Source organism: Lepidochelys kempii, chromosome 12 (assembly GCF_965140265.1).
Source record: "Lepidochelys kempii isolate rLepKem1 chromosome 12, rLepKem1.hap2, whole genome shotgun sequence".
In the NCBI taxonomy this organism is placed as follows: domain Eukaryota; kingdom Metazoa; phylum Chordata; order Testudines; family Cheloniidae; genus Lepidochelys; species Lepidochelys kempii.
Window position 1 is genome coordinate 16411640 of NC_133267.1, and position 144179 is coordinate 16555818.

The following is a 144179-nucleotide window of genomic DNA, read 5'->3' on the forward strand; positions in this document are numbered from 1 at the left end:
GTGAAGCATCAAAAACAAGGCTCAGGGTTACCGATTATAAAAATCTTAACTTGCAGTGGAAGGACAGGGCACGCTGTTCAGGTAGTCCGCAGGTGATGATGGGAACATATGAAGGATCTAAAAGTGACAGTAGTGGGGATGTATAGGACACACATTGAAAAGCATAGATAATCTTTACAAGGAAGATTTGGAAGAGGGCAGCAGGGTCTTCCACAGGGGAGCGAGAAGAAGGGCTACAGTTTGAAGATGAAAGATCAGCAGAAATCAAATGCAAAAGCTGCTGCCTCTGCAATCTGTCTTCCTCATTTGTGCCTTTAACATAGATTTGGGCCCTGGCCCACAGAGATATGGATGCAAATGTCATAGAGCAGTCTGAATGTACAAATAATTATTTTAATAGTACAGGGAAAATATGATCCTCTCTTTTGTATTGGTTGCCTCATGATTGTGACATACTAAAGATCTGCAGACTCAGGCCATTGTAGGGTTGCCAATGCAATTCACAAGGTAGCTCTTTTAGCTTGTATTGGGGCTCAAAGCTTACAAGTAGTAGTAATTTACAACTTGGATTAGAATGGCAGTCCAAGGGATCATGAAGGATCATTTTCACTCAGCAAAAGTGCTTTTTGGAAGGAAAAATTCAAGCAGCTCAAGTCTTGCAAGGACAAAGGGGAAATTTTACCAGATATTAGAGGGAAAGACTGAGGAAGGTAAAGGCTGGAGGGAGCAGACTACACTGCAGAACACACTATTCTGAAAGTAGTACATTTATTTTTTTTTTTTAGTGGTAACAGTAGTTGGTTTCATAGTAGCTCCTTGTCATGTTCTGGAACAGTGTTTCTTCTTCTGTGCTATCTAAATTAGGATACCTTTTCTTCTGTCTTCATACCTCAAAACCATGCTACTGTTCCACACACAAAACAGACAGATAAGGATGTTTCCACACAAATTACCAGTATGCAGGGGCAGCACTATTAAAACGGACTATTAAAAAACTCTCTTAAGTTTACTGTTACGGACCAATTCTGTGCTGAACTACACACCCACTCAAGTGATATTACTTCTGATTGAAACACCATTTATGATCAAACTTCTAAGACATAAGATAGAGTTCAGCATCTTTAACATCTGAATCGTGGGCACTTCTAGGAAATATTTGCATTGCTAAAGCAGGTCTCTCTAAACAACGGCTGAGGCCAAAGTGAGAACAGGGGTGCCACAACTTAAAATCCAAACTCCAGGCTCAGAAAACTCACACGCCTTGCTGCTCTTTAACCCCAAATGAACACAAGCTCACCTCAGAAAGGAGCACACTTTCATAGGGGTGATGGCGGCTCTTAAGAATTTAAAAACATGATTCAGCCATAGATTCACAGGAATGAATACATTTGATAAGTAAAATGAAAGCTTATGCGCTAATAAATTTGTTAGTCTCTAATGTGCCACACGTACTCCTGTTCTTCTTACTTCGGTTGATGTTCCTCCACCAACTAAGTGAAGAAGTATCTGAAAAGTAAATACCAAGCAGTGACAATTATGTGAATCAGAGAGAGAAAGAGAGAAGGGTGGGTGAATAAATGCAGAGATAAAAGAGATTAGAAGCAAGACATACATAAGACAATCTCAGGGACACAGACTCCAAACTCCTACCTCCGAAGTTAAAAAACATCTTTTTCAAGTGGTTAAAGCTTAACTTTGAGGCAAAGGAAGGGTTAAAGAGGCTGTAAATAATGCATTTAATACTAATTTCTTATAACAGTATATCTGAACAGAGCCTTATGGGATGAGGAACAGAAATTGCATGCACATTAATTAACCCCATATAGTAAAAGGCTTTAAACTTTTCAGTGCAATTCTGCCATGAGCTGTGACACAGACTAATCAAAACAAGGGAGTAACAATTCTAGATATTTTTCTTTCAGATATTATCCAAGCCAAACTGATTAAATATCATTCTGAAATTAACTGACGTATGGATGTAACTGCAAAACTGTTTTAACATTTAGTCCTGATAATGCAGTCATGTACAATATGGAAGACTGCTCACTGACTAAATGCCATGCTCAGAGAAGAAATAAACATAAACCCAAGTTAAACTGAGATGATAGGTACCCCAACTAACAATTTTCAATTATTAGAAGCAGCAAAGAGTCCTGTGGCACCTTATAGACTAACAGACGTATTGGAGCATAAGCTTTCGTGGGTGAATACCACTTCGTCGGAGGCATGAGAGTTTCATTAGCGTTTCCTTTTTCCACTCATATAAATTGGAAACATTATCTAATTTCCTTATTTTATCACAAGTCCAATCAATCAGTGGATTTTCAGTCTGGATATTTAATAGTAAGATTGCCTCTGAAAAGGCTGTCATTAAAGTTCACCAAGTGAACACTTGGCCTTCTTATATTTTATCATCTTTACAGTATTTCTAACATCAGTGACATTAGATATTCATCCAGCACCTCCCCTGCCTATTATTGTAAAATTAAATCAAACAGAACTAGATACATTTTACTTCTTTTTATTTGTGTCTAATGCTGTTAAATGACAGAAACCATCTTCAGCAGTCTGAAGAGGAAGTTACACACCAAATAACTGAAGTTCACCTATGAGATGGGCTTCTCTCTGGTCGTGAGCCCAGAACAATTGCTAACAGTTACTGCTGGTGCATGAAACCCCACCTGCATGGAAACCTCTGGGAGGCTAGGAAGGGGAATGGCTTCCAACTGCCTCAGCTCCTTTCCAACTAGTCTGTAAATTATATTCTAACAGAGAAAGGAGGAGGTGCAGATCAGTGGGAGCAACAGACACAGGAACATCACTTAGTAGTAATCTTTCAAAGAATTGCCTTCCCAGAGCCCCACCTTTGGGAGATTAGCAAAGAGTGCTAAATTTGAAGGTGGGTCAATGAGTAAACAATATAAAACTGCCCTTCCGACCTGAACACCAGACTTTGATGCCAAGACAAGGAGGGAGTGTTTTGTAAAATCTGAAAACAACAACATGGAGCTGATCTACATGTTATTGTACATGGAATGCGATTTTGATTAATTAATTAATTTTAACAGCTGGCCACGGAGACCTGCCATTAGCTGAATATGCCTGGAATCCTGATGCTGCAGCCACACCACCTAACCCATAACACTTCTGGATACTATCATGTTACAAACAATCTAGGAGTTTCTGAGTTCCTGAGGAATTCACTCCCGCCTAATAGCTTCTCTCTACTTACCAGGGGATCTAAGCGCAGCAATCAGTCCCGCAGGGGTCAATTTAGCAGGTCTAGTGAAGACCCGCTAAATCAACGACTGATCACTCTCCTGTTGACTTCAGTACTCCATCGGAACGAGAAGCAGAAGGTAAGTCGATGGGAGAGTCTCCCATTGACCCAGAGTGGTGCAGACACCGCAATTAGTCGACCTACGGTACATCGACTCCAGCTATGTTATTCACGTAACTTAGGTCGACTTAGGGCAGGTCTACACTACAGGGCTAAGAAAGAGCTAAGCACCTTGTTCACATCTGAGGTGTGTAACCTGACCTCCCTAGATGACCATGGGGTTTTGGGAATAATACTGGTAGGTTGTTTTGGCTCTGAAGGGAATGTTCATGGACCACAGGCAATTAACTTTTTGCTATCCTAGGGCCTGTAAGGGCCATGTTATTTTCCATGTCTAAGGGCTTTTACATAGTATGGACAGTTACCAAGGCTGATTTAGCATCCTACAGTTTAGGCCTATCAGATCTTACTTGTCAATGCCCTAAATATCCAGGGTACCAGCTCCTGAAGACAAAGCCTCTTAAGTTTGAAATGACCCTTTCTATCTTCACAGACTGTAGAAGACAGGACAGCGCAGGTCAGGCAAGAACTCAGTAACACTCTTCCCTCATGAATTTTTCAGGCTTAGCCATAATCAAGCCTTGAAAAGGCCACAACAGGCTGCTAGGCTTAAATGACAGAAAGATACTGAAAAAACAAAAACCTGAAAACCCAGTAACAGTTAAGCTAAGAACTGCAAAACCAAAACCTAGCACCAAGGGTATGGACAAAAATTAGGCAAGAATTTGCTGTCCATGCTATTGCAGCCAGCTGACCGTGGAAGAAACCAAGGCAGTTGGGGTTTCTGTATGCATGGAGCTCATCAACCAAAGTCCCTGGCAGAAAATGGGTCTGGGCTTGTGGCCAAAGTTGCATTATCTTAAAGGCTGGGGCCTATAAACAGATTCATAGATAAGGCTAGATGGGGCCACTGTGATGATCTCGAAGGTAAGATTTCTTACTCAATAATTTCCTTTCTGCTAGCAACATCTCCCATAATTCTGATACATATTGGCTATTTCCCTATCTGCGGATTCTGGAGGCAGTTCAAACCTATAGCACAGCCAATGCTAGCCAAGCCCCTCTTTTCTGGCCTGCTGCCACATGATTCATTACAAAACTGTGTAAAAAGTCATACAATGTGATTAGTAACAATAACTTCAATGCCAAGTAATAAATTATGTACAGTAGGCTATGGCCTACAAGTGTAACTACCAAATTAAATACTGTTCCTTGGCTATTAAGCCATCCAGAGAGGGTAGAATTGTGGAAGATACTGCCAGCAGGAAGGAAATTATCTGGTAAGAAATTTACCATTTTGCAAGCTCAGCATCTCCCACTATTATGATAGTTATGGGAAGCAGCAAGCACTGAACAGAAGTAGGGGTGGATAAGAAAAACAGAATGAGATAGGGAAGAGCCCTGTGATGTTTCTCAGGGCACCCAAAGCTGATGTTTCTCAGGGCACCTTGTTGCCACTGTCCTGTAGCCTGAGGGAATCTTGTCTGTGCCAGCTGAATGTTAACTCCCTAACACAACCAGCCTGTCAACCATTCAAGCACTCTCTTCTGAGCTATACCAGTCTTGACTGTTGACAAGAGATGCACCCTAGCTACAGAGTCCCTTCAAAGTGTCCCTTTGGTGTGTCCAGGCCCTGTTCAGAAGTCCCAGATCTTCTATTCTCAAAGGAACAATTCACTCCAGTTAGCCAGTTTTACCTTAGATCACCACTCCTGCATCACACACAACACCCGAGTTCAACCATAGTAAAACAAAAGGAAATGTATTTTAAGAATAGAGATTCAAACAGATTCTCACCCCAAACTTCACTAGTGTTTGCTGGCCCCAAGGAGCCAGGGCAGTCTTTCATGAAGCACCCCACTGTTTCAAGGTGCCTAATCAGCAAATGGCTCGAGTGTCTTTTTCCACCCCATGATATACTGACTCAGCCTTTTGTCCTTACTCACAGACAGGGCGATCCCCTCACTGTCATACTGTTCTTCTTCACTTCCAAGTGGTTTCCATGGGTTTAGTATATCTCTGATGTTTTTCCATTGACTCTACTGTGTTGTTGCAACAGTAGGCAATTAAACAATACATTATATAATCCCCTCCTGCTTGAACAGACCATCACCAAGACATACAACTCCCTGGTGACTCACTTGCACTCCAAGACCATGCAGGCATAATTGTCAAAATAGTTACATTATTCCTTAAATATTACCCATACACACATCTTGCAATGATTATGGGTATCAATAAGTTACAAGCTTTCAGCAGACCTCACATACTACCCTTCATGGATAAATACCATGAAAGTGGTGTAACAGGTGCAGTGAGTTTGTCAGGTCTGAGACAGGAGCTACTTGCAAAGAACAGTGAGCCTTCTGCCAGTTAGCACCAATGGGCCTGTGTCACAAGCCCCTAGAGTTAATTGCCCCAAATGAAAGTGCTATTACTAGATCACTGCCTGCAGCACCTTCTGCTAAAGGAGGTTTCTGCACAGGACAGAAAGGCCATTTTATAGTATCTAATAAAGGTGTTAACCGATCACCATGTTGCTGATCCACAGACTTCTGTGGTGGAACCGCAAGCTCTTTCTGCCCACAAGGTCGCCATAGATTTTGTGGTGTGTGCCTTGATGCCACCTAGTAGAGAAGCACCTAATGCTTTATATGCCTCGCAATGTATAGCTTGATCCATCTATCTAGTGAGAGCTTGGATACCCTGAGCCCTTGGCACTTTGAATGAAAGGAAACAAACAAGGAGCCTGGTCATTTTGTTGATTTGGTGTGCTTGACAGCTCTTCAGTGCTCTTCAAACATCTAAAATGTGTTACAGCTTTTCTGTTGGGGCTGTTGCTTTGGACAGAATGGAGGATGATCTCCTGTGAGGCATGGAAAAATTAATTCCCTGTGGGCAAGATCGATTCTGGGATTTTTAGCACCACCGTGTCATGGAACACACAGTGGGATTCCTGCATAGATAAGCTGCCAGTTCAGAGATTCGTGTAGCAGACGTGATGGCGACCAGAAAAATGGGTTTTTTAGGATAGGTAGACTGAAGATGTGTCAGTGACTCAAAAGGGTAAGTTGTTAGGGCTTTTAACACCAGTGGTAGGTCACACTAGGAAAGTTTGGTCTAATCACAGGTTTAGCCAGCCTGACTGCTCTAAGAAATCTGGATACCTGAGGGTTCTCTGTCAAGGAACCGGAGGTCTTATAAATAGGACGCTACTTACAGATGACATCTGATATGCTACGGAGCTGGGCTGAAATCCCTTGTCTATGGCTTCCTGAAGAAAAATCCAGGATAACTGGGATAGCAGGATCCATGGGATTTTGGGTGTTCTCAACACCATAAGCTAAACCTAGTCCAGATGGAGAAGTAGGCTGTTAGTGTAGAAGTTCGCCTGCAGGAGAGTAAAGTTCCAATCACTTTGGAAGACAGTCCGAGCTAACGCTTCCCTTTCAATAGCCAGGCTATTGGTTGTAGCCAGTCTTTGGATGGGTCTGGATGGAGGAACGGGCCTGGGTAAAAGATGTCTGGTCTCAACGGCAGCTGCAATGATAGTTCCAACGTCAGTTCAGAGAACCATGGTATCCTTAGCCAGTGCGGAATTCACACTATCGCCTTTGCTTCTTCTCACTTTATCCTCTGGATCACCCACCTTCCCCAGAAGGGGAACGGGCAGGCCTTGTGACCATCTGTGTGAAGAGGATCCCTTTCCAGGGATTTGGGGTCTGCTTCCACAGTGAAGTTCTTTACCCAGTTTTTCTTCTTATGATTGGCAACCTGGTCAGCTGCTGAAGACTGCACTCCTATGAAATCAGAGTGAAGACCCCCTGAATCAGACATCATTCGAGTTGTTGACTGCACCACCTGAGCCAGTCTGCCTTTTGTTTCAGCTCTCCTTTCATTTGTATTACTCTCATGGAAGGGAGAGTCCTCTCTGCCCATTCCATTATCTCCATCACTTGTGTGTGTAGTTACACTCCTTGTTCTCCCTTTGGTTGTTGATATACACCACAGTGATCCTGCTGCTGGATTGGACCAGAACACATTCACCCTTTAGGTAGCTCTGGAACATCTGTAGGGCTAGTTTGACAGCTCTGAGCTCCAACAGGATGCTGCTATGGTAACTTTCCCTGGGTTTCCAGGCACCTTGCACAGTTCCTGTGCCCCAGGTGCACTCCCCTTCCTGTCAGGCTGGCACTGATTGTACGTCCTGGTCTGGAAGGCCTATAGGAAGACCCTTGCAGATGTGCTGTGTGATTGTCCACCACTACAGAGAGATCAGCACCTAGTTCGCAACCATTACCATGCTTTCCAGTGACCAGTTCCATACTCTCAGGAAAAAGGCCTAAATGCACCTGATATGGGAACTTGCTCATGAGGTGATTCCTGAACACAAACACAAGAGGCCAAGTAGCTGCAGACAATGAGCTACAGTCAGCCTTGTACACTTTACCAACATGGATATCAGGTTCCGGATCTTGTGGAATCGACCAGTGATGGGTACACCTTTACCACAAAAGTGTCTATTTCCACTCCCATATGAGCTATTTTTGAGGAGTGAGTCAAGCAGCAATTCCTGGTGTTTATCACAAATCCATGTGCTTGAAGCAAATCTAGCATCTTGATTTTGGCACTGTGCAATATTAGTTGGGTTGGAGCTCTGATCAGGATGTCATCTAGGAAGGGATACAAGTGACTACCGTGAAATCTGAGCCTGCCTATCTTGGCAAAGACCCTGGAGGATGAAAATGCAAAATAGGATCATTTAGTATTGGTAGTGAACTGTGCCATATGCAAATCTGAGCTGTCTGTGGTGGCATGATTTTATGGGAATGTGGAGATATGCATCTGCTAAGTCCACAGAAATGAGGAAGTCCCTTGGGACAGGGATGCTAGTCTCTCCATCCCATTTTCTTCATCTAGTTGTTGAGCCATTTGAGATCCAGGATGGCTCTGATACCCATCACCCCCTATTTGCTTCTGGACAATGAAGAAAATGAAGCAGTCCTAAGAATCTTTCTTCTGAAGGAATCCTTACTATTGCTCCTATGTTCAGGAGATAAGAACAGAAGAACGGCCATGCTGGGTCAGACCAAAGGTCCATCTAGCCCAGTATCCTGTGTCCCGACAGTGGCCAATGCCAGGTGCCCCAGAGGGAATGAACAGAGCAGGTATCATGAAGTGATCCATCATCCATTCCCAGCTTCTGGCAAACAGAGGATAGGGACACCATCTCTGCCCATCCTAATAGCCATTGATGGACCTATCCTCCATGAACTTACCTAGTTCTTTTTGAACGCTGTTATAGTCTTGGCCTTTACAACATCCCCTGGCAAGGAGTTCCGCAGGTTGACTGTGTGTTGTGTGAAAAAATACTTCCTTTGTTTTAAACCTACTGCATATTAATTTCATTTGGTGACCTCTAGTTCTTGTGTTATGAAAAGGATGCGAGATTTTGTTTAACACCAACTCACATTGAATGGGGTCACTCAAGAAAGGGGATTGGATGAAAGAGAAATAGCACAGGGCCCTGAGTTCAAGGGAGTATTTACAACTCACTACCTCCCTCAGCCACCTGTCTGTGGTTGACTGAGACCATTCTCCTTACGGCAGGTCTATGCTACCACTTAAGTCAATCTAACTTATGTCGCTCAGGGATCTGAAAAAGACACCCACCTGAGCGATCCAAGTTAAAGCGACCGAAGTGCTGTCCACACTGGCACTATGCTGGCAGGAGACACTCTCCTGCTGACATAGCTTCTGCCTCTTGTGGAGGTGGAGTATTTATGCTGACGGGAAAGTGCTCTCCCGTCAGCATAGAGTGTCTTCACCAGATGTGCTTCAGCGGTGCAGCTGCACCAATGTAGCGCTGCTAGTGTAGACCTGCCCTGAGAAGTGGGAAATTCCACCTCCTAGATTCAGGCCTGGGAGGAGGCATGATCGTTTGTTGTCATAGTGGGCTCTTAAGAGACGGTGGATCCACTCTGGATTTTTCACTTGATCCCCAGTTCCAGGGATTTCACCAGTATACCTGCTCTCTTTCCTCTGGTACATTTGTGAGGCAGACGGAAGGAGCATCTTTGTCTGTTGCTGGGTTTGTCGTCCCTTCTCAAAGTAGTGAGTGGGAAGGGGAGGGGAACGACTGTTTCAGTTTAGCAGCTCTTTCTGCCACTATTTTGTCTAGTTTTTATCCAAAGAGGAGAAAGCCTGTGAATTTAGATGATCACAGAATTTGTTGGAGCAAACATCAACCTTCCAGGAGCAAAGCCAGATGTTGCATTTGGTTGATGAGTTGTATCCATGGCTCTGGATGAAAAATCACATTGCATGCATTGTGGCATCTGCCTCTAAAAGCTGTTGCTAGAGAAATTTTCTTAAGTGTAGACAGAAAATCAGGATAGTCTCTGTCCTTCATGGCTTTAGGGGTATCAAGCCAGGACACTGGCTTTTGCAAAGAACGTAGCCATCAGGGATGCTCTATGGATGGCCAAAGAAGCTGAAAAGACCATTCTGACAGTGGCTTCCACATTTCTATCAGTTGGATTTTTGGGAAAGAATCCCTTTCAAATGGGATTACCCTATATTTTGCTAGAGATACCACTACAGCATTGACCTTTGGCATGCTTATAATGGCATTTTTTCGCTCTTGCAACTTGTAATATCTAAGTGCATGCCTGCTTATGCATTTACTCTTATCCGGGTTTCCCATTCCTCTCTGATTACATCCACAAAGGATGGGTGCAGCAGGATTTCTGTCTCAAGCAAGGATTTACAAGGTAGGTATCTGCCTTTGGGCTTGTCCTCTAGTGCCTGCTCAGGCTGGATCTACACTGTGGATGCACGTGGTTTCAAACAGGAAGGTTAGACTAGATGACCTTTGCAGTCCCTTCTATCCCTAGGATTCTATGATCTCAGGGGGAAAAAAACTTTCGTTGCATCTTTTGAATGTCCTACTCAGAATCTGAACCCAAGAGCTCCCCTTCCTCAGTAGGGGATAAGGTGTCAGAGTCAGAGGAAAAATATCTTTTAGTTTTTATTATATCTTTTCTTTTCCTTTTTGTTCTGCTCAAAGTCTCCAGATTGGGCTTTTCTGTGCTGAAGTCATGGCTTCTTGAGTGGATGGGGGGAGGGAGAGGAGACAATACCCAACATGCCTACCCAATTCAGTGCAAGTGTCAACTGGCTGAGAACAGGCAGGGCATAATTAGTTTTCCAAAGAGCCTTTAAAAGCTGCCCTCACAAACAGAACACTGCTTGGATTTAGCTCCATATTTGCACAGCTCAATATCTGAATCAGAAGAGAGAGAAGAAAGAAAGGCTGCATGCTACTGCCAAACAAAATGGAAAGAAAGATCAAGAGCCAAGTGAACAGGCACTTGACTGCTTTTGCAGAAGCAGAAGATCTGGCAGAAGGCTGGAGAAGGGGCATGGATAGCATGGGTTGTGCTACTGCTTCTCACTGCCTGCAGAAACTGCAGACAGGAGGGGACTAGCACAGAGGTATCTGAGTTGTAGGATGCAGAATGATGACCTGCATAACACAGGTCTTTCCCGAATTAATTCCTGTTTGAACTAAAGCATTCTTGAAGAATACCACCAAGTTAATTTTTCAACACTAATTTCTCTAACTTTTACTGCAAAAAATATTTTATTAAGAAAAAGTCTGCTAGTTCACACTTTGTAAATATACAAATCATTCCTGTGGACAAACTCAACATTGTCCAAAAAAGAAAACCACACAGAAGCCATTAATAAAATCTCCTCTTCCAGAGAAATTAATATATTTTTTCTTCTCCTCACTGGGACTAGGACACTGAACAATAAAGCAAAATACATCCATTCCTGGAATCTGGTAAAAACTCCTCGGCTGACAGGGGTAAAAATCTGATCATTAGAGTTAAAATATTTAGTATTTAGAAGAATCCATTTTAGTGTTAGCTACTAAAATCTCTGTGGACTGGCACAATAGCATCAGAACACTAAAGTCTTCAAATATTCCGTTTCAATCATTCAACAAGGCTTAACAGGCAAGCTCTAAAAATACCCCCCCACCCTCCAAAAATTTTATACAATATTTGACATCTTTAAAGTGTTCAATTCTTCCCAATTTTATTGGTCTTTGAATCTCGCCCCACCTCACATAATGAATAAAACTGATTGGTTTTTAGATGTAATGTCTGCATTCCCAGTTCTCCAAAGCCACACACACATACATCCCCTAAACTTATTTTTCTACATCATGTATTTGAGATACTTTCGTTTTCATGAATTAAACAAATACATTTGAAGAAATTAATAAAAAATTTTCATATATAAAAGTCCATCTTTGTCTTTATGCATCCATAATCAGTGACACTTCTTCAAAAATAGGTAATGTATTTTACAGGCATTTCAGTTTAAAATCTCCAACAAACACATTTGAGTAGATATCAGTTCAACAATTTTTATAAAAATCTTTTTTATATCACATTTCAGTACAAAAATAGCTGTATTTTTATTAGGTGTATTACTTTCCCGAATCCAAACTTTACCTTAATGTAGGATCTACAGAAGGGAAGTAAAGCCTATTGAACTGATTTTCAGAAAGCTGAACATCCACAAAATGAAGTAAAAATCAGGCCAAATATCTTTTGCGGGTTTCTTCTAAACTAACTTCCACAATAATTACCTGTCATATAAGAATTTATTATGCTGGATGAAAGTGAATTTGACATAGCTGCTTCTTTGATAAGCCTCGGAGGACAAAAAAAAGTCCAAATGCTCATCACAATCTATGTACTTATCATACTTTGCTCAGGAAACTTGCCAAAGCTGCCCTTTCAATTTTGAACACAGCTGACAGTACACATTAACTTTCTTAGGCATTTAGCCGCTACTTAGATCATCTGAAAAAAAAATCTCGGCTTTTTATGGGTTTTCTCAACTTTGTAGGTAACTGTGATTTTATTTTTTTAACTAATTCCTTGTGGTATAATTTTGTGCCAGGGTATATGAAGGTTTCCACACAATGAGAGTAAACTGTATTTACATATCTCAAGATTGCAACACCATTTCTTACAAGCATTAACATGAAATTTCAAAGTAATGCAATACTTTAATATGCTGAATCCAGCTTTAATATTGCATCTTCCCAGAGAGTATAAAATATACATAATGTAAGAAATGCAATGTTAACATAAAAACAACTCCCTCTCCCCAAAATCCTAGAATTCAAAACTTACATATTTGACAATCAATAAAGAAAACCTTAATTTAAAGTCTGTTTCAAGTAGTCTTTTCCCCCCCTAATTTCTCTTGATAGGCAATGAATCTTCTCAAATTCATTTTCACATTGTCAAGAACACACAACTGATCTGTACTGTACTGTCCTTTTCCTTCTTTCCGCATCTGCAATAAAAAAAAAAAATTATACACACACACACCCCCATAATTGAGAAGGCAGCTTTTCAGATTAGGACAGCCAAGCACTCCTCTGATACCCTCTGGCAGGATATGATGCTCCTGCCTTTCAATTATTCAAAAACAGTAAATTCACAGCACATCATTGCCAGATATCTGACCAGTACTATTATTGGTATCCGACTTCAGAGTTAAATCTGTATTTATGTATAAACATGTATTTATCCTCTGTAGATATTTTAGGGAAAACACCTAGCACTGCACTCAGAAATAAAATGAAGTGCAGAACACCCACACATTTAATGAAGGGTCAATTGGTGGAGTATGACAGCCGCGAATTTGTTGTGCCCTAGAATGATGGGCTAAAAGATATTAGGCCATCCAGCAATAAACTATAGAAATAAAAAGGTATCTATTTTAAAAGTATATTGGAGCTTTTAGCCTACTGGGTGTCACCTGGCTAAAGTAACACAATGCTTTGAAAATTTACCCCCTTTTAAAGGAAAAAAATAATAATTTGAGAGATCGGAAGTTTCATTTGTATAATTTCACTTACAAGTAAAGGATTCTGGTTAAGACTATCTTAACTAAGCAGCAACAGGATAAATATATACACATCTGGACACCCATGCAAATTAAAACAAGAAGTCAAACTAGTTTCAGAAGAGGATTTCCTCTCTCCTCTCTAAAGGTTAACCATGTTTGGCCCTCTCTACCCATGGAGGAATTGGCAGAATCAACTTACCAGAATTTCAGAAAAAGATCGACAATAACTTAGACACCAAAGGTGCCTCGTAGTAAATATGGGATTATTTCTTTATACCCCTGGTTAAATTGATGGTCAAGAAAGGAACTCTTCTTTCCATCTAAAACATACTAACAGTAAGTGAGGTTTGTTTTTGTGCTCTCTTCTATGCACTGAATTGTTTAAAATCATGTGGGCATATTTCACATAAAATTCCTGGTAGTACAAGCAGCTAAACTAATCTCAAGTGTTAACTTGCACTGTGTTTTGAGGCCTTGGACTGGTTACTATTTGTGAGATGCCTACCCTCATTTTGAAGACTGGCTGGAATTCTTTCAGTGCAGGGAGCAATTTAATCTGAACTGCTGCTTTTTCAGCCTCTTTCCCATCTGCAAAAACATCAAAGAGAGCATCCAGAGCTTCTCCGGCTACCACAAGAGAAGAATCCTTCATAGCAACCTCAAGAAGAAATTTACCAATCATCTGAAAAGAGACACTTATTTTTAAAAACATGGCATTATAAAACAATGGCAAGTAATTTCCACTAAAGCAGTTTAGGGGTTGCTACCAAGGTATTTTTTACCTTTAGTGTTTCAGCTGTATCTTCTACTTTTGCCAGCACGCTGCCAGCAATTCCCAGGATGCTAACTACATTTACTCTAACACTGATATTACTGCTATGAATACCTGCTTCACATAAAGTCATCAGCTGCTCAGGAGTCATACACTATTTAAAAAAAAGGGAAGAAAAGTAAATGTCAGACAAATTTAAATTTCCAGAGAAACACTATTTCAAAGAAAAATCTTTAGGTCATTTGCGTCTATATAAGACAGACAAACCTATAGCAGATAAGTAGCATCAGTATATTATGAAAAAAGTTAAGACTGAAGATGGAATCAGCATGGAGATTATTAAACTATCCTTTTACTCCTTCAGGAGTTTCCTCCAGAAAGGCTTGAGACTCATTGTCATGTCTCTGTAGGTAAAAAGCCCTAAACCAAAAGCCACATATTTACCTGAAATATTTGAATAACTCCTTCTAAGCCATTAATAAACATTACAGAAACTCTTTATTCATAAATTCATAGCATTTAAAGCCAGAAAGGACCATTAAGTCATCTAGTCTGACAAGAATATCACATTTCCCCCAGTAACCGCTATAATGAACCAATAACTTGTACGGTTAAAGTACATCTTTTAGAAAGGCATACAGCCTTGAAGCTATCAAGCAAGAAAGAATCCACCACTAGCCTTGGTAGTTTAGCACACAAAAATTAAAAACTGTGGCTGCTGCACAGACAGATACAGCTTCGGTTTTACATTTGTTTTTGAAAAAGTTAGCCCAACTGTTTTTCTTTAAATATGTATATGAAATAACCACCAGGCTCAGAATTAGCGTGAAAGGTTTCTTCTAGGACAGGGGTGGGCAAACTACGGCCCAGGGTCCACATCCGGCCCATCAAGACCTTTTAATCCAGTCCTCGAGGTCCTGCTGGGAAGCTGGGTCAGGGGCTTGCCCTGCTCCGCACGTGCCGTGGCTCCGTGCGGCTCCTGGGAAGCGGCCGGCATGTCCCCCCTCCGGCTCCTACACACAGGGGTAGCCAGAGGGCTCCGCATACCGCCCCCACCCCCACAGCTCCCATAGGCTGGGAACCATGGCCAATGAGAACTGTGGGGGCAGCGCCTGCAGACAGGCCAACACGCAGACCCACCTGGCTGCGCCTCAGCATAGGAGCCAACGGGGGGACATGCCGCCGCTTCTGGGAGCTGCTTGAGGTATGGCCATCTGAAGCCTGCACCCCTGATCCCCAACCCTGATCCCCCTCCTGCTCTCCAAAACCCTCAATCCCAGCCCAGAGCCCCCTCCTGTACTCCAAAGCCCTCATCCATGGCCCCACATCAAAGCCTGCACCTCCAGCTGGAGCCCTCATCCGCCCGCCTCCCCCGCACTCCAACCTCCTGCCCAAGACCAGAGCCTCCTCCCGCACCCTAATCTCCTCATCCTCTCCCCACCTCCCAATTTTGTGAGCATTCATAGCCCGCCATACAATTTCCATACCCAGATGTGGCCCTCAGGCCTAAAAGTTTGCCCACCCCTGCTGCAGGAGCATATTATTTTCAGCAAACCTTATTTATCTATGAGAAAAATTAGGATGAATTTTGTTAAACCTACAATTCCAGCAGTGTTAATAAGCATTGTCACAATGCTTAAAGCATTAAACATCAAGTTACAAGAATCTAGCACTCTTTAAAGATTGGTTTGTTTTCAAAACCATTCAAGTACAATCTGATGTAAATTTACTGTACCTCAATCTACCAGAATGCCCAACGTTTGGTAGAAAAATCTCTCACCTGAGATATATTCTTTGATGCCATTGTTTGCAAGAGAGCCCTCATAGCACTAGTTATGGCTTCCAGGAATTCAGTGTGTGTAGGAAATTCTGTTCAAAAATAAACACAAAGCCAAAGAGTCAGAACAAACTTCAAATCATTTTAAAGACTTTCTGCACTGAGAGCAGAGAAAAATTTCCTTCTATTCCACATCTATTGGTGCTGCTCTATGTTAAAACCTAGATTTTCAGAAACTGGGCCTCTAGCTTTGTAGGTGGAAACTGCCAACAATTTCATGTTCATACACCTCTACCCCGGTATAATGCAACCCGATATAACGCGGGTTCGCATACAACGCGGTAAAGCTCCAACACGCTGCTCTGAGCAGTGTGTTAAGGGTTCCGGGCCGGGACGTTGGATAAGGGGCAGAGGTCTTGGGGGCGGTCAGGGGCTCTCCCCCCAGGGCCTGGGAGGCAGGAGCTGTGGGAGGGAGGGGGCACTTTTGAGTGGCCCGGAAGATTACCCGAGGGCTGGGAGTAGCCTGCTCTGCTTCCCTCGCCCCGGCCCCAGCCGTGTCGCTCAGGGGAGGGGGCTTGGGGGAAGGGATTCCCCCCACACTCACCGGTAGCAGCGGAAGCGGAGCAGCCTGGCCCAAGCCAGCTCCACTCCGCCAGTTCCCAGTGTGGCACTCCGCTTCCCACCACAGGTGAATGCGGGACCTTTCCCCAACTGCCCCCTCCCCCGCAGTGACATGGCTGGGGCAAGGAAAACGGAGCAGGCTGGGGCTGCGTCGCTCCGCTTCCCGCTGCCGGTGAGTGCGGAGGGCGTCCTTTCCCCAACCTCCCCGCGCTCACCAGTGGCAGGAAGCGGAGCGCCACGGCTGGGACGTGGCGGAGTGGAGTGGGCTGGGGCCGTGTTGCTCCGCTTCCCGGGGCTGCCGGTGAGTGCCTGTCACGGGGCAGGAGGTGTGGATAGGGGTTGGAGCAGTCAGGGGACGGGGGGGGGTACGATCGGGTCCTGGGGGTGATTAGGGATGGGGGTCTCTGGAGAGGGCAGTCAGGGAACAAAGAACAGGTGGGGCCAAAGCAAGTTCCATATAACGCAGTCTCACCTATAACGCGGTGAGATTTTTTGTCTCCCGAGGACAGTGTTATATCGGGGTAGAAGTGTATTTGTACCTACAACTTATGCCACAGATGTCTAAAGTCCTAGTTTTCCCAAACAATCCAGGACTAGAACTTCTAAGTGACATAAAATATAGGTGTACAATTATGCATGCAAAAAGAGAGGCCTATTTAAGGCCAAACTGAAAATTTAGCACAAGTGTCCCACAACAATATTTCAGATCATAAGCCCCACTGGAGCACTAAGAGGAGCACTGCAAAGGAGCTAAGGGCGTATTTTAAAACTCAATTCCTAGCTCTCTTAAGCAGATTTATAAGACATCCAGTCTTTTCCCTGGGACTCTGAGCTCCAACATGCACCCAGAATATTAATATCTCCCCAGTTAACGTACAGAACACGTTTGTTCACCTGTTAGTTTCCCCCTGGCATGCAGTAAACCCTGGAAACCTAAGACTCAAACTGTGCCCACAAAATTTTGAATATTCAACTGTTCCCCAATACCAACCATCTTCTTGCGTGCATATTGTTCTGTATTTTAACACTTTTCATTCTCCCCTAATGTGCTTTTGTTGCTATTTACAGGCTTTTGCAAGAGTAAAAACCTGCTGTGGCACCTTACAGATTCCTATCCCAGTTAGGAGACTAGAGCTTTGAACAGCTACTTATACCAGTAGTCCACATAATTCACTACAGTGTTTCTAGGCCTGTCAACAATAATTGTGTGTTAGCATGATTATCTGCTACAGCTAGGAGCATCTGTCATCAGAGACTCTTATCCACAGCAGAGAATCATGGGCTAATGTTGTTCTTGTAGTGTAGATGGGCCCTTAAACTATTAATTTCCAGCATGCTTGCTTATCGGCTGGTCACCTCTCAATCTGAAAGCAGCATTAGTAACTGGAAAATCTTCACAATATCTCTCAGTGGAATTAACACAGAAGCTTTTTAGAGACAGGGATAAGTTTGCTACTCCACAACAGTGCTGTTTTAAAAGAACATTGTCCAACAGGTTTATCATCTTCATTCAAATTAAATCATCATCATTCCAGGAAATTTGATAAGCAGCTTTGATGTTTAGTCCTAAACGTAAAATGTTTGGGGCAGATGATTAAATTTATTAGAGATATACATTTTCAAGAGTGGTACACAAAAAATACACACATAACTTATGCCCTGGAGAAAGAGAGGCCTGTTATATTTCCTATTTTGATAAGTATGCAAATACTAGAGTTTGTTTCAGCTTTGGAAATCACTTTGGGACTAGCTTCCTGTGGTGCCTAACCTGAATTATAATGCTGGTGACATGTCATTTCAGAGAAGTGAATTCTCGCAAATTCAGATTTGTTCAGACATACTCGGGAGAAGTCCTGTTCTCCCTGACAATAGCTTGCCTTATGTGATCAATGGAAAAAACTGTCACCATCACAGGTAGTGATGACCAAATACAGATGATGTGGTTTCACATTAGGATGGGGCTCCCTCACAGGTTAAGTCACTTTATAGTTTAGTGCTTGCATATACTACACACTCCAAAAACTTTATTTGATCAGAGCTTTCCTGGGTAAATAGATTACGTGGGGTTTAGATAGCTTTGGTGCATGGCAGCATATTCCCAACATCAGGTTTTCTTGCATTTGGAAAGAAGTGCGGAGGGGATTAGTAATAAACTAGTATTAAATTAAATGCTATGTATAAAATGTATTTATAATAGAAGCAATCAAACTCTTCTGAGTTAAGTTTCTTTATCACTATGGCCTTAAACTTACCTGGTTGAGAAAAAACTAGCTGGGAGAGGTGCTGTGCAAGTGACTGAAGTGTTGAAGCTCCTCCAAGACAATCCACATCTGATACGAACAAAATGCTATGGAGACACATTAGAGCTCTGCACTGTACTGTGTTCATTCTGGAACAAAGTAAATAAAAGAAATATGCCTATTGAGGCTCTATTAATTAAAAAACTACCAATATAAACAAAGAATTTTAATTTAATTATGCAATGTTGAGGTGGGGTATAATTTACCTGGGGATCACAAAGTATCTACATGTAAATATTTGTATCTTGTTATTAAAACAATGTAGCAGACTTGTAAGGTCCAGTTCTCTAGGGTGACCCAAGATGAACCACACAAAATATCAATGTTTGTGGTACAAAAGATCTTGAAACTGAATATCTAGTGTTACATTAATACACTGAAAATGTAAAAAAGTCAAAGAAATTCCTACTTTCTAATTAATGGCTTCCAAGATGGACTGTGCATACAGATGTCTACAGCAACGCTGTTCGGAAAAGCTGTTTTTTCAAGAATCTGGAAAAAAAAAAGTTCAGCAACAGGTTTTTTCGGGGTGAAGGACAGTTTAATGTTAGCTATTTCTTTCAGAGAAGCAGTCGTGTTAGTCTGTATCCGCAAAAAGAACAGGAGTACTTGTGGCACCTTAGAGACTAACAAATTTATTACAGCATAAGCTTTCGTTGACTACAGCCCACTTCATTGGATGCATAGATTGGAACATAGAGTAAGGAGATACATATGTACATACAGAGAAGGTGGAAGTTGCCATACAGAGTGTAAGAGGCTAATTAATTAAGATGAGCTATTATCAGCAGGAAGAAAAATACTTTTGCAGTGATAATCAAGATGGCCCATTTAGACAGTTGACAAGAAGGTGAGAGGATACTTAACTTAGGGAAATAGATTCAATATGTGTATTTCTTTGTTGATCACTCAGCAGAAACATTAACCTACATATTTATCCCACAATCCCAAACGACCTCCAGCGCTTCCCCAGATGTCAAAAACTCCAACCATGATTCACTCAACTCCCAGAATCTCCAGCTTCTCTCCTGACAACTTCTACAATGAAGTTATGCCCTGGGTTTCGCATAATATAAATATTTTTTATATTAAATTACATTATAAATTACTTGTTTCCATATTTAATCAAAAACCTCTTTAAACAATTTAAAATAAATATGCTGCATAATTTCCACAATGCTGCAGAATCCACGGATCTTGCCAGATATTTTAGGTTCAGTTTGACAGAGTACACAGTTTATCTTATGTAGACACCCGCTTTGTTCTCAATTCTAGCACACTGCCAAACTACTACTACTACTACAAGATGAGGCATGTTACCTTGGCAACTCACAATTAAGAATGAGCAAGGCACTTTACAAATAAACAACCCATAACTTTTGCCAATCCCTCATACCAAGTTTTTAAGGTTAAAAAGTTGAGGTAAGATTCCCGCAGCTGAAAAGGCAGAAAGATCAACAGGAAGATCTCTGGAGGGTTCTCTGGTTATTCACACAAAGAACTCTGTAGCAAGGAGGGAGCAAATCAGACTATCAAAGAATGACAGAAAAGGCTTAAAAAACCCAAAAAACAGATGTTACTCAGATCCTCCAGTGTCATTCTGGATCCTTGTCTGAAAGAAATCAAACTACTTCACCGACACAGTTAGATGAAGCATCTTTATGTTAACACCAATCCCTAATGGCAGAGTTCCCAATATGACTTCATAGTACATACTATCACTGAACAAAATGTTTGGAAGTTTGATCTTTTTATTACAAAGGAACACACCTTCAATGTGAAATCAGTCAATTTTTTTTTTAAATGTACTCAAACTTGTCTCAGATTTTACACCTAACTTGAAGTTCCCCTTTGAATTTTTGTTATTTTACAGTCCCATTTTCTTATTTTAAAAAATGTTTTCCTCTTCCCTGTCACTGCATGAAAAACCTATACACCCAGAGGAAACTCACCTGACTTTACACAGAAAAAGCAAGAGTGACTAAGCAAAAAAAACCCAAAACACTGTCAAATAAAGCAAACAAACTAAAACGAATATTTTTCTCATGCTGCCAGTTACAGTTATCTGAGTTGTTACTTGTAAAAGTAGCAGGTGAAATATTTTTCCAGGAACATGATATTTTAAGTTGGTGTCCTTTTAAGTACTGGAGGATTAAAGTTATTTTTCCTGGGATGCATCAGTTGTAAAGATGAATTTGAAACAAGTTTTAACAACCCAAATCTCTTAACCTGTTAACAAAATACGGTGTATTTTTGAGAAGGATCCACGTATATGTACGTATATTTTAAAATAAACAGTAAGAGTCATGGCTCTGCTTCTGTTAAAGTGGCCTAGAGAGCAAAAGCAAAAATTGTCCTAACCACAGAAACCGGTGCTGAGATTGGGGCAGGGAAGGGTAGGAATAAAAATAACTAGATTCATAGCTTCCAAGGGCAGAAAGGATCACCATGATCATCATCTGACTTCCTGTTAACAGGCCACTGAACTTCCCTAAAATAATTCCCAGAGCTTATCTTTCAGAAAAACATCCAATCATGATTTTTAAATTGCCAGGGATGGAGAATCCACCAAGACCCTTGGTAAATTGTTCCACTGGTTGATAAACTATACGTAAAAATTTATTCCTTATTTCCAGTCTGAATTTGTCTAGCTTCATCTTCCAGTCATGGGAACGGGTTATGTCTTTCTCTGCTAGGCTGAAGAGCCCATGATCAAATATTTGATTCCCACGTAGGTACTTATAAACTGTAATCTAGTCATCCCTTAACCTCGTCTTTTTTAAACTAAATAGATTGAGCTCTTTGAGTCTATCACTACACAAGGCATGTTTTCAAAACCTTTAATCATTCTTGTGCCCCTTCTCTTAACCCTTTCCAATTTATCAACATCCTTCTGGAATTGTGGACATAGTATGACAGTACAATCACACCAATGCCAAATACAGCGGTAAAATAACCTCTCTGCTTCTACTTGAGATTCCCATTTATGCATCCAAGGACTGCACTAGCCTTTTTGGCCACAAGGTCACATTGGGAGCTCATGTTCAACTGATTATCCACCACAACCTCCAAATCTTTTTTCAGTCATTGCTTCCCAATAGAGTCCCCCATCCTGTAAGTATGGCTTACATTCTTTGTTACTAGACGTATACATTTACATTTAGCCGTACTAAAATGTTAATTGCTTGCTTGCGCCCAGTTTACCAAGCAATCCAGATTGCTCTCTATCAGCGATTTGTCATCTTCATTATTTACCACTCCCCCAATTTTTGGGTCACCTGAAAACTTTCAGTGATTTTATGTTTTCTTCCAGGCTATTAATAAAAATGTAAAATAGTTTAGGACCAAGAATCGATCCCTGCACGACCCCACTAGAAACATACCCGCTCAATAACGATTCCCCATTTACCATTATATTTTGAGACCTATCAGTTAGCCAGCTTCCACTGCATTTAATATGTACCATGTTAATTTTATATTGTTTTAATTTTAAAACAAAATGTTATATAGTACCAAATCAAATGCCTTACAAAAGTCTATTACGGCAACACAGTTACCTTTATCAACCAAACTTGCAATCTCATCCATAAAAGATATCAAGTTAGTAGCACAGGATCTATTTGCCATAAACCCATGTTGATTAGCATGAATTATATCACCCTCCTTTAATTCTTTTTTAATTGACCCATATCATCCACTCCATTATCTTGCCCAGAATCAATGTCAGACTGAGTGGCCAATAATTACCTAGAATGTCCCTTTTACCCTTTTTAAATACTGGCACCGTATTTGGCACATCTTCAATACTGCGAGCAGATCTGGTCGCCCCATCTCAAAAATGATATATTGGAATTGGAAAAGGTACAGAAAAGGGCAACAAAAACAATTAGGGGTATGGAACAGCTTCCATATGAGGAGAGATTAATAAGACTGGGACTTTTCAGCTTGGAAAAGAGACGACTAAGGGGGGATATGATAGAGGGCTACAAAAGCATGACTGATGTGGAGAAAGTAAATAAGAAAGTGTTATTTACTCTCTTTCATCACACAAGAACTAGAGGTCACCAAAACAAAAATTAGGAAGCAGGTTTAAAATGAACAAAAGGAAGTATTTCTACACAGTCAACCTGTGGAACTCCTTGCCAGAGGATGTTGTGAAGGCCAAGATTATAACAAGGTTCAAAAAGAACTAGATAGGTTCATGGAGGATAGGTGCATTAATGGCTATTAGCCACGATGGGCAGGGATGCAAAACCATGCTCTGAAGTGTCCCTAGCCTCTGTTTGTCAGAAGTGGGGAATGCATCACTTGATGATTACCTGTTCTGTTCATTTCTTCTGAAGCACTTGGCATTGGCCACTGTCGGAAGACAGGATACTGGGCTAGATGGATCATTGGTCTGACCCAGTATGGCCGTACTTATGTTCTTAAATCACAAAGTTAGCTTTCTTCCAGTCTTCTGGAACTTCCCCAGCATTCCAAGACCTAAAATCAATGTTAATGGTTCTGCAAGCTCCTCAGCTACCTCCTTTAAAACTTTTGGGTGCTAGTTATCTGGAACTGCTGGATTAAAAATGTCTACCTTTAACAACCACTGTTTAACATCCTCTTGAGCGATTAGTAGACTAGAAAGAATGTTATATGATGTGACTAGGCTATGAAGTTTTCAGTGTTGTTGTAGCTACGTTTGACCCAGGAAGACACACACAAGATGGGTGAGGTAATATCTTTTATTGGACCAACTTCTGTTGGTGAAATAGACAAGCTTTCAAGTTCCACGGAACTCTTCTTCAGGCGACCTCCAGCTTCAGGTGAGGCTTAAAAGCTTTTCTCTTTCACCTACCGAAGATGGTTCAATAAAACATATTACCTCACCCACCTTGTCTCTATATAGGCTGTGAAGGGTAGTCAGCACAGACGGTTTATTTTGCCTCTCTTACAGCTCAGATAGAAATCTTCTCACTAGTTAAAGGCTAATTGTTGAGGTTCCAGAACAGTCATGCTGGAGAATCGATCTAAGCATTGATGCAGCAGAGAGCCTCCAAGTGCGTAGACACAGGGACTGTGTACAATGTTTAAGAAAATCTTTACTATAGTCACTTTAAAAATGAATGTTTCATATTTTCTGATGCCTGTGAAATCCGACTAAGATGAGTTCTGGGGACTCAACAGCAAAATCAGAATTGGCACGTAGACTATAGAAATTAACAATTTAAGAGGGGGAGGGGGAGAAGTTTGTATTTATTTCAATTTGCTCTCTGGCATTCTCCCCCAGCCTGGATAGGAGTGAAAACTGGCATTTATTCCCATGGCTTGTACAATTTCCATTTTCTCTATGCAGGTCACCCTTAATATATCCAACTTGGAAAATCCTGCACCGATTCAGAAAAGCCCAATATCTGACTTCATTCCTGACATACTGGAGGAATTTTTTAGTCTCATTTACACCACAGAATTATTTAAGTTAAGTCAGCTTGCATGAATGATGCTACATATCTAGGATTTTTAAAAAACGCTAAAGGTTAATCAAAGATAAATCTTCCTGTACTATAGTTGGATTAGAATAATTTGTTGGTCTAAACTAGGGTCTAAATCAAACAGTGAAAAGACTGAATTTGAGTTGTGATCAGATGATATACAGCAGTTCTACCTTCTTTGGAATGAGGTTGTTCATGAGTGCTGCATGAACCTCAGCAGAGAGGCAAAGGGGTGACATGGGCTGCCCACTGCCCTCATCATAGGAATTCTCCATAAACAGATCACTCTCATCACTGCTGGAGAGTTCTTCCCATTCGTCATCAGAGGGATCTGAGAATAGAACATAGATTTAAAAATGAAATCTGAAGTCACGCACAAACTAGACAACCCAACTCCTGAATTATCTAGTGTGCAAACTAGTGTCTGATGCCCAGCTTAACTCCAGAAAAATTTTACATGATAGTCTCTAGGAACTAGTGCTCTAGTACATTTCAAGCCTTCAGCCTTGTGCAAGACACTTTAAACCAATATCATATGAATTATTTTAATAAAAGGCTCATGTTTAGGTTAAGCTTATTCAATTTATCAAGTACTACAGGATGGAACAGAATGCTGAGTTTGGTATATTTTTATTCATTCCAAGACTGCATCTGTAGAGGGCAAGGAATATATTTACATATATACATATATAACAATATATTTATATATTTCCTCATTACAGATGATTCCCAGTCAAACCCACATTTGCAGCCCCACCTGATGACTCCTGCTCCCTGCCTTATGCCCCCTTGAAAGGAAGCCAGGACCTGGGGTGTGGAGTCTGTCTCATGCCTGGTAAGCAGGGTATGTCTGAATTCAGTACACTGGCTGAAGTTCGGAAATCAAAATATCTTAGTCCCTAAGCAACCTGAAAATTAAATGAACACCTGTCTCTGGAATCCTCTTAATTCCTACAGACCTTATTTCCGTCTAATCATGGACTGGATAGTACTGTAGTAATGCAAGGGGTTTGTATTTTATACTGAGTAAACAAACAGCAGCATATGCAGCTACCCACAAGAGATTTTCTAATTAAATGAGGAAATCTTATGAATTACTGTTCATTAGATGAGATATTCAGTTTAAAAAGACCTTCATTTATTAGGTGCAGATTTTCTCACATAGTAGAAATTACCAAAGGGAATATATGGTGTTAGTAGGGTTTTCATCAGAACCAGCAAGATTTACTTAAGAAGTTATCACCTAAATGTGGGTAGCTTGGGGATCAAATTTACGTTATGGTCAGGAGCAGTAGTATGAGAGATTAAAAGTTTCAGCTACTTATTTTAATATTCATGTTGAAGACTCCTCAGTTATTTGATTATTTTATTAACTGTCAAAAGAATGACTAATAAACTAGTATTGAAAAAAAGAGACAGACTAACTGCTGAAGTCAAAACAGAAAAAAAAAAATTCCTCCCTCCCCCTTTTAAAAGTAAAGCAGCCTGTTTTCAAAAGAAGCTTCATGTACATAGAGCCCTGTGAAATACTTGCACAAACCACATTGTGCGCATATAATTCCTATTATCAGCACAGTACAAAGCTGCCTCTCCTCCCACTTTTGAAGTTGCATTCCACAAGTCTAGGATGCAAAGACAGTAAAGGACAAATGGAACAAAACAAAAGAGAATAAGAAAGCCAACGCAAGATGAAGAAGATAGCTCCTTAACAAGAATGTGATTGCACAGCAGAAGATCGATCTACTGTAACAAACTGACAGGTTTCAGAGGAACAGCCGTGTTAGTCTGTATTCGCAAAAAGAAAAGGAGTACTTGTGGCACCTTAGAGACTAACCAATTTATTTGAGCATATGCTCAAATAAATTGGTTAGTCTCTAAGGTGCCACAAGTACTCCTTTTCTTTTTGTAACAAACTGAGGCTCCAATCCTGCAAGTGGATCCAGGTGCTCATGGAATCCTATTCACGGTCCAGGATTCTGCTCAAGAGCCACCTTCCTGCACACTCCGTACAGATCCAAATGTAGGATCAAAGCCTTAATAGCACTGAATGTCCTGGGACATAAAGAACTGGGTGGGGTGGGGTGGGGAGGAGAGGAGAGTAGCCGGGGGGGGGAAGAGGTTTTTGTAAGTTATTCTTAAAGAGCCATTATCAACCTGAAAACCACACTTCCAGCTGAAAATGTTGTACCTACTATTTCTGCAAATAACCATTAAGTTTACTAGAACAAAAAATTAATGAAAAAAAATCTATTTTTTTCCAATGTACTAGGTATATTTGCACAGAAGTTCATGCATAAATCAGTTTCTCTTTTGTTGGTGGTTAGTATCATCACTTTCATGCATTGCTCTAGGGGGAGTTTATCCACATATTCTTCCCCAAGAAGAGTGTTTATCAGTAACAGCAGCAAACCTAAAACTGAAGAGGTGGATCTATGCACATAAAGGAAGGGGATGGGAGGAGAGGTGGGCTTGAGTAAGTTTAGTGGTGTTGCTCTCAGGCTTGCCCAGGAAACTCTCATAAGCAAAACAAGGGATTAGAAAAGCCTTTGTTATTTATTTATCCCCATCCAAATTAAATAAAAATGAAAGTCAAGAAGTACTATTTAAAAAAGACTCTATCAGACAGTTAATTTTTGAAATTACTTTCATGAACTTCAAGCTGACATTTTAAAATAGTTGCAAGACAACTGGGAAAGTTCTTAATATCCGCAAAATAAAAGCGTCTGGTGCACAGATTAACAAAAACAGAGATAGAGTTATTGTAATTATTTAAAATCTAAAGAAAGCAACTGAGATGCTCAACTGCAGCTGCTATAGCAAGTCCTATAGCAATAATGGAGATAAAAAATAGAATATTATATATAAACCATGATTTAAAAACAAACTAATGATTCTCTCGCATTGCTGCAGTCATAAGAAAAACTAAGAGATTCTTCACACAGAAGGTCCAAAGAATAAACGATGCACATTTCAATGGTGTTGTCCCATTTCTTTTAAAACCAACCATTGATGATTTTATCATTTAGTGAGTAAACAAAAGAGTTGCTGCTCCAGAGCCATAAAAAGACATTTGCTACATTACTCTTTAAAACATTCTCCCCTCCCCCGTTTTTTTTTTAAATTTAGAAGTATCAGTGGTATCGGGTTCAAATTTCCCTCTTTGACGGTGGGCCTGGATAGCAACACCACAAAAAGCTGAAACCTGAGCTGCAGTGCACCCAGCCCCTAACTGAAGACGGAATATCTGTTGAGTCTTTGGCCCTGCCTGCACTTGAAAGCCTGGCAAAACTTTCTTATTGTAGATGCAGTTATCCCAGCAAAAGCTGATACAGTTTTCCTGTGTTCAGCCAGCAAAATAAGCTACAGCAGAAAAGCACTTTTTTGCCAATATAACTGCAGAAACTAGGGCATCTGACAGCACAGCTATGTCACGGCAAAAAACAAACAAAAACCACACCCCTAATCAACAGAGCTAAGTCTGGTGAAACTTAAGTGGAAACCTGGCTTCAGATTGCGTACAATTTTGCTGAAGGACTCCAACAAAGAGGGAAGTTTGAAACTGATACACCTCAAATCTGCAATGTCAAACACATAGAAAAAAGGATTAGAAATTAATATCTTGAGATTCTTTATGTACAGTAAGGGGCATTAAAGGATGCAAATCCATGGTTTGTTCACTTTTAAGAATGGGAGGATTAGCAGGTCAAGTTAGATAAGATCCCAGAATAGTCCAACTAAATTTGCCATGTTACTAAAAATGGAAGCCTTGGTAACAATGAAAAAGCGGCCTACATACCTTCACTGCAGCACATATTAACAATGATTTCCAGGGCTGTCTGCTGAGCCATCAGTAAGGCTGTCACTTGTTTCAGCTCCCACTTATCAGCCTATAGAAAACAAACAAACTTAATTTTGGAGGACAGCACTCTAATTTTAAAGCAGCTAGACTGTCAACCAAAACAGATAAAATATGATAATTGTGAATAGGTGTCACATAAAAAACTAACAGAACAGAGAATATCAAACGTTCTACTAATACTGCTGTGTGCCAAACTGCAGAAATTGTTTAGTATTTCGTTCTGCAGACTAATAGAACCTCTATCTAATAGACACAGATCACAAGTGAGATTAGTAGGGAATATTGTTCTAAGGACAATAGGTCTCGCTGGACAGGTATGAGATCTCTGCTTCAAAAACACTACCAGACTCGGAGGTGTGTGAGCTCTTAATTGCCTACCTCTGATAAATTGGCAGTAAAAACAAAAACAAAAACAACTCATTCAGCATTGCATTAGCCTGGATCAAGTCCACTTCAGTATCTATGCCACTTGTCATCCTGAAAGGTCTAATCTCATCAAAACCTGCCAAAATCTCAGAATTGTTCTGTTTTCCCCCTTTTCAATATGTCCAAATTCTTATAATTTGTAAAAAAGAATTATAGGTGTGACTGGTACCACTGTCTACTAAGGTTGCCCGGCACTTCCCATTAATTCAGTTACTTCATAAACTTTAACCATTTGGGCTGAAATTTGACAGGCTGGGTGTCTGCCTCAGGCTGAATTTATTTTAAAAAATTTCAGCCATAATGACTCAGTGGTTTCTGAGAAGGAGGCTACTGTTTTGCCCTTGTTAAATTCTGGCAATCTTTCATCTGAAAAGGTCTAGCACCCCCATGCTTTGGAGCAGGGACCTGAAACTTGCCAAAGGTTGGGCTTTGTGTCAGGCATATGCCTTTTGCTGTCCCAATGAAAAACTGCCCAAATGTGGTCTAGTTGTAAGACCCTTTTGTAAACTGCAGGGCTTAAAAAAAAAAAAAATCACAGCAGAATCATGGGTAAGTGTTGGAATTTCACAAGACAGGCACAAATGCCAAGGCTCCCTTCGCCTCCCACTCCATGGGGAGGCTGTGGCTGCATGATGGGGGTTAGCATGATGGTCCTATGCCAAAGGGGGGCGGGTAGAGGAAGGGGGGGAAGCCACACGCCAGCCCCAGCAGCCACTGCTACTTCCTATCTGGGTGGCCAGCTGGCAGAGAAAAGGAGATAGCACTGATACCATTCTGGTAGCTCTGTCTATAATTAAGGATGAACCTTCCATTATAGGATCCCATTTTCAGTTGCTTATAACTTTGCCAAACTTTAACAGATCAGGATGAAATTCTCTATGCCAGGAGTGTGTGGCTGAATTTTTTGGGAAAGTTTCACCCTTCTGCGAATGAGTTACAGGAAATTGAGATTGACAGTTAACCAAAGACTATCAGAAGCATAACACTGCCCTAAGCGCTATGTCAGCCACAATCTGCCTCACTTACTGGAAGTAGATCTGAAATGTCATTGTCTCTTTTGATTTTTCCTTTGGGTGGTTCTTCCATTTCATCATCTTCATTCAATACAGAGTTGTCTATTATATCACCCACATTTTCCTCAGTTTCTGCCTCTGCAGTGAGTTTTAATCTTTGTGTTTCAGCTTCCTTCATGTGAATAACTGTTTCACCAGCATCCACCACTAGTGATTCTGAGAAAATCTTCAGGATAGCATTTATTGTGCTTGCCTGGCTACTGGATGGAATGGTGTCCTTTATATTCCAGACAGAGCCTAAACATGGGAGAGTGAGAATGTCAAAACCTTTAAGCTACACGGTGCACAGCCTTCTTGTAGCCATTGCAAAACCAGAGCTTGTGCTAACTATAGTACTCAGTATCTATGCCACATCTTTCATCAAGAATCTCAAAGTACTTTTCAAACACAGATATAGATCCCCATCTTATAAAAGGAGAATCTAAGGCACATAAAAGTTTCCCCATGATCAGAGGTTTCATGGTATGGCTGAAAACAGAACCCATGCCCCCCCGATTTCCAATCCCTTGCATAAAGTGATAAACAACTGCCTCCTTCAGAAAGGCATGAGTCCCTTATGAACTGAAATTTTAGGAGTTTCCTATAGACTTGTGCCTTTCTGTTCAGTTCTTCAAGTGTCAACCTATATCGAACATTCAAGGCCCAAAACCTTAAGCTGGGGCAAACCTCATCTCATAAAAATGGACAAAATATTTCCATAGGGCAATCCTGGTGACACGTTTCCTGATTTATATAGCAGATCTTCAGGACACTGAATGAGTTTAATTTTGAGCTATTCATGGTCTTAAAAGGACGAAGGGAGAGATTTTCTTTCCCATTACATTGCTTGATTTTATTATTCGTCAGACCTATAAACAGTCAAAAAATAAAAAGAAATTAAATAAAACCCTCCCTGTCCAAGCACAGGTACTGAGTGCTTTAGATAGGAGAATTCTAGTTAACTGTACTTCAGTGTCAGAAATCATCATGAATTAAGCATCTTAACTGGAAGGTGTAACACAAGATGGTGAAGCTGAAGGCAAAGCATCCAATGGCCCAGGCACTTTATATTGGGCTTTAAAAACCATGTTTGAAAACAGATTTTCAAAGTCTGTTTCAACACTCTTCCAGCTAAACCAATTTCAGACAAGTCTTGATTGGCCAGCCTGGACAGGCCAAACTGGTGTAAAACTGCTTTCAAAATCTCTGTTACAGTATAATAGGTTGGCCTCACACAGAGTGGCCAGATAAATCATGTTAGAAATGGTTTAAATGTTGTTCTTGCTAAAGCAAAGTTCAAAATCTATTTCCAAATGCTTGAAAGCCCAGTGTAGATAAGGTCAAGAGCAACATAGTTTCTTTAATATTTATTACTGCCTTATTTCCTTAGTAAGAACTAATGAATGAGTAACACCAAACCAAATTGGAACTGAAGTCACAATCAAGAGACAGTGCCTTTAGGCATGATTCAGATATTGGCTATCTTACGCTACGTGGCTGTGAAAAATGACATGAAACCCCAGGCTCCCTGACAAAGGCATAACAGTGGCAGGAATAGATTTGAGAACAATCTACCCAGCTCTTGCTTCTAAGCTGGCACTTTGGCAACAACATAATTTGTTGCTATTACTTTGGCATGATGGAGAACTAAAACCTCTGCCTCTCCCATCCCACTTTACCTTCTATACAGCATATTCAAATATAAAAGTTAGGGTCCAGTTGATCATACCTGCCAACAATGTCCTTAAAAGGATATGCTCCATGGTACTGTCTTGGGACAACATTATGGATTCCAATACTTGGTGCGCAGAAGCATTGAAAGAAGAAAGCAGCTCTGGGTTATCTTCTGTCACTGCCTGCAAGCAATGTGCTGTAGTGACAAAAACCAACCGAACAAAAACGTCATGTTTTCAGATCGCTAACTGGATAGACACTATCATCATGAAAGCTGTTCAATTTCACAAGTGTGGGATAAAAGTAGTTTACGGTACTACACTGCCCCAACAATAACCGTTTTTCAACTAAAAAAGGGTTTTCTTCTCCTTTTATGTTGCATGAAAGATACACACAAATAGGTGAAAGCAATGTTGGAGCTCAGTCTTGCAAACCCTTTTGGGCATGAATAACTTTACCCAGAGAACAGTCCCACTGAATTCAGTTACTCACATGAAGTATGTGGATCAAGCCCTGACTGACTGTACAAGAGAAACAGTAGAAATGTTTTGAAGTACTTGTAACAATATTAGTTAGAGCAAACATTTTCAGAGAGAAGTGTAATTTTTCAATTGATGGTGCCCCCTTGCATTACAAACTCATCCCTAAAAAATCTAAATTAGTTTATTTTTCTCCAGAAAATCTTCACTCCAAAAGGGGAATGGTGTATTGTCATGCTTGAGTGAGAGGGAAAACAAGCATACAAGATGTCAAACTCCAAAGTGTAATTTTTAGAAGAAGGCTTTCTGAAGTTCTTATTTTCAGTTGTGAATCTATAGGATCATTAATATGACCATATAATACAGTGTATTGAAAGGCTAGGTATATATTCGTAGCTCAAAACACTACATGATGATCACTACCCTTTTCACCACTTACCTACTGAGATAGCCAGATCTATATTTGTGGAAAATTTCTTCAAATATTGTAACACAACATCCAAGCACCCTTCTTTGTTAAATACAGATACTGCCGTACCATTGCACTCACTAAGAAAAACAAAGAATGATAAAACATTTTTCACTTTTAACAAAAGTCACTATAATAGAGCTCTAACAATTTATTCAAACATTTTAGTTTTGGAATTTATATTTTTATTAATTCATTTTAAAAAACTAACAGCTTCAGGACACATTTTCCACTTTGAAGGGTGGTTCTTTTCCATTCAGTAATAAGAAGTCATTGTTCCAGCACAGATAGTTGACATTCAGAAGTCTGTACTACTTTTCTAAAACCATCTGAAAGGTGCCATTTACTTTAATTATCTTACTGATCTTATTTGTATGTATTTAAATTAACTCACTTATTTCACTTAGAACTAAAATATTAAGACGGAACCATGACTTCTACAGATCAGAAATACCACAGAACCTAGCCAATGGCCAGGAAACTTGCGATAATTATTATTTGTCTAGTGCCCAAAATATGCTAAATGCTTTACAAAACATGGTCCCTGTCTCAAAGTCACTTACATTTGAAATAAGACACGACAAGTGACAAATGAATACAAGAAATCCAGTTCTATTGAGGGCAAGGGTTACACAACAAAAAGTTACGTGGCAGCACAGAGACTTGTGCATGCAGTTATTTTATAGTTGTGTGTGTGTGTTAGACACGAAGGCCCCAACCCTGCTGCTACTCCATGCTTGCAGATGCCTGGAGCCCCAATGAAGGCAGTAGGGCTTCATATGGTCTCAAGGTTCCACCCCCATGGAGCAGCTTACATGATGGAGTCTAAATGAACAACAACAAAAAACCATTCTAGGTTGAAATTCAGTTTGAACTCTTAGCCCAAGTCTTTGTCAGATTGTGTCACACCAATGTCTGCACTAGAGTTTCTATTAATATTGTTTCCGTTTCTCTTTGTGCAACCTATAATTTTCTTCATGTCAGCTACACAAATGGATGTAAATTAGTAATGGGACTAGTCACATGCTTAAATATGCTTAAGCACCCTTCCTGCATCAGAGCACTAGCGGGCACTGGGAACATCTGCAGAGGGAGGAGGAAGAAAAGAAATCCTCACTCTTTCCCCCGACATGGCCGCAGATTGGCTCCATGGCGAAGCCTAATAGCTAGAAAATCATGGCTCTTAGTATAGCATAACCGGATGTGTTCCACTGCTACAAGGTCGTCCATCCCCACACAGAAGGTGGAAGGATTTGACTCAACAGAGGAGATGACTGCCTGAAACAAATGGCGTTTCTCTTTATAATGTCAGATAGCAGGAGGGAGGGGGAAGCTGTTTCTAGCACTGGTGGCATGATCAACCATTTTAATCTTCCCCTTGAGATTGCAGTACCTGGGGAAAGCACATGGTGGACAAATCTGTGTTGTGCATTGCTTCAGCTGCCTTTGATTTTAACATTGTGCTGAACTTAGTTCCCAGTCAGCGTTCCCTTTCTTTATACTGCAGATCTGCATAGGTCACTTTAAGGCTCATACCTCAGCACTTTCTTCACTATTCTGTTACTCTTCTGCAGCTTTCTCTCCATTACAGACACCCCAAAGGTTTACTAACCTCTATGTTCTATAGGTCTTAATTCTTTCCCCATTTCAATACTCCATATTTCTATCTAGACATTCTGCATTCTCCTTAATGTCCTCTCCCTGTAGATTCAGCACTCTTTACACTTTCATGTAGTGATCTCCAGGCGCTGATAGAATGGGCATAGGATATGCAGATCAGGAAGCTCCACTCTGCCCCTTCAGTGGAGAATGCAGAGCCCAGCAGCATACGGGCCATCCTAGGTTTCCATTCTGCGGCTTCGCTATGAATTCTGGGGGACTCCCATTTATATAATCCATGATTTGGAGCATTCCAGAACTCAAGAGGCCTGAACTCAACAAAATCAATATAAAACTCCTATTGGCTCCACTGAGCGCATGATCAGGCTCACAGAGAGTAGTTTAATTGTAGCAAAACATTAGGCTCCAGCAGTAGGGACTCTGGTGGGGCCTACATTCCCCACTGAGGCTGGAACAGCACTGTAGTCTCCTGGTTGGCATATAATGGTCCCCTACTTCTCCATTACAGAATGGTCCTACAGGAATTTTGGGAGGTGCAGTCTTCAGTCTCCCATGAATTGCAGAAAGTCTTCACCTTCAAAGTGATTATGGTCTAGTAGTTGCACAAAAGCCAAAATCAGGATTTAGACTGAGTAGCTCTTGGAAGTCAGATTTCAGCACAGTCCTACCTTCTTGATTAATAATAATTTTAAAATAATAACTTTGTGGATCTTCACAATCTTTCACTTAAAAAACATGTTTTATGTTATTTGCCATTTATGGGGGAAAAGTATATAAATACATTTTTCAAGTTTGAAAAGAGATAACCATGTTAATATACAAACTACTTTCAGGAATGAAATGACCAGCTATTATTGCTTTTATCTTCACTGGGACATATCAGGTCAAACCATTTTTCAAAAGAACTAGATATATAAGAAAAGCATCTGTGTTAATATTAAAATGAAACTTACCATACATTCCATAACACATTAACAGCCTCATTGGCTATGTCTTCAACACAATTTTTCTTTGTATCTTGGCATTTCGTGGGAGAGACCTCGTTGGCCTCTAGTCCAGCACTGCACTGTAACCGAATAGGTAAAAAGGAATTGGAAAAGAACTGGACAAGAGAAAAAAAATTAAAAGCAGAGATCTCAGGACAGCTACTTAATGACAGAATTTACAGTTCATCTGCAACTCTTCATGGCAAACATCATATACTTCAGGGTCATATACGAATTCAACTATTCCTTTCTACAGAAAAGAAATTACACACCTCTACTATGTCTTGTCACACATCCCCTCGTTTTCAAAAGCACTTTCTTCTAGACAAATAAACTTGTTAAACTTTTGTCTGACTGCCACAAGAAAACACAATGGCAGATGCTTCTCACGAACACTGGAATGTCCATTAATGCTAATAATTAAACACTTTTACAGAATGTCGTCTACATATCTCACAGCACTTTACAAACATGGCTAATGTGGAGAACTGGGAAATATGTTGTTTTTTTTATAAATGTAGTTTTCCCTTCTGTGTACTCACCTTGTCTGAAAGCGTATTTAAACCAAAAAGGATTGTTGAAGAAACCAGGCTGGAAAGGTAAAATAATACTCAAGGCTCAGAATCTAGGGTTCAAGAAACAGTATTCTCTTAAATGATTGCCCCTATGCTGAGGGAAATTGTCAGGCTGACACGGAGACTTACTGGAAGTTAGGGGTCTGCAGCAACCATGCTGTAACTTGATGCCCAAAGAGAAGAGAGGGGCAGCAGGGCTAAGTCAGGTCTATCCGGGGCCTCAAAGGGAATGCCAAGTGTAGGTAAGAGAGTACGTGTAGATCTCTGTTAATTTAAATCCACTTCTCTAAGAGCTGAGTACCCTTTGGCAAAACAAATATACTTTGTTTTCAAGAATCTGTTTCTGTATCACAGCATGTTATTCCTGTCCACAAACCCCCAAAGAAAACTCTTACAGGTGCCAAGCTATGGGCCTACTAATATGGTTGACAGCTAGCGGGTGTAAATCAGAGACCCAGTGGGAGAGTGGAGGATTGTGGGATCCCATCCCAAAGGGAAGGTAGAGACCTTCCAGTTAAAACGGATGCACTCAGTGGACTGGAAAAGGGTCTCAGAAGGGCAGTCTACACAGGGATTGACAGTTATCCACATTTTATAGATGGGGAAAGTTAGGCACAGAGGTTAAATAGCTTGTCCAAAACACAGTAAAGTCAGTGGATAGATGGAACCCAGGTCTTGACTCCCAGTCTTGGTCCTTATTCACTGGACCAAATGGAGACTATATAGTACAATTAGAGGTATTAGAAACACTTTATCTTACTGTGACTGGTACAACAACGTTGCCAACTGTAAATTCAATCATTAATTTGGATTAGAGCACTCACTGTGAACCTCAGTAGATGTGGCATGTAATGTCAAATTGTAAAGATCCTGCAATCAGATTTGCTTGCATGATTCACCCTCCCTATAGCTGTGTGGGGTCCCATTAACTTCAACGGATTTCTGTGCGGGCACAGGGATCTGTGCTAGCAGATCAGAGTGCAGAATCAGGTCCTTGCTTGGGATCTCTCTCTAGATTTGCATATCATTTTGGTAAACTCTCACAGAAATAAAGTGTTCCAGTTGTGTAATAATTTATGTGAAAAGGGATTAGGAGCAATTCCTTAGGGAGCTAAGACATTTGGGGATCATCCCAACCAGTAAGGGGCTTGGTCACTGCCTGCCTTCTGACCTTGGGGTGCCTTAATGCTCTGCTGTTATGGCTCAGATTTCAAACATAAGCTCCCTAGCTGCTTTTTATCCATTGCATACCAGGACTCTAATTTGCTCATTCTCCCCTTTCCTTCATTATTCCACTTGACACAAAATAAACAAAAGAATACAACAACCTGTGAGCTTGTACTTTGTTCCCTCACTTTTGAATCCACTAGGGTTTGTTCAGCAAGTATTTGGAGAGCGAACCTCAGTTCACTGATACTGGAGTGCAACTCCTGTACCAACTACACTACTGTGACATGCTGGAGATCATCCAAATGAGCAAGGAGCTATGTCACCACCCGCTCTGTACCTTGGGGTGCCTTAAATGCTGTATGACTCAGAACCCTGATATCAGTAGCTAGCCCACCAAGCACAAGGTCTCACCCTGGCTTCCACCAGCTTAGTCACTCCTTGAGGGGTGACTCCAACAGCCCTTGGAGTCCTGAGTCTCCCCAAATCCATCCTCCCCAAGTTCGTAAATACCAGGCACCTGGACCATTCCCATGAAGGCATGAAACAGACCCACTAGTTATCAGTTTACTTTGGCGCACACACGCCATACAGTTTGTACAACAGATCTGCTTGGGGGTTTAAAAAAAAAAAAGTGGATTTAATAGAAAAACCCCAGATTCAAAGATGAAATAGTAAAGGAAAGCAAACATGGAACAGGTACAGAGAAGGGCTACTAGGATGATCTGAGGAATGGAAAACCTGTCTTATGAAAGAAGACTCAAGGAGCTTGGCTTGTTTAGCCTAACCAAAGAAGGCTGAGGGGAGGTATGATTGCTCTCTATAAATACATCAGAGGAATAAATACTGGAGAGGGAGAGGAATTATTTAAGCTCAGTACCAATGTGGACACAAGAACAAATAGATATAAACTGGCCATCGGGAAGTTTAGACTTGAAATTAGACAAAGGTTTCTAACCATCAGAGGAATGAAGTTCTGGAATAGCCTTCCAAGGAAAGCAGTGGGGGCAAAAGACCTATCTGGCTTTAAGATTACACTCGATAAGTTTATGGAGGAGATGGTATGATGGGATAGTATGATTTTGGCAATTAATTGATCTTTAAATATTCATGGTAAATAGGCCCAATAGCCTGTGATGGGATGTTAGATGGGGTGGGATCTGAGTTACTACAGAGAATTCTTTCCTGGGTATCTGGCTGGTGAATCTTGCCCATATGCTCAGGGTTCATCTGATCGCCATATTTAAGGTCAGGAAGGAATTTTCCTAGAGGGCAGATTGGAAGAGGCCCCGTGGCGTTTTCGCCTTCCTCTGTAGCATGGGGCACGGGTCACTTGCTGGAGGATTCTCTGCTCCTTGAAGTCTTTAAACCATGATTTGAGGACTTCAATAGCTCAGACATAGGTGAGAGGTTTATCACAGGAGTGGGTGGGTGAGATTCTGTGGCCTGCATTGTGCAGGAGGTCAGACTAGATGATCATAATGGTCCCTTCTGACCTTAATATCTATGAATCTACAAACAAGTTACCCAGCAAACAAACAAAGATGCAGCCTCGCCCTTGGTCTAAGTCAGATACTTCCTGCAGTACAACTACGTCACTCACAGGTGTGAAAAATCTACACCCCAAGTGACGTAGTTATACTGACCTTATCCTCCTGTGTAGACAGTGCTATGTCAGCAGGAGAGATTCTCCCACCAACATAGCTATTGCCTCTCATGGAGGTGAAGTTACTAAGCTGACGGGAGAGCTCTCTCTGATCGGTTTAGAGCATCTTCACCAGACTCACTGCAGCTGTGCCAATGTAAATTTGTAGCGCAGAAGTGCCTTAGACTTTACACTTCCATCTTCAATGAAATCCCTTTTCTAATACAAGTTACCTATTGCCTTTGAACAGTTTCCGAGCATACACCCTAGATTTGGGGGGCATTAGCATCCACAGACTGCTTCCCATCTAAAGACGGTCCCTCGGTTGCCTTTCACTTCCAACCCCTTCCGTTTTAAAAGGGTTTGTAGGGTTTTCTTTTTCTTCAATCACTACAGATATTCAAAGTGGGAAAATACCCACTTGTCTCAATGACTTTCTATTAACTTTAATGGCCCATCTTTGTCTTCTCGTGGATTGTGCAATGGTTACTTGAGTCTGGCTTGGGAGGTGCCTCTCCCTGTCTGATTGCTCGCTGTCCGGCTGGGAGGTGGAGCTGAAGTTTATTTGACATTTTTGTCTAATATATCATCATCATACACAATCAGCTGATTCAACAGCTTATTCTTTAGGGTTCAGCCCCCCTGTTCTCCTCTTGGTGTGTCTGGTTGCTGATTGTCACATGTGCAATTTATTTTCAGCTAATATCCTAATTCTGCTTGATTGTATCTACTACAAATAGAAAAAAAAAATTACAATTCTAACATTATGAGATACATTAATCTTGTCAGAATTTCTGCCTAAATTTCAAGTGACTCCTTCAGAACAATTTTACAAACACTTCATGGTAGTTTTGAAAAAAGAAAGACGAGGACAATTTAAAAATTGTATAGAAGTTAAAAAAAATTAACATACCTCTTTCAAAAGCGCTACAAGGGGTGTCATGATATCTTTAGTCACCATGTCATCACAAACTTCAAATCCTCCACAAGCACTGAGATTTCTGGAACAAGTTAAATGTCTTGGATCACATATTATAAAGTTACCTGCTTTGAATATTTCAAAGATGGTATATTAAATATTTCTATAGTAACAGATTTAGAGGTTATGACAGGTTTTGCCTTATTTTTTTTTTTAAGTAACATTTAATTACTAAGGTGATACTGCATGAAATCACCTGCTTTTAGTCTCTTACATTTCTTAATCTAAAAATATATAAAACTCAGTTTAAGAAAAAAAAAAAAAAAGACCTTTGTAGATAGCATAGCAATGAGCCAAAGCCACGGAAGCAAGTCTCAGAGGCCAAGGTAACTGACTCAGGCTTGTGCTACAGGGCTAATAATAGCCATGTAGATGTTCAGGCTCAGGCTGGAGCCTGGGCTTTGGGACCTGGTGAGGAGAAAGGGTCTCAGAGCCCAGGCCCCAACCCCAAGCCCAAATGTCTACACTGCTATTTTTAGTCCTGTAGCACAAACCCAAGTCAGCTGACCTGGGCTTTCAGACTCTGACATGAGTCTCTTCCCCCCCCGCCCCGGCGTAGATGTACCCTGAGCCTACTTTTATTCCTACTAAAATATGGCAAGATTTCATTTGGGAAACATAGCCCCAAGCCCTTCCTTCTGATATCCTGGAAGCTAATCTTTAAAGCATGCGTGTGCAAAATATTTACAGGAAACTGTTACTAAACACATTTCTAAAGGAAACACTAACACTGACATTATATTTCTGTGCAAATAAAAAAAACAACAACAGTAGGTCTAGGTGCAGTACAGTTAGTCCCATAAAATTTTGCCCCTTAGTATTTCTTTCTATTACAGAGATGGAAAACAACAAATGACAAGAAGTAGGAACCAGAGTAGCAACAACTGCTAAGGTAAGCTGTGATCTTGCAACAAGACTCTTGTGGAGCTTTACTGAAGGCAATCAGCATCTGTCCATATGAATCTCATTGTGAGATCAGGACTGTAGGCATTCATACATCAAGACTTTTCTGATTAGAACAATATATATAATAGGGTTAAAGTAAAAAATCCCAAAGATGACAATATTCAAGGTTGTTTCCTTGTATCTGAAACTCCTCTTCTCTACTGTACCAACAGTAACTCCTTCTTCTACAATACATTATTAAAAATCACTTACCGGAGAGCTCCAGCAGCTGTCTCACGAACAGCTAAACTTTGATCAAGCAACATGGGACCCAAACACCGGACTACATCTCTCTGCAGAAAGGCTGGGATTGCATGCTTCTGCTGCAACATTTTGGAAATGTTGGCACAGGCAAACTCTCTTACATCAGCACTTGGATGCTGCAGCTGAGGAGATACAACAAAGGAGATTAGAAAGTTACACTGTAGCAAGAGACAAAACCTGTCATTTTCCCCACCCCCATACTGCACTGTCTTCCCCCTCGTTATCATGTTTTCTTATTTCTGTAAAGGAAGAAGACTTAACAAATTTTAAAAGAAATAAACACTTTTAAAAATCAAAAGATCTTCACCTAGTTTTTAAACTCTGAAACGCAAAAATCTTATCAAAAGAAAAATGAGCATACAAGAGAAAAGGGAAGCAATGATTTTTTCAATCAGTTCAAGTAATCACAGACTACCAAAAGTCTGATTATGGAAAAACAGATTTGATTACCCACACTCATAACATGTCTACATGAGCTTTAAGTACAATCCTCTTCAATGACACTAGTGAAAAGTGAAGGGTTATGATGGGTGAGTGGCTACATCTATTTTGGGGTCTTTTTTAATGTTTGTTCTCTTGATATTGCCAAGTCCTTGACAATCTCCTCTCCCAGTCTGCAGGCGAAAGCTCTGCTCAGGTAGACTCAAATTTTCACAGGGTTTATGGCCTGCGGGGCCAACAAACAGCTGTTTCAAAGAGCAGGAGCAGCAGAGAAGTGGAAAGAGGCAGAAGACGCTCAGCTGTGCCACGCACCAAAGACTGGCCAGTACTGTTGCCCCTGCCCTCTCCAGTAAACATACTAGTTCCCCAGGGCAGGGCTTCTGCTTGCAAACAGGAAGAACATAGAGGAGTGGGTTGGTCAGGGGGCTTTACATGTCAAAGACTAAACTACACTATTTTTCTTTTAAAGGGAGAGCAAGTTCAGCCATTTACTCTGCATGACCCTCCCTTTTATGAAAAGCAACAGTCAGGGTGAAAAAAGAGTGAGTCAAACTTCAGATGTTCAGTTGCCTCCTCATTCCCTCCTCAAGAATGGTACCAAGACTTAAGAGAAGAGCTGAGATATATGTGGCAAAACAGGTGCCTGGTGAGATGAAGGCACCTGGAAGTTTGCCAGTGGAGGAAGGCAGGGTGGTATGGTTATGTATTAGACTCAGACTTTAAGGTCAGAACGAACCATCATGATCATCCAATCTGACCTCCTGCACATTGCAGGTCACAGAACCTCACCTGCTCACCCCTGTAATAGACCCATAAGCTCTGGCTGAGTTACTGAAGTCCACAAATCATGGTTTAAAGACTTTCAAGTTACAGAGAATCCACCCTTTACACTTATTTAAATCTGCAAGTGACCTGTGCCTCATGCTGCAGAGGAAAGCGAAAAAAAAATAGGGTCTCTGTGAATCTGACCTGCGAGCAAATTCCTTTCCAACCCCAAATATGGCGATCAGTTAGACGCACCAGCCAGCCACCTAGGCAAGAATTAACCGTAGTAACTCGGAGTCCTCCCTACCTAGTTTCCCACCGCCAGCCACTAGAGACATCTGCTACTAGCAGTCACAAATCAGCTACATGCCACTGATGGCAATCTTATCATACAATCACCTCCACAAACTTACCAAGCTCAGTCTTTATATGTTTTTTGCCCCCATTACTACCCTTGGGAGGCCATTCCACAACTTTACTCCTCTGATGGTTAGAAACCTTCCTTTAATTCCAAACCTAAACTTGTTGGTAGCCAGTTTGTATCCCTTTGTTCTTGTCTCAACATTGGCACTTAAATAACTCCTCCCCCTCCATAGTATTTATCCCTCTGATGTATTTATAGAGCACAATCATATCTCCTATCAGCCTTCTTCTGATTAAGCTAAACAAGCCAAGCTCTTTGAGTCTCCTCTCAGAAAGTAAGTTTTCCATTCCGCTGATCATCTTAGTAGTCCTTCTCTGCACCTGTTCCAGTTTGAATTCATCTTTCTTAAAAATGGGAGATCCAAACAGCACACAGTATTCCAGATGAGGTATCACCAGTGCCTTGTATAATGGGACTAAACACTTTTCTGTCTCTACTGGAAAAACATTGCCTGGTGCATCTTAGGAGCCTTTTTTCAGAGCTGCATCGCACTGGCAGCTCATAGTCATCCTATGATCAACCAATACACCCAGGTCTTTCTCCTCCTCTGTCGCTTCCAACTGATAAGGCCCTAGCTTATAGCAAAAAATCTTATTGTTAGTCCCTAAGTGCATGACTTGCACTTTGCATTATTAAATTTCATCTCATTTCTGTTACTCCAGTTTTCAAGGTCATCCAGATCTTCTTGTCTGATATCCCAATCCTCCACCGTACTGGCAATACCTCCCAAGTTTGTGTCATCTGCAAATTTTAACAACACACTCCCTCCTTTTGTACCAAAGTTATTAATAAAAATGTTAAATACGATAGGTCTCAAAACCGATCCCTGAAGAACTCTACTAGTAATCTTTCTCCAGCCTGACAGTTCACCTTTCAGTATGACCAACTGTAGTCTTCCCTTTAACCAGTTCCTTATCCACCTTTCAGTTCTCATATTAATCCTCATCTTCTCCAATTTAACTAATAATGTCCCATATGAAACCATATCAAATGCTTTACTGAAATCCAGGTAGATTAGATCAACTGATTTTTTAGACAAAGGAAATGCAGTAATCTTCTCAAAAAAGGAGATCAGATTGGTCTGGCACAATCTACCTTTCATAAAACTAAGTTGCATCTAATCTCAATTACTGTTTACCTCTACGTCCTTAACTACTCTCTCTTTCAAAATTTGTTCCAAAACCTTGCATACAATTGAGGTCAAACTAACAGGACTGTGGTTTCCCAAATCACATCTTTTCCCCCCCTTCCTGTTGTTGGCTTTGTTTTCATTTCCCCACCCCCCTTCCCTTAATTTGTAGAAGAAGTTAAGTTCCCTTAACTCTACAAAGAGCCACCTGCCATGGGAGGACAATGATGGGTTGCCAATACCACTGCTAGATCTTCCTCTACCTGCAGCTGTGGGGCCCTCGCCAGACAGACAAACTGACCCTAGAGACTTCATACCCTGGAGACTTGCTGAGAATGCAACTTGCACATTCCCACCTGCTGTGAGAGGTGTCTATTGGTTGAGTCTTTCAGGAAGCAAGTAAGAGAGCTGCAGGATGAGGCAGCTTGTCTGCATAGCATCCAAGAGCATGAGGACTTGATTGACAGAATGCATATGAAAACATCTGAGATGGAGAATGCTAGCCAACTACAGACAACAACTGCACCAGAGAAGAACTGGCTACTCTATGGCCACCTCAGACCATAGACTGTGCTCCACCCTCAACCCAGCTCCCCCATTCATCAAGGTAAAGTACTGGTATGCCGTACCAGCTACAGGAGGTGAGGAGCAGACCTCAATGGCTGAGGAGCTGCCAGCTACCCCCAAACGGGGAGGCTCACAACCACCGCACCCAAGAGGAGGCAGCGTAGGGTGCTGGTAGTCAGGGACTCTTCTGAGGGAGACAGAGGTATCCAACTGCAGACCTGACATGATGTCTTGAGAGGTGTGCTGCCTGCCTAGAGCTTGCATCTGAGACATTACAGAAAGGCTGCTGAGGCTCATCTGTCCCTCTGACCACTACTCCATGCCGCTCATCCACATGGCCACCAATGATACTGACAGGTAGAACCATGAAAAGTTCAACTGACTACAGGGCTCTGGGAGGGAGGGTGAAGGAATCAGAAGTGCAGGCTGTATTTTCGTCTGTCCTCCGGTTGAGGGTAAGAGAGGAACATGCACATCCTGGAGATGAATCGATGGCTTCACAGATGGTGTTAACAGGAGGGCTTTGGCTTCCTCGACCATAGGATGCTGTTCTGGGAAGAAGGTCTGCTGGGAAGAGATGGGGTCCACCTGACCAAGAAGGGAAAGACCATCTTCAAGCACCAACTTGCCAATCTAGCAAGGAGGGTTTTAAACTACACTCAAAAGGGGCAGGTGACAAAAGCTTCTTTTAATTTTTTCATGGTTTGTGTGTATAAAAACATCTTCTGTATTTTCCACAGTATGCATCCGATGAAGTGAGCTGTAGCTCATGAAAGCTTATGCTCAAATAAATTGGTTAGTCTCTAAGGTGCCACAAGTACTCCTTTTCTTTTTACGAATACAGACTAACACGGCTGTTACTCTAAAAGCTCACAGGTAAGCATAAAAAAAAATGACCTTAACAGAGCACTAGTTGTTGGGGGGGAGGGGGAGGGAGAGAGACGGAAAATTACAATAGGGTCATAGGAGCAACAAGAGGGAAATTAGTGGGGAAATCTGCTCAACATCTTAGATATCTATACACAAATTCAAGAGGTATGGAAAATAAACAGGAAGAAGTGGAAATATGAGTTCACAAGCTAAATTATGCCTTAGTTGGCATCACTGAGACTTGGTGGGATAAATCTCATGAGGGGAATACTGGTATAGAAGGGTATAGCTTGTTCAGGAAAGACAAGCAGGGTAAAGAGGGAGGAGGTATTGCGTTATACATCAAGAATATATATACTTGTTCTGAGTTCCAGGGGGTGAGAGACAGACCAGTGGAAAGTAATATAAGGAAAGATAAAATGGACAACAAATAGGGGTGATGTCATGGGAGGGGCTACTACCGCCCACCAAATCAAGAAGAGGAGGTGAATGAGGTACTTCTACACCAAACAACAGAAATATCCAGTACACAAGACCTGGTAATAATGGATTAACAGAAATATCCAGTACGAAAGTTTCAGAACCACTGGTCTAGATTTACTTGGTTCTGCCTCTGACTGGACTTGACTTCTCAATACACTTGTATGATTCTATACTGACCAGATGACACCCCACCACTTGGTATGTGACAACAACCTGTGCATTTCTCTATCACAGAAGGTACAGCCCACATTGTAGCTCCTTTCCCTCTGAAAAGATGTTGCAGGGAGGGGAAAAAAAGTCCATCTCCCTGTATGGCTAGCATACACATCCCGGGTGGGAAACTGGCTAGCTACTGCACACCACAAATCAAGCCTGAGCCAGGTGCAGAGTGCAGCCGCTTCCGGCACAGACACCACAGGTCCCCTCCCAGATTCCGGGGAGGGTAAAACCAGGCTCAAACAACCCCTACCCATCAATCTGCCCGTGCCTGCACGGCTCAAAGCATGCCACTGAAGCCACACACAGGCCTTCTCCTCCTCCATGACACACGTGGGCGGGGGGCCCCGGCCCACAAAAGGAGAGGCCCCCTTGCTGGGAGAGCTGCTTGCACAGCACTGGCCGAGTGGGGGGGGGGGGGGGGGGGGGGGAGCAGCAGGGCTCCAGCCTATGCCCAGCCCCCCCGCCAGACCGACTTGCGGGGAGGAAGGGGAGGAGCTGCTTTCGCTTACTTTCTCCAGCAGCTCAGCGGCCGAGGAGCCTCCATCGCCGTCTTCCCCGGCCGGCCCCTCCCCGCTAGCGGCCTGCTGCGGGCCGGCTGGGGAGAACGGGGCTCTCCGAAACCTCCTGGCTTTGCTCTTGCCCATGGTGTCCGCCCGCGGACGGCGACGCGGCGACCCTGCCCTGCCGGGCCGCAGGAGAACGCAGAGCCCCCACGTGTGCGGCCGCAGCCCGGCCGGCCCTGACCCTGGCGCAGGCGCGGAGAAGAAGGAGCGGCTGGTTGCCGATCCGCTAGGGGGCGCTACGCCGGCCAGGCAGCGTACGCCGTGGCGTACAATAGCGCCCTGGGCTGTGCGCAAGTGCGCAGCTTCCCGCCGGCTCCCCGGGCCGGTAGCAGGACACCCAGGGCACGGGCAGCGCCCCTTGCCTTTTGAGAGACTCGGCCCTGCCGGGCTGCTGCTTTACCAGGATAGAAGGAAGGAAGCTAAACCCTCCACTCCTTCCTTCCGAGGCTGCCCCTGCGACATTTTCCACAGGTGGGAAGAGACGGGCAGGGGTGTTTGTCTTAAAGCTCCCCCTCCTAGAGTCACAGCTTATGAGGCTTTTCCCTGGTGGACATAGCGCTGTCCACACCAGTGCTTCTGGTGGTGTAACTTATGTCACTTAAGGGGGTGTCTATTTCACACACCTGAGGGACATAAGTTATACTGACAAAAGTGCTAGTGTAGACGTCGCCTATGTCTGCCTCAAATAGCCTTAGGCTATGCGTTCACTACCGCGGGATGGACGCTCTGGTGATCGGTGCACCGGGGGTTGATTTAGCGGGTCTTCAGAGTGCTTTCCGCTCAACCCCAGTACTCCATTGGGAAGGAGAGGAGCAAGGTAAGTAGACAGGAGAGCATCTACCATGGACCTAGGGCAATATAGACCCCACAGTAAGTTGACATAAGCTACGTGGGCTCCAGCTACATTGTTCGCATAGCTGGAGTTGCGTAACTTAGGTTGACTTACTGCAGTAGTGTCCACATAGCCAAAGGAATAGTCTTTGTTCTAGGTTTCTACAAACCCCATGTTTTACTCAATGACTAGGGGCTCCTAGGCTCTCCACTAGATACAAATAAATAATAAAACATCTTCTGAATCTACTACTATACCCTATCAACTGGAGTAAACTGCATCTCATTTGTTCACAGCTGGACAGCATAAGTGATTAATGGAGATGGATACTTCTGCACAACTAGAAAAGGAGTACTTGTGGCATCGGATACATCCGATGAAGTGAGCTGTAGCTCACGAAAGCTCATGCTCAAATAAATTGGTTAGTCTCTAAGGTGCTACAAGTACCTTTTCTTTTTGCGAATACAGACTAACATGGCTGTTACTCTGAATTCTGCACAACTGTGATGTTTCATTCAGTGGACAAGTTTGCTACATAATACAGCTACAAAACATGCACATAAACCGCTGCAATATCAGATACAAATTGTTTGGATGCTTTTTTTTAAATCTGTCCCTAACAGCTGCATATTTACTACGGGCTGTTATAGAGTAATCGAGACCATGGCAGGACTTAAAGGAAGGGTGTAGGTTTTAAAACTTTGTACAACAGCAGCAAAGGCAGATTAGATTGTTAAAGTAAATACTTTTGAATTATTGTCCTTATGTTGTATCCAACCCTGGAACCACAGAGTGGAGCAGCACACAATAGGAAATAAAAACATCCAGATTCCGACAGAAAGTAGGCAGATTCTTTCTAAATTATCCAGAGCTATTATCCTTGCCTTTTACATGTGGCACACTGGTTTTAGTTTTTGCAGCCTTAATATTTTTCCATTTTATAGTTTGCAACCATGTTTGAAAGTTATCTCCCATAGTTATATACAGTGTTGGTGTAGCCGGGTTGGTTCCAGGATATTAGAGACAAAAGGTGGGGGAGAGGTAACATCTTTTATTGGACCAACTTCTATTGGTGAGAGAGACAAGCTTTCGAGCTTACACAGAGCTCTTCCTCAGGTCTGGTTTACACTACAGACCTATACTGGTATAACTGCCACTCAGGTGTGTGAAAAATCCACACCCTTGAGCGACATAGCTTGGTATAACTAACCCCCCGTATAGACAATGCTTCCTCAGCAAGAGAGCTTCTCCTGCCGACATAGCTACTGCTGCTCCGGGAGGTGGATTAACTATGCCAACAGGAGAGTTCTCTCCCATCAGCCTAGAGTATCTTCATTAAAGCACTACAGTAGTTAACACATTTCAAGGGCCATTCCAGGTGAAGTGGACCGTAGCGGTGTATCAGTAAACTCTTGTATGAACTCACACAGGAATATGATAAACGACCAAAAAAACACTTTCGGCACTTTACAGCTGCACTGATGTAGCTGCGCTGCTCTAAGCCGATGGGCAAGCGCTCTCCCATCGACTTAACTACTCCAGTCCCCACGAGCGGCTCTAGCTATGTCAGCAGGAGAAGCTCTGCCACCAACATAGTGCTGTCCATACCAGCGCTTATGTCAGTGTAAGTTAGAGCTTGGTCTACACGACACAGCTTTTAGCGACATGGCTGTGTCGCAACGGCTGTGTCGCTAAAAGTCATGCGGTATAGCTGCTGTTTGTTGGCTCTCCCGCGGACAAAAACTTCCACGTGCAACAAGTGGCGTTTGCTCTCCTGCCGACAAAGCGCAGTTCATACTGGCACTTGTCGTGGCAAAACTTTTGTCTGCGGGGGGAGGTTAATACGTTCAATTGCCAGTGTAGACATAGCCTTAGTCACTCAAGGGGGGTGATTTATTCACACCCCCCCAACTAATATAAATTATACAGACATAAGCTGTAGTGTAAACAAAGCCTTAATCACCTGTGGATGAACACTTCACAAAGTGACCACTCTATCTGACCTATCAGTCCTCATCCTCGATGGAAACCTTCACAGCACTTTCAAAAGATGAGCCTGGGAGCTAAATTCATAACTTTGCTAGATGCTCAAAATCATGAACTGAACCGAGACACTGGCTTCAACAATCTGTAACCCAACACTAACAACCCTCAAAACTGGCTCCTCCACTTCCTTTCCGTGCTTCCTTTCCGCACTCCCTCCCCATGACTGGATTGCTGTTAACAAGCCATTTTACCTTGAATGGCCCTTGAAATGTGCTAACTACTTATGCTAAACAATCTGTTCCACCTTGTATTTAGTGAGCTGTAGCTCACGAAAGCTTATGCTCAAATAAATTTGTTAGTCTCTAAGGTGCTACAAGTCCTCCTTTTCTTTTTGCGGATACAGACTAACACGGCTGCTACTCTGAAACCTTGTATTTAGCTGTGACATTTCCCAGACCTGAAGAGCTCTGTGTAAGCTTGGCTATATCTACACTACAGCACTTACAGTGGCACAGGAGACGCTCTAAGCTCTCCTGACGACATAGAGTTTAGAACGGTATAACTTAAAATCACTCAATGACTTGTTCAGACTGCTCTGCATACCATACACTGAAATGCAAGTACAGTATTTATATTCCAGTCGATTTATTTTATAATTATATGGTAAAAAATGAGAAAGTAAGACTTTTTCAGTAATAGTGTGCTGTGACACTTTTGTACTTTTACGTCTCATTTGGTAAGCAAGTAGTTTTGAAGTGAGATGACACTTGGGGGTACACAAGACAAATCAGACTACTGAAAGGGGTACACCATTCTGAAAAGGTTGAGAGCCACTGATTTAGGCATTCCAGGGAAGCTGGATGACCTGCAGATCATTAGTTCAAATCCAGCCAGTTTGGAAGTGACTAAAAGTAATTTCCGTCTGATGATGACTCAGGAGCCTACATGAATATGTTCACCAGGAACTGGACAAGGACCCACCATATCAACAAGTGGTCATATCACATTAATGTCTATGGCACCCTTGTTAGCACCCAAGTACATACTTAAGTGCTTATTGAATCTGGGGCCTTCCTGAGGCCTCAGAAAGGACAAAGACTGAATGGAGATAGAGACAATACCTGCTCTAGGCATGAGAAGGTGCCTGGAACAGGGTTGAGGTAGACTGGTGGATTATTGTAGAGGGACCATGGGCTGCAGCTTTCCATTCTGTCCGTATTTTGGTGACATCAATATCCAGCATTACAAACATGACATTTCACAAAAAAACAAAAGCCACAATACTTCCGTCACTGGAGTCTTCAGCTGTTCATAACTAAAGTACATAACTGTTCAGCTTTTGTCACTTCCCATCCTATATCTGCACATTTGTCAATTTATAATACAAAAAACCCCAAACATACTAACATATATAAAGTATTTATTTAATGCACATATTTACCTACAAAATTTACATCAGTTAAAAACAATGGAAGGACAGAAGTACAAAACCTTTAGGAGCAAAGGATTTTATTGCCTCAACTGAGCAAAAATTTAACATACATAAAAGTCAAACTATGCTCACTTTAAGAGGCAGCCTTGCTAATCTTATCTGTAGTGAGAGGTTACTGTGCCGGCAATAGCTTTTTGTTTTTATGCTGATGTATGCTCAATTAAATTACAAAAATCTGAAACAGGTAAAAAGGCACCTTGAACACTTAAAATTAAACTGTTATGATGATTCTAAATATTTCAAGGACTATTGTACTATGTATACACAACAGCCACACTTAGTTTCTCTGAACACTTTAGAGAGTTTTATTAATTTATTTTGTGGCACCGATCATATATTTCCTTTATCAAATTATCTGAATCCAACGTTAAATATTTGCAATACTAGTTGCATGGCCAGATTATAACAGGATAAAATCCACTCTTAAAACAGTGTGATTATTGAATTCAGATACAGTGCAGAACTTTTATAATCTGAAAGTATATTTAAGAGTTTTTAAAATCTTAAAATAATTAATTAAAACCAGGTTGTACTGTGAATTAGATGAAAGCACTGAATTAAGGATAACCACAGTGAAAGTGGCCGAAGTACTGTACATAGACAGACAAGTGATACTTTAACATATTTGTAATATTCTTAAACATAATAAGACCTTTTTTCCCCACCATAGATTTCTCTTTTAAGTCTCTTTTGTTTGCGGATTCCAAAAATATTGTAACCAGGAATGAAAGAGACCACTGTAATTAATAAAAAGCTCGGGGAATGGCAGATAAGCATCCCTTTAAATACTGGTTCATGAGAACAAGAATTCACACAGCATGTATTACTCTTTGCTTAACATTGGCATTGATTTGCTATTTACAGTAGTTTGCAAAAAACACATTATAAGAAACAAACAAGGTTTGGTTTCCAAGTTTAACTTAGTAACCAATTAACATACTTCACTGCATGTTTTGCTCTACCTGAAGAACAAAAGTGACACTAATACTGAAAAAGAGGTAATCAAAAGTAGCAAAAGCATTGATAACATGAGGATAGTCAAAAGAGAATTTAGACAAATATGCCAGACGGTAATATTGCACACTTACGCTGTCAATTGTAAGTAAGACTCTCACTCCTAGGCGACTGAAAACCAGTCCTGTTTGACTTTTTGTGCCCCACTAGCTTGAGAAAAGGTCATTTTTGGTTTCCATGGCAGTGGACAGAGTTGAAGGAAGATCGTGATTATTGAACATGGGGCCTAGGTTTCAAAATTAGTTTTCCAGTCTGCAAAAGAAAAATTCAAGTTCAAACAAACCCTGAAATTTAACATAGCCTTACTACAAAGGTGAATATTATCTGTGCTAATTTCTCTTTAGTCTGCAACAACAGGAGTGAGAACTAAGAGTTTGCATCCATGGAACCATTAAGTAACTTGCAGTTTCATATTTTAACCATACATTATTTGTAAAAATGTAAATATGCACTCTTAGGCTGTCTACCCTTTAACAGCATGTAGAGTACAGGCACTACACACGTGCAACATGCTGCAGTAAAAGGCTCTGGCAACAGGGAACTGCCAGAGCTTCTCACTGCTGCAACCTCCCCACCAGGGCCTTTCCCTGCAGTAGAGAAAGCTCCACTATCAAGATACTATGCTGCTAAAAATAGCAGGATAGTATCTCACAGTACGTGGGAGGCACTGCTTAGGCGGTTCATGCAAGTAAGCCAGTCTACACACCTAAGCCTTGTCTCACCATCTACATTGCTATTTATACCCGTGCCAGCTGGGAATGCAATGTCTGTTCAGGAAGAGAGAGCAATTTCCTCTTTTTTGCATTTATTCCTGCCTTAAACATGTACATGTAGTCAGTGAGACTAGAGTCACTTACATCATCACAGGACATATTATACTCTGCCAAGACTGTTCGACATCGGGCTGCTATGCTGTGTGAATTTCGTCAAAGAAAAGTACTAAACAAAGATTTTATGTGGGCTGCAGTTACAGTAAGAATTACCTCAACTTTCACCTGACAAACTATCAAAGGATACATTGATGGTGCCACCACTCTTTTGTGTATGCCAGCAAAGAACAAGCCTATTAGAGTAATACAGCTAATTGTGAAGAATGGATGATTCCACAATGATGTGAAAAAGGACACCTAGGAGAGAAATAAAATTATCTTGAAGAAAAACTATTAAAAGATTCCGTGATTGAAGGGACATCATCAAGCTGGAGACCAAGTATTTCAAACCGGATGTTTAGGCCACTAATGTAAACTGGAATAGATCTCTTAAAAATTCCCTTGTTACTCAGAACTTACTACTCCTTTGTAACCCTGCTACTCTTTACAAGAAGTGCTTCTGCCAAACATTTTCCCAATGAATATCCCTTCTGTTTTCAGATATTTTGGAAGGTAACAGAGAAAATATTCTCCGATTTTCCTGGGAGAAGTCCCAATTAGAGCAGCTGCCCTACTAAGTGATATATACTGTTTAAGAAAAATAACCAAAGTAAAATTTTAGATCTGCTATCCATGACGTTATCCCTTTTAAAGTGGGGACAAAGAGTGATAACATCTGAAGAGAGTTTTAAAAAACTGTGAGATTCGAGGGTATTTATTCTTCAGCTTCTGATTTGATAACATTTCTCATTGTAGTAGTGCTGTTTGAGTCTCTGCAATTAAGCTAAGTTTCTGTTTTAAAGTTCTATGGGAACAGTCTAAAATTAAAAAGTACTTTCCTGTTAATGACACAAAAATAATCAATTGTTCATCACTCATCTTGTATTTTTCTTTCCACTTCTGAATAAAATGTAATAGCTCTAGCTCAGTTTATTGCTAAGGTATAAAAATGAAAGTAAGTGAGGAATCCTTTACCAATTTTTCTTCAGTTTGGTGGTAAAGCGAATCTCCTATATTCCACTCAGAAGTTCTCTTGCACCATATAAAGTTCATTGAACAACTATACTTTCAGATTCAGTTTCACAGATACAATGTAGCCTAGAAGTCTGCCATCACTTCAATACAAGCCGCAAATTTCTGGTCTGAAATTTAGAATACCAAGCCTCAGGCCATTCCACCCACACAGTTTAGGAAAACATAAATTTGATCATCTTGGATATTCACGTTAAACAAAAACTTAAATGCATAGCTTGTGTATACATATCTAGGGTGACAAATTTTAAATTGTTCCACTGCTACAAAAAGTTATTTCAAGGAGAAAGGGGGAGATATTTCCAAAGTGCAGAGGTACATAAGAAAAAACGTTTAGGACTAATTAATTTGCTACTGTTCTCACAAGTTCAATTTTGTTGATCATGGATCAGTCTAGTTGAAGGTGGCCTCAGCCGACTATGCTCTATAGATAGACAGAATGAAGTTATTCTGGGGAAATCACCCTTATTCAGCACAGCTGTGGAATGCCTCAAAAATTCTTAGTCGCCCCTCAAAGTGCGATACCTGTGATGTAAATAATCCACTGAATTTGCTCTTTGTCACTAGTGTCTTGAATCAGTCAGAGAAATAACCCTGCTGTTAGCTTTTCACTCTTCAAGGCAGTCCACAACTCCTGACTACATACACTTTGTTTTTATTATCTAAATTACAAACATTATGAGACATTTAATATTTCAACATTAGAGTATAACTTACCTTCTGTGTCTCAGGATCTATTAACCAGTTCCAAGCACCCGTTGCTGTGCAGACTGATACCACTATAAGAATCACTGATGAAAAATAAAGGTCATAAGCAACACATCTGGTTTATATTTATTAGAAAGTATTTAAGGTCTCATGAAAAGCTTTGAAAGAGATTACATTCTATTTTATTTCCCCTCTCCATTCTTGATTTATAAGAATGTCCAAAGAAGAGCGAGATTTATTTGAAGAGTTCTACCCGCATATCATGTTTGTTTCTCATCTGGACTCCCACCTTTCTATATATGCAGTCAAAATGGAAGGAAATAAAAAAACGTTTTACCGTTTAAAACAATGCAACCCTTTCAAGAGTCTATCAGCCTCCTAGAGAGGACAAAAAAATAGTACCAGATAGTGTTTTGTTAAGTAAAGACATGCGGGGGCAGGGGTGGGGGAGAGATATAAGAGGTTTCTACTAGATACACTGATTTAGAAACATTAGTCAGAAAATTGAGGGAAAGTAGTACACAATATCTTTCTTGAGCACTACACTAAAAACCCACGCAGTATTCTGCACGTAACTTCCAAGGACCAATAACACTAAAGTGCCAGTCCTGCAAGCTGCTCTGCGAGGAGGCAGGCAGCCTCGCCAACTCTTTCAATTTCATTGCAAGTGTAGCAGTACTCCAGCTCTGGGAGGCAAGTGATTATGTGAGAACCTCAGCTTTTATTACAATAAAGTTTTATTTCCAACCCTCCACTCATAGTTGTGGATAAAAGCCTGAAAGACATGAACAGTGCACATTCTCAAGGTTTAAACCTCACTGCTGGTAAAGCAGACTCGTGATGTCTTATTTTGGGGGCTAGTAATACTGATAAAATAAAAACGGTCCAGTTAGGAGCTGGAATTTGCACATTCGAAGGGGAATTTAAAAAGTTTGTATGCCATATAAAATGAAAGGTATTTCTCCAGTTTCACACAGAAAGATAGTAAAGATCTACCTATATCAATACCAGTTTTCCAGGAATAAAGTAGTTATTATACAGATAACAGAATTATGAAGTCACTAGATGCCACATCCAGTGTTTATTTAAAACTTCTTCATGAGTGTGCTTTAAGTCAGTAAAACTTTAGCCTGCATTTAAATATATTTGAACAAGTTTGGAAGAGATTGCCAACAGTTGGAAAGTGAACACACCCATTAAAAAAATAAACTATAGGACCAGTGAACTTAATATATTGATTTTGGGGGAAACTTTGGAAAATATACTAAGGAATAGGAGAAAGCTATTGATAAACAAATGGTTTTAAGTTATCATGGTGAAAAATAGCCCAACTTGGAAACCAAACCCCTATATACAATCACAAAATAGATACAAGAATGAAAAAAGGTAGTGCAGACTATGCCTACACTAGAGAGCTTACAGTGGCAAAGCTGTACCTATGCAGCTGCACGCCTATAAGATCTCTCATGTAGCCACTCTATGCTGACAGAAGAGAGTCCTCCTGTTGACATAATTAAACCACCCCCAAAGAGCAGCAGTAGTTATGTTGGAGGGATCTCTCCCGCTGACACAGCGCATGCATACTACCACTTATGCCAGTGAAACTTATGTCACTCATGGGGGAGGGAGGGTGTCACACTCCTGAGCGACATACGTTTTGCTGACATAAGTGGTAGTGTAGATATGGCCTTAATCACAAAGCCTCAATATGCCTCGAACTTGTCCTGAAGAATTCCTTTTAAAAAGACTAATTCAGTCCTGGCCTTCTTTGCTGAGACTGCCTATGAGATCATTATCATACTGATTACACTTCTAGCTTTGTTGTTCTTGCCAATATCTACTTTTGAATAGCAACTGTGCAAATGTTATAAGCGTTTTGTGCACATAGTATAGTTGCAACAACATAAATCCATTATTTTACTTTTGCTATTTTTTGTAAAATTTGTGTATGTGTGGTACCTTCAAATATTTAAAAGATTTTTAGGCTCAGATACAAAGTATATACAGTAAGATTTTTAAAGCACGGGTTTGTTTGTGTAAACACAAATCCATAGGCATATACATGGGTAAATGCCAAATGAAGTATTAAAGAGTTAATCCAACTTCTCATTTAAAATATTAAGCTTACTTCTCCAACGTCCTGTAGCTGGTTGCAAACATGCAATATATTCAGTAAGTCTTCTTTCAAAAGCCTTGAGATCTGAGGAAAAGACAGACAGAGATCTAATAAGTCTTGGTCTATTAGTTGACCTTTAATAGTTAATGCCTCAGATTCTGTTCTGTTACTTATGCCCTGTGCAGCTCAGACTCATAACTTACAAAGGAAAGCTGTAATGCACTGATGATGTAGTGATCAAAAATCACTTGCGTCTCAGATTAAGCAATAGTTAACGGAAAGATGCTTAGCACAGCATATTAGCTTTAGAATTTACCACACTTTTTGGTTAAGCTCCCCACCAAGAAGGAATATATTAAGTGACAGGTATTTCCATATACAGAAGAGATTAGAATACCTTGACATGGTATCCCTTTGTTAATCTAAATGCAAGCCATTAATATTAATAGATTAAAATACTCTAAAACAAGGTATATTTTGAAATGTAAAATGTGTCAGAAAACCTTGTTACACTCCATGGTCTGTGTTAATGATAGATAGAGTTTGGTATTTTGTTTGTGATTAGAATGACACTATCACCATAACTCACTACAAAAATTCTTACCTCAGTTGGCATCATTTGAGATTTTTAATAGTCCTTTCAGTTTCAATAATCTATTTTTTTACATGCCACTCATCTTGGAAAATGAAAATACAATAATAAATTATTTAAGTTTTAGCCAGCTTTAGAATCTGACTCATGAAATAGCATGTTTGGTTTGCAACATTACAGGGGAACTATTTAACATGAAGAGAAGTCTACTTTAGAAATATTTTCAGATAAAAAAAAAAAAAGAGTCAACTGTTCATTTTAACGTCTGTGAAGATTTCCTTTTCCAGCAGAGAAGTTTTGGGCCTAAAACTGTCCCACTAATTTATTGTTTGAAGTTTGATATTTTTTATTAATAAAAGGTATATATACTTCAAATGTAAGCTGGCTTCAAGTAACAACTACTATTCTTTGAAAGAATTTCATGTTGTATTAGAATGTCAAGTTCTAATAAAGGTGACAATGCAAAAACTACAAGAAAAATACCTTCATTAAAATGCATGCCTGTTACTGAAGTATGTACTTACTCTAAAATATACGCAGAGATTATTTCAATGTTTATCAACTGGAAAAAATGTAACTACTTTGTTAACCAATAGAAAGCATTTGTAAATTAGATATGATTTTTAGTGTTTTAAATGAAGCGAATATAAAAAAATAAAGGCTTGAGCTACATTTTATAAGTCTTGGAAGCCCAAATTAAGGACCTCTTTCAAAAAAAGGATGGGTTTGGTCTTTAAAAATGCGTGTCTACCAGTTCTAACCAAAGGGATAATTCTGATATTTACAGTGTTAGAATAAGTGTTGACAGTCACCTCAGTATTCCCATAATTTCTAATATGTCTGCTAATGTATCTACATCTTGTTTGTTTTATATATGACATTTACTAATCTATCTAATCTTGAAGTACTGGTGTATTATTAAAATATTCTCCTGTATTGATTTTTTTTGAAGAAAGCAGTTTTAAATTCCTTTTTAATATCCTTTGCTACAAATCTGCACCAAAACTTAAAACAAGGCTCTGTTTTAGCAAATAAGAAAGTGAAGCTCAGTGAGCTGTATTTTTCCTGAAGAAAAGAATTCCTTGGTTAGATTATTACATCTCAATGTATTTGAGATATAGAATGCAATTAAAGAATTACAGCTGTGTTGAATACATAGCTTACATTCAAAAAAGAAAAGGATTAGTGAATATTCTATGACAAGTTTCCAACTTGTACAGCAAATCTCTTATCAACGCAGAAAAAACAGACTTAATAGACCACACTGTAAAAGCCAGGCTCGGTCATGAAACAACCAAACCAAAGAAAGATGACAAAAAGGAAGTTTTGCAAACTACTGGAGATCTTTTAGTCTGTTCCCGGTGGAGAAAGCCGATGCACACACTCTCGTTCAAATAACTTGGCTCAGTTAAGAGTTAGAACTTTCCCCTTTTGCAACCGAATCCACTTTCTATCGTTGTTCCAAGCGCCGCTTGCAGAACAGGAACATGCCCCTCCTCCATCAATAAGCGAGCAAACAAAACATTAATCCACGACTCACCGGCTCCTCGCCTTTGAGCCATCCCCCAGGGCGTGAGGCTGTGGGCACCAGGGACCTTGTCCTGGGGCAGGTCTGCACAGCGCACCTCTGGCCCTACAGAAAACCGGAACCCCCCAGGGGAGGGGCGCCGCTCACTCCCGTTCCCCGCCCCGCACACCCTTCGCTGGCTCCCGCTGTCACTGGGCCACAGGACGCAGAACGTCCCTCCCCACTCCGGGGCGGAGGTGGGGTGGCCTCGCAGTCCCCCAGCTGCTATTGGCCAGCGCCCTGTGACGCCTCCCGCTGCAGGGGCGGGAGTCGTGGGTCAGAGGCAGGAGTCCGCTCTGGGGCGCGGGAGCCGCACAGACAAGCTCCCCCGCGGCCCCCCCCAGGAAAGGAGGAAGGGTCACTGGGCCCGGGGGGGCGGGGACCCCGCGACCCCAATTACCTTCTGCCTGCTCCAGCGAATTCATGGCGGGTGGGGGAGGGCGGTCACCACGCACGGCCGCCCCCTCCTCAGCGTCTGGAAGCCGCTCGCATCGCAGCCCAGAGAGCCGGCTCCTACTCCCACCCTGCGCCCCTTCCGCAGTCCCCCGTCCGCCACAACAACGCCGCACCTCATTGGGCATCCCCTCCGGGTCGCACCCCTCCCTAGCAAACCCCATCCCCATTGGCTGGGAAGGGAAGGGGCGTGGCTGCAGGAGGAAAGATTCCAAAAAGCGCCGGGGGTAGGACCGGCTCGTGGCAGCGCTGTAGCGTTGGACAAGAGCGGCGCGCGATGGAGCTGCGGGCAGGAGCCCGGCCGAGCAAACTGTGCGGCTGTTGCCTCTTTTTTGTATGTGTCACAGCCCTGAGGGCATCGGTCTCCACGTGCAAAACTAGAGCGAGGAGGAGACGCCTGATCCAAAGGCCATTTGGAATCTATGAAAAGACTCCTTGGTCTCTTACACTTATAGTCCTAGGGACAGTTCTGCAATTCTTTCAGACTCTTCCCCTAAAAATGTGTGCTGGATAATTTCCCATTTCAATAAATGTATATCCTTAATGTTAAGTACTGTAAATTCCTGCATTGGGTTGTGTGTGTGAGAGGGGGGGAGGAAATACATTTTAAACCAAATTTTTATTTTATGTTAATCAAAAAACTAAATCTTTATGAACTATTCTCGGATGTGGAATACAAAAGGCCAGAAGAATAATTGCTTGGGTTGGAGGTTGCAGCTGCAAACAAATGTGAGAAATTCTCCCATAGTTCTTTGTTACTGTATTTAATACCTCTCTTTTCTGTCCTGCAATCTGGTCCACATGACAAGTCAGTCACTATAGCTGGGGGTTAGATTAGATGATCCCTGTGGTCCCTTCTAACCGTATGATTCTGTGAACACCTATTATATTGGCACACTGACTGTATGTTTAATAGGTTCCTGTTTAAATATGTAGTCCAAAAAGCGATATAACTTATTTTGGTAACTTTATTTTACCATCAAACCTCAGTCTTGTTTTAGTGTTGCAAGTAGGTTTGATTAGTCACGAGGATTAATGAGTTGATGTCAGCCTTCAATATATGTAATAAAAATAACAAAGTTGAAGTGCCCCCTTTGAGTAATGTCAAAACTCCACAGCGAGAGCCTAGTTTTCAGGATCATTTGAAATTATGTTTAGTTTACAAAGAAGACGCTTTCAACACACAGCAGGGATCAGAGCAACTTACATGTGCCTGTACAACCATGTAAAGTAGTGGCCTGTGCAATGACTAGGGAATGCAAAACAAAAACCAAACTCCCTGTATTTTATATGTATGGATTTGATTTTTTCAAAGCCAACAAGGTGGAAATTCACACAGATTTATTCCTTTTCTGTCTCCCATCTGCTTGTGAAAGATATTAATCATTGTCAGGAATAGCAAAGTGTCTGGACCACATCTACCGTTCCAAAGAAGCATGCTACTACGGACCCAAAAAGCCAGCCTCATGGTTTTGACCTGCCAGGCAGACTTTGGACCACATTGAACTGCATCCGAATAAACCATGGAAGATGAAACTACTTGTGGAAAATCAAAGACTCCCTTTCATGCAATTGCGATGAGAACATCCAACCCATCCAATCATAATGCAGTGCCCCAAATGTGGATTCAAAGGTGAATTGGGTGAAACCCATGACATCACAGAGGAGGCCTTGAAATGGTTTATGGATATACAACTGCATCTATAGAATGATGTTCTGCAGATGCTGCCATATGCTTGGGAGAGAGGACAAGCATCTGAAGAGTAGAGAAATTATAAAAATGCTTGGCTGCTACCTCTACACTATCATGAAAGATGCCTGAGTTTAATCTGGATTACTTGTTTGCTCTTTAAATGTAGCACTCAGAAGATGGCTTTTGTTGATTTCTGCTTAGAAAAGACAGCAACTTTTAAAGTTTACATTTTCCTAGGGCTGGGAGTCTCTCTTGAACTATTAGCGGTCAGCTCTCATGGCCTCCTCTGACTTTATTAAAATTGTTGCTGCTCCTACAAAAATGTTGGTGCTTGGCCTAATCCCTTTCTCCCATACATACAGCAAAGTTTTCTAGTTAGTGTCACATTTTCCTTGGACCAGTTCAGAAGGTGAGATCTCTAAACCATACATCTATAATAGCATTACCTGCTTTGTCTTTAGTTCCATAATAATGGGTTTGGAGTGGTGTCCTGTATTAGTCAAAGGGAGAAAGTTGGGTACCTAGAAGGTAAAGGGGAGCCCCTACAGATGCAGATTCAACATAGGGAGAAGTGAGTGCTTAGTGAATGAAGGGTGTTCCCCATCCTGACTATGCCCTAAGAGGAGATTATGGGGCTGGAAGGTAGAAGAGAAGACTGCTTTGCACTGTCCTTAATTTTCTGATATTGAGAAAGGAGAAGAGATGGATGCTGTTGTTGCAGAGTCCTGTGAGATACACAAATGTCAAATATGACATGAATATATTGTTGATAACTATAGGTTGATTCTTCTGGTCTTTAAATCAGAAAATAAATACTCTTTCCTCACTAAAGACAAGTAAGGCTAAAAAATGTACCTTTGTTTACTCCACCTCTGTTTGTCCCAAATACAAGACCAACAATAACTCCTTAAACTTGTGAGACACATTGTCTAAGGTCTACACAGGGAAATTGACTGGAAATTTTTGACATCTCTCTATCTATGATTAATTATCTTGTTCCTTCACTACTGTATAATGTCTCTTCTGTTTTAAGCCCTGAAGGATGTGAAATGAAAACCATGAGATATAATCAAGGAATGTATGGACTATGTCCACTAAATTTAGAGGAACTGTAAAAGATTTTTGTTTTTCTAAATGATTGTTAGATTCTAGAAGTGATATAAATTGTGTGGAATGAGAATGAAAAAGCATATTGAAAGATATAAGCACCTACTCTGTGTATACATTTAAAATATTAAAATAAGTTACTTAAAGGGGACATTCCAATTAATAGTCTGGGTTAATTCAGAAAGACAGTAATTGAAATAAAAAATAAAAATAAAAAGCCTCCGAAAAGAAAAGGATAAAAGACACGTGTTATACACCATTGCCATCTACTGGATATCAAGGTAAGTAGCATAGAAACTGAGGGAGCAGAAAAGTGAGAGTCTGACAAATGTCCAGTACAAAATAAGTGACTTGCTCTCCTCCAATTAAAACTGAAACAGTGGAACCTCAATGTGGAACTTCAGAGTTTGCTGAACCCATCAAAGAAGCTGCAGAACCCTGTAGTGCTATTGGATGCTTATACCAGCCAATAGTCTTTCCATTCTCTTAAGGTTACCAGGATTAAGAAGAAACTTTGTTTCAGAGATTGTATTTCTCTGTGTTCTTTAATGTAAGTAACTGAAAGTTATCTTGCTGCATCTGCAGTCTTTCTGTTGATGCCCCAAGGAACTATATTTTGGGATTTTAACAATGTATTGTTATGTTATATTGTTAAAATATGTTAAACAATGTTTAACAATAAGAACGGCCATACTGGGTCAGACCAAAGGTCCACCAAGCCCAGTATCCTGTCCTCTGACAGTGGCCAATGGCAGGTGCCCCAAAGGAAATTAACAGACAGATTATCATCAAGTGATCCATGCCCTGTCACCCAATCCCAGCTTCTGGCAAACAGAGGCTAGGGACACCATTCCTGCCCATCCTGGTGAATAGCCATTGATGGACCTATCATCCATGAATCTATCTAGCTCCTTTTGAACCCCATTATAGTATTGGCCTTCACAACACCCTCTGGCAAGGAGTTCCAGAGGTTGACAGTGCGTTGCGTGAAAAAATATTTTCTTGTGTTTGTTTTAAACCTGCTACCTATTAATTTCATTTGGTGGCCCATTGTTCTTGTATTATGAGAGTATATATATGTTTCTCCTGGTATATCTAAGTAAATTGGCTTAAGAGAACCTCAAAGTAAACTTTTTCTAAACTATTTCTTTTGATGCTTTAAACTAGTACCCTTCAAAGCAAACACTAGAAATAACAGGGACACCATTCATAAGAGTGCCTTAAGACCAACTACGTTTTTACTCCTCGGCAAATTACTTGAAGGATGATAAATGTATTATTAGAAATATTAAAGAATCAATAACTGATGATTTTAAGTAAACGTAATAAGAAATCTTGGTGATTTTTATTGTTCTATGGTATAACTGCTTGTGCTTGATCTCAATGCCATCTATGTCCATTGCCTTCAAGATAGTGTGTGGTAGGCTAATATCCAAACTTAATCTATTAAACTGTTGATTATATACCTCAGAGGTGCTTAGGCTCCTAACTTCCATTGTAATCAGGACACTTACCCAGATCCTCAAAGGTATTTAGGCTACTAACTTCCATTTAAATCAATGGAAGTTAGGAGCCTAAATACCTTTGAGGATCTGGATAAGTGTCCTGATTTGACATAGAAACTACATAGAAACCAGGACATCACAGAGGGGATGGGAAGAGATGGGAGGGGAGGTCCCTCACAGTAACCAGGACCACAAAGGGATGGGGGTTGGGGGGGGGAGATAGGTGACTGAGGGGTATCCCATGGTACCCAGGGCTCTACAGAGTGGAATGGGGAGATGAGTTGCCTTGAACCCAACTGGGTGAGGAGAGGTGCTGGCAGAGGTTCTGTTGGAAGTCAGGGTCCCATGGGGGAGAGGAGAGATGGGAGCTGGGAGGGGGCCCCAGTGTAAATGGGGTCCCCCAGAGGGAGGGATGAGGAGGGATGGGTGCTGGGAGGGGTTCCGATGGTGACCAGGGCCCCAGAAGGGGAAAGATGGGTGCTGGGAGGGGTCCCCATGGTAAGTGGAGTCCCACAAGGGGAGGAAAGGAGTACTTGTGGCACCTTAGAGACTAACCAATTTATTTGAGCATGAGCTTTCGTGAGCTACAGCTCACTTCATCGGATGCATGCCGTGGAAACTGCAGCAGACTTTATATACACACAGAGATCATGAAACAATACCTCCTCCCACCCCACTGTCCTGCTGGTAATAGCTTATCTAAAGTGATCATCAAGTTGGGCCATTTCCAGCACAAATCCAGGTTTTCTCACCCTCCACCCCCCCCACACACAAACTCACTCTCCTGGTGGTAATAGCCCATCCAAAGTGACCACCCTCCTACAATGTGCATGGTAATGAGTGCTGGGACGGGTCCCCATGGTAACCACAGTCCCACAGGGGGCGGAGGAGAGAAGGTTGCCCCACTGGTTCTCTCTGGGGCACAGTTCCCCGGCACCACCAACAGGGGTCACTGTGGCGGGAGGCTGCAGCCGCTGCTGGCCCCGATGCTCCCTCTTCTCCTGGCAGCGAGGGGGAAGGGGCGGTGCTTCCATTTCGCCCCAGCCAGCCTCCGGCAAACCGGCCGCCGTTGCTTTGTGCGCGAGGAGCGGAGCGGAGCGGAGGCGGCGGCTGCTGCGTGGAGTCCCCCAGCCGTGAGTGCGGGGCTCCCAGGGCCTGCCGGGCCGCGGCCGAGAGCGGGGCAGGTCGGCTGGGTCCTGGCGGGGGTGCTGGCTGGCTGGCGGGCGGGCCTGCTGGGGGGCGCACTGGGGAGCTGGAGCAGGGGCTGTCCGCCCTTCCCTGGAGCCCAGCCCGGCGCAGCGGAGGCGGGGGCGGTCCCGCGGGCGCCCTGTCTCTGGGTCCCGCCCGAGCTCGGGATGCTGCGGGGAGCCCTGAAGAGCTGGCGGGTGTGAAACCTTCCGCCTCTACTTACGTTGTGTGTGCAGAGCATCCTCTATCCCCAGGCCCTTTCCGCCCCCGACCCGCAGCCATCTCAGGGCTGGAGGGAGCCGGCTGGCGCGGTAACGGGCTCGGGCTCTTGCCTTTTCTTCAGCGAGCATTGAATGAGTGCTGCCGTTCAGTTAGTTCTCTCTCTTTAACTGTATGTTTCCGCCCATTTGTTAAGCCAAGCAGAGATGCATCAATTTGTTTCTCTCCTTTTATATTGCACCGTTCTGAGATCCATTGAACTTGGCACCTCTGTAAGTATTAGGCTTATTCAATTGAGCTAACATGATAGAAAAATACACCTTTCCCCCTGTCAAGGTGGGGTCTTGGTGTCTAGAATGCTGCTGTAATCAGGTCACGCTATTTTCGTAAACTGTATTTTGAGAATACATCCAAGTGTGCACTTATCCAGACCATTTTGCATGCTTGGTTACTTCTGAAATTATGCTGCAAAGCAACCAGTATTTAGGGTGGCCATACATCCTGTTTTGTCTGGGACAGTCCCTTTTTAAAGCCCTAATCAGTTGGTAAGAGCAAACGGGACAAATGACCACTTTTGTCAAAAAAGTGGGGTCTGGCAGAACATGCATGGGTTCAGGCCAGCCCCATACAGTGTCCCGCTTTCCCTTGGGGAAATATGGTCACCCTTTCAGTACTAGACTTGAAATTCATATTGATAAAATGTACAAGTGCTTATTATATATGAATGCTGGAAGTCTAAATACTAAGATGGGTGAACTAGAGTGCCTGTCATTTAAATGAGTATGTTGATATAATAGGTATCATGAAAATTTAATGGAATGAGGATAGTCAATGGGACTCGGTAATACAGGGGCTCAAATATATAGGAACAACACAGTAGGTCGTGCTGTTTGGGGAGTGGCACTAAAAGAAAGCGTAGAGTCAAAATAAAAATCTTAAATTAATCAAATTGTACGTAGGATCTCTGTGAATCGAAATTCTATGCTTGAATAATAAGAGTTTAGTAGAAGGAATATACTACTGACTAGAATGGTGACAATGATTGTGAAATGCTCAGGGAGATTAGAGAGTCTCCAAAGGCAGAAAATGCAATAATAATGGGGGATTTCAACTATCCTCATATTGACTAGGTATGTCACTAGAAGCAGGGAGAACATGAATGAATGCAGCTTGTCCTGGAACCCACATAGGGAGAGGCAATTTTTGATTTAGTCCTAAGTGGAGCACAGGATCTGGTCCAACAGGTAAATATAGCTGAACCGCTCAGTAATAGCAGCCATAATGTAATTAAATTTAACATCCTTGTAGGGGGGAAATTGCCAGAGAAATCCACCACAGTAGCATTTAACTTTAAAAAGGGGGCTAATACAAAAATGAGGAAGCTAGTCAAATGGAAATTTAAAAGGAAGGGTCACAAAGGTGGAATGCCTGCAAACAACATGCAGACTATTTAAAAACACCATAATAGAGGCTCAAGCTAAATATCCTCCGCCCAACCCCCTGCCCCAAAACAGTAAGACGTTCAAAAAAAAAAAATGCCACTAGGGCTAAACAGCAGAGCAAAAGAAGTTGCTAGAGGCAAAATGGCATCTTTTAAAAATTGGAAGTAAAATGTTACTGAGAAAAATAAGAACATAAACTCTGGCAAGTCAAATGTAAAAGTATGATTAATCAGTCCAAGAAAGTTTTTGTGTTCTTGGCTAGTTGCTCTTAAAATTTGAACTGCAATTTTTTTTTTAAGTACTTCAGAAGCAGGAAGCCTGCCAAAAAGTCGGAGGGGCCACTGGATGATAAAGGTGCTACAGCAGGGGTGGGAAACCTTTTTTCCGATCGACAGAAAAAATTGGTTGCAGGCCACACCTTGCCCCGTGGAGGGCAGTAAGGCTCAGGGCTTCTTCCCCCCGGCAGCAGGTCAAGCCAGCTGTCACGGCTTCAGCCCGGGGGGCGCGGCGGGGTGAAGGCTCCGGGCTTTCCCTCGGCTCCGGGGTGGGGCCAGAAATGAGGAGTTCAGGGTGTGGGAGGGGGCTCCGGGCAGGGGGTTAGGGTGCTGGAGGGGGTGAGGGTTCCGGCTGGGAGTGCAGGCTCTGGGGTGGGGCTGGGGATGAGGGGCTTGGGGCGTGGGAGGTGGCTCTGGGCTGGGGCCAAGGGATTTGGAGTGTGGGACTGGGCTCAGGGCACGGGGTTGGGGTGTGGGAGGTGGTTTGGGATGGAGGCTCCGGGAGGGAGTTTTGGTGTGGGAGGGGGCTCAGGGCTGGGACAAGGGGTTGGGTTGGGGTGGGGGTCTGGGAAGGAGTTAAGGTACGGGAGGGGGTTCCGACCTGCGGCAGGGGGTTGGGGTAGGGGCACAGGATTTGGGAGGGAGTTAGGGTGTGAGAGGGGGTTCCAACCTGCAGCAGGGGATTCGGGGTGTGGACTCTGGCCAGGTGGCGCTTACCTCAGGCAGCTCCCGGTTGGTGGTGCAGCGGGGCTAAGGCAGGCTCCCTGCCCACCAGGGCTTCGCTCCGCTCCCAGAAGCGGCCACTATGTATGGCCCCTAGGCGGAGGAGCCAGGCTGCTCTGTGTGATGCGTGCTGCCTGCGTCTGCAAGCACCGCCCCCACAGCTTCCATTGGCCGTGGTTCCCGGCCAGTGGGAGCCGCAGAGCCGGCGCTGGGGGCAGGGTTGCGCACTGAGCTTCCCTGATCACCCCAGCTCCTAGGGGTCACAGGGACATGCCGGTCACCTCTGGGAGCTGCGCGGAACAAACTGGACTTCTGGCGAGCTGGCACTTGTGGCTCCAGCCCCGCCAGGGGGGCACCGAGGCTCGTGGCTTCCGGCCCACAGCACGGAGACTTGCTGTGAGCTGGATAAAATGAAGCAGCAGGCTGGATCCAGGGTCGTAGGTTCCCCACCCCTGTGCTACAGGAGCACTCAGGGAACACAAGGCCATCGCAGAGAAGCTACATGAATTCTTTGCATCAGTCTTTGCTGCAGAGGATGTGAGGGAGATTCCCACACCTAAGCCATTGTTTTTAAGTGACCTGTTTTAGGAATTGTCCAAGTTTGAAGTGTCAATAGAGAAGGTTTTTGAACAAACTGATAAATTAAACAGTAAAGAGTCACCAGGACCAGATGCTATTCACTCAAGAGTTTTGAAGGAACTCAGACATGAAATTGCGGAACTTCTAACTGTGGTATGTAGCCTATCGCTTAAATCAGCCTCTGTATCAGATGACTAGAGCATAGCTAATGTAATGCTGGATTTTTAAAAGACGCTCCAGAGGTGATCCTGGCAATTACAGATCATGAAGCCTAACTTCAGTACCAGGCAAATTGGTTGAGGTTATAGTAAAGAATAAAATTCAAACAGCTAGATGAACACAGTATGTTAGGGAAGAGTCAACGCTGCTTTTGTAAAGGTAAATCATGCCTTCTCAAGCTATTTGAATTTTTTGAGGGTGTCAACAAGCATTTGGATAAGGGTGATCCTCTGGATATAGTGTTCTTGGACTTTCAGAAAACCTTTGACAGGCTCCCTCACCAAAATCCCTTAAGCAAAATACGCAGTCATAGGATAAGAGGAAGGGCTTCTCATGGATCACTAACTGGTTAAAAGACAGGAAACTTCAAGAGTAGGAATAAATTGTCAGTTTTTGCAGTAGAGAGACGTAAATAGCAGGGTCCCCCAAGGATTTGTATTGGGATGAGTACTGTTCAGCATATTCATAAATGATCTGGAAAAGGGAGTGAACAGGGAGCTGGTTTTTACAGATGATTAAAAAAAAATTACTCAAGATAGTTAAGTCCAAAGGTTACTGCAAAAACATACAAAGGGATCTCACTCAACTAGAGATGATCCACAAGCTTGATTATTAAATACATTATTTTTTAACAAGTTGCAAGCTGTCAGTTTAAAAAATTGCAGTGTACTATGGCTGTTTTAAGACTGTTTTCTCACTTCACTTGTGAAGAGAATAAATGCAATGTATTTTGTTTTCCTAGGAATTAAAATGTCATCTTGGGTTAAGGTTACCAGGGGTCAAGTTCAGAAACCTATTGTGGATAAAAGGTAAAGTAAAATAAATATAAACACTTCAAAAATTGTTTCTACAGATAATTGTGAAAACACTAACGCTTATTTTCATATACAAATGTGAGAATTGTGGTCATTTCACTGTCATTGTTTTAAAATTCAGTCACTTTAAAGAGTTGAATGTCTTTAACAAAACAAACATGCATATATAAAGAGTATATAAAAAGGGAAATAAACAGTCACACCCAATTCTACTTACTATAATTCTATGAAATACATAATTGTATTCTTTAAGGCCCCATTCCTGGGAAGACTTCAGCATATTAACTTGATGCAGTGAGTTGTTCCATTGACTACAGTGGGACTACTTAGTGTGTGAAGTTAATCACATGCTTAAAATTGGAGCCTATGTTTAACATGAATCAGTGATATTTTACTTCTATAATATAAAAAACAAATTAGCTAAGCATTTAAAAATCAACATATGAAATTGTTACTTTTATCGTGTGCATTTTGTATTATGAAACAATAGATTGAAAGGAACTTTGTAGTCAGTATTAGAACTACAATTTGTAAAATTTTCTGAAATGAATATTGTGTATACTGTTTTGTGTCATTTTTCTAATTTATAGAGGAATAAGGAATTATGCTATCCAGTTGTTGGTAGTACTGTACTGTTTGAACACACTCTGAGTACACCGTTCAGATGTCTGTGCGAGTCGGTGTTCAAAAACATTCCTAAAATATTGTGCTTGGACAACACATTTTCAATTAGTCAGTTACATTTTCAATTCTAACTTCTGTGGGGTGAAATTCACACCTATGCCAAGAACTAGCAAAAAGTCTATGCACCACTTCAATCCCAGTTAATGTCTAAAAGCAGTCTTTACATCCTATGAGAACTTAAGTGGTACACAGACCTTTTGCTGGCCCTCTGTACAGGGGTGAATTTCACCCTTAAGCCCTGATCTTGCAATTTACATCATATGGATGGACTGTTGTGCCCACACAGAGCCATGTTGATTTCAGTGGGGCTCTGTGACGGTGCAGTAGTTTGCCTACATACTGTAAAGTGCAGGATCAAGACTTTGAACATTTTTTCATATATATCAGTGAGGACTAGTACATGAAAAATAGGTTGTTTTTCAAATTTCATGTCTCTGTTTTTGAAGGATGGGGGAGAAATCACTGTGTAAAAGAGATTTCTTTTTGTGCTTGCATAACAAAAAGCAATCTTACGCTGAAATTAAGCATGAGAAATCTCATGCACAATGATAAATTTGACATTCTAGTGGAAGGTCAGCTTGCGACTCAAAGAATTTCATACACTTCTTTCTGTAATTGTTAAACATTTCAAAGGAATGGGCATAATAATTCAGAGCTAAATGGATGAACTGTGAAAGTAGGGAGCTGGGTTCTGTTGAGGAGCCTAGTCTCCAAGAATTGGAAGCAATAATTCACAGTTTTCTTACAGAGGAACTACTGTCGCTAATTATCAGCCAATGTCCTGAAAGGTTTTGGCCTTCCACCTATTTTCAATGTGGATATTTGCTTAAGAAAAGGTTAAGGGGTTGGGTGTGGCCTAGGGTTCCCTAGTTTGCTCAAGTGTTGTTATGGCTGAGGTTAAGGTGTCCAATAAAGGACCAAAATGAAACTAGATTGCAACTTGTTTAAATTAAAAGTATATTAAAGCAGAAAAGATGGACTATCTTTACAAAATATCTTTTGAATAAACTTATTCAGAGTAACACAGACATCAAAGCATTCTCATATCAAGGGTAGAGATGGAAAAAATCATGTGCCTGCTCACCAGTGGGAAGCCTTCTCTGCATGCAGAGGCTGAACATTAGTTCTTTGCAGAATTCAAACTTTCATATAAAAAAAACAGACTGTTTCTAACCAGTTCTGTTGTGAAGATGACCGACTGAACGTAAGCCAATGTGGTGGTGGTGGTTTCCTGAGTCTGCAGTGCCTCATAGCTGTGCCCGCTAGCAATGTAAAATTAACAAGACTAATCTCTCCTATTGGTGTGGGCAGCAATGAAATAATTGAGAGTATCGGTTTTGGTCTGCTGGCATCTGGCAAAATCTCATCAGCATAAATCAGTGCTAGAATTTTTCACAACACCCTCCCCTCCCTCCCCCCCCCCCCAAAAAAAAAATATCTATCAATCTGTGCTGTAGGAGAAGACTAGAGTACCAGAAGCTTTTTCTGTGTTTTCCTTACCCTTGCAGTATCCAGAGAGCCTCTTTTCCTTTCTAGTATCTAGAAGTCGTTGAAGCTTCACATTAATCAGATAGCCAGATGCTGATATGAAAGCTGGAGCCCAATGCATGAATTCTAGCACTTCCATTACCTATGGCAGGAGGTTGTACTTTACAACATGTGATTCTTCCTGGAGCTCATTGATGTGGAGGCTCTCTACTTATCTTTTGTGTCTATCATTGACTAGTAGGTTTACTCCTCCAGCTAGTTACTAGATATTTAGTAACTTTGTCAATTTTCTGACCTTTGGGACACTAAAAGTCTTGACCTACACCAAGAAGCAATGTTTAGAGCAATGAGAATTGACCCAGGAGGCACTAAGTAAAAACCTATTTCTTTATCTTCAAATCTCATGTAAAAGTTCCAGGATATTTCAAAATGCTGCTGCTGCTTCCTTTTTTTTTTTCTTTTAAACTTAAGCAGTTAAATAGAACCTGACACCATCAGTTGAATTTAAGTAGCTTTTACATTGTCCTATCCAATGCCATTCATTTTAGAATAGTCAAAGTAAATGAAGTAAGACCAAACAGCTGTCCTCATTATACTACCATTGTAGCTTGAAGAATCTGCTTCCTCTAAGTAATACATCTGTCAGTGTAATCCTAGATGTACCTTTCTGCTGTGATGTGTGAAGCCTTATAACTAACAGCCTAAATAGAAAGGCTAGAGTAAATTTTGATTGCTCAGTAATTAAATGCACAGAATATCTGAAACTCAGTGTGTGAAGACCCCTGGATTTTCAGCACAGAATTAGGTATGAAGTGTCTTTTCTTTGTGGTACAGAGAGAAAAAAACTCAGTCATTGGTACAGGATCTTTTGGTATCCATTTCTAAATCTCATAGTGGTTCTTTGAGCATAATCCAAGAGCATCTGGTAACAGTGTCTATAGGAGATAATTAGGCTCACTTGTTTCTTACTTTCCTCCTGTGCCAGTCTTGTTATTTCTCTGTACAGTCCACTCTTCTAATGCACCATGTCACTTTAAAGTTCTAGTGTTAAAATTTCAAGCTGTTGTAGAAGTTGTTTGAGACTAGATCTTCAGTCAGGCCCTCTTCTTCATAAGGCCATTTATTTATTATTGCAGATACTTCGTCCAGAAGTTCTGGAGGATTAAGATTATTATCCTAATTTTTGTTCAGTTACACAAGGGTAATTTCTTACTCAATTTCTAATACTTTTCTGAATGGCTTTCTAAATTTCATGTTTAGCAAGCAATTACCTTTATTTCTTTCCAAACTTTCATTTCCCTAAGTAAAATTAATATACAGATCCAAGAATGTCTTTTGGTAAGGAGATCAGAATTTAGGATTTCTTATTTTGGCCAACAGTTATTCTTGCCAGGTGAACAAAATCATGTATTTCAAAACCCTTTGAAGTTCGTCATGGAAAGGCCAGCTTTACCAACTAGCTGCATCTGGAAAAAGGGAAATCTTTTGTTAGACAGTAGCAGAGCATCCAACTGGATCATTTTTTGGGTATGTGTATAAATACATAAAAAAGAATTCCTCTGTACGCATCTCTTGATAGAATATTAGAAATATCAATTTTAGGAGCAATCTAATGCCCTGCTATATGGCTTATGGTGTGAGGGATAAAATATAGATTACTAGTGTTAGTAGTTGAATTTCATTTAATCAGTATCGCTAACTCTCCTTTCTTTGCTCTTTTTCTCTTTCTACAGTTGAGGTGAGTAAGGTTTGCATATGCCTCTGAGTACTTGGGGCCTACAAAAGATAGCTTCAAGGAACACACCTACTCCAAAAATCAGATTCCTTTACAACACAACATAATTTCCATTTTTTCTTAAGCTTATCATTCACTCTTTAAAACATTTTGTGATAATCTGAAAGTGTGGTGCATAAGGTCTGTGCTGCTGAAGAAACTCAGCACATTTTACTAATCTTGATATAACTGCTGTTTTTTTACGGTTTGTCTTCAATATAACTTAATCCAAGCTCTTTTCATTTTGGGTCCAGGCATAGACCCGGATGGATTCCACGCCTTCTGGAGTAAGTAATATGTAACAGATTTATTGAGTTTTTAAGTAGATTATAAAAGGTGGACTTTTTCTTCATCCAGTTTTGTGTGTAAAAACGCTATTGTGCATTCTGTTTGTAAGCGTACACTTGTTTTCCCTTCTAGATGTCTTCGTAAGTTACTTCTATCAAAGTAAACAGAACTCCTTTAGTAAATGTTAGAGGGGACAATCTTACAGTTTTTGTTCACTTTTTCTTAACGTTTCTTTAGTACTAGCATGAATGAGTTCTTGATTAGTCTTCAGGTCTTCACAATGTGCATATGATTTTTCCCAGTTTATTCTATTCTTACCATTTTCTTTTCCCAAGTGGTGCCTCCTTAGCCTCTTATCTCCTTCTTCATTTCCTTCCCACATTTTCATATTCTGTTTTATATTACCAGCAGAGTGATTTAAGACTTTTGTCTGTTTCTCCCTATTATGAGATAAACATTGATACTTTGAATAACCGTCCCAGAATGACTGTTTTTGAAGAAATCCTGAAATGTGAACTAACTCTATGGTTGCATTCTTTTACTGGCTTTCTCAAAAGTTTTCTGATAATCGGTGAAAACTTATAGAAGTTACTAGGTTTGTGTTTGTGGAAACAATATTTTATTTAGAATTATCCACCTTAGATTCCTGGCTATATCAGATTATTCCATCAAAATAATTAAGACTCCTGGAGAATCCAAATTCTTACCAACTAGGTTGAGAAACTAAGTTTTTAAAACTAAACTTCTAATCTTTTGGATATGGAAGTGTCCTCTTCTCATTCTTTACAGAAGAATTCTTGGACTAGTATTTGGACCACCACTCTTGTCTATCCAGTCATCCTTTCATCCTTGTCTGTTTCTTGCTATCTCAGCAGCAGCCATGGAATAGCACAGCCCAAAAGTGCTGATACTGGTAGAGATGGCTGAAAGTGCAACACTATCCTGTTGCAGGATCTCCGTCTATTTCAAATGGCTGACATCTCTCTAGATGTTAGCACTTCTGTACTTGAGCAATGTGGTAATCTGTATTACCTGCTGCTGGGACCATTTATCTTGTGATAGATTGGCCCTACCTTGTCAATGTGCCTGGCATGCAACGAAGCATTAGGCGCATCCATTTTATATATAGTTAGTTCCTGAATAGTTTTTTGATGTGCTAGGATTTCCAAAGCAGTTTTCTAATTATCATGAATAGCTATCAGTTCCATTTTTCAGGTGATAAAATATTTGTAATTTTGACAACATAGTTAAAAATATGAATAACTTAAGTCAACTACAGTGTTTATTTCAAGTGAAGCTGGCTCCCTACTGGTGTTGCAAGATTCCTGATCTCTTGACAAGGCAGAGTTAAGACAAAATCTCTCTTCTCCTATTGGTTGGTTGGCATCCAAATATTGTGCTGTTTTTCTTTGTGGCTACTGATTTTGGTTTTGGACATCATCCTAGTCAGCCTGTGTTTCATTCAAAGCAACTTGCTTTTGACTTGTTCAGGTTGAGCCATCTGCTTATTTCTTTTATCCTGTGGACTTCGTATTTGGCACTACCTTCACAAAACAAACTGTACCAAGCCTATGTGATCCTTATCAAATCCCCAGGCACTAGTTCTATTCGTGACTTAGGTTTCTCATACTAGCCCTCCCCTATTCACCTCAGAGTAAGAACATTTTCCCAGATAACTCTTGTGATCCTTTCTGTGTGTTCAGTCCTTTCTATATGTCAAATTCTATCTTGCTCTTCTTTCTGATGAAGTAGAACTGAAATGTTATAGAAGTTAGAGATCAAGTTCTATTAGGGCTTTTAGTCAATCCTCTTGCCAGTGCAGAAAAAGGTCCTAACGGTAATACATAAACTAATTATGTAATACATAAACTAAACTCATTTTCTGTCCTTAATTTGTATGCAAATTCAGGGTGTCTCTACATCAAGACAACTAAAACAGTATGTTTGTCTCCCTGTTCCCCCACTCTTTTTGTGTTGCTTGTCGTAGATTGTAAGCTCTTTTGGGGCAGGAACCTTGTCTAACAGTTTGTACAACATGTAGCACTCTTGAACCCTAATCCTCACTGGTGCCTCTGGCTACCACCATAATATAAATATTAAGAATAAGAAAGTAAAGCACTCACCTGTGACCTTTGTGTGAAAATATATTTGGCTTTGGTAGCATAGGCATCTCTTGCAGAACAAAATGAACCAGTGTATAGGATTGTATTCTTAAAGCAAATTAAATGCTTAAAATGATAGGTAAACTGAAGTTTACTACCATTCAAAAGCCTTGCTTAAATTACATTTTACCACATCTTATGGACAACAAATCAGTTAAGTCGTAACTGCAAGATCCAAAATCGGTTGTGTTAACTTGTGCTTAACAGCATGTGCTTCAGCCTTTACGCTCACGAGCAACTGTAGGTTCAGGGGAAAATGATAGATCATCCAAAGCTTCAGATAGAGGTGGTGTAAGCAGAATGTAAATGTCACTTGCCCTAAAATGTCTCATCGGTGATTGCAAAACTTCATGACAGCTGGTATGACATCACCATTTCATTAAAAGGAAGAATAAAACATCAGCAGAAGCTGGCTGTAAACAAAATGTAGCTGCCTTGTTTTATGTTAGAAGGCATTTTTCTAAGACTATGTCTACTCTTCAAGCTAGGGATGTGATTTTCCCCTGCTCCTACACACATGCTAGCTCTCATTGGGATAGCGCAAGTACAAATAACCGTGCAGCTGCGTTAGCGCTGATAGCGGCCATGGAGGCATGGCTGAGCTGGTTTCAGGTGGGTGCATACTCGGCCCGGCTCAGCCGTGCCTCCATGGCCATTACCAGTGTTACTGTGGCTGCACTGCTGTTTATACTTGAGCTATCTTGATGAGAGCTAGTGTAAGTGTGTGTGAGGAGCAGAGGAATCGCACCCCTAGCTTGCAGTGTATACCTAGCTCAATGCAGGCAAAACCTTACAAGGAAATATGAAAGTGTCACTGGCTTACAGATGCCCAAGATTTGTGAAGGAAAGTTTTTGGGAATGTTTTGTCTTCCTTTGACTGAAAGGAAGATATGTTTTGCTTCACCATAATACTGCAGCCCTGGAATTAAGCAGATAGTTTTATAATGACATTTGTTTTAAAACCAAAACTAAAAGGAATTTGGAAAGTCCATTAAGTACTTTAGAGTACCAGTATGTAAAACTTAAGCTTTTTCATTGTAGCCATGCAAAAGCTCTTTTGACCGAACATACCTAATCTCATATTTCTTACCTCTTTTAGCATAAATCCTTACAGACCATACCAGAAAAGTCCTTATTCTCCCCAAGATGGTTATTCAAAGGACTTTGAAGATCTGAATAGGTAAGACTTTTCAATAGGATAACTATGTAAATTATTTAAAGCCTTTGTGAACAACCCATGTGTCTGCAGGAAAATACTTCTGTCTATAAACAAGCTCACTTTTGTAATGACTATGGTTTTGTCTAATATTTACATAACAAGGATTTATATATCTGTTAAAACTTCCTAAATAGTTGTTGGGCTTTTTTAAACACCTAGTTTGTTCATGGTATCTAATGCTATAGCACATGGGCACACTACAGTTGTTTTAAAATAGAGTTAAAATAAGACCACTTTGATATGAATTTTCAGTGAATTTTGGAGGCGAGAGCTGTCCGTTGAAGATGCCCTGCCACTGATCTTAGAGTTCAGTCTCTGGAGCAGAGAACAGAAATGCCTCCACCAGTCTTGACTGAACTCTAGCAATCAGATCCAAGAACTTTCAGGGCTTTATAGATCATTGTATAATCTTTTTCTTTTAAATATACTTTAGTTTTAGTGAAGCTACTTGGGAGGTCAAAAGCTTTTTAATGGAAAATTAGTTTAGTCTTTTAAGTATGGAAAGACTAACATTTCTGACCTCTCCATGGCTTAAAGTAATCTATTCTGAAACTCGATGTCGATAACTTTTACACTACAACTGTTTAAAACCTTTATCTTCCTAGTTTGTGTGGATATCTGTATGAATTGGTCTGGTATCATGTTTTGAATATATTTTTTTCATCAAAATATTATTTCCTCCTTAGTTTTGAAGAACTATTTGGACAACAGTATGACTATTCACCAGGAAATGAAGATTACTATGAGAGATACCAGTATTCCCAAAAAGGTAAGAATTTGTAACTAATTGATATTCCTTTGTTAAACTATACCCCCTGCAGCCTTTGTGTGGGTCTGCAGGAGAAAGAGGAACTCGGTGGTTTTATCACAGGGTACTTGGCCCTTCAGTGAACTTGGGGCCCAACCTCACCTGTGGCTGATCAGTGAGGGATCAGGTTACTGTAAAAGCCAGCAGGTGACTCAGTAGCAGGCCCGGAGCAGGGAGGCTCTGGTAAGAAGTTTCTGGGTCATGTGGAAGAGCTGCAGGAAGCAGGTTGGCGCCTTTGGCAGGCCCTGGAGCAGGATGACTCTGGCAAATGGCTGGGGGGAAAAATTGTGTGGGGAATCAGTAGGCCTCTCCAAAAGACCTTGCATTGAGAAGACGGGATAGTTGAAGTATTGTGTTAGTTTATGTTGGAAAAATAAAGCTGAAGCCTGAGAAAAGGGCCTGAATCACACTCTAGTTATGGTTTCAGTCCTTCCTGGCTGGGGAGACAGGCCAGCAGTCTACACGCTTCTTTAAGGGTCTCCCACACCCTGTGGGAAGTCAGCTTCCTCTTGGGTTTGGAAGGAATGATTGGGTTTATCCTGGACGATTGTCTGGTTTGAGCAGCACAGTAGAAGCCCAGGGACTCCTATGCATCCAAGCCCTTTCCCCCTGGCTGGGACATCATTACACACTCAAAGCAATAGCTTAGATGCTAGCAGGGAAGTAGTCCAGCAGAATGGGAGCATGGGGTGCCTCCTGGAGTGAGGGAGTCCCGAGATACATCAAGTTGACGGTGGTGGTCCCAGCAGGTCCCAGTCTGCATGAGATCCCAGGGATATCCGGAAGACAAGAGGCAGCAGTGGCAGCCCAGCAGCCAGGTTCTTCCAGGCGACAGGATCCGGAGCATGAATCCTCAGCAGTGGAAGTTGGCCCAACCGCCCCTTGCTCCCGAGAGAAGTGGAGAACAGCAAGGGCTGCAAGTGTGGTCCCCCCGGCAGGGGTATCTCCTTTGCCAGTAGTGGGTGAGTTTGGGCTCTGGGGAGTGCAGTGAGCATGTACTTTGGAAGATGCACCTGGACAGGTGGGGTGGGGGGCGGAACAGAACAGTACGGTGTGGAGGGCCATGCCCCTTCTCCCAGGGACAGAATCGGGGACCTAGACGGGCAGCAGATTTTTCCACAGGGACAATGGAGGGAGCCTCTGACCTGGAGGATACCCCTGGAGCTCCTCTTGGCGAGACTGGGTGGGCTTCCACAGAGGGTTCTAACCCACTTGCCCTGAGTTCTCCAGGCAGTCTGGGGTACAGGCTGCAGGTGAAATTACTCTTCCAGCCAGGTGGCCAAACTTAAACGCCACTGTGGATTCTCTGGTCCTTAAGTTACAGAAGTTTGTTCTCCTTATCCCTTAACTTCTGTTGGGGAATCTAGCATGGGAACCGCTGCACGCCCAACATAGGCTCCGGTTTGGGGTAATGGCAGCAGCCAAATTGATTCTGCTCCCATCAGCAGGGTAAGAGCTACCAATCAAGGAGGGGTAGGAATGCAGGTGCCGAATCACACTTAGGCTTGCAATGTAGGGGTAGGTGGCAAGGCCATAGAGATGAGTACATCACAGGGTGGTGGGGAGCAGGTTATGTGGCGGGTTCCACTGCAGCTGTCAGTTTTTTGTCTTCCAGGTGAAAATAAGACAGGCTTGTACAGGAATGCATCTCCAGTTGGGGGTGCACCTGCTCAAAGCCACTTAAAAAAACCCCACAGAAATATTCTCATTGTACAGGGAAGCAATGATGGAAGGTAGAGTGCGGAGAAATAAGAGGGACACTGAGAATGTGAGGTATCAAAGGGTGGCTTGAACCTGGGAAAACTGACAACCTGCCTTTTTGATATGTGCTGGGGTGATGTCTGGCAAATATCCAGAGAAGCTCAGCCTTGTACAAATATATGTACATATTCTATTGGGCCTGCAATACATTTGGGGGTATAGCATGGGCCCATTAAGACAAGGAATTTAAGTTACAGGCTGCATGCAATATGTCCACGAATGAGTGTGACAGGGCTGATAATGACCTCTGGTTAGAGCAGATGATCCTGGCTTGGTCAGTGCCATTCATACATACCAACAGCAGTTTATTGTTTCCACAGCAGGCTAACCAGAGATCTGATTCTTGCAGTAAAGTATGCTGGGACTTCAGTGAAGGTGGATGTTTCTGGAACTTCTGCAGATAAAAAATCACATGCCAGAAGTGTTTCGGTGTTCACGGGGCACTCATTTGCCACAGCATTTGTGGAAAGTTCCAGACCAGTAGAAGGAGGGATCAGTCAGATGCTCCCTCTATCCCCACACACAGGACCAAGTAGCAGGAATGAAGGAAGGAGCTTTATCTCCATGTCAAGGTGCTTTGGGTGTTTCCCTGGGATTACCTTAACAAGACAGATGGGGAATATTTTTGGGAGGAGTTTGTAGCAGGATTTGGGATACCATATGAAGGAGTTGGAATTCAGACGTCTCAAAATTTGACATCTGTAGGTTTGAGAGACATAATAAGGGGCAAGATTTAACAAGAAACTGTTTCTAACAGAATTACAGGGCTATTCATGCACTGACCTGTGACTGACCTGCAGGTTTCTCCTTCGGGTTTGGGCCCCAAAAAGGCATCAAGGAGTATTGGAAGCTCCATGTATGATGCAATAGACCGTGAATTATGTTCAGTATGTTACTCGTCTTTTGGTACCATTGTGAACATGGTGAGGACTTGCAGTTGCAGGTCAATTTTAGTGAAATGTAGCATCAGGTTGGCTTTTTGATGCTACCAGTAAACCCCCTCAGATTTCAGACCTGTGGGGTTTTATTTGATCGGTCGGTTTTTATTTTGACAAGGCCATAGCAGTGGGATGCTCAATAGTGGGCTCAGCCCAAAGGTGGAGGTCAGTGATATGGGAATTGGGTTTACAGCAAATAGCAGACTACCAGGATGCCTTCTTGTTTATGGGCAGGGCAGATTCTAAAGTGTGCCAGCTTGTTGATCTCCTCTTACCCAGTACCTATGATTACTGCTAGCAGAAAAAAAAAGGGGATCAAGTTAGATATAGAGACTGACATCTCTAGACTTTCTGTGCATGAATTTGCAGAATTATTGGGATTAAGGAGGACAGAGCAGCCAAGTAGATTACACTGCATGAACTGCAGGCTGTTGTTTGCCTTCTTAGTTTTGCATGCCATCTGCTGACATGTCAGGGATAGCTAGGCCCAACCATTTTATAAATATGAGTAAAAAAATGAAGGTGAATTTATGGGCATGGGAACAGCTCAGTTCCTAAATCACTTTAATGGAGTTACTTTTTTGGAGAGAGAAGTGTCTCCTGCTAGATGCCTAGCTGGGGTAGAGACAGACCTGAAAGTTCACTCATGCATTGGGGACACAGGTTTGGGGCCTTTACTAGGGCAGGTGGTGTGCTTGGAGATGCCTAGTGATCATATACTCTGGGAGATAGTAAAGGATATAACATTACTGGGTTTTTTCCCCCCATTTTAGTTGCAGTGATGATCTGGAGGAGAGAAGCTCACAAACAAGTGAAATTCTATAGTGACAACATGGCACTGGTACATACTAACACCCACTCCTCCAGGTCACTCTGAGTTACAAGGTTGGTGAGGGCATTTGTCCTGCAGTGCTTAACTTGCTAAATCTTTTTTACTGCTAACATGTGCCTGGGATTAATAATGGCATAGCCCATGCTGTCTCGATTGCAGGTGGATGGATTTCAAGATTTGGCACCAGGCGCTGACAAGGAGCCTGAGCAGATGTCACTGGCCTTTTGGAACTTTGGCTCATTGCTGTGCTTGGATTAATGCAGAGATCAGCAGCCCCATAAAAGTTTAGGGTTTTAGGGAATTGACTCAGTTTTGGGGTCGGCTTGCCCGAGATTCGGCCAGTTCCTGAAGTGCGTGGTGTCTGATACACTGTGGGCTGGCATCAATGATTGTTTCAGTTGTTTATCAGCATCACCTAGCAGGATGTTGGGTTTTCTGGAACCTTGTGGCGGGTTTTAGTTAGGAGGCTGTTAGATGGTGGTCTCATCCCACAGGCCTTATAGAAGATCCCTGACAAGCCATCATTATTCAGTTTCTTTGGGATCTGGTGGGAGTTTATCAGGTATGTTAATAGAGCCAGTATGCAGACTTGAACAAGGCAGCTGTCTTAATGGGCTTTTTTAAAAAATTTAGTCAATGAGCTCGTGCCTAGATCAGCAAGGGGGTATTTCAGGTAGAGCTTTGGAATTTAGGGACTTATATTGGGGGAACGATCAGTCATTTTGACTCTGATAATGTCAATGGATCAGGGAGGGGAAGGGGAGTCTATAGTACTGCAAGAGTTTGGGAAGGCAGGGACTTGCCCAGTCAGAGCATTAAGGACCTACGTATTGCTGAGGCTGGTTAATGCTGGGCCACTCTTTCTTCCTGTTGACAGGAGTTTCTCAAGAAAATTCCAGTTTGTGGCAGTCTTATAAAAGAGGCTTATGCTATCAGGGTTCCCTGCGGTGAATTTGGGTGCCATTCTCTCAGGATCAGGGCAGCAACTTCTGCAGTGCAACTGGTAATAGGGGCTTGAGGGATACAGTTGGTTGATGTCATAATACTCAGTGCATATGAGGCCTCCAGTTGAGAATTAGAGACCAGGGGTGTGAATTTGCTATGTTTTGCGGCATACCTAGTTTTCTGGATCAAGGGAGCAGGTGACAAGAGATAATTATTAGATCTGTGGGCACAATATTGTTCATTGGGCCCAGAAGTGGGCAGCCAGTTGCCCAGAAGATTCACAATATTAGGCCTTGGTGAGGGGATGATTGCACGGAAGGAGGACTAATTACCTTTTAACGTAAATGCTCTGCGATTAGCTGATATCCGCTTACACCCTTTGGTAGCCACCTGAAATGATTATTATGTACCAAGGTGAAAACAATTTGGGATCTTGTAAGGGGGTTAACTTAACAACTAGGGCAAAGAGACAGGGCAGAATCAGGACCTTTTTCCTATGGGTAACTGTAATCTGGTTTGAAATATTGCATCAGAGATTATGGCAGCGAGCCACTAGGCCTCCACGTGTTCATGAGGCCAGAAAATATGTAAATCAGGAAGTGATTAAATTTTTTAAAAAATCTGTCGAGTTACCTGGGCTATTCAGGGAAGACTTTGACAGGGACTGAGTATATTTTTGGCCAATGTTAGGGAAGGAGTTGTTAACATGTGGGAGCCTAGTTAGGGATGTGGGGAGGTAGCCAAGCTAATTGGTGCCATCTCCTGGTTGCATGCTTCCATTGCAAGTACTTTTTTAATAGAGGTCTGGTTCCTTGATGAACCAGAGTTGGAAGTGGATTTAAGGGAAGGCATTTTCTAAAGAAGATGGGGGAACAGGGTTGGGCTTCCGAATGCCTCGTACAGTGAGGAACCAACCCTTCCCCGCCAGCATTTTAGCTCTAATGTGAGGGGTGAGCAGTGGGCTAACAATGGGCTGGGATCAGGTTTGGAGTGGGGTCTGAAGACACTTTTCCACCAGGTAGAACAGATTTAGGGAGGAAGGTGACATGCATAGGATTAGTTATTACTGGATAATTCCCAGATGAGTCAATAAAATTGCTGCCTAGTTAAATCACATTCCTTGTGTCATGTCTGTCTTGCTATGTGTCCAAGACAAATACATTTTACTAGTTTCACAGTGCACTTTTTAGTGGACTTCTCTGATTCCACAATACTTAACTGAGTGGAAAAGACACCTGAAGCTCCAATGCTCGTTTGCAGTCACTGTTACCTTTTAATCAATTTGTTCTTTGATTTTAGATGATGACTATACCAGGGATGATCGTAGGGAGAAGCTATACCTACAGTTTTACCAGCAGATACAGAAAGAGTACGATAAAGAGAGACCTTCTGACTGTATCATTGTGGCCATCAGCAAGGAACAAACGTAGGTCTCTAATTTAAAAATTAGGTGTTTAAGGTTTCCAGTTAAGACTTTCAGTTAATGATACTTTTCTCTCAGAGCTGAGGACGTAGGTAATAATTGAATGTTAAGCCTACTTTTTCCTCTCTGAAGTTCCTTAACATAGTTCTATTTAGTCTTTTCTAAAGTATTTTAAATTGTTTTGCATCTCCTAAGCCACTGAGCATATGAAGTGTGCATGGGGTCACACGGAGGAACTTTTAAAAAGTGACTTCTAAAGCAAATTAACTCTGACTCAACTCTTAATTTTTTTCTTTACATTTTAGCATTTAATAGGAGAATCTTCTTAGAAACCATGAAATCTAATCAATATAAAATAATGTTAAAAGTAGGTTCAGATCCTACACTTCTCTTGAGTCACCTTGACAATTTTTAATACTTTACATATTTTCCTAACTTAAAATATGTTTTTCTCTGCGGCTGCCAAATGAAAGATCCACATAAACAAAAGGGAAACTGTCTATATACAAGGCACTATCAAATGTGCAAACTCAGATAGGTTTTATTCTCTAATCTTTTAGTCATGTTAAATGGTGCTTACAGCAAAAGAAATTTAAAAAAAAATTCTGAAAATTTTAAGTGTAACATCCTTTTAAACCTAAAGCAAACTTTCTAGTTTTTTTTTTTTCCTCTTAGGTAACTTGGTTTTCTTCCAGATTAATCCTTATGAGTAATGAAGTCTTCATAGCAAGACGTTACATTTTCTATTTAAAGCATTCAATGTCATTTTCTAACAAATACAAAGTAAAGGCTTGAAACATCATGAAATTACATATATGGCAAAACAAGAGAGTTAAATGAGGCAGAGTGCAAAGAACTTTCTTCTTGGTTATTATAGAACTATTAACTTTCATATCATAATTGTCCATCTCCTGGAGATGACCAGGATCAGCTTCGATATGGAGGCCTTGACAATCCATTGATACATTTATCATAGGATTTATTTGAGGGCAAGGAGGATTGGTGCAAGAAAGCTTAACTTTAGCATCCCAATATTTAGTTAATGTTCAATATCACCACTTAAATTCTGTTTGTTTCCTTTCTCTCTTGCCTCCTCCTCCATTTCCATAATGAAATGAATGTTTTATATTTAGTGTCCAATACAAAATTAATTACCAATATGCTATTTTAAAATGGGTTAACTACATGGATACTTGTAGATAATAAACCATACTTTTTAGAATCTTACACAACTTCTAGTAAGGGAATCAACAAACTCATCAGTCTAAAGCAGTACTGATATTGCTGCTCTCCTTCGAATGCTGAATTCTGGTGCTGTAAATTCTATACCTGAATCCCCTTTCTTTCCTCCCTCCATCTGACATATTAGTCTTTTGTTATTCAGATGTTACTTGGATTACACTAGAGATTTTGCTAATCTCTTAATTCGTGGCACCATCTGAAAGATGTTATGGTGGGTGATCACTTCAAATGCAGTTGGCAAATCTTCTGTCAGTACCCAGGATAGCACGATGTCAGGGGTCAGTGCTCTATGAAATGTCTGTTCTGTATTCAGTAGTAGAGAGACTTGCAATCATGGTGAAAACACTGCCATTGCTATAGCTTTGTCTGAAGGAACAACTGAGCCTGGTTGATTGAGTCGCCTGAAGTGCAGTGATCATACTCAATTCTCTAAGCAGTGTGTAAAAATAGATTTCTAAAGTTGATACAGTTAGAAATAATTGTGTGTAAAGTTGACATCTTGATCTCCATTTTCCTTCGCTGACTTTCACATCAAATATACTTAATTTACGTGTTAAAGCAGCATCTTCCTAACTGCCAAAACAGTAAGTACCATGCGGTACACAAAGTTATCTGTATTTCTGTCTTGTGTATATAATAATATAGTTATTGGCTGTTAGCTAACAGTTCTGATAAGGAAGCTGAAATGAACAGGGCTTGCTTTTCCCTATCTATATTGATTCTCTAGTGTTGATACTAACAAACTTTCAACTGTAAAATAAGCAGATAAGACTCAGAAGTTACATAGGGAGCAGTGTACATGTAGTATGATGTGTGCTATACATTTGCTGAGCATAAATACCCTTTAAACCTAATTCTCAGTGCCCTTTCTTTATCTTTACACATTTATTTTTAAAAAGCCAACTAGTTAATGTAACTAAAAAGCTTACACTAATGCTAGTCATAACAGTTTATACTGTTGTGGAAAGAGAAAAGAAGTCAAGTTTTAATTGAATACATTTAATTGACTGTATCAGTGATGATACATAGATGATGAATTAGAATAAATAAAATGCTAAATATAAATAGTTTCAATCATTAATGTATTAATATATATCCATACTTTCCAAAAATAGCACTTAATACATGCTCAACACAGGGATCCTCAATAAAAAATTCCCGTATATGCAGGGATCAGATTTCCAAACAGTTGAACCTTAAGACAAATATTTTCTAAAATAGTTGGTACAGTATATGGTTTTTTTAAAAAAATCTCCATTCTGTCATCTAAAAGAGCTCGTCTGATTTAAGGAACATGCCATTTGTGGAAAGAAAATTGTTTCTTACACTTCACATAACTAGAATTGTTACCTGTAACTTAGAGCATACAAAACATGAACTACAGCATGGCAACAACTAACAGTGACACAGACTTTTATTTGTAAAATAACCAGCCTCTTTTTTTTCTTTAAGGGAATATGCAACAGTCATAGGCCATCGGTTGCAGGATCATGGCCTTGTGGTGGAAATGATATACCTTACATCTGAGTTGGGTCTCACACGCGCCCTCCAAGAAGTTAAAAATGATGGTTCCCCATTTTGTATTCTTGTTGAACAGTCAAATGTAGCACTTTCCTCTTGCACCGTAATCATGCTTCATGAGTCTATCAAAAGTAAGTTTAGCTTCATGTAGAAATGTCACTTAAAATAGTCCCCATTCAAAACTGCAATTTAATTTTCTTTGAACATGTTAAAATATTAAATACTGACATATTACACCTCTTGGTAACACAACCTGACCTAGTTAAGATGTGACAATTTGTAAATACTTCATTGAATTAATTTCCAGTAATTCACAAAACACAAATCCATCTGCCCTGAATTTCTGTTTCCTAAATGGCATGAAATAGTCATCAAAAGCTGTCAAGCATAGTAAGTAATAGTAGGGCATTATATATAAATAACATGATTACAGTTCACATTCTTATCTTACTGCTACATAGATGGATCAAATTAAAATCCATCTATTTTAAGTCTTCAGTTTTCTAAACTTTAACCTCAGATTTCCCATCTTTCACCTTAACAAGAATGTAGCTGTTCTAGTCATTATTAAAAAGGCACTTTCTTTTTAAATGAAAAATACCTAACTGTCCTGTTCTCCCATTCAGGTAAAATATGTTCCGAATTTAAGAAAAAAGTCTATGCTAATCCTACTTTTCCTCTTATTTCAATCAGATGTGTGCATAACTGTTCAAATGTGAAACCAGGAATCTTTTTAGCCCAAACTTAAATTAAGATGACAAGTGACCTGTATCTTTTAATTGGGGAAACTTTTAAAATGTAACTTATAGTTAAGTAACATTGCACATAGCTGGGCTGAATCAGACTAACTTTTGTAATTACAGGGTAACCATGTTAATACTGAAACAGAAACCTTTTAAATTTTATTCAGTTGAATTAAACACAGACTTAACAGCTCTGTTTTTTGTCTTTTTGTAAATGTGTCAAGTAGATGGGAACACAAGACTGATAAAGCAAGCTATCTCTCTTCTCTGTAGTACACCGTAATATGCCCATGGAGGATGCATTGGCTCTGGTAGTTAAAGCATTTGGGAAAATTTTTGCTGAGCGTGAGCAGCAGGAGCGTGCCGAAATTTCACACAAAGCAGCTGATCTGGCGGATGACTACCTAGAACGGGAGCTCTGTGGGAGTTACAGTGTGCCTCTAGGCATTAGACATCTCCTCTTTCTGTTAAGTGAGGGAAAATATTTATATCGTGAGGAGTTGAACTCAATAAGTGACTACCTGAAGACCAGGAAAGATGAGCTTGAAGGTATTCATGCTTTTTTCCCCAAAACACAACTGTAAACATTTTTTTAAATCAACCTGAGTTACAAAACCAGCTTTCAGGTACATTACACATAAATAGTCTACAAATATAAATGATAAAGGTCAAAAGTCCACATGTAAATGTCAATGTATATTAAAGCACATGTATATCTATCCTAAAATCAGATACATATTCCCCGTAGAAATGGTCACACATCAAACACTTCATCTTTATCTCCAAGCCCCCAGTGGCAATCACTCTCCCATGAGATTCACTGTTACAAGTACATTTTTGTAGCTCTTCTGTTAACACTGACACGCATTTAAGTTTTGATCATAGATACACATATAAAAGCACTCTAAATTAAAGTCACTTAGAAGGAACCATTATGCAGAATTTCACATCTGGTTTAATAAAAATCATTAATTCAACCATTTTATATATATATATATATTTTTTTTTTTTTTTTTCCAAAGTATTCAAGAGAAATTCAGCAGAACAACTTAAACAGATAAAACAAACCAACAAACTTGCATAAGTTGCAGAATACGTGTATTTTGGAAAGATATTCTGGTGTTCTCTTGATCCCTAGGAGCAGCCTACAGAAACTTCTTGAACCTCTAGGTTAAGGGGTTAATAATTAGAAGTAATCTATCATTGTAGGTCACGCAGTCTTTGTAATGATGTACTCTTAAGCGTTACTTACTTTGTTGTTGGTGGTTGTTCTGTTAAACTAGCCCTTGTTGAACAAACTGATCCTTCAACTGAAGTTGAAGACACACTGTATCAAGCAAACGTGATGCCAAGTACAAGCACTGCCACCCATACCTTAAGTAAACCTCCACCCCTTCTGCCGACACCCAGCAGGAATGTTCTTTTAGGCCAGTCACCCCTTCCTCCAGGTAAACCTGCATTGTTGGGTGATAGGCCATCGGGAGCTCTTCTTCCAACACCAGGTTAGTAACAATTTAACTTCCTCCTATGTCAAATTTTATATTTAAAACTATTTTACTACCTTGATTTTTTTCATGACTGATTTGATCATTCGCTTTAATAGATTTGCTCACAAAAATGTAATAGAAATATTATAATCAGAGTTACAGGAAGTATAATCAAGTGAGGGGATGTGGATCCCCAAAATATCAGTCATTTGTAAATATTTAGAGTGGTGGTTCAATAATAGCGTAGCCAATTAGTTTATTTTATCATCCATGTATCGTGTTTTGTTTTGATGCTCAATTCTTGTGCTATTTCATATATAATCAGTGCATGCTAAATAGATTTAAATCATTGGATTATGGAAGTATAAGACTGACAAGTATTTAGGAGTGATGAGTGTGTATTGGGTATATAAGTAAGGCATGGCTGGAATGAAAGGCCTTCAGGCTGAGGCTTGTAAGATTTTAGCTGCACCATATTAGGCCATAGGCTTAAGACATGAGTGGCTGACCTAGGAAAAACCCTATGCCAGTAAGGTCACAAGATTACTGCAAAAGATGTGCCACTAGGTCAGGGGTGGGCAATCTTTTTGGCCCAAGGGCCACATCGGGGTTGTGAAACTGTATGGAGGGCCGGGTAGGGAAGGCTGTGCCTCCCCAAACAGCCTGGCCCCCGCCTCCTCCCATTTTCTGCCTCCTGACCGCCCCCCTCAGAGCCCCGAACCCATCCAACCCCCCCCGCTCCCTGTCCCCTGACTGCCCCCTCCCGGGACCCCCCATCCCCCCAACCCCCACCCCCGACAGGCCCCCTGGGACTCCCACGCCCTATCCAACCCCCACCCCCTTACCATGCCGCTCAGAGAGGCAGAACTGGCTTATTAGAAAGCCTGGGAGGTGGGTGGGCGCAAGCCGTGCTGCCCGGCAGGAGTGGCGCACCAGAGTGCTCCCTGCGCGGCGGCATGGCTGCAGGGGAGGGGGAACAGCAGGGGAGGGGCCGGGGGCTAGCCTCCTGGGCCAGGAGCTTAGGGGTCGGGCAGGACGGTCCCACGGGCCATAGTTTGCCCACTTCTGCACTAGGTGATGTTACAGAAAACTGGAATAGACTGCAATGTATTGTCCATGACCACGAGACACCCGACTGAAACATCATGGAATGTCATGTCCTGACCACAGGTTACATGTTGTGTGTAGATGCTAATGAGAATAAGATGAACTAAGAAATAACCTATGAAAAATAAGCCATCCAGTATTCATGGGGTGTGGAAGTACAGATAAGGGAAAAGAGGGTTGAAATGCTCATGCATATGCATAGAGTGTTATGTGTGGTCAGAACAACAATATAAAAGATATTTCCTAGTTGGGTAAAAGTGGGAAGATCCAGCAGGAACCATCCCTCTGTCGATGATCATCTGTTGAGAGGTCCATTGGACTCTAGAATATCTGAGGATGTGAATATGACTCCAGTCTTAGTCATTGCATGGGTTTTGTAGGATTTATATCTGCATGGGTAATTATAGCTTCACTTATTGGTTTAATAAAACTTGTAGTACAGATAAAACTTTGTACTTGTGATTGTGTCTGTGGTCACTATCCATGGTCGTCTTGTGTTCCTGGATTCTCCAAATTGGAGAAAAGCATCAGAGGTGATTTTCACTTTGAGCTTGATACTGTAGCAACAGAAGCTGAACCCATGGGAGTTTATATTGAATTTAGTAATTTTGTATTAAATTAAAAAAAAAAAAAAGTTGGATAACTTTAGCTATACTGACAGATTTCAGAGTAGCAACTGTTACTCTGTAGCCTCAAAAAGAACAGGAGTACTTGTGGCACCTTAGCGACTAACAAATTTATTAGAGCATAAGCTTGCGTTGGCTACAGCCCACTTCATCGGATGCATAGAATGGAACACGTAGGTAGATACGCACGCACGCACGTACGTACGTACGTACGTTGGAAGTTACCATACAAACTGTGAGAGGCTAATTAGTTAAGATGAGCTATTATCAGCAGGAGAAAAAAAACTTTTGTAGTGATAATCAAGTTGGCCCATTTAGACAGTTGACAAGAAGGTGTAAGGATACTTAACTTAAGGAAGTAGATTCAACATGTGTAATGACCCATCCACTCCCAGTCTCTATTCAAACCCAAGTTAATGGTATCTAGTATGCATATTAATTCAGGCTCAGTGGAGTCTGTTTTTGAAGCTTTTCTGTTGCAAAATTGCCACCCTTAAATCTTTTACTGAGTGGGCAGAGAGGCTGAAGTGTTCTTTTACCGGTTTTTGAATGTTATGATTCCTAATGTCAGATTTGTCCATTTATTCTTTTGCATAGAGACTGTCCGGTTTGGCCAGTGTACATGGCAGAAGGGCATTGCTGGCACACAATGGCATATATCACATTGGTAGATGTGTAGGTGAACAAGCCCCTGATGGCGTGGCTCATGTGATTAGGTCTTATGATGGTGTCACTTGAATAAATATGTGGACAGAGTTGGCATTGGGCTTTGTTGCAAGGATAGGTTCCTGGGTTAGTGTTTTTGTTGCGTGGTGTGTGGTTGCTGGTGAGTATTTGCTTCAGGTTGGGGGGGCTGTCTGTAAGCGAGGACTGGTCTGTCTCCCAAGATCTGTGAGAGTGATCTGCTTCTCCCCCCTCCCTCCCTCCCAGGCTTGCCACGCCAAACAGCTGATTCGCGGCAAGCCTTGGAGGAAGAAAGGGACGGGGGAGAAGCGGCAGCATGCTCAGGGGAGGAGGCAGAGCGGAGGTGAGCTGGCGAAGGGAGCTGCCGGTGAGTGCTCTGCACCCACCAATATTTCTCCCTGGGTGCTTCAGCCCCAGAGTCGGTGCCTATGGCGGCAGCGTGTCTGGCTCCGACACACTTCTCTGAGCGGCATGTTAAGGGGGCCGGGGCCAGGGCCGGGGGGTTGGATAAGGGGCAGAGGGTCTTGGGGGGCGGTCAGGGGACACGGAGCAGGAGGGGTTGGATGGGTCGGGGGTTCTGAGGGGTCAGTCAGGGGGCGGTAAGTAGGTGGGGGTTGGATAGGAGCGGGGCCAGGCTGTTTAGGAAGACACAGCCTTCCCTACCTGGACCTCCATAGCAAGTTCAATATAACACGGTTTCACCTATAACGTGGTAGGATTTTTTTTTGGCTCCTGAGGACCTCGTTATATCAGGGTAGAGGTGTACTAGACACAGATTTGCATCACAACTGATGTCCTGCTGTGCTGTCTTAAATTAGTCGTTATTGGGTCTGCCTCGGGTCTTTTGTCAAATATATTTGACATGAATTGTAACATAGTAATTTAGTCCTGTTTTACTTACTGTCTTTATCAATCTTCCTTTACTAACTAGCTCACTTTATTAATTTAATCTGTGTCAGTCTGTCTTGTAGTGTAAACATGTTTACAGGTCACCACTAATGCAGCGGAAAACTGTACTTTGTGGTAGAGATGTAAAACTTTCCAATATGCATGCCTGCATGTGGGTGTAGTGTTAAATAGCTTGGAAGGATTTTACTTCTGTAGTGTTAGATCTTTTATAAAGTAAAGCTCTTACGGGCATCGGTTGAAGACTTAGCAAAATCTGAATGATGCTAGTAGAGTCGGAAATTCTACTTTTTATAGAAACTGCAGGCAGTGGAGCAGCATTTACAAGTTGAATGTTTTCAGATATTGTTATAATTAAAATCAATGTTCGTTTAAATATTAATGTGAGTATCCTGCTCAAACAAATGAAATGTTCTTTTTATTAAAAATAACATCACCCTAATTTCCAAACAGGGATGTCCGGTGCAAAGGGTAAACCTCCACCTCTTCTAGCAGCACCTGCTAAAAGACCTGGTCTTCTAGGATATTCACCCCATCAGCCTGCAAAACGACCACTACTTGGAGAGAAACCTGGACTTTTGCCAACACCAGGTGAGGATGGGAAAGCTTTGTAGATTCTTAGCATATGTAATATTTTGAGACTAGCTACTTTGCTGTCTGTCTGAATATCTATTTAATATCTACTGTAGTATATGCAACACTTGTCGCTAAAAACTTTCTGATGCTAGCCAGCCAGATTTCTCTCCTAACTAAAAAGCTTTGAAATTTCAAATGAAAAAATGCAATAATCTTCCTTAAAAAAGGCTAATCTGCTAACGAAGGATATGTTTGCTTTATGCATAATGAATGCATCCAATGAAGTGAGCTGTAGCTCACGAAAGCTTACACTCAAATTTGTTAGTCTTTAAGGTGCCACAAGTCCTCCTTTTCTTTTTGCAATTAGTGTGAAAGCAACACATAGAATCAGAAAACCCTTGTATTAATTACACTGTCTCCAAGTAACCAGGATGTTTTAATACAAAAACGTTTCTATTTGTTTATGTACTATACTCTATGCAAAATGCTAAGTGGAGCACAGGATGAAGTCCAAGAGGTGAATATTGCTGAACCACTTGGTAATAGTGACGATAACATAAAAAATGTTGACATCTGGGGGATGAGAGGGGAACATCGCAGCAGCCTACCACGGTAGGATTTAATTTCAGAAAGGGGAGCTACACAAAAATGAAGAGGTTAGATAAACACAAATTAAAAGGTATAGTGCCAAAAGTGAAAACTCTGTAAGCTGCATGGAAACTTTTTAAAGACCCCATAATAGAGGCTCAATTTAAATGTGTACCCCAAATTAAAAAAACATAGTCCAAAAAAATGCCACTGTAGGTAAACAACAAAGTAACAAAAGCAGTTAGAGGCAAAAAGGCATCCTTTAAAAAGTGGAGGTTAAATCATACTGAGGAAAATAGAAAGGAGCATAAACTCTGGCAAGTGAAGTGTAAAAAATATAATTAGGAAGGCCAAAAAAGAATTTTGAAGAACAGCTAGCCAAAGACTCAAAAAGTAACAGCTAGTGGGGCCATTGGACAATCAAGATGCTAAAGGAGAACTCAAAGAAGATAAGACCATTGCCGAGAAACTAAATTAATTCTTCATGGCTGAGGATGTGAGGGAGATTCCCACACTTGAGCTATTCTTTTCAGATGGGAATTGTCCCAGATTGAGGGGTCATTAGAGGAGGTTTTGGAACAAATTGATAAATTACCATCTGATCCTAGTGACTTATTGTTTGTTCACCCAAGAGTTCTGAAGGAACTCAGTAGTTCTGCAATTTCACATTTAACTGTGGTATGTAACCTATCATTTAAATCAGCTTCTATACCAGATGACTGGAGGATAGCTAGTGTGATGCCAATTTTGAAAAAAAGGCTCCAGAGGCAATCCTGGCAATTACAGGCCGGTAAGCCTAACTTCAGTACTGAGAAAATTGGTTGAATCTAGTTAAGAACAGAATTATTAGATGCATAGATAGAAAAGGAGTACTTGTAGCACCTTAGAGACTAACTAATTTATTTGAGCATAAGCTTTTGTGAGCTACAGCTCACTTCATCGGATGCATTCCTTTTCATGAAGTTGATAGATTTCCTTTCCATACGGCTAAAGTCAGTGCCTTGCATAATGACAGGTTTCAGAGTAGCAGCCGTGTTAGTCTGTATTCGCAAAAAGAAAAGGAGGACTTGTGGCACCTTGGAGACTAACACATTTATTTGAGCATGTAGCTCACGAAAGCTTATGCTCAGATAAATTTGTTCGTCTCTAAGGTGCCACACAAGTACTCCTTTTCTTTTTGCGAGTACAGACTAACACGGCTGCTACTCTGAAACCTGTAGATACATAGACGAACACCATTTGTTGGGCAGAGTCAACATCATTTTTGTAAAGGGAAATCATGCCTCAGCAATCTACTAGAATTCTTTGGGGGGGGGGTCAACAAGCGTGTGGACAAGGGCAATCCAGTGGATATAGTGTACTTTGATTTTCAGGAAGCCTTTGACAAGGTCCCTCACCAAAGGCTCTTAAGCAAAGTAAGCTGTCATGGGATAAGAGGGAAGGTCCTCCCATGGATTGGTAACTGGTTAAAAGATAGGAAACAAAGGGTAAGAATAAATGGTCCGCTCTCAGAATGGAGAGAGGTAAATAGCAGTTTCCCTCGAGCTCTATACTGGGACCAGTATTGTTCAACATATTCATAAATGATCTGGAAAAGGGAGTGAACAGTGAGGTGGCAAAATTTGCAGATGATAGAAAGCTACTCAAAATAGGTAAGTCCAAAGCAGACCGCAAAGAGTTACAAAGGGATCTCACAAAACAGAGTGACTGGGCAACAAAGTGGTAGATGAAATTCAGTGCTAATAAATGCAAAGTAATCCACATAGGAAAACATAATCCTAACTACACATTAGGGCTGTCGATTAATTGCAGTTAACTCACGCGATTAACTCAAAAAAGTTAATTGCGATTAAAAATATTAATTGTGATTAATTGCACTGTTAAACAATAGAATACCAACTGAAGTTTATTAAATATTTTTGCATGTTTTTCTACACTTTCAAATATATTGATTTCTGTTGCAACACAGAATACGAAGTATACAGTGCTCACTTTATATTTTTTGATTACAAATATTTGCACTGTAAAAATGATGAAAAAGAAATAGTATTTTTAATTCATCTCATGCAAGTACTGTAGTGCAATCTCTTGAGCGTGAGTGTAACTTACAAATGTAGATTTTTGTTTTTGTTTTTTGTTACATAACTGCAGTCAGTAACAAAACCATGTAAAACTTTAGAGCCTACAAGTCCACTCAGTCCTACTTCTTGTTCAGCCAATTGCTAAGATAAACAAGTTTGGCTACATTTACTGGAGATAATGCTGCCTGCTTCTTATTTACAGTGTCACCTGGAGGTGAGAACAGGCGTTCACATGGCACTTTTGTAGCCAGCATTGCAAGGTATTTGTGTGCCAGTTATGCTAAACATTTGTATGCTCCTTCGTGCTTTGGCCACCATTCCAGAGGACATGCTTCCGTGCTGATGATACTCATTACAAATTTAATTAACACATTTTTTTGACTGAACTCTTTGGGGGAGAATTGTATGTCTCCTGTTTTACCAAGATTCTGCCATATATTTCATGTTATAGCAGTCTTGGATGATGACCCAGCACAGTTCGTTTTAAGAACACTTTCATAGCGGATTTGACAAAACGCAAAGAAGGTACCCATTTGAGATTTCTAAAAATAGCTACAGCACTCGACCCAAGGTTTAAGAATCTGAAGTGCCTTCCAGAAATCTGATCGGGATGAGATGTGGAGCATGCTTTCAGAAGTCTTAAAAGAGAAACACTCAGATGCGGAAACTACAGACCCCGAATTACCAAACAAGAAAATCAACCTTCTGCTGTTGGCATCTGACTCAGATGATGAAAATGAACATGCATCGGTCCGCTCTGCTTTGGATGGTTATCGAGCAGAACCCATCATCAGCATGGATGCATGTCCCCTGGAATGGCGGTTGAAGCATGAAGGGACATATGAATCTTTAGTGCATTTGGCACGTAAATATCTTGCAACGCCGGCAACAGTGCCACGCGAACACCTGTTCTCATTTTCAGGTGACATTGTAAACAAGAAGCAGGTAGCATTATCACCTGCAAATTGTAACCAAACTTGTTTGTCTGAGCGATTGGCTGAAGTAGGACTGAGTGGATTTTGTTTTATTTTTGAATGCAGTTATTCTTTTGTACATAATTCTACATTTGTAAGTTCAACTTTCATGATAGAGATTGCACTACAGTACTTGCATTCGGTGAATTGAAAAATACTATCTTTTTTTACAGTGCAAATATTTGTAATCAAAAATAAATATCAAGCGAGCACTGTACACGTTGTATTCTGTGTTGTAACTGAAATCAATATATTTGAAAATGTAGAGAACACCCAAAAATATTTAAATAAATGGAATTCTATTATTGTTTAACAGCGCGATTAATCACAACTAATTTTTTTAGTTGACAGCCCTTCTATACATATAAAATTAGCTCTTACCACTAAAGAAAGAGATATTGGAGTCATTGTGGATAGTTTTTTGAAAACATCCACTCAATGTGCAGCCGTAGTTAAAGAAGCTAACAGAACGTTCGGAGTCATTAGGAAAGGATAGCTAGTAAGGCAGAAAATACAATATTGCCTCTATAAATCCATGGTATGCCCACATCTTGAATACTGTGTGCAGATCTGGTCGCCCCATCTCAAAAAAGATATATTGGAATTGGGAAAAGGTACAGAAAAGGGCAACAAAAATGATTAGGGGTATGGAACAGCTTCCATATGAGGAGAGATTAATAAGAGGGGGACTGTTCAGCTTGAAAAAGAGATGACCAAGGGGGGATATAATAGAGGTCTATAAAATCATGACTGGTGTGGAGGAAGTAAATAACACAAGAACTAGGGGTCACTAAATGAAATGAGTAGGCAGCAGGTTTAAAACAAACAAAAGGAAGTATTTCTTCACACAACGCACCGTCAACCTGTGGAACACCTTGCCAGAGGATGTTGTGAAGGCCAAGACTATAACAGAGTTCAAATAAGAACTAAATAAATTCATGGAGGATAGGTCCATCAAAGGCTATTGGCCAGGATGGACGGGGATGGTGTCCCAAGCCTCTGTTTGCCAGAAGCTGGGAAACATTTAAGTTGAGCCTCTACTGTGGTGTCTTTAAAACGTTTCCGTGCAGCTTGCAGGGATTTCACTTATGGCACTACTTTTAATTTCTGTTTAACTAACTTCCTCATTTTTGTCTAATTCTCCTTTTTGAAATTAAATGCTACTGTGTTGGGATGCTGTGGTGTTTTCCAGACTACAAGAACATTAAATTTCTTTGTTATGGTCACTATTACCAAGTGGTTCAGCTATGTTCAACTCTTGGACCAGGTCCTGTGCCCCACTTAGGACTAAATCAAAAATTGCTGCTTCTCTTGTGGGTTCCAGGACTAGCTGCTTCAAGAAGCAGTCTTTTAGGTGTTAAGAAACTTTATCTCTGCATCAAGAAAAGGAGTACTTGTGGCACCTTAGAGACTAACCAATTTATTTGAGCATGAGCTTTCATGAGCTACAGCTCACTTCATCGGATGCATACCGTGGAAACTGCAGTAGACATTATATACACACAGAGACCATGAAACAATAGCCCCTCCCACCCCACTGTCCTGCTGATAATAGCTTATCTAAAGTGATCATCAAGTTGGGCCATTTCCAGCACAAATCCAGGTTTTCTCACCCTCCGCCCCCCCCCCACACACACAAACTCACTCTCCTGCTGGTAATAGCCCATCAAAAGTGACCACACTCTTCACAATGTGTATGATAATCAAGGTGGGCCATTTCCAGCATAAATCCAGGTTTTCTCACCCCACCACCCCCCATACACACACAAACTCACTCTCCTGCTGGTAATAGCCCATCAAAAGTGACCACACTCTTCACAATGTGTATGATAATCAAGGTGGGCTATTTCCTGCACAAATCCAGGTTCTCTCACCCCCTCCCAAAAACCACACACACAAACTCACTATCCTGCTGGTAATAGCTCATCCAAAGTGACCACTCTCCCTACAATGTGCATGATAATCAAGGTGGGCCATTTCCAGCATAAATCCAGGTTTTCTCACCCCACCACCCCCCATACACACACAAACTCACTCTCCTGCTGGTAATAGCTTATCCAAAGGGACCACTCTCCCTACAATGTGCATGGTAATCAAGGTGGGTCATTTCCAGCACAGATGCAGGCTTGCTCACCCCCCTCCCGCCCCCCCGGGAACACACACACACACACATAAACTCACTCTCCTGCTGGCAATAGCTCATCCAAACTGACCACTCTCCAAGTTTAAATCCAAGTTTAACCAGAACGTCGAGGGGGAGGAAAAAGCAAGGGGAAATAGGCTGCCTTGCATAATGACTTAGCCACTCTCAGTCTCTATTTAAGCCTAAATTAATAGTATCCAATTTGCAAATGAATTCCAATTCAGCAGTTTCTCGCTGGAGTCTGGATTTGAAGTTTTTTTGTTGTAAGATAGTGACCTTCATGTCGGTGATTGCGTGACCAGAGCGATTGAAGTGTTCTCCGACTGGTTTATGAATGTTATAATTCTTGACATCTGATTTGTGTCCATTTATTCTTTTACGTAGAGACTGTCCAGTTTGACCAATGTAAATGGCAGAGGGGCATTGCTGGCACATGATGGCATATATCACATTGGTGGATGTGCAGGTGAACGAGCCTCTGATAGTGTGGCTGATGTGATTAGGCCCTGTGATGGTGTCCCCTGAATAGATATGTGGGCACAGTTGGCAACGGGCTTTGTTCCTGGGCTAGTGGTTCTGTTGTGTGGTATGTGGTTGCTGGTGAGTATTTGCTTCAGGTTGCGGGGCTGTCTGTAGGCAAGGACTGGCCTGTCTCCCAAGATTTGTGAGAGTGTTGGGTCACCCTTCAGGATAGGTTGTAGATCCCTAATAATGCGTTGGAGGGGTTTTAGTTGGGGGCTGAAGGTGACGGCTAGTGGCATTCTGTTATTTTCTTTATTAGGCCTGTCCTGTAGTAGGTGACTTCTGGGAACTGTTGTGGCTCTATCAATCTGTTTCTTCACTTCCGCAGGTGGGTATTATAGTTGTAAGAAAGCTTGATAGAGATCTTGTAGGTGTTTGTCTCTGTCTGAGGGGTTGGAGCAAATGCGATTGTATCGCAGAGCTTGGCTGTAGACGATGGATCGTGTGGTGTGGTCAGGGTGTCACGGCTAACCTGGTGGCTGAACTTTGTGACTTTGTCCTTACCCATAACTATTTCACATTTGGGGAGAATGTATACCTTCAGATCAGCGGCACTGCTATGGGTACCCGCATGGCCCCACAGTATGCCAACATTTTTATGGCTGATTTAGAACAACGCTTCCTCAGCTCTCGTCCCCTAAAGCCCCTACTCTACTTGCGCTATATTGATGACATCTTCATCATCTGGACCCATGGAAAAGAAGCCCTTGAGGAATTCCACCATGATTTCAACAATTTCCATCCCACCATCAACCTCAGTCTGGTCCAGTCCACACAAGAGATCCACTTCCTGGACACTACAGTGCTAATAAACAATGGTCACATAAACACCACCCTATACCTGAAATCTACTGACCGCTATTCCTACCTACATGCCTCCAGCTTTCACCCTGACCACACCACACAATCCATCATCTACAGCCAAGCTCTGCGATACAATCGCATTTGCTCCAACCCCTCTGTCAAGCTTTCTTACAACTACAATACCCACCTGTGGAAGTGAAGAAACAGATTGATAGAGCCAGAACAGTTCCCAGAAGTCACCTACTACAGGACAGGCCTAATAAAGAAAATAACAGAACGCCACTAGCCGTCACCTTCAGCCCACAACTAAAACCCCTCCAACGCATTATTAGGGATCTACAACCTATCCTGAAGGATGACCCAACACTCTCACAAATCTTGGGAGACAGGCCAGTCCTTGCCTACAGACAGCCCCGCAACCTGAAGCAAATACTCACCAACAACCACATACCACACAACAGAACCACTAGCCCAGGAACAAAGCCCGTTGCCAACTGTGCCCACATATCTATTCAGGGGACACCATCACAGGGCCTAATCACATCAGCCACACTATCAGAGGCTCATTCACCTGCACATCCACCAATGTGATATATGCCATCATGTGCCAGCAATGCCCCTCTGCCATGTACATTGGTCAAACTGGACAGTCTCTATGTAAAAGAATAAATGGACACAAATCAGATGTCAAGAATTATAACATTCATAAACCAGTCGGAGAACACTTCAATCTCTCTGGTCATGCAATCACCGACATGAAGGTCACTATCTTACAACAAAAAAACTTCAAATCCAGACTCCAGCGAGAAACTACTGAATTGGAATTCATTTGCAAATTGGATACTATTAATTTAGGCTTAAATAGAGACTGAGAGTGGCTATTTCCCCTTGCTTTTTCCTCCCCCCCCCCCCCCCCCGACGTTCTGGTTAAACTTGGATTTAAACTTGGAGAGTGGTCAGTTTGGATGAGCTATTGCCAGCAGGAGAGTGAGTTTGTGTGTGTGGTTTTTGGAGGGGGTGAGGGGGTGAGAGAACCTGGATTTGTGCAGGAAATGGTCCACCTTGATTATCATACACATTGTGAAGAGAGTGGTCACTTTTGATGGGCTATTACCAGCAGGAGAGTGAGTTTGTGTGGGGGGGGGCAGAGGGTGAGAAAACCTGGATTTGTGCTGCAAATGGCCCAACTTGATGATCACTTTAGATAAGCTATTACCAGCAGGACAGTGGGGTGGGAGGAGGTATTGTTTCATGGTCTCTGTGTGTATATAATGTCTACTGCAGTTTCCACGGTATGCGTCCGATGAAGTGAGCTGTAGCTCACGAAAGCTCATGCTCAAATAAATTGGTTAGTCTCTAAGGTGCCACAAGTATTCCTTTTCTTTTTGCAAAGACAGACTAACACGGCTGTTACTCTGAAACCTGAAATTTATCTCTGCATCCTGTCCTGAGGTGACATGTACCCAGTCAATATGGGGATAGTTGAAATCCCCCATTACTATTGAGTTTATTTTTATAGCCTCTCTAATCTCCCTGAGCATTTTACAGTTACTATCACCATCGTGGTCAGGTGGTCAGTAGTATATCCCTACCTGCTATATTCTTATTATTCAAGCATATGTTGGCGCCTTTTCATTGAGTGGTGGTTTTGTTCATAGATAGGAACTGCAATAATGAAGCATGGTGGTCACTATGTTTTGCACTCTGTTGATCACTGTGGCCATACCTATGGTCAAAAGGTTGGGGGTGCAATCTCTTCTGATGGAAGAAGTCGTCTTTGGCTGCTATTTGGGCTTTCAGTGGCATGGGGTCTGAGATGACTCCAAGGCTGTGGACAATTGGTCTTAAATCTGAAGGCAGTAGTGGGAAAGTTATAGAGGAATAAAGTTCTTTACAGTACTGCAGAGATGGGCATTACAGAACTCTCTAAAGTGGAGGTAGCTGTTAGCCTTTTGCCAGTGAAAGAGGATGAGGAGTCCTCAGTGAGTGTGGTACATCTAGCTAGTTATGGGGGAGGGAAGGGGCAGGGCATTTTTCTGTAAAACAGCTGCCTTACTATTTATTTTTCTTTGTCACAGCTGTTCATGTTAAACCTGTGCAGCACCAACGGGCAGCTAAACCAAAGCCTTTGCTTAACTGAGACGACATCACAGACACCATGACTAATAATGGAATACACTAAACATGATGGTGGCATCCCTCTTCTAAGACAGCAGAGAGCATGATAAACTTGTATTGCTAGTGTCCGTACACCCAGACAAACTTAAATGTATCTCATTTTCTGTTATACACATTCCTATGGGAACTTTTTAAAATTTCAGGGCGCTCTTCTGTTCAACCAAAATTGGTATTTGTGGAAGGTCAGTGTTGTAGATTCATGGTCTTATAAATTAGAAGTTGTTTAAATAGATATGGTCACAAAATAAACTATTTGTTTTACACAACTCAGCACTCATTCTTTTGTGGTTATGTTTTACCTGACTCTTCCATATTATTATTTAGGAGGATAAGCAGACCCAGTCAGACTTCATTTCAGTGCTTGTGTTTGGTAGGGTTGGATAGAATTCTCTCTTTCTCTTTCTTTTTTTCTTTTTTTCTTCTCTCTCTTTTTCTCTTTCTCTCTCTCTTTCTTTCTAAATGTGAAAAGTCCATGGGTTGTTGGGATTTTATTTATATATATATATATAATACAGAAGTGTTGCCTCTATTCTCCTTGCATCTTCCTTGAGTAAAGATGAAGACACATTGACCATATATCAACCTTTATTCAGTATGTCACTTGCTTAGCTGACTTCTAATATTTTTGAAATATTTTAAAATGAGATCTTGTGTTTGTTACTATATTATGCCTTGCTATCTTATGTCTTCAATGTGTTGGAATGTTAGTCTATCCATTTCTATTGTAACTTGAAGTTTAATGACAAGATATGAAAGGATTAAGGAAATTGCTCTACTAATTGTGCTCTCCCAGATGCAATTAAGTAAATTAATGTTGAGAACTACCTTAATTTACATGTAGTTCCACACAAACAGATTTAATTTGTTAATTTAGAGCCATACAGTTATGTTTTATAAAACGTTTTTAAAAAGAATTGTGTGCAGTCATTCTACTGAAACATGAAGTATAGTTCCAACTGACATGTAATTTTTCAGTTGTCACAAAAAACTAACTTGCCAAAAATAGTTTAGCACCCAGTTACCCACTTATAGTGGCAAAGTTCAAAATTACAGTACTAGCCCCTTAAATTTTGTTTTTTTCTATTGTGGGTTTCCTTTTCATCTCACCTTCATCTCACACAAACAAAAAGGGAAAATGGCAATACACAAAAACAATCAGCTAGCTCAGTAACTAAACTTCGGACAAACAAGTTAAAAGAACTGAAAAGACTTCTTTAACGTTTCAGACAGAAATATGACCTTTTGTATATTGGTGTACCTTCCTAAGAATAGGAATTAACCTGGAGAGTTCTTACTTTCATATAATTTTGGCAGTTGTATATGTTTTTCTTCATCATTTTATGGATGCAAGATTTTCAAGTCTTAACACATCCAGCTAAAGCAGCACTAACTAAGGTAGAATCTATTTTTGTTGTTGTTTCATTACCCTATTTATAGCCACTCTTGAGTATTTTCACCATAGATTCTTTAGTAGAGCATTTGATCAATTAGAAGCTTATAAAACTAACTTCTAGTGCAATTTTCTTCTCATAGTAGAATTTAATTGGCCGGCTGTGTCAAAATTCACTTGTTTCAACAAATGCATTTATTTAACCACTTAACTAAGGACCCACCTATAAGTCTCAGTTCAGCAGAGCTGCTACAAAGTACAGTCCCCAACACACACTAGGAAAATAGACCTGTCTTTACTGCAGATTAAGCACAGTTCTGCAAAGCATGCTAATTTATTTTAATTGGCATTATGCAATCTTATTGCTACTTTTTTGCTTCTAGTAATAGCTAAACCATCCTGAATTAGGAACCAGTTGCCAGATAACTCAAACTGTTGTTCAAACTAAATTTATGTGTGTGTGAGATTTATTCTTTAATCAACTCTTACCCTAACTTCTGTGGGTTTTTTGTTTCTGACTAGGTATGGGTTTCAAAGTTCTTATGTCAGTAACTAAACTGCTGTCACTGGTCCTCTGAAGTGATTGTAGCCCATTTAGTTCCTGCTATGTCATTATCTGGCTGCTAACACTGTAGTATCTGAGGGCCTTGAGCATTAATACATGTATCTTCCCTCCTGTGAAGTACAGAAGTATTATCTCCATTTTACAGATGAGGAACTGAAGCACAGACTAAAGGACTTTCCTATAAACACCCAGGAAGTCTGTCACAACACTAGGAATTGAACCTAGATCTCCTGAACCCCAGTTTAATGCCTTAATCACAAGATCATTCCTCCTTAAAAGAAGGGTTTAAAGATGAATGTAGTGTGTATTCATTAAGGGTCTGATCCTACACCCATGAAAGCCAGTGGAAGTGAGGCTGTCTTCACTTCAAAAACCCTTTTTGGGGGGGCAAAGGGGGGGGTTTGGTTTTGACATTAGGGTAGCTATTTCAATATAAAATCTTAGTGGAGACAAGGCCCTGAGTTTACTTTGACTAGCTGCCTCAAGGTATAATCTAGAATGCCTTATCTCCAATAAGATTTTATATTTCCATCCTTAGCAGGTATTTGTTGTGTATATATTATATAAAAATAGTTTAAAAAATTCACATCTTATAGGGCAATGTGTGAAAAGGACAGAATCTAAACATGTATCAAATTAAATTCAAGGATTTTATAAAACAATTCTAAGTCCTTAAATAGGAGAAGTCTTAAATACTACCTTTTAAGCAAATTGATGCTGCTTCCCTTCTGGAAAGCATGGTCTCGCAGTTGAAGCATAGGACAATAGTGAGGCTTCAGTAATGTTTTGGAAAGTGCTTGGAGATTCTCAAATGGAAGGCTTCCTAGAATGGCAAAATATACTCTATCTACCAAGGCTAGTGCAGGCTGACTTCCCTAAGCAGTGAAGCAATCCATGGAAATGCTTTACCCTCAGGGTGTGTGCCAATGCTGCAGTGAAAACAAACTTTGGCTACAGTCTTGGCAGGTAAACTCGTAAGCCTACCTCGGGGGTTTTGGAGGCCTTTAAAAAGCTTTGCTCACCTTTCAGACACTTGGTTAGAGATTCTGCATCAAATCTGCAGCGTCTATTGTACATATTTTTTTAAAAAGAGGTAAGTGGAAAAGCTTGAAAGTGTAACAAATATTTTTCCTCCAGTACTTTGAACGTTTGTACGTTGAAGTTGAAAAAGGGTCTGAATTGACAACAGGCTAGTTGTCAAAGGTCCTTGATGCCCATATTAAGTAAATTTGCTTTTAAATCACGTCAAATTTAGTCTGTTCAATTTTCCCGTCCTTCCAACATACTCTGCAGTTATTGGCTTAGTTCTGTTACTTTGCAGTGTCTAGTGACTATAATATTCAATCATGTTTAAAATAATAAAGTTAGCTGAGAATTTAACCAGAAACTTGGTCTAGGACTAGAGTAAAAAAGTGAAGATATACTCACTGTGACCTTGACACCACTATGCACTGGGATGCTTGAATTGTGAAATACCCCTCACACCACCAAGACTCAAGTTGACTTCTGTGTTTAGCTGTTGAGTATCATAGTTTCACAAAGCTGTATTTGACTTCTCGCCCTTCCCCATCTATATTCTGGTCAGCTTTTCTGGCAGTATGTCTTGATTTTTTACTAGTTTTCCGATGGATACCTGTCTGCTTTTTAACCCAGTGTTGTATGTTTAGGAACTGGAGTAAAACAGAAGTCCTGTTGACGAAGCCAAGTCTCCTATTCAGCAATGATCCTGTTCTGGCAACTGACACTAAATCTGGGGTGGGGAAATGTAACTACTTTATTCACTTGACCTCCCCTTTTGAAAGGGGAAGAAACTGGTGACTTAATGACCAACATTTCTTAGCTTAAAAAAAAAGGTCACTCTGGGATAGGGTGACCAAATAGTAAGTATGAAAAATTGGGACAGGGCAATGGGTAATAGTTGTCTATATAAGACAAAGCCCTTAATATTGGGACATCAGATTCATTTTCCCGTTTCCCCATCGCTTAATACACCAGTCTCTCTGATGCTAGACCCACATCAGTCTATGCTTTCAATAGCAACATCAGCCTGAAGACATTGTGGAGAGAAGGGCAAGAACCATGGCCCCTCCCCCAAAATAAATGGGAAAGAGAAGCTGCCTCTGAGCTCTTTGAAATATAGTAGGGGCTGTTGTAGGCACTTCAGTTTAAAGGGCTGACGCAAAGAGAGCAGAACCCCTCTCCTCTCTTCCAGCTCTTCAGGATGAATCTGGGATTTACGTACAGGCTAGAGCAGTAAAAGGCTGTCTGGGGTTCCCTTGCACTAGCAGATCAAAGGACTACCAGGAGTGTAGAGAAAACCCTGCAGTTGCTACAATCTCAGCAGGGTGAGTGTGACAAAGCAGATCACTTCCTTCCCTCAGCTGTCCATTTATTTTGATGAGGATAAAGAAGACCCATAGTGTTTACCCCCCAGCTGAAGAGAGCTGGGAGCAGTTGCTCTATCTCACACACACACCCCACCCCCCTCCAAGCAGCATTCTGTTGGGAACCGCAGCTGCCCATCTGCAGGCAGGTGCTGCTGTGGTACCTAATGTACCTAATTTGGAAAAGGGGAAATAGAGTATAAACCCTCAATTGAGCTAAATTGTTTAAAAAGTGAAACTGACCATGATTGATCATTTACCAATTTACTAAACCCCATTCTTTACAAAGTCTTTTACTCCTGTATAGCTGCTCATTCACTAGAGCCAGGGGTGAGAATGCTGGATTATAGTCCATTTGTGCATCACAAGCAGAATTTTTAACTAAATTCCTTCTGTCCCCATAACTACTCAAAGAAGAGAAGGAAGAATTTAGGCCTGAATTTTTTTTATTACGGGTTATGATACCTAAGCAAAACTAAATAGTTGGGCTTTCAGATTCCAGGCTGAGTTTGCAGGACTAGCAGCTAAAACATCCTTTCTTGTAAACTCACTCAGAAAATAGAGTTGGAATTAGGTGAGACAAAGCATAGAACCCCACAATGCCAGTTTTTACAAAATTACTTTTCAGCATAACAGTTTAAGGAATGTTTGCTAGAAGTGGTGGCCTGCATTATCCAAAGGCTGCAGTGGAGAGAATGCAATACCCTGGACCAGTTCTGAAGGATTCTATTTGAATTCCCAGACCAAAAAAATTTAAGAGGGAGCTAAAGTTGAGAGTAAATATCAGTAAAGTAAGGGTATAAACATAACCAAGATGTTGGAATGATTCCCAAAGCCATGTGGTACAAATGCAGGAAGTTCAGAGTTAAGGTTAAACCTAAATTCCAATGTGTTATGCTGAGAAAATATATTATTTAGGCACTCAAACAACCCTCACTCTGCCCATAGTGAGGCCGTGCAAGAATTAATTTAGGATTAATGAATGTTAGCGTTTGCAGCCCCAGAATAGATTAAAATGATACTTAGAGCATTGTTTTTCATGATTTTCTACATGTAGTGTGGCTACAGGTCAGTGTTCTTAGTCTAGGAAAGCCTAGAGGCAGACTGGTCACAAGGGACATTTGGTGGATGAGAGCAAAGTGTGGGTTATGGCTGAAGACGAGGAGGGAAGAGTGTTCTGTAAGCGGGTCAGGGTGGCTGAGCAGGGATCTAGGAGAGTTCAGTGGCATTAATGAGAGTGGTTGTCCAGAGATATAGGTAGGCTTGGGGCAGGGGAAAAGGGTTGTGTGTGGGGATCACCTGTGGTGGGGTCACTGTGCTGTGCACCAGTCTGGGATGGGGAGCTCCGCTCTACTGCCAAGTGAGGCAGCACTGCAAAGGGGACCCTAAGGTGCAGAGACATTAGCATTTAGGGACCAGTCTCATTCCCCTCTGCAGTCTCTGTGAGATAGCTTTAATAGAGGGGAAGAAACACAAACTAGCTTTTAACACATTTCCATAGCTTCAGCAGTTTTGTAATGGCAGCTAAAACCTTGAGCCATAATGCTGTATTTGTACAGGGGGAAATGCGTACTTGGGTAAAATGGCTATTTTATGATACATGTGTCTATGATCAGAATAACCCATGAATTAGCACAGCTTGTTTCAGTTAGAGGTTAGTTTAGATCTGAGCTGGTTGTTTAAATGTAATTGGAAGGTGAAGGTGAGGGAAATGACTTTGTGCCCATTTGCTGGTTCCTTGCAGTGCAGAAAGGAGATCTGAGCCTTATTTTAAGAACAAAAATTGTAATGCTTTTGTTACATTGGGGGAAAAACCTCCAAGATGCGCACACAAACAAATCCCCAAACATATAGGGCAACTGTGTGGCTCACAAAGAAGAAAAGAGTAAGTTTCCTTTTTAATTTGCAAGTTATTTTAAAAGCAAAGCATGCAGGCCGGGAGCTTGGCTACCTTCATTCAGCTTGTCATGGCAGTAAACGTTCGTCTGCACCCATGAAACTTTCACAAATGTATGTTGAAAAATACAAATAAAGCTTAATATTTTAATTGTAGTACTTGTTATGAGAAGGTGAATGTTTACTTTTATTTATTAATGCATGCTAAAATTTTGGTAAATAAGCATTTTAATGTTTTTATAATCGTTTTTTAAAATATTTTACTAATTCTTCCCCAAATAGTTTTATGGAAATTATTTGTGATAGTCAGTTGGCTTATGGGTCAGTTGTACAAAATATTTTACTCTGACATAGTAAAAAAGCTTGTAATAATTAAACTTAAGTTCTTTTAAAGATGGAAAGACTGCATGAATATCCAGCAAGAGATATTTCCACTTGTTACACACAGGTAATTATGTTGTATGGTACTTGATTTTCCTTGGGTTGTAGACTAAGTTAAATGGTGTGAACAAAAAGTCCTTATGCTTTCTTTTGTGTTCATTTGTGTACTGTAAACTTTCTGATGTTTGTAAAAGTAAATATTTTATTGCATATTTTTCTCTTTAGTACTTCTTTATTTTTGCAACTTATTTTACTACTTAATGAACTATAACATTGCTACCTATTTAAGGGATGTGTTTGTGGAGAGAAGGATTTCCATTCTCAGGTCTGTCATGAATGAAATGGTGTAAATTGTTGGTTTAACAGTACTTAAACTGCTTTGATATCTTGTTGGTTTCTTAATATCGCTTCAGTGAGAACTAGTTATTCAGACATATTCACTTTCATATTCTGTATACACTGTAATTACAATTCCTTATTTCACTGGTAGATCTTAGACTGAATGGCAGCTCCTGAAATTAATAAAAGGGGGACATCAGCTTGCTATCTGTGTATTGCTATAGCACTGTGTGTAATATATCATATAAACATTACATGTTAAAAGAATATTATTAAGGTTGCAAAGTCAAGCGCTAAAAGTTAAGAAATGCAAGAATTAATGTTGCCTCTGCAACCTTAATTGGGCCCTTGCATGAGTATGCATCATGATAAAGTCTTTAATTACATGATCAGATACTATATTTTTCAACAGGACCCCTGCCTCAATCAGTCCACAGAATAGACGTGAGCATCTATTCAATATTTTGTTTTTCCGTTGTTGGTCAGTGAGTGACCACAGGCCTTATTTGCAGCACACTATGCAAACTCTGTTCTGAAGACAAAATTATTAATTTCCTCCTGGGCTGTTCTATAGCATTGATCACTATAGTACCTGAGTGCTTCACAAATATTAACTGATTTATCTTTTCAACCCCCTGAGGCAAAGGTAGGTGTGTGTGTGTGTGTATTATCCCCATTTTACAGATGGGGAAACTGAACCACAGAGAAGTTAAGATGAAAAGTCCCTGCTAAACTCAACTTTGTCAAAGTACTTGGCGTCATATAGCATGTCATATGTGCAGCTCCCATTGACGTCAGCTGAAGCTATGAGTGCTCAGCTCTTCTGGAAATCAGACCTTGGGGTATGAATTTGGGCATCCAGAAAATAATTGGTGGCTATCTGTGAAAAGTTCAGTTTAATTGACTTGCCCAGATCACACAGAAATTCTGTGGCAGAGTTAGGGATAGATTCCAGTTCTGCAGGGCAGCATTCCACTTCCTTAGCCATATGACCGTCCTTTCTCTTCCTGAAGCCTGTCTCGTTCACCACACACCTTCCAACTTCTGCAACAAAAGAAGCAGGGGTCCTTCAGACAACAGTGTTCTTCACTCCACAACCTTGATTTGTCCCCAGGGTAGGTCTGTTCTGTGCGCTGCAGGAGGCAGAGGTCCTGTGGAAAAAATAGCAGGTTTGGTGTATAACTTACTAGGTTTTTAAAAAAGCAAACGGATACAAACAGGAATCCCACATGGTTCATCACCAAACTGTTAGATGCACCTCACAGACCTTTGCCACTTGAGCTAACAGAGTAACTAGCAGTAGTAGGTTGTCATCCTCTATGTGGACCAGCACTTGCATGGTATGTGACATGTGCTTTGCCAGTGAGTTTCATAGATATGTGCGAGCAGCAGAAGAATGTTGAGACCTGGAAATCTTGAGTTCCATTTCAATCTCTGGAATTCTCCTAGTGGACGCACTCTTCTGCCCTGTCCCCTCTGATCTGTCACTGTCCTAGTCCTCGGTCTTCCCATCCCTGGCTCCTTATTCCACTCCCAATCTCCTTGCTTACTCAGGCTTCTCATCCCAGTCCTAGTCTCCTGCAGTCTCTGTCTACGGCTTTCCCTCCCCATCCTACTCTAGTTTTTGTTCCTTCTACATTCCAGTCACTTGGCTTTCTCCTTCACACTGCCTGAGTGCCATCCGGGAGGTCATTGTGAGCAAAGAAGAGACAGGTTCATGTTCCAGGGCCAGGCCTCACCCTAGCCCAAAGCAGCCTTTAAAGAGAAAGTCCAACTTCACCCTTGTAGCACTGGGCTGGAGGGAGCATGTGCTCAGTTGCTTTGTGGGGGCGGGTCAAGTTTGGTCAACACACAAGCACTGGTGGGTTGAAGCATAGAATCATAGAGTATCAGGCTTGGAAGGGACCCCAGAAGGTCATCTAGTCCAACCCCCTGCTCGAAGCAGGACCAATTCCCAGTTAAATCATCAAACAAATAAAGCAAATAACAAAGCATGCTCAGTTGCTTTGTGGGGATGGTGCGTGTATAGGCTGGTCAGCATTAGGAGATTGGAGAGGCTTGAGCATACCCAGGAGAGAGACTCATCAGAGATTTAAGCTGTTAAAGTCAAGTATCTATGTAGCATGTGCAAATTATGACTTTTTTTTCAGAGGTTTATAACTTCGCCAAATTTGGGCAGATTTTCATGGGGATGACAAAACGTCCAGCCCTGATGCAAAGGTCGTCCTCCTTCCAAATTTCAAATCCCTGCTCTGAGGCACACAGGCACTAGAGCTGTTCAAAGAAAGGGTTATCTGAATTTTTTAACGTAGGCAAAATGTTTTTTCCTAGTTTTGTTCTTGCAAATGGCTGAACCATTCTGGCTGACATTTGCTCAGACAAGTCCAGTGTGAAGCAAATACCCAGCACGCAAAATTGCAGTCCAAACAGTTAAAGTCTGGCAAAGTTATAAGCAACTGAAAAAAGAGAGTCTCGTTGTGTGAAGTGTCAGACAACCTAAATAATAGGTGGCACAACCGGCCCCATCTCCAATGACTTTCTACGTGCATTTCAAAATAATTGTCTGATATGCATTGCTAAAGGAATACTTCATGGGTTAGTGTGTTGCTTTAACTCGTGTCAAATGTAACAAAATTGAGAAGCTATTGGAGCTGAACTGAGACACTCGTACCCTGTTCCTGAACTTCATTGAAATTAGCCTTTAGAGCTGCTGCTTAATGTTAAAACTGTTAAAGAATGCACTTTTGCATAATTTAAAAGCTTCAGCTTCCAATTATGAGCAAATGTAACTGTCACAATCTTTCATTTTTTATAGATTTCTTGACAGTTTCTGTTCCTTTTAACCTGTCAGAGTAACGTGCTTGACAGCAATGATCCATTTTTTATTTGCTCAATGGCAATTCCTAAATGTAGTACAGCACAAGACAATTATGGAAAGAGTAAGTAACTTTTCCTCATCTACGTGTCTTTTCTGTTGATGACTTTGCTAGTAAACTGACTTTTAAAAGGGACAATGCCAGAGGTGATTTAAAAATGCATTAGGCACAGGTAAGGGAGGGGAATATGACCCATCAATTTAGGAATGAGAATGTGTATGATGGAAGTTCATCTGCCCTGCTTCCCCTCATGAGCTGAACTGAAATTGCAGGGGCAAATAAATCACTGTTTTTAATAGGGAAAAGGTGAGGTTCCACCCTGTCTTAACTTTTCACTGAAAACATTCAGATTCTCTCCTCAAAGGTTACAAAATAGCTCACAGCCTTGAAGTATTGTTAGCCCTTCATTTTTGTTGTTGAGTTAGTAGTACATCTAATAGTACCCAGAAATAAATGTTTCGTTTTGTGACAAGTTACATAATTCAGGGAGTATGACGGAAAAAACTTCCATAACGCAACCCCTGCCTGGCTGGGTCTCAAGCAAGAGGAGTTGATGTGAAAATTAAATTAATAGGTTCCTGGACTTCCCTATAAGTGGTTACTTTGCAAAGTGCTTCTAGTTAATACCTGTGTCAAAATGTAACTTTTTTTTGTTCCGTTCCTCCATTGAAAATAATCTTAAACATTAACTTCCTCTACAACACAACCACCACAGCGTTAAAACTGTATTCTGTCACACAGCAAAAGAGCACACACTAAAGGTAGCCCTTTCCTTTCCCTGTGGCGGTCTCTTAGAGTAGGTCAAACTGTTCTCTGGTGTTAATGCAACTCCACAGCTAATTCACTGTATTCTTGTCTTTGTAGCTGAAGCAGTGTCTTGCTGTAGTGTCTTCTTTATTGGGCCATTTAATGATATTGCTGATTCATTACATGAGTTTTGCAAGTTTACCAAATGCACTCCTAACCCACCACAGCCCACTGTACAAAATATCACTTGCCATTCGTGCTGGAAGGTGTCTAATTGTAGCTGATGAGGTGAGACTTTGGGTGAAACCCTGCCCCTGTTGAAGTCTATGGAAGTTTTACCATTGAATTTAACAGGGTCAGGATTTCACTCACTGTCTTCAGTCCTCCCAAAACAAACTGATTGGCAGGTCATGGTTTCCACTTGAGCTGTGAAGAAGCAATTTACTGAGGGATGGTTATGTCTGGACCATTCCACAGGTCTCCTATTGCCATCCACGTCTTTGGGAGACTGAGAGACTGTTACCCCCGGAATGTTTTATTTAAAGTTGATTGGATCAGTTGGACTGCGGACCTGACCTTTGAAGGGGACTGGACAATTCTCTCTAGAAATCCTGTGCTGCAGAGGTGCACCTATTTCATTGCAAGACTGCAAGTTTTTGAACATCCTGGTTCCTTGCCTCTATAGGGATCACTCTAATCCAAGGCCAGAGATCATTTAGTGCCAAAAGTCCTTTCTTAGAATTAGTTTTTCTATACATAAAATGAACCATTATTTAGAAGTCCTAAAACAGTACCAGGTTAGCACTTGCCAATGGTCTGCTCCTCTTGTAATGTGCAGTAATAGGCTTATAGCAGGGTTTCCCTGCGGGGGAGGATGGCCACTTTGATTAGGCTCTAGCTTCTTTCAAGAATAGCTGAAGAAGTGGAGGTCAAATGATGGAAAAACAGTGTCTTTTTCTTTATTTAGGATTTGGCAGAACCAAAACCCAGCACTGAATAGTGAGCTCATTACTGACTACTTAAGATGGCTCCCTGTTTTCTCAATCCTAAGTGCAGTGACCCAACAGGAAATGGAGGAAAATGTTTCCATTCTGCAGAATGAAAACTAACCTCCCCAGTGCAACATTACTTTTCAAATTGTTTCCCAAAAAATTCCCTCTTCTTCCTCCAACCTGCTAGAGGAGGACCAGTACTTGCCCCTTTCTTTGTGAGGATGCTGTGCTACATATGTGTAAAAATCTTATTTAAAGGCACTGAAGATCTTTTGCAGGGTCTGGGGACTGATTTCCCCCTCTTTATTTGTAAATGGCCTTGATCTCCATTCCCATTTGGAGTTTGAGGATATTTTAAAAAGTTTTTGACATGCATCCTATGGAAACCTGGGCAATGATGGCAAGTGGGGCAGTCACCATTAAACTGTAATGGAATTATTCTGCGGGTGCAGAACTGGAGAGAAGGGAAGAGAAGATGGTGAGAAAAATGGACATTGGAAGATGCAGAAATGAAGAGAGACAAAGTATGGACACCAATGGAATCCCTGACCAAGGATAAATAATGGACAAAGTGAAAACCTGCTCTGCAGATCAATGTTCCAGCAACGAAGAGAACCGTGTTACAAGCAGAAGAAACAGAAACGGAGAATGGGCAGATGAGGATCTCTGAGCTATCCTAATCTGGGAAAAACTTTGCACAATCCCGCAGTCCTACTCCTGCAGATAAACTCCCATTGACTAAGCACATCTCGTTGTGTTTTCACATAACAGTTAAAAAGCCCAAACACTGGCAAGATGGTAAATGCTTTTTAGTGATAAGAGATACCAGGAAACTTCTGAGAGAAGAACTGATTTGGCTCCATTATTCCTGAAGGGCTGCCAGTATTTAAAAATATAGATATATATTGTGACAGCTACACACTGTTTCCCATCCTAAAATATCCAGCTTGTGTTTATATTGCCACTTTCCAGAATGCAGAAATTTTGTGTATGTGAACGATGAGCCTGGCATGTGCCCAGGAACGGAAAATGTATGAAGAAGAGTAACATGCACTCATACCTCCAGTGTCTGTGCTGGGCTGGAACAGTGGTTGCAGTTTTAAGATGGTTCAGGGTAATTCAGTGTTACCCGGCCAGCCCCTATATTTGCCAAAGAAGACTCAATGTACAAAATATTTATGAAAGGCAGTTCGCAAAGGGAGAGACAGAAGTGGAAGTTGTTTGAAACCCCTGTGACCTTTCATCTGGGGAAGGTGAAAGATCCCACTTTAGTTCTCTAGCCTTCCCAAGGACTCCTCCAGCAAACACTAAGAAGGGAAGCCAAGACCTGACATGTCTAAGGTGTTTCCAGACAAGACAAAAATGAAACAGAATTGCTTTAAAACTGTAGGGTTTTTATATGCTATGAAGAAGCACACAAGAGCACAAGCGTTGTTTTGCCTTTACCGTTCACATAAACAAAACCAATAAAATAGAGAGCGCTTTATACTTGAAAGGCACAAGCAGAATCCTAGACTATGATCTCCACTCCTGAACCTGCGTGGGAGCTTTCCTCTCCCTGGCCCCCTTTCCTGGAGTTCCAAGCAGGACAGGACATGTCTGTTCCAGGTCTTTTACACAGCAACGATCCCTGTCTTGCCTCCGTTCCTGTGTGTTCCTGATCCTCACACCTGTGATCCTTTGAATTTGCTCCAGATGAAGCCTGTGCCCAACAATAGCAGTTGTCAGGGCATGGCAGCTCTGGTCATCAGGGAGAGGCTGCTGTGCCCTTTCCTTAGCCACTGGGTTGGTCAACAATATTCATTAATGACAGGTTTCAGAGTAACAGCCGTGTTAGTCTGTATTCGCAAAAAGAAAAGGAGTACTTGTGGCACCTTAGAGACTAACCAATTGGTTAGTCTCTAAGGTGCCACAAGTACTCCTTTTAATATTCATTAAAACAGTTTTTTGGATGAAAAATCAGGTTTTTGAGGGAAAGTTGAAATTTGTACAGAAAGTGTGTCTTCCATGGAGAATTTTGACTTTTCATCAATAACTTGACAGCCAAAATGTTTTTGGCTAAAAAAAGTGAAATTTTTGGTCCCCTCGAACTCCATTTTCCAGCCAGTTCTTTTCAGGTAAAATGATCCTTAGAACAAGGCAGAAGCAAGGAAGGAACTGAAACAAACTAAGCAAAAGGTCTTCTCATCCCTTCCTCCTGGCACCCCTTTCTCTTTCTTCCCCCTTTTCACTGAGTTATTTCAAGAGAGAAAAGTGGGCCAGTAGCTGAAGCACTGAATTGGGACCCAGGAGTTCTTGATGTACACAGGAAAGGACGTTTTTTCTGCCATTTCTGCTTTGGGGAGAAAAGACAGAATGCTGCAGTGATTTAGAGGGGGGAAAAAGATGGATAAAACAGCTTTTAGACTTCATCTGTCCACTCTGTCTCCCACACACAGAGAGATCCAATGCAAAATTTAAATGTGGACAATAAGAATGAAACAGGGTAGTCTTGATATTAAACAAAACACCCCTGGAAGAAAGTTAGAAATAGCATTTCTGAATGTACATAGACATTTATTATGTAAGGTATAGTTACATACTAGGCAGTATATATTCTGGCTCTTCCTGTTTTCAGAACTCTGCACAGATAAGTATTTACTTTTTATTTCTATGAACTAAGGAGCAACTTAGCCACAACTCCTGTGTGAATTACACTATCACACTGCACATAATTCAAGTGAGAGCGCATCACAGTGCCCACACTTTCTGCTTACAGAAGGACTTGCTTTCTGCCAGAAGGGGGCATCCATTGACTAAAATATGGACAGTTACCATTTACTTGTGTGCAAGGAATAATGACATTACAATTTTGTTGAGCTCACTAAACAGCGTGGTAATGCGGAAATGATAACTTTTCAGTATAAAAACTATAATTTTATTATTCCCTGGCCATAAGAAAAATATTCCATGGAACAATGGAAAAAATCCTATTAGTGATATGACATTCTCTATTTTATCTTTATGGTTTAGGTTTTTTAAAAAGCTCTTAAATGTTTTAAAATATCAGAGTTATATCTAACAGTTCCTTTCTGTTGCTGTCAGATTTTGGCCAGTAAGATGCTCATAGTACTGATATAAGATTACCTTTTCTCCCAGCCAAACTGGGCTCAGTTGGGCTACGTTCCCCCGCTGCGAACTGCCTCAGACTCTGCTTTTTAGCAGTTTTGTGGTGCATCTACTTCAGGAAACCTATCATAAATTCTCTCTGGATCTCAAAAAGAGTAGTAGTACTTGTGGCACCTTCGAGACTAACCAATTTATTTGAGCATAAGCTTTCGTGAGCTACAGCTCACTTCATCGGATGCATACTGTGGAAAGTGTAGAAGATCTTTTTATATACACACAAAGCATGAAAAAATACCTCCTCCCACCCCACTCTCCTGCTGGTAATAGCTTATCTAAAGTGATCACTCTCCTTACAATGTGTATGATAATCAAGTTGGGCCATTTCCAGCACAAATCCAGGTTTTCTCCCCCCCCCCCCACATAAACCCACTCTCCTGCTGGTAATAGCTTATCTAAAGTGACCACTCTTTTTACAATGTGTATGATAATCAAGGTGGGCCATTTCCAGCACAAATCCAGGGTTTAACAAAATGTCTGGGGGGGGGAGTAGGAAAAAACAAGGGGAAATAGGTTACCTTGCATAATGACTTAACCACTCCCAGTCTCTATTCAAGCTTAAGTTAATTGTATCCAATTTGCAAATGAATTCCAATTCAACAGTTTCTTGCTGGAGTCCGGATTTCAAGTTTTTTTGTTTTAATATTGCGACCTTTAGGTCTGAGATCGAGTGACCAGAGAGATTGAAGTGTTCTCCGACTGGTTTATGAAAGTTATAATTCTTGACATCTGATTTGTGTTCATTTATTCTTTTACGTAGAGACTGTCCAGTTTGACCAATGTAAATGGCAGAGGGGCATTGCTGGCACATGATGGCATATATCACATTGGTGGATGTGCAGGTGAACGAGCCTCTGATAGCGGGGCTGATGTGATTAGGCCCTGTGATGGTGTCCCCTGAATAGATATGTGGGCACAGTTGGCAACGGGGTTTGTTACAAGGATAGGTTCCTGGGCTAGTGGTTCTGTTGTGTGGTATGTGGTTGCTGGTGAGTATTTGCTTCAGGTTGCGGGGCTGTCTGTAGGCAAGGACTGGCCTGTCTCCCAAGATTTGTGAGAGTGTTGGGTCATCCTTCAGGATAGGTTGTAGATCCCTAATAATGCGTTGGAGGGGTTTTAGTTGGGGGCTGAAGGTGACAGCTAGTGGCGTTCTGTTATTTTCTTTGTTAGGCCTGTCCTGTAGTAGGTGACTTCTGGGAACTGTTCTGGCTCTATCAATCTGTTTCTTCACTTCCACAGGTGGGTATTGTAGTTGTAAGAATGCTTGATAGAGATCTTGTAGGTGTTTGTCTCTGTCTGAGGGGTTTGAGCAAATGAGGTTGTATCGCAGAGCTTAGCTGTAGATGATGGATTGTGTGGTGTGGTCAGGGTGAAAGCTGGAGGCATGTAGGTACGAATAGCGGTCAGTAGGTTTCCGGTATAGGGTGGTGTTTATGTGACCATCGTTTATTAGCACTGTAGTGTCCAGGAAGTGGATCTCTTGTGTGGACTGGACCAGGTTGAGGTTGACAGTGGGATGGAAATTGTTGAAATCATGGTGGAATTCCTCAAGGGCTTCTTTTCCATGGGTCCAGATGATGAAGATGTCATCAATATAGCACAAGTAGAGTAGGGGCGTTAGGGGACGAGAGCTAAGGAAGCGTTGTTCTAAGTCAGCCATAAAAATGTTGGCATACTGTGGGGCCATGCGGGTACCCATAGCAGTGCCGCTGATCTGAAGGTATACATTGTCCCCAAATGTAAAATAGTTATGGGTAAGGACAAAGTCACAAAGTTGAGCCACCAGGTTAGCCGTGACATTATCGGGGATAATGGAGGGATAACCCCTCCAATGCATAATTACCAGCAGGAGAGTGGGGTGGGAGGAGGTATTTTTTCATGCTTTGTGTGTATATAAAAAGATCTTCTACACTTTCCACAGTATGCATCCGATGAAGTGAGCTGTAGCTCACGAAAGCTTATGCTCAAATAAATTGGTTAATCTCTAGGGTGCCACAAGTACCCCTCTTCTTTTTGCGAATACAGACTAACACGGCTGTTACTCTGATCTCTGGATCTCGCTGTTTTTCTCTGAGATCTCATATTTGTTGCACAAATTTGTCACTTTGTGAATTAAGAGAATAGCTTGGGTTGTTTCAAAGATCAGACAACCTTAACAAAGAGAATAAAATATACCACTCATCTTGCCAACGCACTCGGGGGGAAGGGGAGAAGGGACTAAACTAAAATGTTTAACTTTGGTAAAAATTCTGGAATGGATGTTACTGTCTGAGCAGAATTGTATTTTCTAAAAAATGATGGTATTTTAAAATGTATTTTCTGTAATTTTTGAAAGCGGGGTTATGCAAATTCCAGAGGTGTGTTACTAAAAGACAATTAAACAAATAGCAGTGTGAGTTAAGAATGCAAACCATTACATCTGTATCATATTGTGGTTTGTTTGTTTTTTAAATGTGATAGGCTCTTGTATTCCAGCTTTAAAATTAATAAATCACGAGGTTCTTATGTGTCTGCTTTTCTAAATACACAGGAAAACACTTGTTCCATATAGGCAAAATTGTCAACATTTTAAAAACAGATAAAGCAGCAAACCATATATTCATAGGAATTAAATCATCAGGGTTTTTTTGGCCGAGGATGAGATTGTTGGGGGAAAGAGGCTATAGAGAAGAGTGTGTTTGTTTAATAAAACCCCCACAAACACCTTTTTTTTAGAAGAAGAAAATGAGAGACCGTGCAGTAATAAAGGAAATGACAAAAAAGCAAAAATGTTCACTAAACTTATTGAATGGAGAGAGAATAGGATGTGTGTGTGTGTGTATAAGCAAAGTAAAAATAACAATCACAACAGAGAAGGTGCCATGCTGTTGACCCTTCGGACAGTATTGTCAGTGGTGATTTTTGTCTGCCTACTCTTTATCTGGGGCTCTGGCCAAAAGTTTCCATTATTGTGATTCGCTGGGTTACTTAAGTTATTCCTTGAAGGTTAACCAAGAAGGAAGGTAGAGAAGTGCAGAGTGGAATAGAAAGATAGAAGGGAGAAAAGATAAGAAGAACCGGCTGTGGTCTTTGCAGAGATGTGATATGAATACTCCAAGGTACTATAGGTGAAATTGATCTTATGGAAGCTCCCAGGAGGAAAAAAAAAATGCATCCAAATTTTTCTGCTTGATGTGCCAGTCTTCTGAAGTCACTGATTTTAGTGGCACAGGCCCTAAAAGGATAACACTAGGATATCTGGCTTAAAGATTTGGGGGTGGGGTAGGGGAAAGCTGGCAGGAATTGTCTTGGTCTTTCCATTGATGTAAATATTTGTTCTGGATTTGATACTCTAGAGTGTGCTTAATCAATAAACAGCTCTTTCTCCCAAACTGTAAAATAATGAGCAGATGGAATGAATACAAAGGGAAAAGTAAGTCTGCACAACATGGGATTTTTTCAAATTAAACTGTAAAACCGGGAGAAAACCACAGAGTTAAAAGGCAACAATCTGAAAACCAGGATTGGGGGAAATAGGGCAGAGATAGAGCATGAGATAAAAGCTGAAATTTCCCAAAAGAAAATGTTGTTAATAAAAGAATGATGACATCTGTAAAAGCCGTTTTCTGTGGATGAGTCTTGCAGCTACAACCTTGGTAAAAACAAGGTCCTGAATCTATGACAATCAAATGCAAAGGAAAGTTTACTGAAAGCACTGATAAGAAAAATTTCACCAAAACATTTTTTTCCCCCCACAAAATGAAATTTTTCATTAAATGAATAGTTTTCCTTGTAAGGATTTAAAGTTTCTCGCCCCTCCCCACCCCATTTCCTTTTTCCATTTTGCCACTGGAAACAGGAAAAACAGGAGGGAAAAAAGAAGGGGAACAGAAACTGAACATTTTGGGGTTTCTGAAAACCCCCAAACCCAAATAATTTGGGTTTTGTTTGTTTTTGTTAAAAAATTAAAAATGTCAGTGGAAAAAGGGGAACAATTTTTCATGTTGTCTGAATGTTTTCAGTGACAATAGCATTTATTACCCAGCTCCAACAGCCTGGAACTGAAAAGGCTGAGGCCTCAGCTAGGACAAATTCAAGGCCTTTCAGATGAAATCCTGTCATCTTAAGGATTTCTCCTAAGCCACGTAGCATGAAGCCTTCGAAGAGGCAAACGGAGCTTGTACCATCCAACTAGAAATTGCAAAATTTAAGTTGATTTGAAGATGACATCTAGGTTGAAATCACAAGTTGTATTAATTTGTCATGCTGAGCTGTAGCAGATGTAGTTTAATTTGTGTTGGTTCTCCTATGAATCATAGACTTTCCCAACAAAGGCTTCTGTCTGTCAAGTGCTTTAACAATTTTAGAGCATTTGTTTCCCACTGAATCTGCCTCATTGAGGAAAACTCAGCTGGCACGATGGGCCCCTTCCTGTAACAACCCAACACATTGTAGTGGCAAAGTCCACTTAAAATATTGTTTTATCATGAGTTTCTAAAGTGGCAAAATGAAACAAAGTGATTTGATGTGGATGCAAATGCAGAAGGCTAGCAAAATGACTATCTGTGACATCTCAAGAGTTTACTTGATGTGGTGCAGTGAAGCCTGGGGAAAATGCTGCGGTGTGGGGGGTGTTCACCTTTATACAAGAGGGATGTCCAAATTTTGCCCAAATGAAGGAGCACAACATTGGCAACAAGAAGCTGCACATAATTTACATAAATGGGGCAGCTTGTATCTGCTTTCCTCTTTAATGGGCACGTGACTTCCACAAGGATGATGATCCACCTTGTTCCACTCAGAGATGGCTCAGCTGGAAGCAGTGGTGCTCGCACACTAAGGTGACTAGGGCCTTGTAAGTACCTGGACAGATAGGAAAGATGAGGGCAGTTGCATGTATCTTTGTAGAACCCTGTGGACTCACTTTGGCAGGCCCTGCCATACCCTTTCTTTAACAGCTCTCTCCTCTACTTCTCACTGACTTATGACTTCCAATAGCACTCGTGGGTAGACCTGTATGACTCAGTTGTGGCTCTGCCATCTGTGAATAACAGTCATTGCATGCTTCTGCCAATCCAACATTTAGTTTGTCTGGGGAGAGCCAGGGGGAGAAGAATCAGAGAGGGCCAGCATAGCCCGCATTAGGGAAGGAGGATGGGCTAGGGGAGTTTTGTAACAAAAGATCTCCAGCCCATTAACTTCCCTCTGTGTAGCAGATCAGAAACCACTTTCAGGGTGTGACCACCCCCTGCATGGTCTCCCTATATCCTGCCTCGCCCTGCAGTGATTTTGCTGCTAAAGGAGCACGTACAGAGGGGAGGTCATAATTCTTCGCTATAAACATTATGCTTGTGGAATATCATGTGTTTAGCCTCCAAAAATGCTAATTTAGCAGAGATGTATTGATTTAAAAATAAATATACTTAGAGACCAAACTGTAAATCAAAATAATGTATGAAGCTGGATTCTTAGCTGTCTGAAATTATGTCACCCACTGTATTCCAGCTTGGCTTCATTACACCATTGCCACTAGAAATTAAAAACAAAATCTCAGGCCAATGTTCTAAATTTCAAGTAATAAAAAGATACTGTTATATCATAGATCTAAGACAGAGATGATAAAACATATGTGATCCCACTAGAAAGCAATATTAAAACGAGGCCCAGAACCTGTCTGTCTTACTCTCACAATAGCTTTCTGGATGTCAGGACTACTGATGTGAGTCAGGCAAGCAGAATTAGACCCAAGATAAATAAAATGACAAGCATTAAAAACAAGCATATTTCATAACTGACATGTTGTCATTAAGGCTACAGTGGAAAACAGGCTACTTTCCATATTGTGGACCATTGTCAAGTGTTGTCTTGTGGTCAGAGTAGGATTCCTAATACCAACTCTTTGTGGTCTTGCCCACGCTGGAAAATTACAACATGTTAGAACACATGCTAATTAGCAGTGTGTAAAACACAACTTAGCACTTGGTGTAGACAAGGACTGTCCTATTTAACATCATGTTATCTGGTTGTGTCTAACTATACCTTAGGAATAACCACAACTAGCTGATGTGATGTTAAACTAAACAGGTCTGATCCCCATGGAGTGTTTTACACTCTGTTAGTTTCTGGAATGCAATTTACCAGAGATGACCAGTATCATGTGACCCTGAGCAAAACATTTCAACTGCCTGTGTCTCATTTTGTCCTTCTGTACAATTAGAATAGTTACCTTAAAAAAGAGGAGGTTATGAATGAGTTGGACTTCATGAATAGTTGCAAAGCACTTAGAAATCCTCTGATGAAAGATGCTATTTATCTGTGTATGTAAAATACTATTGTTAAAGTTATTTGTTGGGCAGTGTCTGCAGTTAAACACTTCTTTGGATATTTTGCTGACTTCAGCGCTTAACTGCAGGATTTGGTAGCCTAATTTTGATGCCAATGTTTGCAAACCAAGCCTTCAATGTGCAACAAAAAGTTTGTATTAAAAAAATTTTTTTTTAAAAAGTGTTTCGCTAGAATCTCTCTTCATGCCTGCATTTTAGAACACCAGAGTTCTGAGGCTGGCTATACCAACCTCATTACTGTGGAATGTAGCTATCCAAACATTATCAGAAGTCTGCTGTCACACACTATACCCTTGAAGGTTAACACAGCTGGATTTGTCAACATTTATTTGCTTCAGTGAGAGATTTGTTCTTTGGGAAAGTCTCAAAAAAATCCAACTGTCTGGTCTTTTCTGCTTTAATGAAAATGCTGGGGAAAAAAGAAAATATCACTTTTTAAGTTTTGAAAAGCTTAACCTTTCTTTAGGGACACATTGCAGTCTTAGTAAGAACCTGAGTCTGAATGGATTTGGTCATGGCTGACATCTTCCTTCAAGCTGACCCTGTGGTCATGATAGAGACTACTATTAGTTCTCTCCTTCAGCACTAACAGCTGTCTGAAACTTCTTATTCAGTGGGGACCAGTTCTCCCACAGCACTTCTATCCTCAAGAGCAGTAGCTTCTTCATTATAGCTCACTGTATCTTCTCTTAGGCTGCCCTCTGAAACCTTTTTCCCTTAGACCAAAGCCTGCTAGATCTTACTAGAATCACCATCTGTTATGCTTCAAAGCCTTTGCCTGGCTGAGACACCATCACTTAGACAATTTGAGGCATCACTGAGATGCAGACCATTGTGGTGTCTATATACAGACACTCACGCCCATCCCAAGTGTAACTTGCAGCTGGAACTGTAAATTGAGCAAAATGAAAATGTTACTGAACTATGGCAATAAGAGTTAGATAGTGATGTCTTCATGAATAAAACATGGGAGGGATTTCATGGAGAAATGACTTGAGAGCAAATTGCCATGGATCAATTTAATCTAATTTATTTGTCTTGCTTCTGTGATCTAAATAAATGCATTTAATAATTTATTAAGAGGGGCATCTAACAGGTGGGAGGGAAGTGAAAAAGGATAGTTTGATATGAAATAGGAAAGGAAAGCAATACATTCTAGACAGTCATTAAAAGCTAGCTGGTGTTTAAGTAGTTAAAGCAATGTGATACCTGTGCGGTGTGGGGAGACAAACTTGCTGTTAGCTCTTCATTTATTTTGTTGAGGATGGTGATATATGTCACACAAATTTTGCAGGAAATAATGAACTTGTCTGACCACAACAGTCAAAAGTTACAGGATAAGATAAAAATATCATAAAATCACCAACCTAAGTCCTGTATTTGAATTCAAAATTACATTTTAAAAAAGCGTTGAGGACTTCATGCATTTTTGTGTCTCAGCAAACCTCTGCTCATTCATCAGCTTTTCTTCTTCCTGGGCTTCATTATTTATTTTCAATTTTTAAAGGCTTCTTATTTAAAGGGAACTCAGTGCCCCTCTCTGTTCCCCACCCTGTCCACACTAGTACTCGAGTCATACCAAATCCTAGCCCACACTATGGCCTCTGCTCTGGGCTTGTCTCAGCTCACTGGACAAGTGGTTAAGTATTATAGGATACACTGATTTAGTTATACCAGTACAACCCTAGTGCGAATGCAGTTATATTGGTATCAAGGTATGTTATAGTGGTAGACCTTATTTCCTTGCTGATATGGAAATAGCTCTACCAGTATAAAGTATTTTTATACCCATATAAATGCATCCATACTGTGGGAGGGTGTGTGTGTACCATTTTAACTATACTGGTGCAGTTAAAGCAGTACAACTTTTGTGTATAGACAAGCCCTAAGAATACATTTGATCAACTGGCATGCTACTGAGTTGGATATTTAGTGTGACACTAGGAAGTGTGGTCATGGGAGATGAACCTATGCTCTAGTTTCTTCCATTTTGGTTTTTGTGTGTGTGTGACTGCAGGAAACCCCAAGCTGGAACAAATTCCATTTGGGGCTTGTCTCTTTTTCACTCTTAATTGGCACTTATTTTCTGGGCTAGTGAGCAAAATCTGTGGCCTTTTTAAGAACTGCATTAATGCTCTGTTATTCACTGCTAGAAAAATGGTTTGTGTTTGACCCTTGTCATAAAAATAAAGGGAAGGTAAACACCTTTACATCCCTCCTGGCCAGAGGAAAAACCCTTTCACCTGTAAAGGGTTAAGAAGCTAAGATAACGTTGCTGGCACCTGACCAAAATGACCAATGAGGAGACAAGATACTTTCAAAGCTGGGGGGGGACGACAAAGAGTTCTCTCTGTCTGTGTTGTCTTTTGCTGGGACAAGAGCAGGAATGCAGGTCAGAACTCCTGTAAAGGGCTAATAAGCAATCTAGTTAGATAGGCGTTAGATGCTGTTTTGTTTAAATGGCTGATGAAATAAGCTGTGCTGAATGGAATGTATATTCCTGTTTTTGTGTCTTTTTGTAACTTAAGGTTTTGCCTAGAGGGATTCTCTATGTTTTGAATCTGATTACCCTGTAAGGTATTTACCATCCTGATTTTACAGAGGTGATCCTTTTACATTTTTTCTTCAATTAAAATTCTTCTTTTAAGAATCTGATTGCTTTTTCATTGTTCTTAAGTTCCAAGGGTTTGGGTCTGTGTTCACCTATGCAAATTGGTGAGGATTTTTATCAAGCCTTCCCCAGGAAAGGGGGTGTAGGGCTTGGGGGGATTTTGGAGTGGGGGGGAAGATGTTTCCAAGTGGGCTCTTTTCCTGTTATATTTGTTAGACGCTTGGTGGTGGCAGCAATAAAGTCCAGGGACAAAATGTAAAATAGTTTGTACCTTGGGGAAGCTTAACCTAAGCTGGTAAAAATAAGCTTAGGGGGTTTTTCATGCAGGTCCCCACATCTGTGCCCTAGAGTTCAGAGTGGGGAAGGAACCTTGACAACCCTCTTAGAAATCAAACATTAAATGCCAAAATATTCCTGATCTCCACTTGCCCAAAGAATGGGAATGCCAGGATCACCCTTTCACTAACTGTTCAATAGACTGTTGTTGCTTAGGTGTGCTGGCCAGTTTTTGTCTAATTGATTTTCTTGTTCCAATGAGCGTTTGTACAAAGCTAAAACAAAAACATTTATTACAGTCAAATATCTTTATTACTAGCACTGTCCATCTGTATCCTCAAAAATGACTGAAACAACACAGCAAAATTTATAGGGGAAAACACTAAAAATTAATACCAGGAGGGATTGACCTTGCTGAAATATAACAAACTTTCCTGTTCAAATGGTTGCAACATTTAATAAACTCCAGTAGGATCATAAGGACTTGGAAGTCTTAAGACTTTCTAGTCCAATATGAACGCAGAAGGTAAAGTCTTTTGGTAGTTTCTCATGGAAGCACAGGGTCTGGTTCCATTTGTCTTCTTACTGGTGAATTTAGGTATGAACTGTGCAATCTATTTTTCCTAGCATACTACTGAGGCTGAGGTCCAACAGTAAGTATACATTCTTTTCCTTGTACCAGTACAAAGTTTATGGAGACAACCTGGGTCAGATGTTAAGGCACTGGACAGAAAGTCAGGGGACACAGGCATTATTCCTGGCTCTGACATTGGCTTGCTTGGGCAAATCATTTACGTTCTCTGTGCCTTGGTTTCCCTGTCTGTAAAATGGGAAGAATAATGTTCTCTCACCTCTAGAATGCTCTGAGATTTAAGGATGTAAAGTGCTATCTAAGTCGGCTTGGCAGAATTCAATTTTTCTTTTTTAATAATTTAAATGGATAATATCAACATTTTTAAATTTTTTTATCGATTTTAAATTTTCACAGTTGTGGGAAATTATAGGGATGGTCAGACACTGTGGGAGGATGGACAATAATTATTTCATGAGTAGATGTTGAGATTCAAAAAGTTAAAGCATTTTAACCATTCAAACACACATTGTCAGCATTACATATCAAAATATACACAGTAAATACCCTTAAATCAAACTCTAAGTTCTCAAGCAGCATTTTTCTTTCTTTGCCTATCCGTAAATTTTGATTATTATCAATAGAAGTTTTTTTTTCAGTTTGTGTGTTGTGAAATTGATGTTTACTGACATTTACCAATAAAAATCGAATCCTTCCATACCAGTATATAAATACTCGCTCTATTCTAATGATAATAATGTAAAATGGGGATACTAGCACTTCCCTATCTCACATGTCTGTTATGAGAGAAATACATCGAAAATTACAAGGCGCTCAGATACTATGGTAAACGGGGACATACAAGTACTTCATATAGATTTAATGATTTGCTCAATTTACCTCCATGTTTTGTGCCCAGTGACCACAATCTGAGTTCATGTGGAGTTGTAATTTGCATTGATTTTTTAAAAATGTTTTTATGTTTAATATTTTCAAAAGTTTACTTTGTAGAATAATAATATGAATCTATCCTTTATATAATTATAGGTCCTGCTTATTTCAGTGAAAGATGCCTGAGTTCAGTATTGATAGTGTTTGTTTGTGGTCAGTGTGTACTGTACATACTAATGTGCTAATTAAAGGCAACATTTTCCAAAGCATTCTGGTGATTTCACAATATCATGAGCTGAATTTCAAATAAACTCTGACTTGGATAAAATTTGGGATTCAGATAAACAATTGTGAATTCCAATTTTTTTTTAAATACATCTAGCTGTACAACTTCTCCTAGTATATCCAGGCAAGGCATTATATTTGAAATGTTGTATATACCTGAAACTCAGGCTGGTGAAATCTGGGTAAGAGAAACACAGATTAAATGAAAAATCCTAATGTTTTGCAAAATATTTCCATCCTAAACAAAATTGTTTCCCTCTTGCTCACCTCTAATTATTGTTGAAAACCCTTTGAGCAACAATAGCCATACAATAGTTAACATTTCTTGTAAGCTAAGGCTTTCATCTCAGCATTTTATGTAGAGCGCAGAGGCAGTTCATTGGAGGAAAACCACAATAGGAAAAAAAATGTCATGACAGAATGTATGGGAGAAATAATGGTTTTGCTTTGTACATCTGTCAACTAATGCTTAACTAATGTCGAATTACTGTCAAACTCCTATGGTGTTCACTTTACATTCCACCTGAATACACACTGACTTCATGGCAATGAATTCTAAATAAATGCATAATGGCTGGACATTTAGAAAATTAGGAAGGTAAAAGAACTTTGTTTCATTTGTTTAATCACCTTTTCCAAGCTTTGCTGGCAGGTGTTTGGTAGCTTATGTGAAATGTGCTTTTTGGTCTCTGTATAGTTATTAGGGGACAGGCATCCACATTACAAAACCACATTCCTCACTGACACTCACTGGCACCATTCTTGGCGTTCTCAGCAGAAAGGGCAGTGACTGTATGTTATGAGAAGCAACGTGACCTATTGGATAGAGCACTCAGGAGCCCGGGGTCAGCTGCTGGCCTGTTGAGTGACCTTGGGCAAGTTGCTTCACCTCCTTGGGCCACAGTTTCCAGTTTTGTAACTGTGAGGATACAGTTTTCATGTTCTGTGTATATAAATCTCCTCACTGTATTGTCCACTGAATGCATCCGATGAAGTGAGCTGTAGCTCACGAAAGCTTATGCTCAAATAAATGGGTTAGTCTCTAAGGTGCCACAAGTACTCCTTTTCTTTTTGTGAGGATAATGATACTGACCTTCTTTGTACAAGACTTTGAGATCTACTGATGGAGAGCACTGTAGAAGAACTACAGGTGTCAGAATTCAATATTACTGTTCCTGTATAGGAGTGATCCCTGCAGAAGGCAGTAAAAGCAAGGGGAGAACTTGCTGCTCATGCTGTACTTTTGGGGAGTTAGGAGGACTTTAATCTCCACAATGATCTGTCTTGTACATTTTACAGAAAATGCAGCTCTACTTTGAAAAGGGATGATAAAAATAGCATTGTGGGGCTGTCTCCATGGTTCTCTATCCAGTGTGTTCAGTGTTTGCACGCGACGTTTTTTCGTTCCAGGGATCAGCCCTGGAAATTCAGCCTGGGCTGAGAGTCAAGCTAGGTTTTTTCTTTCTTATGTATTACTAATGATAAAGCTTTTGCAGGCCACACCATGCCCTTGCTCAGGCCTTGAACAGCACCCTTACTTTCAGTGGGGGTTCCGCAGGGCTTACTAATTGGCCCTATAACTGGAATGTAGTCAACAATTCTGATACTGATGCGCAGGAAGGAATAGAATCCATCCATAGCAAACACTTATTTCAACAGTTCCCATCTGCTGGTTCCTAGATATTGTACCACGGGATACATGGGATTTTTTTTTGTTATTAATACAACAGGCCAGATCATGTCCTCATGATCTGCCTCCTGCAGATCTCTCCCACCCCCCCGAGGAAGCAGTGGCATAGCTACGATGGAGAGCAAGTGGTGCAGTGACACCAGGGCCCAAGAGGATATGGGGACCCAACTAGCAGAGCCCTCTCTACCTTCGGCACCATTGCAGTTATGCCACAGTCTAAGCGGATGGGGCTCCAAGGAGCAGGAAGTGCCCCCCTGCTGGGCTGCCCACAACTCAGCTGCTCCCCACCCCCACCCTGAGTAAGATTGCAGCTGTGACTCGGGTTCTGAGCAGCTAGGACCTGCTCCTGGTGACACTGCCAGTCCTGCCAGGGCTTCATGGCAATGCCCAGCCCCCAAGGGCCCTGCTATCTGGGCAGCTCCTGGCTGCCACCATGGACTCACACTATGACCGTTGTTCCAACAGGGAGGAGCTCATCTGGACAGGTGTTGGGGGCAGGATGGGGGCCCAGGCGGGGTATGGTGGGCTGGGGGTGCAGCATGCAGGCGCGGTGCAAAGGGCACGGGGCTGGATGGGGGTTCCTGGGTCCTGTTGTGGTTGAATTGAGCAACTCCAGGGGAACAGGGCAGGAGGTCCTCCCCAACCCCCGCTTGGGGTGGAGGATGGGGAGGTTTGTGGAGGGCAGATGGTGAATGGTCCCCGCCCCATGAAGTGAAAGAGGAGGCAGCAGCCAGGGGAGGATTGCAGGGGACAGATAAGGAGCAGCCGTTGATCAGAATCTGTCTCCTTACTGGTAGAATGTGTTCTCCGAACAAGGCTATGTTCGCTGGTGCACTCTAGCTCCCAGGGAACATTTTTGACAATAAAAAACCATCATCAACCTGGTCTGATCAGCCAGTTAGTTGGGTTTATGGAATGGCCCAAAGATAGCTGGGGCTTGGTAGTGAATCTTGCCCCATACGGGGTAGGATCAAACCCTATCTGAATAGTGTATCTGAGAGATACTTGGAAGATGTTACAGCTGGTGGTGATGGCTGGCTTTTTATCTAGGTCAGTTAACATTTCTATGGTACGGAAGCAGACATACCATAAGTGCTTGATTTAGATAGCAGTGTAAAATGGGCTAGATATCATGATATTTGAAAAAGTTCTGAGAGAGTAGTTGTTTTACTAGATTGGTGGGTTTTTGTTCGTTTGTTTGTTGTATGGCAGTATGGATCCTTGTGTTCTGCTCCTGTGACTCTAAAAAAGAAAAGGAGTACTTGTGGCACCTTAGAGACTAACCAATTTATTTGAGCATAAGCTTTCGTGGATGAAGTGAGCTGTAGCTCACGAAAGCTTATGCTCAAATAAATTGGTTAGTCTCTAAGGTGCCACAAGTACTCCTGTTCTTTTTGCGAATACAGACTAACACGGCTGCTACTCTGGATTCTGTGACTCTGACGCCACATTTTCAAGAGTGTTTTGTATATTTCTGACAACACTTGTTTGCATTTGGTGCCCAGCCACATGATTTGTGAATGCAAGTCAAAGCCGCTTTGTGCTCAAATTGCAAGTTTTGCTCCATGGGTAAAATTGTGGGTTCAGGCTTAAAGATTTGGGGCTTGATTCTCCATTGCATTATTTTTAAGCAGTGTAACCCTGTTCTCTTAGTTCCAGAGGAGTTGCACGAGCTCAAAACTGGAGTAATACAATGGTGACTCAAGCCCTTGGACTGTTTGACTAACTACATGTGTGCTTTGGATGTGCCTTGCTATTTAGTTGAAAGTTGGCATATAAAAGATGAGTTACTTGGGTTTTATGCTGATATGATGTGTGTATTTATTACTAATGGGTGAAGTCTTACAACTGCTGTTGTGCAGATTTTCAGTTAGATAAAATTTACTTGTAAAAAGTTGTTTTGAATATAGGTGCTTTATCTTTTGATGACCTCACAGTCTCCAAAATCTATCGTATATCTCACATGTGACAGACCTGCTAGCTGGAGATCATTTCTGCAGGACTTCTGCACTATAAGATGTAGCACTACATCCCTGCCAGTGAGCATTCTGTATGAAGGTGTACGTAGAACCTTTTGGATAGCTGTCTTACCCATAAATACATAAACACAATGTGCAGGATATCTTCTGATTTTCCAAGGTAGTAAAGGAAAGCAAAATTTTAGATTTTTAGAACTGGGAAGGAGACCCTTATATTATTGCACCAGGGCCTTCTGGAGCCTTGCGATGCCCCTGAGAGGAGGGTTTTCCAGGCCTGGGGATCCATGTTTGGGAAGAGGGTACTCCAGGAATGAGCAGGGGACTCACCAATATATTACACTCTCTGGGAGCCCCTCCACACTGGAACTCCCCCAAAAAAGGCTTCTGAGAAAGTTACTGACAGTGGACTCAGGTTGCCAGGGGGCAGGGCCACCAGAGCTGCTGCAGAGGAACAGGGCTCCTGTGTCCCCTTGTAGTCCATGCACCCCACATGGATCTTGGGAGATGCACAGAATTTGTGGATCTGATCCTTTGCTCTTCCCGTAAGTCAGCGAATCCCCATTCCACCGCCCCTGCAATAGAGAAATGCAGAGGAAACACCATGAGGATTCAAGAAGAATCTGGCAGTGCTTCCTGCTGCTATGTGAGTATCCCTGCACAGCTGTACAATCTCGGCCAATATTTGTATTCATTCATTCAACTGCATCTATCAATCATCAGTCCCGTGCTACAGGCTTGGTACAAAAAGTTACAAATAGAACAATTCAACATGCCAAAAGGTCCAGAAATGGACTTTCCCACCCCCCTCACTAGACTGTTCCATCCACGTATCATCCTTCCAGGAGAAAGTTGTTTTACTTGGCATCTCAGGGACTCCAGTCTGCCCATCACCATGACAGCTTAAATGAATTGACTTATTGAAGTACCAACAGCAGAACGGCAACATTTCATCATGGTGACACGGTAACTGCTTCGCTACTGAACGCGGGTGCGCTGGAAAAACACGCCAGTTCCCCCTCTGCAGGCTGAAAATGCCCTAGAATGCAGAAAATTACAGCTGGTGAGCAAATTTCTACGGTTTTGAAATTCTGATGAAAAATTAAAAGCGATTTTTCCAGAAGTCCTCCCTGCACTTTTCCAGGCAGCCTTACAGAAAATATTCAGGAGGATCCTTCCACAGTGTATGTTGAGAAATTTAAACATACTGCACTTTGCCAGTACAGCCGCTGGGGAATAACATAACCCTGCATAAAAATGTTGCCCTGGATAAGAACGTGCATGGTTTTAGAAAGAAACTGTGTCAGAGGTGACTAGTGTTTCCTCTTTGAAATACTGCGTGGGAAACAGTGCTGTTTGAAACCAAAAATATGGGTCGGTAACACAAAGTGAAGAATGTACTTGCAAGTGCCACTTATGTAGTCATAATGAAGTAGAATGAGCTCTACAAACCAGAACAGATTCCAATGACTGACTCTCAATGCTATGGTAACACCACTGTGACTGAGTACGGCAAACCTCTGCCAAAATATCTCTGTCGGTCAGGCGCATGAAGAGATGTGATCCCAGACTGACAGAGCTATATTGGCAGAAGTCCTGAGCGTAGATGCAACTCTCCTAGCAAAACTGTGGGGGTTTGGGTTTTGGGTTTTTTTTGTTTTTTTCACTTGGGGGAAGGAGTTCGGGGCTGGAATAAACTCTGCTGATGACAAAAGTTCAGTTTTGCTGCTGTAAGCTGTGTCCACACCACGAGCTCTTTGCAGGTATAGCATACCAGTATAGCTATACTGGCAAGTTGCTTCTAGTGTAGACATAGCCTGTCAGGATCCTGGTTTCAATAAAGAGTACAGTACAACAACTCCCTGCACTCTGGCTCCAAACATCCATAATGATGATGATATCTAGCTCTTACATAGTGCCTTCATTCATAGATCTCAAAGCACTTTACAAAGGAGGTAAGCATCATTATCCCCATTTTACAGATAGGGAAACTGAAGATGAGAGAGGTCTAGTGACTTGCTGAAGGTCACCTAGCAGCAGAGCTGAGAATAGAACCCAGGTTTCCTGAGTCCCGGTTTAATGGTTTAGCCACGAGGCCACACTGTCTATACATACAACAACCACAGCTGCCCCAGCTTCTTGTTTCATTTCTGATGACTTGCAGAAACATTGACAATGTAAGTATAGATTAGATCAAAAATACATGAATCTTTCCTTTGACTTCAATAGGCTTTGGATCAGGTTCTCTAAGAATAAATGGGCTGTGATTCCTGTTAACTCATTAATAACCAGAGCTGCAACTAACAGCTGGCCCTAGAACTTAATGGAGGATATAGTTATTATTTCATAAAAAGAAAAGATAATTGAGATGCCATATAAAAATGTCATTCATGGAATGACTAGCCCGTACTTTATCACATAGAGGGTGATGGTATATAGCACTTACATTAAAACAATTTCAAACAAGTATTTTACATATAAAGAGGAAGAAGAAATACAACATATCTAAATGAAACCTTTGTAGAACAGGACTCATTTATATTAATTCCACTTAAAGAAACAAACTTATTAAGAGAATACACTTTCTGTGAACCAAACAAAAAATATATTCCACAATAAAGTGAAGCCCTTTTAAATGAATAGTTGAAGAAGGCTTGGACTTTATAATAAAAATAAAATTCCAGACATAGTTTTCAAATCTAGCTTCCAAAAATGTTACCTGCATGTTTTGTATGCACAAGATCTCCATATTTGTTTAATCTTTCCACCATAAATCCACACCATTTATATAGTGGTGTTATCCACATGACAAACTACAAAGCTATTACTTTGTCATGCACATTTATCTGCTTCCCTTGCATCCTCTCCACTAACCAAGAGTCTGGAAACTTCTCCACAGTGTGGAACTTAGTGTGGAAAGATTGTCTTATCATCCACCTCCCCTTCCAGTCACAACCACCTCTCCTCCCAATTGCGATTTCTTAACATTCCTGAGGCAACTACAGCAACTGCTTGTTTGGAAAAGTTGATGGAGTCAAAAGCATCTACATAGATCCAGTATCATGTTAGCAGCTTGCTCTCTGTGGACCATCAGCAAAAGTTGTGTAGACAACTAGTGGTCCTTGGCCGCACTTTGAGAACTTCTGTACTAACCTATTTCCACTAAGACTACTTCAAACATACCAAAAATCTGAGTAGTTTCAAACTGCCACTCTTTAATTTGTTCACAGTGTTCTGCCAGATAAATTTTTACTAATTTCTGCCAAATCTCAGTGATCTGAGCTACACATGGACAATATTGATTGCTGGACCAGTGATCGCTTTAAGGTCTGGTAACTTGTAAACCATCAGGACTAAAAGTGGGAGCTTTATACCAGTGGAAAGAGGAGATTCTCAGGTTTCCAGTGGACACAACACTTGCTTTTTGCCCTGGCAGATCCCTAACGTACAACGACTGTAGAAATATTATTGTAGGGTTCCATGTTGAGTGTAGCTGATTGATTCCAAATCGATTTGCTCATTTTATACAAGTAACAGGATAGTTTTTGGGTTTTTTTAACTGCCAACCCTGTAAACACAGCCTGGGCTCTGAGAGTCCAAATGGGCTGTTTCCTTTTCATGGATCATCATTGGTAACAAAGATTCTGCAAATCTTTGTTACCAGAGACTCTTATGCCAACTAAGATATGTGCAGCTCTCCAATTGCGAGTGATGTGGCCAACCCATATTTATGGTGATAAATGAATAACAAATGCAACCAGCATGGATAATGTACGATAAGCAAAGGATTTTATGAGCAATGGTGTATCAGGTTCTACCATCTATACAATAAAGGAGAACTCACAAAGACACCAGTCCAATATCCCCAGGCAGATGAAATTCCCATTGAAATTCCACTGACTTCACTGGTAGTCTTGCCTATTTTGGGGGTATGGAATTGGCCATTTATTGTGAACCTGGGTAGCGTGAAATTCCCTCTGTGGTGAAAGTAGAATGAAAGTCTCTTTTTTTTCAATACAGGTAAAGGATAGTGGAGGTCTCTGGAGACAGAAGCTTGGTTCATTACTTAGCTCCCAGGCAAACCTGTCCTAATGGCCTCCACATACCTCTCCTTTTATGTGACACTCATGTGATTTAGCTGTAGATACTTTTCCCTACAGCTTTCATGGAAAAACCAGGACTTGGGTTGCATTGCACAGTCCTTTTTCTATAAACTGAAGCAAATGTGAAGCGTTCGCAAGAACTCCTTGCAGGTTGAGAGAAGAGTGTGTGGCCAGTATATTGGCATGGTTTTAGACATTTCCCAGCCACATGAAAAAATACTGAAGCAACCCCCATACCAGATAGCAAGTATGAAAAATCAGGACAGAGTGTGTGTGGGGGGGGAAGGCGTAATAGGTGCCTATATAAGAAAAATCTCCGAATATCGGGACTGTCCCTATAAAATCAGGACATCTGTTTACCCTACCCCACCCCCAGATTTCTGTTCTCAGCACTCCATGTGATCCTGCCATGAAAAATGAAGCTGCTACCTCCACACGCTCAGTTAGTCATTACAAGGTTTCTGCACCTCAGCTTCAGTCAAGGAATCAACAGATACACTTTATATAGCCTAGGTCTTCCTTGTCTTCCTAGGCCAAACTTCAGCAACAGCCAGTGGTCAATGACCGCTTCTCAATTGCACTGGAGGCCCAGAACACCCCAGAGATCAGATCTGACATTCAGAGAGCCATTTTCAAATCCCCTGGGTACATTCCCTACAGCGTCTTCACTTTTCTTCCAACAGCAACCGTGTTTAAAAAATGTATATATTGAAATAATTTTGCACATTTTGTAATGTCATTTATGTAATGTCTTTTTCTGCATTGCCCCTTTTGAATTGTAGGCTCCACTCTGACTTGTTCAGGCAGGACCAGCAGACCAAAAAAGTCAATCTTCATCTCTTCTTGGTATAGTACCATCTACAGAAACCGGAGTATAAACGCAGAGCGAGAAAGGGCAGCAACAAGAAGAGCAGAAGAAAGCAGTGTGCCTGGGAGACGGGTATGGAGTGAAAAAGGGAGAATTGTTTTTGATGTATTAGTTTCCTCTTATTAGTATCCTTCTAGTGGTGCTCAGGCTGAGACAGCTGACCTGTCCAAAAGTTAGTGATCCACACACAATCCACTCCCAATAGTGCAAAAGCAGAGACATCACAGAACAAAAATAGCAGAAGTCAAGATAAAGGAAGAAACCATGGGCTGCTAGATATGAGTGGGAATAACCTAAGTTCACCCAAGTGGCAGAGGTACTATCTTAGTTTGCGGAGAGTGAGGAAAAAAAGTCTTAACAATCTCATTCGCACACCTATAAGCACATCTCTCACTCTGTTTTCTATGCTGCTACTGCTAAAGACTGCCCACACATGAAAGGATTTGACAGGGTACAAGGTCAACCTTATACAATCTCCTCTAATTGTGTGGGTCTGGCTGACCTTCTTATTCTAGAGCAAGGAAGGGTAACTGCAGACAGAGATGAGAGGGGAACAAACTCACAAAACTTCTGCCACTGAGGCAAGGATGCTACCTATTATTGCGGTCCATGATTTCCATAATATAGACTCATAAATGCAGACTGTCAATAAGCAAGACACTAAATAGAATAGTCAGGTGACTATCCAGGCAACCACCAAGTTGGTAAGCCCCACAACCCCACCCTACTGCAGTTGCTCATGTCCCGGGGAGGTGGAATGAAAGTTACAAGGCATTCTGAAACCTAACTATATCAGACTGTCCCCAGAAGAAAGATGACAAGTCCCCACTTTTCTGTTTGCTCAGCATTCTGAATTTCCTTTATCGCAATTGCTCTTTCCCAAAGGCTTGTGAGAAGAGAAGGGGAAAAGTAGCACCAAGAGTCTCCATGCACAAGAGCAGTAAACTGATTTTGTTAAAATCATAGTGTGTCTTGCCACTTTTTCTTCCCTTGCTCTTTGTTTTGAATCAATTTCTTAACTTAGAAAACAATTTTCTTGACTAAAGTGCTTTGTTTTATTTTCCTTGCACTGTGCATGTGGATGTATGACACAATTCGGATCCCTGGGTTAGTCTAACCCAAATGTTAGCTACTTGGCCATCTGTAGTGGGTTTCTCCTTGGGCTCCCATTATATATACACTATCAGATGGAGAACATTGTGAAAACTTTTCCTAGCAACTTTCTTGTGGCTTTGCCAATTCTGTAAAGACATCTAAACGGTATTGTTAAAACAGTATCACAAAAGTGCACCCTGGAGCTTTGTGTCACTGAGTTTGGGAGGATTAGAAAGTAAAAAGAAGAGATCTCATAGAAGAGGTAAGTCAGTATCAGCTTTCATAAATATCATTACATAATGCATACTCAAGAACTGATCATCACTTTTCTTGAAGTAAAGTCTAGCTTAAGAAAGAAGAAGATGAAAACACAAATTGGCACAAGATATTAGTGATCATGTATCACTAAGAAGCTGCATAGTCTCTTCCCTTAATATGTAGTTTCTTGTGGAGACAAAGATGTGGATGAACAACAATAAAAGAAATCACTGGCTCCCAATACCAGGGGAAATGGAGTCACAAAACATGATTATTTTTTGCCACCAAATAATTCTGTAAATGAAAATATGTTGCAACAGCATAATTACTGTGGCTAATAGAAACTGGGGGAGGTGGGACACATCTGGGCACATACCTGGTCAACTTGATATACCATTCTCTAGAACATGTTCTGAAAAACAAAGTGTAACTTCTCATGAGAAATTTTGCCATGTAGGCAGCACTCCATTGATCCGAAGATACAAGATTCTTGGTTCTGATACGTTCATCGTATTTTCTCTGTGGGAATCCAAGACCTAGAAGTATTAGTCAATCCAATGGGTTTACTGTTTTCCCATCAGGTCACAAGTGTCTTATTGGGCTTTAAGACCATGTGACCATAAGATTTGGACATAGTTTCTCCCCCTCCCTCTTACACTCTTTCTTATGAGAAATGAAGCCAAATCTGACATGCCCATGGCCTGATTTTTAGAGGTGCTGACTGCTGAGCACATGCAGTTCCCACTGACTTCAATGAGAGAGTTTAAGGTGCTCCTCATCTCTGAAAATTGGGCTCACAAAGTATGATACATCTCCTCAAAATACAGGATCCTGTACAGAAGACCTTAAAGGTTAGTGTAAGTGAAAGCCAATGTATAGTAGCCTTCTATTAGAAAGAGTGGAAAAACAGGTGGATTTATATAGAGGTGGATTATACCAAAATATTATCCTCTCTTTCTGAATTGGTTTGTCTGCCTACTTGTCTCTGAGGATGTTTAACAATCCTAGCCCACTCACTCTGTCTCAGTATCTCTGTGCATCCCTTAAACCTCCTTCCTAAAATCATCCTACTATGAATGTCTGTCCATGAGACTTATTGTTACCAAATACATATCTGTGAGCAAAGTGATGTTCACACCATATTGAGTTTTTATGTGGTATGCGCCCTTGCCAGAAACCCAGATTTAGATTCTGTTGTTCCAATGGAAGGTAGCTGTTGTGGGTAGTAGGTTTTTCAGGTAACCTGTGCCAGTCTCAGGAACAAAGCTTGGAATTTGATTCTGAGATCCATATGGAGCCTATGCAGCAAGCAGAGCACTGGGCTCATGGGCCAATGGGACAGTCTTCCTGCCCGCTGTGGGTAGAACACTCTCTTTGCATCTATAGCTAGAAGGGTTTCTGTAGGCAGTGAGAATCTCCATATAGCCCTGCTGTGTCTCAGACCTGACCTGCTCTATGCCAATTAAATCTTCAGCCTCTCTGCTAGGACTACCAATAAGATGGCTGCAAATTGTCAATTGTGGTGGTGCATTTTGTGATGTGGACACTTGCCAGCTGGGAACTGGATTCAGGATATCCAACACATTTCTCAAAGCTCACCAAAGAGCCATCTGATGGTGTCGCTGTTGGGTCATCACTGACCTTGGCTGGATTTAAACCTGCAATCCAAAATTGCAAGGTTCTGCAGCCTAGCCCATTCCTAACCCCCTGAGTCATTCAATCCCAGCAAAACACTTTTATGATTATTACAGTACAACTAAATAGACAGAAATGTATTGGGGATTTACAGAACAAAGTACAGGTTTCAGAATAGCAGCCGTGTTAGTCTGTATTCACAAAAAGAAAAGGAGTACTCAAATAATGCTCAAATAAATTTGTTAGTCTCTAAGGTGCCACAAGTACTCCTTTTCTTTTTAGAACAAAGTATGTACACAAAACCAATCTTGAACCTGTAGTGAGTATTTCCTGAGCTGTGCTGATCCCACGTCTGTCTGTAAAACCTGCTGATAAAACCACCTGCTGGCACATGACTGGTCTCCTGTTCATCATGCTATTCAGCAACCCTAACAAAAATAAACTCTTATACCCTAAAGAAGAGAATGAGAAGAATAAACTGGCAAAACATGGAGAGAGGTGATTCCTAAATACAGATACCTAAATACAAAGGAATTTGCACTATTAAGTAGTTGCACTGTGCCGGAAACCTCCTTCTTGCCCAGGAGTCTCTTTTTTTATTATTTATTATTATTATTATTTCCTGGAAGTGCATGTTAAGATAATGGATTAGTAAGCCACACACCCAGTCGTGGTTAAGATAAGTGTAGAAATGTTGAAGGATAAAGGTTTGCCACTGAGTAAAGTGGGGCTAAAGTGCTGCCATTCAGCTTTGCCATTGTTTTACATTCACTTTGTGCAGATCTGGGTGACTCCACAAGAAGCAAGGTGGTGAAGAATCAGGCTAGACAGGCTGTACAATGTACGTCTTAAGATTCAAATGGAGGAGCTCCTGGAGCTGAGGGTGTGTGGACAGTTTTTTAGTGCCCAATCCAATTTACATTTTAGTCAGTGGAAAGCTCTCCTTATGCTCTTTTTCAGGGGCCTGAGCATTAGCTCTCCTTTGCCACTTTGCTGACCAAAAGCACCTCCTGAAGGCAGTGAGAAGTCAAGTGGGGCTGTGGACAAGTCAAGCGGAGCTTTATTTTACACGCTAACCGGTGAAACCCTGGCCACATTGAAGTCAATGGGAGTTTTGCCATTGACTTAAGGGGGGACCAGGATTTCACTCACCATGCTCAACTTCCTTTTAAAAGGCCCAATCCTGCTCCCACTGAAGTAAATGTGAACAATTTAAATCACGATTTGGGCTGGAATTTCAACCTTCCTCCTCCCTAGGCAGATACTGACTTGAACTTCCCTGGAGCCTGAAAATAAGAGAACCAAATCATCTCAAAGTCTGACATAATGCCATCAGAATCAGCCTCTCGGAGATGCTCAGAAGTGAAACAAATCTTTTTTCCCCCCTTGGAGAGCGAGAGCATTGTGCTACTACAAAGCCAGCAGGCTGGATCCACCTCGGTCTTTTCATTCTTTGTACTACAGTACCATATTCTTTCACATAAACCCTGAATGTATTTACATTGTATTTGTAAGATATTTAACCTAACAATTGTACTTGTCAGTAGCATGCAATAGCTTTGCACAGCCCTAGCCAGGATATTACATTTGAACCCTATTGGACCAGCTTTCAAAAGCAACCTCTAAATCTGTGTGCCATGAACAGCACACACAAGTACATGGGTAAGCAATTGTGGGTGCCCAAGAACTCTGATGGCTAGGTGCAAATGGCAGCTGTGTGGTCTGGTAGCTGTCATCCAGGCACAGTCCCCTTCACCCCCCCAAACCTTGTGCGTGCAAATGCAGAAGTTGGGTTGAGGCCACTGAAAATATGGCCCATTATGTTTTTATGCCGAGCTTTTGTTGTTTCCTGGAATGCACATATACAGTTTGACTCTCTGAAGCATATCTAGAGCAGTTAAAGATACTAAGTTATGCTAATAAAATAAATACAGGGAAGCTGTTTCATAAATTCAGATTTAAAGGCAACTTTGATTTACACCTGCTCAGGATATAGCTCTAATTATTTTAATTTCAGATTGTTTAAAGCGAGCAGCCTTTTATATATGGAAATCACAGACTTTATTCCAAGTTGTGTAGGCCAAACCCTGAAGTTCCTATTCCAACAAAGGGGCAGACCCTCAGGTAGTGTACACTGAAGTCAATGAAGTTATGACAACTTACACCAGCTGAGGATATACATCTAAAACTTCCATTGGGATAAACTTTGAGATCCATCTTCAGTTCTTACTCTAATAAGAAGAACACTGTATTTTTTTTCCCCAGATGGAGACTGAGCACAGAACCTCAGGATTTGGTCCCAAAATACTTTAAAAAAAATCATAGTAATTTTTTCTAGTAAAAAAGCGGTTGATGGATATTATTGCATTGCAGACTTGTCAGCCGCCTGTTACTGCTAGATGCCAGAGTGATGATTTTGATATCATTGCCTACACAGATAGATATTCATTCTTTATTGCCAGGGACCTTGTTCCCGCTGTTATGCTGGGATCTTTGGGACTGAGTTTCCAGTTTGCTAGACCCGTTTTCTGCTGGTGTACTTCAGGTAAAGTCAGTGGTGTCACATTACCATAAAACCGGTAAAATGGAGAGGGTTTCATGCCCTTTGCCTTGATGCTGTTAAATAGTACTTTATTCAAGTAGCACAAGAAAACACTAAATAAGTTTTTGGAAACCATAAGTGTTTATATGTGGGGATCTGGGGGGAGGGAGAGGGGAAGAACAACAGATACTTGGAGGTAAACTTGAACTCAGAAAACATTTTACAATTTTCTTATTTAAAAATACAGACTGATGCTATTCCTGTAGAAGTTCAAAAGCACAGCCAACTTTTCTCTCATCTAACCTTCTTGGCATACTAACAATTAATCAACCGTTAGCAACAAATAGTCCAAGGAAAATGAAATGTAACCCAAATACCAGATGAAACTATGTCTTGCCATAAATCACAAAATCGAACCTGTATTCACGTTCCAGTAGCACTCCATTTTTCCAAGAGTCAATTATTCTTTGACCTCACATTTTCCTTTTTTAAATGGACCATCAGTAATTAACGGGAAGTCCTTTTGTTGCAGTGCCATGCATTAGAAACTAGAATATATCTAGTTGTGCTGTTTGGAACAAAGTCACAAATGTACTTTTTATGGGGATAGTTCAGTCTGAATAATCACAATTTACTGTCTGACATGAAAGTTTTGGTTATGTACAAAGCAATGAAATACAGAGGTGTGAAATTCACCCATTGTTTTGCTAAATGTATTTCACTCAAGTCTGCATAGAGAGAAAATAAGTCTCACAGACTGTAATTTCTACCCTTGAGCGTGTTTTACAAACTTTTCTTTTTAGGGGCACACAGTATTTTTATATACACGATATGGTGCTAACTATAGAATTAGGAGCCTAACTTGAGGTTCCTACTTCCAAAACTCTTGGCCCTGACCTTCTGGAATGCTGGCACAGTCTAAAAGAATGAGCTCTATACCAGGTATCAGCAGTTCTACTCCCAACTCTTCCACTGATTTTCTGGGTAACCTCAGGCAAATCATTTAACCCGTCTGTGATTCAGTTTCCCCTTCAGCCAGATATTATTAGCACCGTCTGACTATTACAAAGGGTTTTTATGAGGCTTAGTTAATAAACATTAACTGTGCAAACGCACAGCACTTTGAAGATAAGTGCTAGGTAGGTGCCAGTTACTGTATTATTTATCTCCAAGAGCCGATAACAAAAGCAAGACCCCACATGAGCATAAGTGTCCATTTGCAGGATCAGTGTCTTAGATATTGAAGAAGTCACATAGGTTCTATGGTTGTGGTGAGGCTGAGCCATAGCTTAGGTGTGATGGATCTAATTTATCTGCAAATTACAAATTAAATCTAAGAGCTATTTAAATTCCTGTCATATAAAGTCTGTTGCTTTTACTTGGGACAGGCATCATGGCAATTATTAAGTTTTCAGTTAATTTTAGACTTCAAGAAAACCCATTTCTTTCTGATTGCTTTCAGTGCTGCAATTTGAAATAGTGCATTTTCATTTCCAATGATCTATTTTCCACAGGGGTTATTACAATCAGCACTATTCCATATAGCTCCGTAAAAACACTGGAACTATTGTAATTAACATATCAAATTCTTACATCTGATGTCATTAAACGTGTTACATTTATACAATGCAGAGAGTATTAAAAAGACAAACTAAAATATTCTGTTAATAAAATTGGATTAAATTAGTCTTGCAACACTGAAAAGTCGTTATCCCAAAACTCTAGGGCCCAGTCGTGGACTATGGCTGAGAAGCACTCAATGCAGCTCAGGAGACAGAAAGAAGTACAAAAGTGGATTAAACTGTCTTTGTACTGCCCCTGCGCTGGGGCTGTCCAGATGCCAGGGTGGTCTCTGATATAAACTAGAGTAATCTTAAAACTTCTCTAATTCATGTGAGATCAACAGGCTATTAAGGCAGTTTAAGACGGCGGAGTGCACAACCTCTTTCTGCCAGCCATGTCTCCAATCCCAGCTGCTGTACACCCCCAAAGGATCCCCCAACACAGGGAGAATCCTCCAGTGGCTGGATCCTCTGGGTTGAGGGCTGCATTGTGGAACAATGAATCAAGTCCTAAGTGTGTGTGACAGAATTTTAAGGTCCATTTTGGTCAAAACAAACATAGCTGATGCAAAAATATTGCAATAAGAACTCCAGGGTGCCATTGAGCACAGATACATGAATGTCTGCCTACTGAAAGTTGGAAAATATATCCACTTACACATACTTTCTTTTACTCACGTCCACATAACACATACACATGGGGAGAGGGAGAATGGAAAGTGAAATTATACTTAAAGAAAAGGTGATAAAACATGGAAAACATGTAATAGTATTGTTATCCTCAGACCTTGGTATTTCATGTTTCTTGTGTTCCAAGATTTTGAGTTACTCTGAAATGTACATCTCCAATATTATGCACTAAGTTATGAGAGCTAGAAAACTTCCTGTAATGGATTTATGAAAATCTTAGATAAGTCTTACTCTGGGCAGAATCTGGAAGAAGTGAATGAGATCTGTGAATTAAATATTGTGCTTAAATGCACCTGTATGAAGCAGTATGCAAATAATTTTTAAAAAGTCCCAACCATTTATAAGCCTGAAGCAAGATTTCAGAAAGGGGCCCATCACTAAAACTTTTCTCCACCCATGCAAAGGTGAACAATTTGTTTTCAATTACACCACTACCCCAAGTTATAAACCTTTGAACTCTGAAAACTGAGTAGGTAAAAGATAATCTTGTTTGTTAGTTCTCAGTAACTTCATATCAGATTTGTGTGGTTGACAAGTAAATAGATGGCATCTGACTGTTATGCTGGGGTTCTTTTTAGTTCATGAATCATAACCAGTAATGAAGGTTCTGCAACTGGAACTTTGTTAACAATTTGGCTAATGATACCCAAGACAGAATGGAATCCAACTTGCTGTCTCCTATAGCTGTGTTGGCTCCATAGGACTAAGAGGAATAAAAAGCACTAAACCTTTATTTGTGTGACTAGATTCAATGGACAGGACTCAGGATATGTACCTTAGCCACTGATTTACACCCTGTGCAATCCCATTCAACTTTCGATGCCAGCAGGAGAGGTTGTGTAATTATAAGTCAGTTGTGCACAAAGAATCCTAATTTTTTAAACGCTTCCATACTTAAGAGAGTGCTTAGCTTTCCTGGTGACTAGAGGAAATTTAGTTCTGTCTTTCTGGTGAAAGAGGATATATTGAGGGCAACAGAATTACTTTTCTGGATGCAAAAGGTCAGCTATGTACTGGGCCTTTGATTCCCCAGATACATCAAACTGCATAATGTTATCTCCCAATAGGAGCATTGAGATTACAGTTGAGAAATTTGGTCTGTCATACCTTTCCAGAAGGATTGACTACAGGGGAAAGATCATAAAATATGTGCTCACTTCCCCACATTGTTTCTAGCACACTGTGGACTCCAGCCACTTGGCCCCAGGGACAGAGTGTGCCTAAGTACAGTTTCAGCATAAACTTAAATTAGATATCTTGCAACCTCATGCAGAAGGATCCCCTATGTATTGAGTTCCCAAAGGATGA

General features: G+C 41.1%; 3 protein-coding genes across 16 annotated transcripts; 1 reads left to right on the forward strand and 2 right to left on the reverse strand.

The window, feature by feature from the left end:
- Window positions 1–11420: 11420 nt before the first annotated feature.
- On the reverse strand, window positions 11421–51317 carry HEATR3 (HEAT repeat containing 3). 3 transcript variants are annotated; one of them, XM_073307671.1, is made up of 15 exons: window positions 51229–51317; window positions 40319–40491; window positions 39095–39182; window positions 34762–34910; window positions 32159–32268; window positions 31296–31436; window positions 29541–29824; window positions 28026–28116; window positions 24403–24560; window positions 19162–19244; window positions 18705–18841; window positions 15835–15923; window positions 14065–14208; window positions 13788–13964; window positions 11421–12724 (listed from the first exon to the last, which is right to left on the reverse strand). In XM_073307671.1, the coding sequence occupies exons 2-15, from the start codon at window positions 40435–40437 to the stop codon at window positions 12602–12604; spliced, it is 1893 nt and encodes a 630-aa protein (XP_073163772.1). In that variant the 5' UTR covers window positions 40438–40491; window positions 51229–51317; the 3' UTR covers window positions 11421–12601. The 3 variants fall into 3 exon arrangements, with proteins under 3 accessions (XP_073163772.1, XP_073163771.1, XP_073163770.1); XM_073307670.1 differs by lacking the exon at window positions 51229–51317 and adding an exon at window positions 45777–46033 and having other exon boundaries at window positions 34762–34874; XM_073307669.1 differs by lacking the exon at window positions 51229–51317 and adding an exon at window positions 45777–46033.
- Window positions 48850–58619, reverse strand: CNEP1R1 (CTD nuclear envelope phosphatase 1 regulatory subunit 1). Its single transcript, XM_073307672.1, has 6 exons — window positions 58439–58619; window positions 55892–55963; window positions 53773–53846; window positions 52172–52281; window positions 52012–52066; window positions 48850–51406 (listed from the first exon to the last, which is right to left on the reverse strand). Exons 1-6 carry the CDS (start codon window positions 58617–58619, stop codon window positions 51365–51367), a joined length of 534 nt encoding a protein of 177 aa, XP_073163773.1. The 3' UTR covers window positions 48850–51364.
- Window positions 58620–63809: 5190 nt separating this feature from the next.
- Window positions 63810–106770, forward strand: LOC140896231 (nuclear receptor coactivator 5-like). Of its 12 annotated transcripts, none has more exons than XM_073307675.1 (12): window positions 63810–63980; window positions 68184–68250; window positions 72457–72489; window positions 75752–75832; window positions 76558–76640; window positions 77426–77641; window positions 82455–82581; window positions 85273–85472; window positions 86358–86633; window positions 87368–87586; window positions 91348–91485; window positions 100661–106770. In XM_073307675.1, exons 2-12 carry the CDS (start codon window positions 68192–68194, stop codon window positions 100720–100722), a joined length of 1494 nt encoding a protein of 497 aa, XP_073163776.1. In that variant the 5' UTR covers window positions 63810–63980; window positions 68184–68191; the 3' UTR covers window positions 100723–106770. The 12 variants fall into 12 exon arrangements, with proteins under 12 accessions (XP_073163776.1, XP_073163774.1, XP_073163779.1 ...); XM_073307673.1 differs by having other exon boundaries at window positions 63810–63929; XM_073307678.1 differs by having other exon boundaries at window positions 63810–63929; window positions 77429–77641.
- Window positions 106771–144179: the final 37409 nt, after the last annotated feature.

Bases quoted from the DNA above. Each gene is read 5' to 3' on its own strand.
- HEATR3 (XM_073307669.1), bottom strand. From the start codon at position 45,911: ATGGGCAAGAGCAAAGCCAGGAGGTTTCGGAGAGCCCCGTTCTCCCCA. The intron at 18,842-19,161 runs GTAGGAATTTCT...ACTTTGTTCCAG, and splicing joins TGGAAGCCATTAATTAGAAA to AATGAACACAGTACAGTGCA. The intron at 12,725-13,787 runs GTAGGCATCTCA...TTTTTATTGCAG, and splicing joins AGCCAGTCTTCAAAATGAGG to ATGCGGAAAGAAGGAAAAGG.
- CNEP1R1 (XM_073307672.1), bottom strand. From the start codon at position 58,619: ATGCCCAATGAGGTGCGGCGTTGTTGTGGCGGACGGGGGACTGCGGAA. The intron at 52,282-53,772 runs GTAAGTTATACT...TTTCTCTCCTAG, and splicing joins TAGATCCTGAGACACAGAAG to GTGTCCTTTTTCACATCATT. The intron at 51,407-52,011 runs GTAAGTGACTCT...TTTCTTTTGCAG, and splicing joins ATAATATGTCCTGTGATGAT to ACTGGAAAACTAATTTTGAA.
- LOC140896231 (XM_073307675.1), top strand. From the start codon at position 68,192: ATGTCATCTTGGGTTAAGGTTACCAGGGGTCAAGTTCAGAAACCTATT. The intron at 86,634-87,367 runs GTATTCATGCTT...CTGTTAAACTAG, and splicing joins CAGGAAAGATGAGCTTGAAG to CCCTTGTTGAACAAACTGAT. The intron at 87,587-91,347 runs GTTAGTAACAAT...ATTTCCAAACAG, and splicing joins AGCTCTTCTTCCAACACCAG to GGATGTCCGGTGCAAAGGGT.